Source organism: Lygodium microphyllum, chromosome 12 (assembly GCF_053477565.2).
Source record: "Lygodium microphyllum isolate KBCC chromosome 12, Lygodium_microphyllum_v1.1.10, whole genome shotgun sequence".
Lineage (NCBI taxonomy): Eukaryota > Viridiplantae > Streptophyta > Polypodiopsida > Schizaeales > Lygodiaceae > Lygodium > Lygodium microphyllum.
The window spans coordinates 136,826,085-136,970,263 of NC_141146.1; the positions used below are offsets into that span (position 1 = coordinate 136,826,085).

The following is a 144,179-nucleotide window of genomic DNA, read 5'->3' on the forward strand; positions in this document are numbered from 1 at the left end:
CCATAGCCCTTGCCATCCTATCGACATCTCATAGTCAATGCATGTGACATATGGGAAGCATCGACATTCTTTTTGTTCACCTCTTCTTTCAAGAGGGCACTCTCAACATGTTGAAATTTTAGCCCATCCTTTGAAGTATTAGCATGTAGAGCCATATGAAAAGTATCCCATGACTTAGCTAGTGTACCAAGCACAAATAAAGGATGCAAAGTATCCTTGAATTCGCAAGAAGGATAGAACATGGTTTGAAAGTTTAAACACTACTAAAAATGCTAATGTTCATATGCTCAAAGATTTTGAACTTTGCTTAGGCAAGAAGGATAAAACATGGTTTAAAAGTCTAGACACTGCTAAAAATGCTAATTTTCATATGCTCAAAGACCTATTTAGAAAAATATTCTCAAAAGATGCTTATATGTATGCTCCGATAGTTAAGCTAATGAGTGTATCCAAAGGGAAGATGAGGCCATTAGAAACTATATGACTAGCATATGATGGTTTACAAGTTTAGACACTAATAAAAGTGCTAATTTTCATACATGTAAAGACCTATTTAAAAAAGGTTCTCAAAAGCTAGCTATATGCATGCTCTGATAGTCAAGCTAATGAGTGTATCCAACAAGAAGATGAGGCCATTAAAGACTATGTGACTAGCATACAAAGTCTCTACAAGAGACTCATTTCCATAGAAATACCAAATCCCAAGGCTGTTACAAAATTCTTCATTAACAAATCAAGGAAGAAGTGCTTTAGAAAGCTCTAACCAACAACTCGAGCCTTTATAGAAATGAGTTGAATGGATTGCTCAAAGAAGCTTCAGAGTGGATTGCCTTTGGAGAGAAATAAACAAATATAGAAGACAAATAACATGCATCATCACTTTGAGGAATGAGAGGGGGAAACAAATAGAGTCAAGCTTACTGCAAGTAGCAAACCTTACACGAGATAATGAGAATTGCAAAACTCTCAAACTAAGTTAAATCAAACAAGCATACATTGGTCTATTGTGGTGGCAATTACTTGCCATTAGAATGTCAAGAGCCTCAGAAAAGAGTCTGTTCAAACTACAAATGAAATGGGTATGATACCATCATGTTCAAATCCCAATAAGGACTTATTATCCTTACCCATACACAAAGAAGCCCTATCAAGGCAATAGATGGCTACCTTATGTTAGAGGTACATGACTAGCTCTACCTGCACCAAATAAGCAAAGACATGTGGTGCCTAGGGGTGACGTCAATCCCACAAGGATTTCAATAGCATCTAGTCTATAATGCCTCACCTACAAAGTGATATTATAGCCCACTATATAGGGTACCACAACAAGAACAAACTTACAAAACACCCTATGTCTCTTACAATGAGGGGAAACACAATCCTAATACTACAATGGGCCAAGTCCATTGATGATCATTGGATGCAATAGATAGTAACCAACACTTCAAATGAGGGCATAAAGGCTCATGTTGGTATTCTGGTCAACCCAGGCATGTATTATCTTATTGGCGTAAGAAGCAAGAGCCTAACAAAGAAAACAATACAAAGCCATGATGATGCCACAATTGTGGCATCACCACCTTTTCATAAATTTTCATAAGCAACAAGCTTCAACTAGTAGGGCAATCATGTCGTATATATCCTAAGTCTATTTGGTACTAAGTCATTGAGGTGAGGAAGACTATGGGTGCATACCACTAGACCTCATGACTAGGTTCGAACAAAAAAGGCCAAATCTCACCTCCCAAGACCCTCAATGCTAGATGAATCATTTGCTAGTGATTGGTAAAAGAGGTGGTGTAACAATATTAACACCTAGAGTGCATGTTAGCTAAACCGCAAGCCAACACTAAGAGTGAAAAATGCAGAAACCAAAAGGCATGAAAGTGGGAGAGTATATAAACTTAACCATCAACTCAAAGTCATTGACAAAGTAAAATATTGGGTGTAGGATGCTCAGGAGTAATTTCAAGGCCAATAAGTTGAGTTAGATATGACAAATCAAGGATGAAGCCTTAGATAACGTACTTGAAACAATTGATTACAACATCAATGGACAAACCATAAAGTAGATCCTAGCTAATCATGCTCCATAAAATGCAGCTAGAATGCTAGTCTATGATAGAGTAATCAAACTCAACATCAAAGGGGGATGGATGGAATCTCTACATGTCTTAGATTGTGAAAAACCAAGACAACTGTCGTACTACCCTATACAACATAAGAGCACATAATGTAAATGCCACTCATGACTATGAAGAGACAAAAAGCAACTCTTTGAAGTCTAACGCAATGTTGGAGATGAGCACATAATGTGATCCAAAGATCCCTCAATATTCTAAAGCTAGGAGGACTAAAAGAGACTTGACCTATAACTTAAAATGATGAAGTAGATGAGGAATGCCAAGGAGTCTAAGGTAGAAATACAAAAGAAAGCTCATAATCCCCTAAGTGGACTAAAGTAGACTTACCCTATCACTTAAAATGATGAAAGAAAAAACAAACAAGGAATGCCAAGGACTCTAAGATAGAAATACAAATGAAACCTCACAATCCTCTTAAACACTTCACAAATGTCAAGAAAGATTGGACATTGCACCTTTACTCAAGGTTCAAAAGGGTGTGCAGCATGGACTTCAAGAATTGGATTCACCTCAAGGACACAAAACCTCACTTGCATGTTGGTGAAGGTGCCTATATCCAAAACAAACTTACAAAGCTACCCGATATTTCTACTCTCATCAACAACCGTTTTTTTTTTTGTGAAAATAGCCAAGGTGGAAATTGTGGTATGGATAGATGTGTGGAAATCATTGATGAAGACCTACTCAACATCAATAGCCACAATTTCTTGTTGGACTCTCAAGAAGGTACTCAAAAAGATCAACCATTGACATAAGTATGTCATCTTATCTACCATTTATACTAGTCCTTTTACAAGCAACAACTTGCAATTATGTGAATACATTGGATATGAGAAAAAGTTTGAGCCTAATGAAGATTTACATCAACCCAATGAGTACCATCATGCCAATTTAGGGTAGGAATTAGAGAGAAAATAGATCAACCATAAACTAACAAAACACAAAATAACATCATGGTGATAGTACATGCGACAATACTTCTCCAAGTGAACTAGATTGGTCTGGCAATGTAGACATAAACTTAAGTTCATACCCAAGGAATGATAGAACCAAGGTTCACATCACATTCTTCATTTGGAAGGTTAGGCGCATTGTGGAAGTACATGAAGAAAAAGTGACAACAAACTATGTTGGAATACCTTCAAAATTGTCAAAAATTTCTACGTCACTATGATATAGAGAAAATGATGAGGAAATCTTATGTACTTCAACAAATGGGCACTATCGTAAATGAGAATTTAACTTCATTAATTAACCTTTCCATGTCTCTGAATGGCACTTCACATCACATTTTCCCAAGCTTAACATACATATCCTCATTTGATTAGATCTTTCACTTTCATCAAAATTTGTAGCCGAAAGCCTTCAAGCTTGTGAAAGGTTGATCAATAACATAGTCAATTATATATATAGGGATGACCTTCAATTTAGCTGAAAATCATTAACAATATTTTCAACTATTTTGGGTCATAAGGTATAAAACAATAATACCTTGGCAAAAACCTAGAAATGACTGTTTTGACAAAACATAGTACCTTGCATTGGAACAAAGTATCTTTGCAAACACAAATCTATAACATTGTTTTAATGCAAAACCATACAAATGGATGGTTTTTGCACCAAAATGCAGTACTTGAATCAAAAGAATGGCCAATAAAAAACTAAAGCAAACAAGGCTCAAATGTGGATTAAACACTTGCAAATCAATGGTATGATAAGACAACCCTAGTGACAAATTGCAAGAGATTCATGCAATAAATGTGAAAAGAAATGGTCACCAATTGCTAATAACAAATGCAAATTTAAAAAGTGAAGAGCCGATGGATGATTCCAATAATTGGTACTAATGGAAGTCACTTAGCAATGATGGAGAAGTCTAATAGTCAAGTTGATAATAATGGCTTTGAGAACTTCATTGAGTATCTTAATCCTAGGGAAAGGTTTCCTAGAGGTTATATTAAGTCAATCATGATTTTCACCATATTCAACACTCCATATCTCTATTGTTCTACCATATTTGAAACTCCATATATCATGATGTGCTGGAACAGAGGAGTGCATCAATAGAATAATAGCTTACATATTTGTGAAATTTGAGAGCACTCTCAAGCACTGTTTACAACTGCTTTTTAGGTGGGACAAGATTGTGTTAACAATGAATGGATGAGTATGCAAGTAAGTGTGGCAACTGAATTCAAAATTGGCGTTTGCCAAGGTACTATCGTTTATCACCTCATTAGGTTGCAATTCAAAGGTTTGGCAAATTCTCTGTAGAAAAACAAAATCACGATAAAAGCTGACAAAATATGTACTCGAGTAATTTTTCTACAGTTTACTTCATCGCCCAAAAGTCCTCCAATCATCAACCTCCAAACAAATACTTCTTTAAAATCCACTTGCAATTCTAACCAAACACATAACCGCCTGTAGTGTCATCTCTATATACAAGAGATCCCAACTTTCAAACTATCCGAAAATATCCAGCTTAGGCTATGATAATCTGGATTCTCAGAAGTTCGTGGAGGTCAAGTGGCACCATTAATGAGTAAACAGATCCAATGTTGGAAAGATGGTAGCCATTGCTAAGTTCAAGCCCCAGCTCTGCTACTAATAAACACGGACCTCAAGAGGTGGAACAGCCAAATATTTTGTACCTAGGGTTTGCTAGTAAGCTGCCCACTCCTGTGACTCCACACCCCAGCCCTCCAAGGGTCAAAATGACTACCATAACGGCTGGCATGCTCATGGGACACCATACACAACAACCTATTGCATATGACGCCTTGAAGCCTTGAAGCCTTGCGTCCATGAGTCGGTGGTGTGAACCAAGTTCTGTGGCAACACTGCTGTTGTTTGGTGTAACAAGACCAACCTGCCATCACATTTACACCACTGCTAGGACAATTTGGGAATCTCAACCATAAACCATGTTGCATGATCAATAGAGACATCCTGTTATATGAGAAGAGAGAAAATTTACAATATGCAGCCAGTTGATACTGAGAGGGGATTAAATGTCCTTGCATTAGAAGCACTGATAGACAGCCAGACACCTATGAAAACATACAGTATGTTGTTCCACGATGCTGTTCCTATAATGAACCTCAGCCAAATTTAGGTTTCATCAGACTCCTTGTACAATATGCAAAGCTATACAAGGTTCAAGCACAAAAATTGATTCCTTCATTTCAATCACAAATGGTACATACTCTATACATGAAGCCTTGGGATAATACATAGATGCAAAAGCTCTCAGCTGTGAAATTCTAAACCGCATTGAGATAACTAACCCCACAGGGGGCACAAAAGAAACTAGAAACCTGAGCGGATTCTCTTTCTACCATGCCTGGATTTTTGGGAGCTTTTAAACACCAAATACAGTGAGTAGAATCAGGGATTGGCTGCGCACACTTTGGAAGCACCTATCCTTAAATTTGAGTGCTCGCCACAGCATTACAAAAATTGGACCTGAAAAATCCACCCCCAGTGATCCTAAACTAGCTATTTGAATGAATGTGCTTGTACTGTCTTCTTCTCCTTTTCAGCATCAGGTCTTGCACGATTCAACGCCTGCAGAAGGCAGAACTTTGTCAATCAAAAGAATAAAGCGTGTAACATGATGAAATGGCAACCATAGTTACAAGTTAAGGATGGAAGCCATTCCATTTACCTGAATAAGTGTTTCAACTCGCCTCCGCATCCTGGTATGCATAAATGCTTTTGAACACTGCAACAAAAAGTGCAATTTCAGGATCAACTCTAAACAAAAGAGGCACTAAGAACTGATCTTGAAAACCACTTTAAGAGAAGTGCATTGACATCTCAAGCTCAATTACTCTCTTCCTTTGCAAGCACAACCTGACATCAAATATTCTGTGGATGGCTTCTGTTTTGACTTACATAAGCAATCCATGTGAACATCAGTACCCAACCAAGTGATGCAGCTAGCAAGACTTAAACCCACAACATCACAAGGACCCAAGTCTTAACTGCTAGGCCATCACCATTGGGATGCCATCAATTCCTCCTCATTTCTAAGGACATTGTTGTTCCCAACGTATGGCTTGGAAATTGAGGCAGAGGTCAATATCCTATCTAAAGTAGCTATATACACACTACAGATATTAGGGATGAACTTCTGTGAACCTTTTGATGTTCATCAAACTGATGTTTATGCCGGTGCCTCTAATCGTGTTGGAGACACAAAAAATACACAACTTTTTACAAATGAAGTTATTCAATGCTGATTTCTATCAGCCCATGTACTTTGTAAAAACTTTTGAGGAAAACTAAAATTCTCGAAGGACCTTTTCATTCTAGATTGTTGTGGTGTTGAGCATGTTGATTCTCGTTCTCTCCTTACAAACTAAAGTCTGAAGCTCACGAGAATGCTTCATTGAAGCTCACAAGAATGCTTCATATGTGACTGGCAGCATATTGCTTACCACAACTGCTGAAGTGGCATCCACTTTATATTGTTTTCCTTTGCAAGCACTTTGAATCATATAGTAAAAAATCACAACCGTATGTCTCAAACGAGCACTTATCAGCTGAAGGATCAAGAACGTCAACATTGTTTATGTTGTAAAAGTCTCCATAACTTTTACTTTTGAGGTTACATATCAAGGATTGGGACAGTGTTAATAGGTTGGAAACAACAATCAAGTCGCACACAAAGAGGATCGATGCATTAGAGTGTCCAATTCATTTGCAAGCAAAGAGAATGAAATCAATAAGATGGCATCCAAAATACAGATAATAACTTTCTATCTATAATGCATAACTCTAGTGCTCTATATCTAGCATGCTATCATCCTAAGGAACGTAAACATCATATTGTACCACTTGCTAAATGATAACTCTTTAACATTATTGTGATTAATACATATGTACATATGCACTCACACACAACATTATTGTGATTAGTACGCACACACACACACACGTCTGTTGTGGGTTTTTGGGGGGTGCACTATTTTTCTATGATGCATAACTCAAGTGCTCTATATCTTGCATGCTATCATCCTAAGGAATGTAAATATCATACTATACCACTTGTTAAATGATGACTTTGAACATTATTGTGATTAATACATACATACATATGCACACACACGCGCACACGCACACACAACATTATTGTGATTAGTACATGTACGTATGTGTCTCTGTGTGTGTGTGTGTGTGTGTGTGTGTGTGTGTGTGTTTTTTTTTTGGGGGGGGGGGGGGGGGAAGGGATGATGTGGTGTGTGTTTGTATGAGTCAATTCTTAATATTCAAGAAAATTACTAACTCGAATCAAGTCATTAATTATCCCTTATTCAAAAATGAGATTTGATTTAGGAGCAATTGGTTATTCATTTAGAAACTAGGTTTTGGCTATTTAAGGGACTCTCCCTCCCATTCTTGTGTTTGGAGAGTTGTAGTAGCAGCAAAAGGAGATGCATGCTTGCTTGCTTGTTTTTGGCAATGAACAATAGAAGAAAGTGTTACAACCATCCCAAGGTGTTAGATAACATAGCAGATCAAAATTAGGGTTTGTTGTTTACAACAGATCAATGGCTAGGGTTTGGATTTGCCATTGCTTGATGGAGACACTCCCAACAAAACACCCATTGGCCCCTTGTTTTTGTAATTTAATACTCCATCACCAAAGATAAACATAGGTGTATGACAAGTCACAAAACACAAAGTGATAATGGAAGGACACCGAGACGAAGAGTAACTCAGAGACTTTGAACAATGAATAATGAATGGATACAATGCTTAATGCAATAAATGCACTATGACCTTGAATTCCCGTGTCATTGAAGGACTGGGACTAAGAAATGAGTTGGTGAGTGTGTTGTACTCTGAACGGATCCCAAAATGCAGAAGAGAGCCATCAAATGTGACCAACAACTACAAACAGAGATCTAAATATCTGGATCAGGTTAATCAAGCCAATGGCAGCTCAAGAACAGTAGGCAGCACGCTATAAATGATCCAGAAGATGATGACAACAATTGGGACTGCAAAACACAACATACAAGCTGTCATTGGAAGGTTGGCGACTACTGAGAGCTGCGAAAACGAGCAATAAGAGTACTGAATGTAGCAAACGCAGGTATTTGGAGGCTTGGGGATTGTTGAGAGCTGCAAAAACAGGTAGTAGGAGTGCTAAATGCAGAAAACACAAGTATCTAGAGGCCAAGGGCTGACTACGTTTTACTCAATGCAGGTTAGGGGTATCCTTTCTGAAGTCTCGGGTCGCCTAGGCTCCTACACTGGGTTCTCGATACCTACCCTTGCCAACTTGGCACTAGTCTTATTGGAGCTATCAACCAAAAGAAGTGGAAATAAGCAGACTTGTCCAACAAAACCACTGGTGAAAGGGTTTGGCCTTGTGATAGTGCTTGCACGACTTGTTATGCATGCCCCACTCACAAAACAAAATAAAACAAAACTACATAGACCGGTTGGGACGAGTTGCCAGCTGCAAACGTAAGTATCTGGGCCGAAGATGATTGATTGCTAGGGGCTGGAGTGAGGCTGGCAGCACCATGAATAGAGGTATCCACCATAGAGGGGTATAGACAATAGTGGGAAGAAGGCACTAGCTCATGGAGAACCTGCAATGTGAGATGGACTGAGTGGAAGGGCAGCCCCCAATCTGTTGTTGTGGATCCTCCCAAATTAGGGCTTAGCTTATGGGACATAGACACTCTCTAGGAAAATTTGGTAATTTGATTAAAAGTTTGATAATAAGCATGTTTGGGACTTGCTTGCCAAATCATTGAAGATTCAGGGCAGACATTACAGCAAATGCATTCAGATATGCAGATCTGCTTTTTCAGCCACCAGAAGCATTAAATTCGACATCTAATCTCGGGAAAATGCATGTCAGAGATAAGGGTTTTTTGGACAGCAAGTTCACGGGTCTAAATTACTTCAATTTGACATTGAATTGAAGGTGCATTGGTTAGGGAAAAGCTCTTAGATTGTTGGACAATCAGGACTGAGGCCTCATTCAACGAATCCAATTGGGAGTGTGGCAGCAATGAGAGACCATGGATGCATTTCAGTATCATGTTGGTCAACATTGGAGTGATTGAGCACTATATGCTTGAAGACACACTGGTTTTGAGTGTTTAATTGAGATAGACTCAAAGCCTATTGGTCAAGGTTGGTTAGAGTAATTGAGGATATAGCAATTGGAGCGAATTCGGCTTCCAAATAATGAACGTGGACAAAGTAGATGTTGATCTAAGCAAATAGTGCATTTAGAGTTTAGAGCCATCTCTTTAAAAAAGCTATCATTGTAATATACTAGAACTCAAAAAGTATCGAAAGATTGTCGTGATTCAAGGTGAACATGATGTGCCAAATTCCTTTTTGGTTTGTTTACTTAAATCATAAAAACTTATGAACAGAAAAAACATATGGGGTATATATGATTTGGCCCATACGTATACACTAACTTTTTTTGGCCTTAGAAATAGATAAAAAGTTTCTCTATTATTATGAGCCTGGTGGTAAAAATTATCTATTTCAATAACCGGGTGAATTGCTGAAAATTTCTGCACTTAATGATTAAGCAGACAAGTGCCACCAGTGAAAATTGTATGATTAGTCGAGAAACCACTTACCTCATCATTTCCACCTTCCCCACCAATTTTAAACTGATTCAAGAATCTCTGTTCCGTTTAGAGAAGCTATTGTAAGGGGAAGCAGTCCCTAGTTTGTTTGGGTCTAGTTGCTAACACTACAACTTGTTGATAGCCTCTATACATTAAAGAGAAGAATGCAGGTAGGGAGAATTGTCTACAACCACACGAAGAACAAAGCATGTGAAAAAAAAGGTAAGAGTCCCTAGTTTGTTTGGGTCTAGTTGCTAACACTACAACTTGTTGATAGCCTCTGTACATTAAAGAGAAGAATGCAGGTAGGGAGAATTGTCTACAACCACACGAAGAACAAAGCATGTGAAAAAAAAGGTAAGAGTTGCAATCAAAACAGAAACACGCAACTCCAACGAGGCAGCCATACCCAAGATCTCTGTGTCCATCAACCACACCCCACTTGCTCTGACACACATGCATGCACCCACAGGCACTTGCAAACACAAGTGCGTGCATGCCCATACCCCATTAACATTAATGAGCCTTTTAATTTGAGGAGAAAAAGACATTGAACTGATTTAGTTATATTACTATTCATAGATAAAATGCTCAAGTAAAACTCAATCAACATCAATACCTTAACATGATAGCTTACATACGCATGAAATGTACATAGATTCCACACAGTCCTATCCAGCTTGTCACCATCCACGTGTCTTGGAAGAATTACTGTATGAAAGAGAAACAAAAAATTATTTGAACTCTAATACAGAAAAGAAAGGGTAAAACAATAAAAGGACCAACAAAAAAAGCCTCAATAACTGGTTGCTCAGGTACATTCTTTCTAAAATATATTAATCTATCAAACATCAGCCTGCTAGAGATTGAGGAGCACCAACATGCCTAAGACTTAGAGTTTGTTGTTTAGGCATTAGTGCATGGGTTAATAACTTCTATTTTGGGTCCTTGCACAAAGGTCATCAGGACTTCCCTTTGTTACCTCATACAAAAGTGTACTATGCCAATATATAGATAGTCTTGTATCTCATATTATAAATACTCCGTGCCGCCACACACACACACATGCACACACCCCCACCCACAGCCCCAAACTCAAATGCACAAGAGTGTTCAAGTGTCCCATAAGCAAACCCATACGCTTTGGTGTTAAGCTTAAAAAGATGCATTAGACATTAAATCTTCATTAGCTCATTAAAATAGCCCCAAAATTCAAAGATTACCAAATTTATGTATTCCATAAGCCAAAATCCTAATTTTGGGAGGATCTGCATCTACAACTAGGAGGATGCCCAGCCATCCTGTCCATCCCTTGTATTGTAAATTACCCCACTCCTTCCAAACCTCCATCCATCAAGCGCCTCATTCAACGTACTACCATGGTCATCTCCGACTATTGCCCTTTGGCCTAGCAACTCCAACAAGCTACGTTTTTCCCTAGCTTGTTGATGCCATCATCATCTTCAACACGTCTTTTTGCATTTTCAACACTTTTCTTCATGAACCTCTGCTCTTGACTGGTTGTCAAAGCACTCAGGATCCATCTCCAGTGGACAACACCCATCAATACCTCCCTCAGCCCACTCCCACAAGAGCCACTAGCTATTGGACAACTCTTCCCTTGAGCATCTTATACACTCTTTCCTTTATTTACAGCATTCATTCACTCACTTCAGAATTCTTCTTCTGTGTTTGTGTTTTTTGTGTTTGGCATCGTTGTATTTGTGTTGGAGTTCTCCGTATTTTAGTTGTGTGCATATACTCCGTGTTTTCTTTTGAAAACCCTAGCATATCTCCACATGGTATCAAAATCGATGCTCTTCTAGAGAGTTGTGTAGGGCTATCATCATGGATTACTTGGTTTTTTCTTCATTTCAGTATACATTGTGTGCTAATTCACGATGGCTCAGACCACTCCAACTCCGGATTCTCCAATGTTCTTTTAGGTTATTCCTTCGATGCAAGCCCTATTGAGGCATTATTATGGTCTTGATTTGGAGGACAATGCTCCATCTACTAACCATTCTTTTAGGGATCATTCATCGAGGCCCAACTCTTCTTCGTCTCATATTCCACACGTCTCAATTAGAGCACTCTACTAACGAGAGTGATCACCTCTCAGTTGAGGAAAGACTATCCACTAGAGACACAACCAAAAGTTCCGTTCTTTACAAACAATCCCGATAGCAAGCTTATGCAATCGATTTTTGTGTGAGTCTAATCACCTATATACTACAATTATATAGGGATTGACTATAAGTCACCATGGAGACCCAAATTGATACCAATATGGAATAGAAAAGAACTCTATGATCAAAGATATTCCACAACCTAATCCTTTAACTTCTATTTCATTCGAGCTTGAGTTTGGTACTTCATATTAATCTTTACATTTCCCACCCTTCCCTCCCCCTTTCACTTCACAATTAGATTTCTCTACATTCCATCTAGGCCCCCCTTTTTTAGACCTACCATAGGTTATCTCATCTTAGCTCACATTGTCTTTGACGCACATTTAGGTTTTGGGCCGACACTAAACACTCAAAGGTGTACCACTTTGCACCTAGATGCTTTGTTGTTGAGAAAGTCCCCAAGTACTATGCATCTTCCCCATATCCACAAGTGCATCACTCTCTTTCCTCTAGTCCTACTATGTGGGCAACCCCCTCTTGCACACTATACCACCCTCCCAAATTGCTCAAATTCACGAACCTTCTCCTCATGCTATAAAGCCACCTCCTTCAATAAAGCACTCTAGGGAGTGGACAAGAATCACCTCACTACTTAGACCAGTCCCACCCTCCCCAATTGATCCTAAACATGGACTGAAAATCCCCCTAGGATCCAATCTGCACACTAGACACAACACAAGACATATCGACAATAAAAGGAACTAGACATCAGACTCGTCTCCCAACCATAGAGCCAAATAGGCTCGCCCTTGAGCCTTGGAGCTAGCACTACTTTGTGTCATGACCACATCCAAGGATTGGCGTCTAATACCACAATCCCACACCATCCTAGTGTACAGATGCATCCGCCAATAGGTCAAGAGTCCAAGAGTGGTAATCAATATGTTGTAGATCATTTGTGCATTCTCAAAGTAATTGAAGAGTTGGAGTTGTACATTCAAAGTTTGCACTCAGTGTGACATTACACAGTGTGTATTCACTCTAAGTCACTTCATGACCATTGTGACCGATGCTACTAGCACCCATCCGAATGTCTAGGGACATGACATGGACCATGTTCCGATGCCAATGCTTAGTCTCCTTCTTTGAAGGAAAAGAGAAGTGGTAAAAGTCAAAACCTCATAAACATCCTCTTTGCATTACTTGCCTAAAAAGAATAGGTTTTGTACATTTTGCCAAGACCCAACCATGTAGATGACAATTGTCGCCCAAAGACCAAGGGCATTAGACCCACACCCAAAATCACACCATCTATAACTAAGGGTATTTTAAAGTTGAATCCACTCCCCATTCCCAAACCAACATCGAACCCTTCTGGCAATGGTAATGCCACACCAAGGAGGCTAAGAGGGGGTCTTTCCCAAGGAGAGAGCGCAATTTCTCCAACCCTGATATCCATGCTCATCGGTGGTCGGCCACTGATGTAGTGGATCTTGGATCTCCCACTCAATTAGTGTCTCACAGCATCTCTAAATGGTTCATTCATTATCTTCGCCTAGGCTAAGTTCTTAGGCATCCTAGGTCGTCATTAGGAACCTTAGGCTACTCAGACTTCACTTCCTTTAGGCTTAGCTGTACTTTTTCAAGTCTTCCACTTCACACTCACTTTTTTCATTTACTTTTCTTGCATCAACACCCATTCAGCTTTGTTTTTCATTTAGCAAAACATCCTTGGCATCTAAATATGAACCATATAGTATGTAGGATTCTTTTTTATTCTCTTATAATGGGTTTTGTGTTTCAATTCAAGACTATCATTGCAAATAATTTACCGGTCCTGACCGTGCTGAAAGTTTGTTTTTTGACTCTCAATTTGGTGAGTATTGCCTCTGTCCAAATGTAAACAGATGTGGCATCTTCTCTCCTGAGATCGGATCTTGGGCATCTTTTCCCCCTCTTGGCAACCGTCTTTCTTTCCTTTTAGTTGAGGTGTTTTAATCATTTAACATCATTTTCTACACTACTAGTTTATGTGTTTCATGTTAGATAGACTACGACATTGGTGGTTGTGCCTTCACATTCTTGAATGGAATAGAAGCCCTCTCCCAACATCAAGTTTCAAGCATACTATAACACTTGGTCAACATTCCAGCCATCTCTCGAAATCGAGTATAGACACAATTCGACTACTTGATAGCTGGCTCTTCCAATTGGGAAGCGTCAAGTCTTCCTCCTCCATTCTCTAGATACATTTACACTATGGACTGCTATCTCAGTGATTCTTGACAAGCATTGGAGTCATCTCCCAAAGATTGAGATTTGTGCTTGCCTACACCACTTGGTCAGCACAAGATCCCTCTCTCAAGATCAAGTACAATCATGTTTTGTGTCCCCAATCCTTTGGCTATTCTGACTAAGGGGTATTGTGTCTACCTTCATCATCAAGTACAATCATGTTTTGTGTTTCCAAATGGTTGATTCTCCTTTGGCTATTCTGACTAAGGGGTATTGTGTTTACCTTCATCATCAAATTTAACCATTTCATCTGGTTTCTCAATACTACGCAAAGACTAACATTGGATTCTTCTCCTCCTTTAGTATCAGCATCCATGATTGAGAGGGGGTTTCTACCCTTACATTGGTATTTACATGTTTTAGCATTGTCTTCGACATCAGCCTCCTTCCTTGTTGCACGTACCCTTTGCATTGCATGATCATCATTATCTTTGTAAAAGGGCACTTAGGCAAATGAACAATTTTTCTAGAAGGGTCACTGTCCAAGTGGCACCTTGCTACATGCACATTCTCATCATGGAGCATTCATCTATGCATCTCATTGTGTAGAGCATCCTTAAGTGGATCCTAAGCCACTTCCAATTGTGGCTGTTTTACCACCATTTTTCCATACTTCATCATCAATTTTTTGTTTGTCACCAACACCCTAGACACGTGATTGGGATAGTCTTCTATTTTCTCATGTTGGATCTAACCATCTCTTTATTTCCCCCCATGGGCATAGTTACTCCCAAAAAAAAAGAAGTTCAAACTGGTTTCATCGCCTTTGCAAGTTCTAATAGGCCACTAGGTAGTCGACGAGCACCCTTTCTCAGATATCTTGACCTCTCTAGGGTGACCCTTTGGGCTTTGGAGATAAGATAACCACCATCTTTGTAGTCTTGGTAGATCCTTGTGCAGCCAACATGCACCCTTGGCCCAATGCCCTAGCTACTTTGCAATGGGGTACCTCAAGATATTATGGGCTGAGCTATGCTTGCGGTCCCTTTTTGGTTCCAATTTGGGGCCTGAGAGGGGGTGTTAAGCTAAAAAAGATGCCAAACCCCTAATTTTAAAAGGATCCACATCTATAAATAGGAGGCTACCCAATCATTCTATTCATCCCTTGTTTTGCAAATTACCCCACTTCTTCCCAACTTCCATCCATCCGACGCCTCATTCAGCCTTTTGCAATGGTCATCTCAAGCTATCACCCTTCAGCCTAGCAACTCCTACAAGCTGTGTTTTGCCCCAACTTAGTGATGCCATCATCATCTACAACAGGTCATTTTTGCATTTTCAGCAGTTCTCTTCATCAGCCTTTGCTTCAATTGTGGTCATACTCTCAATGTTTTCTTTTGCAAACCCTTCCATCTCTATAAATAGAGTGTGCTAGGTCACTTATCATCAAATGCTGCCTTTGCTTCAGAATAGAGCCACCCAGCTTGCTGTCCAACACTATTGGATGTCATCATCAGTAGATCAGGCTGCATTTTACTGTTTCAGCACTCCCTCGTCATCGTCTGGTTGACGACTCAGCCCAGTCCCACAACAGCCATCAGCTGCTTAAGACTGCTCTTCCCCTGACAATTGTGTATATTCATTCATTCATTCAGTCAGCATACATCATTCATTCAGTTTCATCTTCGTTCTTTTGTATTCTCTGTTTTGTGGTCTTGTCTAAGTTATTGTGTTCAAGTCATGTTTGTGTGTTCTATGTTTCTCAATGCAAACTCCAGCATATCTTCACATAGTATCAAAGCCAGGGATCTACTAAAGAGTATCTTGTGGCTATCGTGAAGGGGTGTGTGCGCAAGTTACAAGAGTGACATGTAACCAACTTACAATGGTTGAGACACCTTACCCTTCAGAAGCCATCTCACACTTCACCATCACTACAGGCCCTAAGGTGGCATTATGCCCTCAACTAGGAGGACAATGCATCCTCCCTGTAATGGGGACATGAAATTTTTGAGATCCTTTGCTCTTGCTAGTGACATTTGATTACTTTAACAATCAAATGTGCAATGTTGTAAGGCACATGGCAGTTATTTCATGGTAATAAGCCAAGAACCTCCAGGAAGCAAGGAGAGTCAAAGGCAAAAGTTGTGATAAGTTATGCCAGTTCAGTTTTGGATGTCAATTGGTGTCAATTTTGGCCCTAGGACAATTAATTAGCCATTAAGTGTCAGTGGTGACACTAGGGACTACTCATTAATTTATTAATTAATGTGTGTCCAAGGGTCAATTAAGGCTTGGGACCACTTGGGGTTACAAATGGCCTAGTCAATCAAATTGTGGATGGCACATTTAATTTTGGGCAGTGATGAAAGTATCAGTTCTATTTGGACAAAAAACGGCCCTTTGCCCATCGCATCACGAACGCTGCCCTTGCATCACACCTCCGTTGCCATCGCGCCCATCCAACGCCACCATCACGCCCACCCAGAGCTCACCCCTGCCTATCAGTTCTCTTTGGACAAAAAACGGCTCCCTGCCTATCGCATCACGAACGTTGCCCCTGCGTCACACCTCCGCTGCCATCACGCCCATCCAGCGCCACCATTGCGCCCACCCAGAGCTCACCCCCGCCTTCCACAACATTCGCCTCCCCCTCCTCCCGCTGCCCAGCCTTCCCTCTCCCTCCATCATGTCGCGTTGCGCTGCCTTACAGCAGACGCACTGCGCCCACCCCTCCCCGGCCAGCTCCCGTCAGCTCCCCCCTCCTCCCTGCCTATCGCATCACGAACGCTGCCCTTGCATCACACCTCCGTTGCCATCGCGCCCATCCAACGCCACCATCACGCCCACCCAGAGCTCACCCCCGCCTATCAGTTCTCTTTGGACAAAAAACGGCTCCCTGCCTATCGCATCACGAACGTTGCCCCTGCGTCACACCTCCGCTGCCATCACGCCCATCCAGCGCCACCATTGCGCCCACCCAGAGCTCACCCCCGCCTTCCACAACATTCGCCTCCCCCTCCTCCCGCTGCCCAGCCTTCCCTCTCCCTCCATCATGTCGCGTTGCGCTGCCTTACAGCAGACGCACTGCGCCCACCCCTCCCCGGCCAGCTCCCGTCAGCTCCCCCCTCCTCCGCCAGCTCTTCCTCTGTCTCCCCCCCCCCCCCCCCCCGGCCTCCCCCCCGCAGTGCTTTGTCTCCCCTCCACCCTGACACGCTGCACGACCCCCCCCAACCCACCTGGCCACCAGGACTTCCTGCACAGCCCAAAGAGTGTAATCCCCTCCCTGCACGCGATACTCCCGTCTCCCTAGCCGCACGACCCCCGTCCAACGACCCCCGTCCGACAGTCCCCACTCAAGTATTCCGCCAGGTTCCGGCCTTCCGTGGAGACCAGTGACTACCCCACCGCCAAGAACGGAGCATCTACCCCCCCCCCCCCCCCCCACACATACCGTTGCTCCCTCCACTTGCAGCAACACACCCCCCCCCCTCCGGCAGCACAGTAGCGTGATCGGTAGGTCCTCAACAGGGTCGCGCAATGGAAACTGTTGGTCAGACGCTGATGCATTCTGTAAGTGCCCCCCAGTCAAATACCTTGCATGTTATCCTCTCTGAGAAACAGCTCTTGGCTATCCGTGTCACTGAGTTGGAGCTTAAAGAAATAGCAATTTTCGGTCAAGTAATAGAACACTCTCCTTCCAGTGCCTAGCTTCGGGATTGGTTTCACTCCACGATGCGCATTGGCACAGCGCAGATCGTGGAGGCAGTCCTCATGGGCTGAGGGATCTTCATGGTTCGTCTCACCTCTGCGGGCGCAACTCGTGAGTTAGTGGAGAGCTCGCCCTATGCCTCCACGAAGGGGGTCATTTACACAGCTTTTTGAAACAACTGGTTAATGCTTGGTTGTCAAGGAAATAACCACGCTCTTGGAAAGGAGGATTGGTCAAGTTGTTCCTTCATGATGGCTTGCACCAAGGACAATATGGCTTTATTCATATAAAACAAGATACAAAAGACTTGGCCAATGTACTTTTGCCCATTGGATATGCTAAGCATACAGATCAAGATGTTTTGATATTGCAGATTGATGTGAAAAAAGCATTTAATTTTGCGCATTGGGATTCCATCTCTCAAATGATGGGAGGACTCGACTTTGGACCAAAATTATAAAATGTCATTTTTTGGCTCTATCAAAATAGAAATGCTTCTTACATTCTTGGTTCTAACTTGACATAAACTTATTTGGGCAAATTAGTGAGGCAAGGTTGATCTTTTAGTTCTACGTTTTACATGATTGCTACTCATCCACTAATGTCACATCTTGATCATCTTGGTTGCACGTGGATTCTGATCAACTTCATGGGTTGCAATTTTAGGATGGTTCCACTTTTTTGGTTCGCATATATACTAATGACTCTTTTTTTATCCCTAAAAATGAACAAAAGAATCTTTCCTAGTGCATCAAAGACTTTGACATTGGCTACAAGTTTGCCCATTAATTTCAGAAAATCTAAATTGCTCCACACAAATGTTAAATATTTGCATCTTCTAATGTAGCGAGGTGAAAGCCCAAATTTGCATGTGATTTCTATGTTGGGTTTGATTCACACCTACACTCACAAAGAAGTATTGGTGATCTGCAATAGGACACTGGGGCACTTTTTACTCTCCTTACAAGAGGTTTTTTCCCCCTATTACATTATTTTCTATTTCGCGTATTTATGTTACACAATTCGGTCACTTACCATACTTTACACCTTTCAGGTGTGAACACACCTTAACAACCCTCATGTCTAAGGGTTGTACTTTGTACTTTCACTTACACGCTTGGAAATTGCATTGTGTGTCAAGATGTGTCTTCACTCTCACTCTCTCTACTATCTACTATGTACTTTCAGCTGAGAGCTTCCATCTCCGATCTCACATTTGGTATAAAAGCTCACGCTTGGCATGGTCCAGCTTTCCATCCCAAGCTCGTCAATCTCTGGCTCCAGCTCGTCCACTTGCAGCACAATAGTTCGCTACCTGCAGCTATCACCAGCAGTTCTGCAACCGTCACAGGCCTGCCACCCTACAGGCTCGCACGTCTATTGCCCATGTTCTAGTCGCAGTCCCCCGCCACCAGCGTCAACTCCACCTAGTCTATCCAAGCAGCCGCGTCTACCTCCAGCGCCACCTGCTACACTGCCCCTTACTCCGCTAACTGACACCAAGCCCGCTACCACCTCAGCCACCTTCAGAGCTCTACGCAACTCCACCAGGCCATCAAGATCCTCCCACCCTACTAGGCCACCAGCATTAAAGGTAAAATGGCCATTTATTTATTTTTTATTCAAATATCTAAAACACAGAGAGAGGCTTTTGTCCAAGGAGTGCATTTCTACTCCTGGACGTGCTTTCAGGCACACACATTGCAGAAATTTCTTGGGAGTTGGGTCAAAAATTTTGGGGCTTTTGGATGTTTAGTAGACATTGGCACATGCAATAACGATTCAATCTTAAATATACTGAAATTGTGCATTTTGGAAAGCTAAAATTTGGGGCTTTTGCATTTGTTGTGTTGCTGAGCATTGTTTGTGCATTGGACAATTATGATCAAGTGTAACACAGTTTTGCTAATTACAGCTTGGTGTATACTATGATTTTTGAAAATTTGCAGATTTCCTGGTTATTCCAACTTTGGTTCTTGCTTGTGTTTTTTTAAAAAGCACTGGCATTTATCATGGTCAATCAAGGACAGAGTGATGTATTAACCGATGTATCCAAGGAGGATAGATTGGACGGCAATAACTATTCTCTTTGGTCCTTCATTATGAAGAATGTGTGCTGATTGCAAAAAATCTTTGGGAGTATGTTAGTGGTGAAGAAGTCTGTCCTAGAGTTGTGGCTCCTGCAACACCTCTCCAAGGAGGATGTGGTCAAATGCCAGCTCCAACTCAGCCACTTCCTCAAAGATCAACTGGACAAAAGGCTCAGGACACACGGGATTCTCAAGCATTGTCACTGATTGCATCAACAATTCAGTCATCCATAATCCCACATACATAGTCTGTTGCTTCTTCACAAGAAGCATGGCTCACACTTGAGTAAATGTTTGCTGCAAAAAATGAGAGACACATCTCTTCCTTGAAAAGGGAGATTGAGAATGTGAAGATGGATGAAGATTATGCCCTCCAGGATCATCTTAACAAAATTCAAGACTTGCATGAGCAATTCATGAATGTAGATGAGTATTATTCTGATGCATAGATAATCTCTACTACTTTGAATTCCTTGCCGCCCTCCTATTTGGCCTTTCACGCGGCCTTGAATCTCACCATGAGAATTTTTCCACAACCACTTATCTTTCTTCAATTAGTTACTTTACTCCTAGAAAAAGAGCAAACAAGAAAGAACTATGGAGTGGATGTTGTAGCCTCTGAACAGGCGTTCATGGCAAGATAGAAAGGCAAGGGCAGCTAGTCTAGAAATGCTCCTTAGAGTTCTACAAGTTTAGGTACTTCACATAGCAACAAGAAGCAAGGGGGCACACAATCCAAAAAGGGCAAGTGCCATTATTGTAAGAAGCTAGGTCACTACATCATAGAATGTAAGAAGCGCATTGCCAAGGAGGAGTCGGCGAAGTCTGTTTCTGATGCACCTTCTATTGCTACAGATTTTGTTGCCCAAAGTGGAAATTGATAGTTTTATGTCCAAGGAAATGGAGTGTTTATGGAAAACTAAGAAACATAAGAAATGTATCAAATTGGATATATCAGAAGTTCTCTATTCGCATGGTGCACCTAATGTTCTTAACGTTCATTATCAGTAGTGCCATGTGAATTGGCTCTTTCTTGTAGAAATTTACTATAAGCGATATCAACCTTGGACTAAAATATTCACTACTTATACATAAATCTTGCACAAAATGCATTTGATCACTGAGCAATCATGCAGAAGATAAGACTTTGACACGTCTTCAAGGTTCTATTCCTATTTGTCTTTTTGCTACAAATTTGATTGTTAGTTGGAGAGAAGCCCAAATCTCACATCGAATGGACAGGTAGAACTGCTGCTGCAGGTAATTCACTTTGCAAGGAGAGTTTATGTTGAATGAAAGTTTTTTATCCTTATTTGGTTGTTGCTGCATCCAGAAATGCTCATGTTTTGGCAATCACAAGCTTTTCTGGAGTGGTTGAGGTTGGCATCCCCAGGGTGCAGTTATGACTTGTCCCCAAGCTAAAAGGATGTATGCTCTAGGTCATCACCATAGGCCTCCTTAAACTTGATTCAGAGTCTTTGAGCCCTTTCAGCCAGTTCCTCTTTTGAACCCTGGTTGTCTAGGAGGAGTTTGAAGAGAGAAGATGCAAACAGAGCAGATTTTTGGGGTGTCAAGAGACGATACAAAGTGAGTGAAAATAGAACAGGCGGCTAAGTTGGGTTGCTTCGACTCACGTTTCAGTGACCCTGAAATGTGTTTCACTATTACACTGACGAACATGATATGATGGGGTGGGCATGACATGGGATGATGGTGACGAGGGTAATGATCAGTAGAGTAGAGATTATCCAACCACCCTGATTGTGGACAGGAAGGGCTGTCACAAAGGAGGAAACAGCAAGGTCAGGCAAGAAGGGTGCAGCTGCAGATGGTGAGCCCAGGCCTGGCAAGGGCAGCACCAGCTAACACATAGTTGCACTAGTACCACGTACGAAAGGTTTCATACTATTACCATACTTTAGGTACCGTACCTTACGTATTAGTACCATAAGGTACCAACTTAATAGATACATCTTTCCCATTTGAACTGCAGTTTGGGACTAGCTAAATGCTCCTTATATTAATATGATTCTCCCATGAGATTAGGTTATTTGAGATTCAAACAATTTCTCTCAACTTTCTCTCTCTCAAGCCCACACTTCTTATTTGTATGATCATGCATGTATGATGTATCCACTCCCATCTATGTAGTTATAAGTTGTAGGTAGCAGTAGCGCGTGTTGCGCATGCAGCATTAGGTTTTGGCATGTTACCCTCAAGTACTCATCTTATATACTCTAATAGCATTGCTATTTAGACTTGAAATATCTATTCTATTATCTTTAGTCCAAAATAATCAAGTTTTTTTTTTTTCGTACTAATATCATATCGTACCTTATAAAATCTTAAGGTACTGTTTAGTACCGTATTTTATCGTACCGTACCGTATCGTACCTTTCATACCTGACAACAATGAGCTAACATAACTGAAAAGTTATGCTCTGTAAACTACTCCTGCAGCAAAAGAGAGTTCTTTTCCCTATCAGTTTTCTTTACTTCAAGAAAGCTACAATAAATGCCATAGCATTTATCAGGTAATCACAAGATTGCCAAGGGAAATCCAGCTGGGAAATGTCCACAAAAGCTGGCAACTCATGGGGAACTTTATCAGCATAAATTGGCATCATTTTCTGGCATGTCCATAAATCAACAAACTGCTAATACTGAGCATGAACCTTCATAGATATGAAATATAAATTGAAAAGCCCAGGATCCTTACCAAATGAAACAAACCCTGAGTTTGCATCCAATGCATGAGCAGGGGCACCCTTCAGTTCTGAAGGTGGATGAGGGGACCATTGGCATGGTGGTGCAGTATTTAGTCCAGTGGTACGCCTTGCTTCCATGAACTCCTGCAGTACCAAATTGTGAGAAGCATTCTTATTTTAAAAGTAGGACAACCAGTTTTCTAATGCATGTAACATCTAGATCAAGTGATTTAAAAACCAGAATTCAAACCTCACATTCACACTCCAATGGTATGAAAATAGATTTTCAACAATTGAACCAGAGACAAGGTCACCAAACACGGATAACCAAATCAGCCTGTTAACATGTCACTAATAATTATATGCATTATGTATAAACACTCAAGATTTGCTTTATTGTGTGCTTTATTATTGCATACTGCTCTCTTTTTCTACCTTATGCATTTCCTTTCCCCGGATCACCTCCCCCAACCGATGCAGCCTAAAATAAAACACCAAAATGTTGATTGTGATGCATTGCAGTGTGGCTTGTGAATAAGTAGATACTCCATACAGTTCAATGGAATTCAGACACTGATGTAGCTAGTAAAGGTTCAAGCATATCTTTAGCAGATGATTGTATCCTAAATGCCAATAAAATCTCAAAAGAAGTCACCCTAGTGCTTTGTCCAGCCAAGGATATCTACTCCTCCTACAAGGAGAAAGGACCCTAGAAATGCATAAAAAAGCTTTGTGCCTTGCTCATCCTAACTACTAAGGACTCAAGAGTACAAGCAAATGTGTTGCATCCTTGGACATCCGGATGGGCGTGAGCAACATTGGTCACAAGGGTCATAAAGTGACTTAGTGCATTCTCACTAGGGGCACTTTAGGGTTAGGGCAGCAGAGTCCTATTTATAGGACTGAAGACCCATTTGAGCACATCATTGTGTGATCACCGCTCTTGAACTTTAGGCCCATTAGCTAACACACCTGTTCATTATGTGGGCTGGTGGCATGAAACACTAACTCTTGGGATGCGGTCGCGACCTAGATGATATTGGCCTCATGCGTGGGGATAATTCCCTTTATGCTCCATAGCAATTAATAATTATGCTATAGGTGCCACTCTATGTAGCCAAAATGAGAAATAAACTTAATAATTTAATTAATTCACTAAGATTTTCAATGAAATAGAACTTTAATTATGGTATCCTTAGCTCTTGGCATGATGACCATTGCACCAGCTGTGAAGGATTTGACACTAGGCATGCAATGGACAAGTGTACAAGCTATGTGATACCACGGTACAGCAAAAGAAACAAGGTACAACGTGAAAATTTCATTGAATTGGAAGTACCTTAGAATTGAGTTATATTCAACCTTTTGCCTAGTAAGCAGCTCACTTAAGTTATAAAGCAAGCCCCATGCTTAACTTTGGTCTAGTGGGCAACTCACTCATAGTTAATCACCCAAGCATTAGTTAGCCTCTAATCAAATTCGAATTTTGATTAAGGAGTAGTTCGTGACTCATTTAGAAAGCTAATTTCACTACTTGGGATCTATTTCTCTTTCATTTGAATAGCCTAAGTTTGGAGATAGTCATTCTTCTCTTCTTTGAGGCAAAAACTTTAAGCCATACAACATGAGATAAAAGTATGTATGGAGTGTTGAGAAACCCTTCACCCGCAGTTTGCGTTTTTGCATTTCTGTGTTTTACATTTAGGGTTTGCAGCCCCAAAAAGGGGCGCCATCCTAGACTGACTATGCCTATTTATAGGCCACTCTCTCATTCATTCCTCATGGCTGATTCATTCAGTCCGTCACCTCTTCTCTCCAGCCTCTCCACTACCCTCACACCCCTTCAGGAGGACATTGCGGTTCGTGGTTCGTAGCTGTCTTCATCATCTTCCTTGTTCTACGGCACCCTTGTTCCCTTGTATCACATTCACTCCATGATTCAAACTTCATCATTCCATTCATCAGAGTTTCTTCTCTATTTTCTTCTCTTCTCCATGTTTACCGAGTTCACTCCATGTTTCTCCCCACAAACCCTACTATCTCACTGGTACGTCATCTTTTGACATGGCCTCACAGCTAGATCTGCTCACCTAGCAGCGAAGATCCTCCACTCCAGTGCAGGCAAAGACTGGTGGTGAGTTCGGCATCCACTTCTCTTTTTCTGCTGCTGCATCAACATCTCATTTTTGCAGGTTTTAGGTGTTTTCAGCTTGCTGCCCACACCCCTTTCATGGCGGACATTGCAGTCTCAACTGTCCCTTGCTGTCATCTACAGTTTGGCGCCTGTTTCCAACCTTCCACCCGCAGTTTGTAGCTGTTTACAGCAAAGTGGCTGTTGCTGATCACTCTCCATTCAGAAAACAATCTCGTTTTTGCATATTTCAGGTATTTCAGCTTCCTGCCCACACCCCGAACACGGAGGAAATCGCAGTCCAAGCTGGCCATTGCTGTCTACAACAGTCTGGTGCCTATTTCCAGCCTACCACACACTATTCGGAGCAGATTTCAGCATACTGACTGCTGCTGCTGTTTTTTTCCTACGTTTTTAGTCTCTCTCTGTCCTACAGGCTGTCCTGCCTATGTTTTTAGTCTCTCTCTCCTGCTGCCTGCGTTTTTAGTCTTTCTCTCTCCTGCAAGCTATCCTGCTTGCATTTTTAGTCTTTCTCTCTCCTCACCTATATTTTCCTACTGGTTGCAACCTCTTACTGCCAGTCACATCCTCCTCCCACTGATAGCTCACTTCCAGCCCTTCACACTGGCCTCACACCCCTTGAGGCGGACATTGCGGTTCGTGGTTCATGGTGGCTGACCTCTTCCTTCTTTAGACTACCACACCGATACCATGGCATCTCCATGGACAGATTGCCAATCTACTAGGTGTTCCTATTGCAACACGAACGGTCATCCCACCAAAGACTGTCAACATCGACCTTTGTCCCCCACCCCTCCGGAGTACATGCGTCTTCTACCAGGCACTCCTTGTGCCACCTCTCCTTTCTGGGCTACAGAGATCGTTCTACATCAACTATCAGAGTACTATGCTCAAGGCAGTAAGGCACATCCAATGCGCACTAAGTCCTTTCAAGCACATGGAGGATCGATTGGCACTATGACCTCCTGGAGATCGTTGCAATGCCAGCAGTAGTCTTCTCCCACTTATTTCGAGATACAGTGGCTTCCACGCCCTACGGATCTGTAGTCCGCTCCGTCGAGAGACAATGATTGTTTGATACCGTCTCCTCGTCAGTCTGCTCCTTCGAGAGACAGTGGCTACTCGACTCCTTCCTCTTCTTCGGCTACCCAATCCGCTCCACTGAGATACAGTGAGACTGTTGCCCACCTCTTGCTCATTCTGAGCCCCACCCTTCCCCACCCTCGACTACTCAGGTTCGAGAAGCTACCTCTAGGAGCTCTTCGGCACAACCAACGGCACTTCCTTTGTCATCAGACATTTCGGAGTCCGTGATTCATGAGTTTTTGGATTTCCTATCTACTTCAAAGGGGGATTCAAAGGGGGACGTTATTTCTTTGCCCTCAGAGGGGGCATCTACTTCTTCGACTTCAGCGGGGGGCCCTCCATCTCCCACCTCAGAGGGGGAACCTACTCCACATGAAGTTCTTCACCCATCCTCTACTTTCTTGGGGTGGCTGTCTTCGACCAGTCATCTCTTCTATTGATACCCAGGATCTTCAAGTACCACCTTGATCGGGACCTCGGAAGTTCAGTCACAACTTCGTGACGAGACCTTCATATTCCTTCCAACATGGATGCACGGAGCTAGTGGCTTCTCTCCCAAGGTTGAGTTTCCGGTTCTCTAGTTCACTCTGTCTACTGTTCTTTACTTCAGGTTACCTTTCAAGTGGACATCTTGGATCTTAGGGATCCTCTATATCTTCTTCCTCCTCTTCTTCTTGCCTTGGTCATTTGGTCAACAATGAAGCCACCTCTCGAGATCAAGTATAGGCATATCCTTATGGTTCTCGACACCACACAAAGTCTAACATTCCTCCTATACATTGCATGTTTTCATCATCTTTGTACTAGGATGCTTGGGCAAGTGAACAATTTTCCCACAAGGAACACTATCCAAGTGGCACCTATTGCATAAGCCTTGCATCTCCACCTCACTCTTCTCTTGTTCTCCTTTTTGGGCCTGAGAGGGGGTGTTGAGAAATCCTTCACCCGCAGTTTGTGTTTTTGTGTTTCTGTGTTTTACGTTTAGGATTTGCAGCTCCAAAAAGGGGTGCCATCCTAGACTGACTATGCCTATTTATAGGCCACTATCTCATTCATTCCTCACGGTTGATTCATTCAGTCCATCACCTCTTCTCTCTAGCCTCTCCACTACCCTCGCACCCCTTCAGGAGAACATTGCGGTTCGTGGTTCGTGGCTGTCTTCATCATCTTCCTTATGCTACGACACCCTTGTTCCCTTGTATCACATTCACTCCATGATTCAGACTTCATCATTCCATTCATCAGAGTTTCTTCTCTCTTCTCTTCTCTTCTCTTCTCCATGTTTGCCGAGTTCACTCCATGTTCCTCCCTGCAAACCCTACTGTCTCACTGGTACGTCATCTTTTGACATGGAGTGAAAACAACAACCAATCTTCTCCTCTTAACATGGATTGGCCAGCTTTGTGACTCCATATATAGCAAGGTATATTGTTGGTTTTTTGCTAATACAATTAGAAAAAAATATTATGGGCCTTTCTCAGCTATATCTATGATTTGTAAGTGGTGAAAAACTCATATGCTTTGATAAAATCCATAACAAAATTTATATATCAAATTATTACAGTAAAATAGACTAAAAAGAAGTTCAAGAAAATATCCCAAATATTTGTATTGCATCTTAACAAAGAAATGTCAAATCAACCCAAAGAATCAACCAAGAATTCAACCATAAAAGCTCTTTGGAAGGTTACAAATATCTATTCAAATACCTATAACATTATCCCCTAAAAGACAAATTGATCAACTAATTGATTTAGAGCATCATTCAAAGGCAATTATTCATCTAAACAAGTTATTAGAGCACAATGGGCTAAGATGCTCTCTTCTTTGAGATCTCAAGCCTTGTGCACTTCCTAGAAAACTTTGTCGCCAAGAAAATGATATTCTCATAGCTTCCTTGCAGAAAATTACTCTGTTTGTGAGAGGAATATGTGATTGCATGGGAATTATGTACGATAGTTGTCAAGGCAAATGTTCCATGAAACTAGGTTCAAATGCTAGCTGTCAATTTTTGGATTATGCAAGCTTAAGTATTCACATGCAATTTTAAACACCCTCCAATTGGTTGGAGACCAACATTGAAGGTGACAAGGTCATTATGAACAGTGGATCAATTGTACCACAAGAAATTGCTGAAATACAGACATTTGTAACTAATTTCTAGCATACATTAGTAATCTAAAGAAATACCAAAAGGGCGCCAAGCTTTGAGGCCAACAAGTATCATGTGTTATCATCAATACCCAAATACATATTGCACCACTCGAGAGAAGGAATTGTTGGTGGTCATCCATATGCTTAAAATTTGGTATCATTACTTATATGGCACTTGGTTCATTATTTCGACTAACCACCATCTACTAAAATTCCTCTACAATCAATCCAATCTCCATTGTGGCAGAAAGGTGAGATGGACACAGCTTACGGAGAAGTCTCACTTTGAGATTCGTGACTATAAGTGTGCAACCAATAAGGTTTCCTAGGCCCTTAGTCAAATCCCAAGAGTTGATGCTTTGTAATTCTTTGAGATCTGAACCAATTTCCATGTTAAGGGGTATTGCCAAACCAATTCTCACCATGGAACACCCATACATACACCGAACTTTGGCCTTAGTTAGCCGGTACTTTTGTTGGCTGCACATGAAGAAATTGGTTGAGCCTTAACATGCATGAGTGCCCATAGTGTCAGTGTAATAAAGCTAAACAACACAAACAGGCAAGGATTACATCCTTTACACATTTCCAATCAAAGTCCAATAGTATCTCTATGGATTTTGTTATAGAATTACTCCAAAGCATGGAGGTCATGATACAAGCTAGGTGGTGGTCGACCAACTAACAAAGATGGGTTGGTTCATTCACATAAAGACGACCGTTAAAAGCCATGAGTTGGCCACTCTCTTTGTTAAGCATTGCTAATAATTTTACAATTTGTGTCATGAGAACATGTATTTTTGAAACCTCACTTAACATGTGAATTAATTTTTAATCACATGGTTAAGTAAATGTTGCACATGTGAGGTGTAACTGGGGTTAGAGTAAATTTACGAGCCCGAGACCCAAGGAAATTACACAATGTCAAATGCAAAAGTTGCTATAAGTTATGCCGCACATGCACTTGTTGGTATCTGATGCTAGTTGTTGGCCTAGGTCATTCATTTGGCCATAAGTCTCAATTGGTGATACTAGAGAAGTGGCGTTTAACGGTACCTAACGCCAATCTGATGGTCAAAGATGGCATAGAGACATTGGAGAATGAAAGCTGCCTAGCCAATTTAATTATTGGCCAGTCAAATTATTTTTTAGGGCACTGAAATAATTATTAGATTAATTTTCAGTATTTAAAAACTGAAAATTAATATTTAATTATGGATAATACTGGAAAAACCATTTGGAAAGGTGATCACTTGTCAAAAATGCCCATGCAAGATTGAAAAACGTCTTTAGAGGTTGGAGAGAGACATTTTTAGTGTATTCGGCCTGCAAGAGAGAGGGAGAAGATGCTACTGGTCTGATTTGTAGCCATTGGAGGATCTTCTGAGGCAGCCAGGGGCAGGAGAAGACCAATCAACAGTAGGTGGCAGTATCAATAGGCTGTTGAGATAAGGCAACAGCAGTAAATGACTTATTTTTTTCAGTTCTTTGCATCTACAAGCTGTTGAGACATGGCAACAACCGTAAATGACTGATTTTCTTCAATTCTCGCAAAGAAAATCTGAAATTTCTCAGCCTCTGGTGATATCAATGTTGTGATCTTTGGAGCAAGGCTGTAGAAAAGCTGGGAGATGAGAAAGAATGCTGAGGAGAGAGAAAATTCAGACTTTCTTCCCGAAGAACTGAAAAAATTTTGTTATTTACTATTGCTGCCCTGTCTCAATACTTGTAGATGCAAAGAACTGAAGAAAATCAGTAATTTATTGCTGTTGCCCTGTCTCAACAGCCTGTAGATACTATCACCTGCTATTGATTGGTCTTCTCCTACCCCTGGCTACCTCAGAAGGTTCTCCAATGGCTGCAAATTAGACCCCAGCATCTCCTCCCTCTCTCTTACAGGCTGAAGACACTAAAAATGCCTCTCTCCAACCTCTAAAGACGTTTTTCAGTCTTGCATGGGTATATTTGACAAGTGGCAGCCTTTCCAAATGGTTTTTTCTTATATTATCCATAATTAAATATTAATTTTCGGTCTTTAAATACTGAAAATTAATCTAATAATTATTTTGATGCCCTGAAAAATAATCTGACTGGCCAATAATTAAATTGGCTAGGTAGATTCCATTTCCGAGTATCTCTGCGCCATCTTTGACCATCAGATTGGCGCTAGGTACCATTAAGCACCACTTCTCTAGTGTCACCAACTGACACTTACAGCCAAATGAATGACCTAGGTTAACAACTGGCACGAGATACCAACAAGTACCTGTGCGGCAAAACTTATAGCAACTTTTACCTTTGACATCCCGTGGTTTCCTCAGGTCCTGGGCTCGTAAATTTACTCTAACCCCAGTTACACCTCACATGTGCAACATTTACTTAACCATGTGATTAAAAATTAATCCACATGTTAAGTGAGGTTTCAAAAATGCATGTTTTCATGACAGCCCTCCCCCTTAAAATCCTTGCAATCGTCCGTGATTGCACTGCCAAATGCATCAAAAGCAAAATAGCGGATTGGAATTTCCACAAGGCATCATAGTTAGCACAACATTGCACACTGTTGCTCAACCATTCCATATGCCCAACACATACTGAAAATTATCAGTCAATCATAACATACCATAAGACTCACAAAGAATCTTATATATTTTAAAAAAACATTGCCAAAGTATCATGTGACATATCTATTTCTCATGAGCTCAACTCATCTGGCACAACCAAACCATAGCATAGCATAACCAAGCATAAACCATGGCTTAAACATCAATGGCATCATAACATAAGTGTTGTCCATGGAACTAGATGTAAACCATTGAAAACTGAGCATAATCTGATCATAAACTAATCCCTTGCTGATTTGAGAACTAAACACAAACTGCTACAAATGTGACCCCAAACTGATCACAAACTCATTGCAAAAACTGACCAGCAATCAATGCAAAAACTTATGCAAAATTGATCCAAAAAGTGACCATATACAATTCTCAAGCTGATCAAAAACTGATCAGAATTTTTGTCTCAAAATTGAGGCAACATTCATGAGAAATTGATCATAAGCTGATGCAAAAGTATAGTTCCAGTGCCCGGGTGAAACTCATACTCATCTGCATACATCTCACAGTGACTAGTTGAAACTAGCCTTCCTCCTCGGATAGGGTGGTAAATCCCTGATTACAACTTAATTACAGCAGCAAACAATTAATGCAAATCTGAAAATACAAATTTACCTACTGATCTTAGACAATGCACACCTAATTGGCCCCAGAATTGGCGCCCCTTTCGGTATTTCTTTAGCTTTATTGAAGAAGAAGTTGATTTACAATAGGATTCTCCTAATCCCCTTTGCAATCCAAACTCCCCTTGCTGTCCAAAGTGACCAGCAAGTCTTCAATCTATTTTGCCCCTTGATTCGACACTTGATTGGCTTTCACCCACTTCATGGACAATGGAAATGCCCCAAATTCAATGGCTAGCTAGTCCTCCACCTGAAATTCACCTTCAACCCAGTTGAATCCAAGTTTTGGAGCTTCCAATTTCTCGCATGCTTCCGGAGGCTGATGCTAAACCCTAATTTCTGCTGTAAATTACGATTTACAGCAAAGAAATTTGCAATTTCTCAACCTCCAAGGGTCCAAATGTTGAGATCTTCGGAGCAAGGCTGTGAAATGGCTGGAATATAAGAGAGAAACTTGTAGAGATAGAAAATTCAAAGTTTTGTTGCGAAGAATGACTGAAAATTAATCAAATGCAGTTGCTGCCCTGCCACAACAGCTTGTAGATGCAAAGAACTGAAGAAAATCAGTCATTTATTGCTACTGCCCTGTCTCAACAGCCTGTAAATACTATCACCTGCTGTTGATTGGTCTTCTCAAGCCCCTGGCTGCCTCAGAAGGTCCTCCAATGGCTGCAAATCAAACCAACAGCATCTCCTCTCTCTCTCTTATAGGCTGAATACACTAAAAATGCCTCTCTCCAACCTCTAAAGACGTTTTTCAATATTGCATGGGCATTTTTAACAAGTGGCAACCTTCCCAAACGGTTTTTCCAACATTACCCATAATTAAATATTAATTTTCAGTCTTTAAATACTGAAAATTAATCTAACAAATACTTTGGTGCCCTGAAAAATAATCTGGCCGGCCAATAATTAAATTGGCCAGGAATCTTCCATTTCCGAGTGTCACTGTGCCATCTTTGACCATCAGATTGGCATTAGGTACCATTAAACGCCACTTCTCTAATATCACCAACTAACACTTATGGCCAAATGAATGACCTAGACCAACAACTGGCACTAGATACCACCAAATACATATACGGCATAACTTATAGCAACTTTTGCCTTTGATATCTCGTGATTTCCTCGAGTCTCGGGCTCGTAAATTTACTCTAAACCCAGTTACACCTCATATGTGCAACCTCCACATGTTAAGTGAGGTTTCAAAAATACATGTCCTCATGACACTAGTATACTAAGTAGTGACCTCATGGCAAACATACTGTCAACGTGGTACCTTGGATACATGCTGAATACATCTGAGATCCGCTACATACGAGAGCTATGCATAACTGGAGGAGTGAAAGTGTTATCTCCCCCTCGAGCATCAAGTAATACTCTAGACCCTTGCTCTGCTGAACCTGACGGAGCCCGAACTAAAGTCGACTCTAACTAAAAGGCATCTAGGTAAAGCTGCAACAACTGAAAATGGTCTGCCAAGTCATCTCTTCCATCCATTTGGCATCCATTGGTGAATAATTCTAAAATTTCACCAAATATCTCCTGGAAACTTTACCTTTGACCTTTCTTTCCTTATGTGCCAAAATCTGCTCAAGTACCAAAATCTCATCCAGCTCCTCAACCTTAGGCTGAATTTCAGCAGACATATCCTCTGGCACATCACCATGAAAATGTCTCAACAAACTGACATGAAAGGCATTGTGTAACCGCCAATGTGGAGGTAATTTCAGCCGATATACCACATCGTTGATCTTCTCCAACACCTGGAAGGGCCCATAGTATCTCATACTCAACTTTGGATATAATTTTTCTCTTCCTTTCATCTTTTTCAGCCTTGCCTTTTCAAAACGCAGCAATACATAATTACCCTCTGCAAACTCCAAAGCACATCTGGGGCAATCAACTATTCTCTTTTGCTTTTCTTGGGATCTCTAAAGTGCATATTTTATATTTGCATAGGCTACATCCGAGTTTTCCACATAACGATCAGCCTCAAAGATCTTATCCTGGGTTTGCAGAATAGGTGGTACCTTCTTACCACCCTCGACCACCTCAAATGGAGCTTTGCCCATAGAACTATGCATTGTATTGTTGTAAGCAAACTCAACCAAGGGTAAGTACTACTCCCATTGTGTCTTGTAGTTTGAAACATAGCACCTCAAAAGATCTAATATTATGGAATTTGCTTCCTCAAACTAACCATTTATCTATGGATGGAAGGATGATGAGAATTTCAGCGTGGTACCCATATTCTCAAACAAGCCCTTCCAAAATAAACTGGTCATCCGGGGGTCTCCATCACTAATGATCGACTCTGGCATACCATGATACTTAAAGATGTGCTACAAAAAACAATCGTGCCATATGATCAACCTTTATTTTCTTCCTCACCGAAATGAAATGGGTTTGTTTGCCAAACCTGCAAATGATAGTCCATATCCCATTATTCCTTGTAGATGTCTTAGGAAGCTCAAAAATAAAGTCCAGTGCAATTCTCTGCCAAGGCCTATTTGGAATAGGCAAGGGCTGCAACAACCCGCGCATCTTTTGCCTACCATGCTTTACCTTCTGGCATACGATGCATGTCTTAACAAACTGTTCTACATCATGCCTCAAAGCTGGCCAATGAAATAAATGCTCCACTGCCTTGACCATGGCATCAATACCTCTATGTCTTGCATACGGAGGAGCATGACTTTCAGTGATAACTCTAGGCCTTAACTGCTTTGTGACACACAGTCATCCATGCATCATCAGAAATCCTTCTCTTAGCACAAAGTGTCCATGCCTTTGGACATTGCAAAGCTTATCGTAAACATTAGCAAAGTCCGAATCAGCAACATATTGCCCTTTCATGGCATCCAACTTAGTGTGATAAACCATGCTGACAGCTGAAATTTGTGGCTTACGTGACAGTGCATCAACCACAACATTCTTTTTACCATCTAACTTATTCCAAGCTGTCATGACGTCCACCTCAAAGGTACTTGTCAACCAATTCAATGCAAACATTTGCTTGAATTATATCCGTGTTGACGGTGCTCTACCTTGCATCAAAAGAGTGGACCACCACTCTAATGCATCCCCTTTCAAGAAAGTGACTGCCTTTTGAATCTTTGAGGACTCCGTGAAGTTCCCCCCTGAATAGGCTACATCAAACTGCTAAATGAAAGTCAAAGCTTTCAACCTATCTTGTACACCGCTGAAGGACTCAAACTTCACTACTTTTCCACCCTCATCATAGTCTTTTGCTGCCCCTTTGGATATCAAGTTGTCATACACTGGCTGCTGTAAAAAGGGTGCATTTGCTAAATTTACATCAAAACCAACGCCAAACTGAGCATTTGCATGATCAACATTCATTTCTTGAGCCCCATAAGCATTCGGAGGTGCAGATGCAATACCAAACATGATACTTTCAGCCCCAAGCATCAAGCGAATGCTGCCACACATAGGGTTTTGCATATTTCTAGCCATACCCGAATACATTGGGCCTTGCACACCATGCATTGGTTGTTGCATACCATAGGGATTTAAGCCATACATTCCCGTATGTGATCCTTGTCCAACCATAGAATGAAAAATCGTGCTTCCACCAAAATATCCTGGCTACCCCATCATAACATGCATGTCCGACTATCCAAAATCCATTGGATTGGCACTTCCGTGATGACCTTCCATTTGCATTCCTTGCCCTGTAGGTACCAACTGTTTTATTTCATTAGCATCTTTGGGAGCTTCAAATGAAAGGTTTGGCATTATCTTCAGTGCACCTTGCTGTTCCGAAGGTATAGAAGACGTCTTATTCTTCTTGCCTTTGTTGTCCTTCTTTGGAGCATTCAAAAATCGGGTAAATTGAGGATCCTTTGCCAATTTAGCAAAGAGATTCTGTTGTTGTCCTTATCCGATTCTTGAACTAGTCATTAAATTCCTCTTCACTTTGCTAGTCATCAACCTCCTTATGCCCTGAAGGCCGTGCATCTTGCCCAACAGCAACATTTTCAGTTTGTTGTCCATGGTTTGAACCTTGTTCAAGGTCAGGCATTGCATTTCCTTCATTCCCATGTGAACATTCATGCTGAGAGGCATCATCATTGCTTGAGTCCATCTCACTGTATGAAGACATATTGCTGTAATTTCTCAGCTAAGAGTAAAAATCAACACTAGTACAAAGCTTTGGCTTGCAATCAGGTGCCTTGGGCCCACCAAATCAAGGGATTGAGTGGTGTCCCGATAACCGAACCATGTAACCAGCCTTTCTCCTCGGATAGGGTGGTAAATAACTCAATTAACCACTATTTACAGCAATTAACAAATTCACAAAACTGAAAAGTACACTTTACCATATAATCTTGGACATTGGATACCCTCTTGGCCCCAAAACCGGCGCCCCTTTTGGTATTTATTTAACTTAATTGAATAAGAAGTTGATGTACAATGGGATTCTCCCAATCCCTTTTGGTATTTTAACTCCCCTTGCTGTTCAAAATAACCAGCAAGTCTTTAATCTGATATGCCCCTTGATTCGGAGAATCAATTGGCCTTCACCAGCTTTGATGAAGATGGAAAATGCCCCAAATTCAATTATTTGCTGGTCCCTCCACTTGAATAGGCTAAAAACAGCTTTAGCCCTTTTGAATCCAAGTCTTGGAGCTTCCAATTTCTAGCACACTTCTTGAGGCTGTTGCTAAACCCTAATTTCTACTTATTAGGGTTTATAGTAGAGAAATCTGAAATTTCTCAGCCTCTGGTGATATCAATGCTGTAATCTTTGGAGCAAGGCTATAGAAAGGCTGGGAGATGAGAGAGAATGCTGAGGAGAGAGAAAATTCAGACTTTCTTTGCGAAGAATTGAAGAAAATCTGTCATGTACTATTGCTACCCTGTCTCAATAGCTTATAGATGCAAAGAACTGAAGAAAATCAGTCGTTTACTGCTACTGCCCTATCTCAATAGCCTGTAGATCTTATCACCTGCTGTTGATTGGCCTTCTCCTGCACCTGGCCGCCTCAGAAGATCCTCCAATGGCTGCAAATCAAACCAGCAACATCTCCTCCCTCTCTCTTGCAAGCTAAATACACTAAAAATGCCTCTCTCCAATCTCTATAGACGTTTTTCAGTATTGCATGGGTATTTTTGACAAGTGGCAACCTTCCCAAATGATTTTTCCAGCATTATCCATAATTAAATATTATTTTCAGTCTTAAAATACTGAAAATTAATCTAATAACTATTTGATATCACCAGAGGCTGAGAAATTTCAGATTTCTCTACTGTAAACACTAATCTCCAATAGAAATTAGGGTTTAGCAATAGCCTCGGAAAGCATGCCAGAAATTGGAAGCTCCAAGATTTGGATTCAATAGGAATGAAGCTATTTTTAGCCTATTCAAGTGAAGGGACCAGCAAATAATTAAATTTGGAGCATTTTCCATCTCCATCAAAGCTGGTGAAAGCCAATTGATTACCCGAATCAAGGGGCAAATCGGATTAAAGACTTGCTGGTCATTTTGAACAACAAGGGGAGTTGAAATACCAAAAGGGATTGAAAGAATCCCATTGTACATCAACTTCTTCTTCAATTAAGTTAAATAAATACCGAAAGGGCTGTCAGTTTTGGGGCCAAGAGGGTGTCCAATGTCCAAGATTATATGGTAAAGTGTACTTTTCAGTTTTGTGAATTTTTTAATTGTTGTAAATAGTGGTTAATCAGGTTATTTACCACCCTATCCGAGGAGGAAAGCTGGTTTCAATTTGCCTAAAGAAACAATCAATGACCGTGTTCCTAAGTTCATTTACCATTTCTAGCAAACATTCTTCCATAAGTTGGAGACCCCTTATCTCTCCACCACATTGTTCAACACTATCTTCCTCCATGTATGTAAATCACAGAACATAGCCTCAAAAGGCTTCATCTATTTCAAACAAGAAGATGGGTATAATCGTCCACCAGTCAACCTTAAAAGGTCCTTCGATATATTCATTGTATACTCAACAACTCAAGAGCACCACCACCATGTCAATTAATTATTCTTTATTAGATTATGCAATGATACCAACATCAAGCCAAGCGCCACTTGAAGCAATGAATCTTTTGTTTTACTCACTTATATCAAAAAGGATGTAATGTTTCATAAGAATCCACTCATGTCAAAATAGCAGGTATTCCTTAGAGGTTTAATGACATGCCTAGAATTAAATTGGTAGGAGGTCCAATTCACATACAAATTAACTCAACCTATGCCTCAAATTGAAGATATTTATAAACCACTCGTGTCTAGTGTAAAAGGTGTTGCCCTTGCAAAGTGAAGGATTAGATCCATAGTGTTTCAAATGATTATTTACCATAACATGAACAAGATACAAGTATGCCTACAATATACGACCCTACTCTAGGCATTAAGCATTGGGCTCCATTTTAGTCTTTACAAGTCACAACTTTGATACTAGAGGACATACACCCCAAGGTTATAATCTAGAATTTGCATAGGATAATGGGAATGTTTAATAAGAATGTGTTAGGAACAAGCATTAAAGGCTACTTGGCATAAGGAGCTAGGGAATGTTGGGTAACAGAGCTCGAATGAAGACTTGCATCTAAGGTAAAAGAAACTCCATGCACAAAGAGAGAGAGAGAGAGAGAGAGACCTCATCCTTTGGAGGACAAAGTAGACCTATAGGACAAATCAAATAATTCATTACATCCACTCTGGGTATCGATGCCATACAAGAACATAAAGAAAGAAAAAGAAATAAACTTTGAGCTCTTATGACTCATGAGAGATTTAATTACAATATTGGGTTCCATTACAGATATAGAGGGTAGCTAAATTCCACTAGAAGCTACATTAACTTCTAGTGATCTAGGGTGCGGGACACCTTGATGAATGCTTTTCCTCCTCAATACACTGCCCACTTACATTTCTTCATGCCTCTCTGACTTTGGCTAATTCTATTGGTCGATTTTTGAGCTGAAGTGGTGTCAACTCCTCTACTATCCACACTTTTGTCCCTTGTAGGGACTCAGTTTGCTTCATCAACACTATTTTCCCAGTCATATCCATGTAGCTGAACTTTGCTTGAGTGCCTTTTGGAATAATGTTGATGGGCTCTCTCGAATCTACGAAAGGGACAACCTTGCTTAATTATGCTAGTAGACTAGTAGATATTTGTTTCTAGGATGAAATCTTGTTCCACCTCTAGAGCAAGATTCTCCCTATCCCATCCCAAGGGGAGACCACCAATCCTTATCTCTCTCTTATTACCTTCGATCCTCTCATTCCCCTTGATTACTGATATAACCTATTTGCAAAAAATGTGTTGAATCACATGAATTCATTTTTTGTATCTGGCTGGTCAATTCTACTTGTAACGACTGTGTCATGGGCTATTTCTTCGTTTTCTTTTGTTCCTTCTTCATGCTTTGTAGCTGTTCCTGCAATTGTTCAATGTGTTCTCCTCCAATAGGTAGGACTCCCGTGGCACAAGCTTTGTTGTTGGTAGGGGGACCACAAGTGTCAAGAGACTGAGTGCTGCAGCAAAGGTCTTCCTTTTCTCCATTTGTGTTGCTCAGACCTAGAGGGGAAGTTGTGTGAACAGTCCCCAAGGGGTTCTTTCTCCCCGCTTGGGTCTGATACTAAGGCCCAGCAGTTCAAGAAGTGGAGGGGAGCTGGTGATGTGGAAGAGGCTCCTAGTGAGCTAGGTTCATTGTACAAAGCAAGAAGCCTGCACCGTTGAAGGTTGGCCCTCTTCGGGCACTCAAGATTAGAGTTTTGGGTTTTTTTTTTCTTCTTCTTTTTTCCGGAGCCGGGGGGGCGAAGAGAACTCTTGCAAGTAGACAACAAACCGATAGATATGTGATAGTGGAAGTACAAATCTAGGGGTTTATTTTATAGCCTAGGGATTCCCCCAAACCCTGACCCTAAACTCACACACAAAGGTGTGTTCACACACACACACATTGAGTTGTATTCACACATAGAGGTGATAGATAATTGACAAACCCCCTTTGGGTCATGGGTCACTGAATCCATGACACAAAGCGTAAGAAAAGAAGACATGGGAAGGTCTTACCTCAATAGAGGCAGTGCCTAATCCCATACAATTGATTCTACAAAGGAGTTATACGAAATAGGAAGACATTTGCAATTGTAGCTAGAACATGGCATGTTCTACTGACAAGCTCACAGACCCAAAGTAGGGTATGGTGCAGAGGTACATGTGCATGGCTCACAAGTTGAGCCAAAGCCAGCATGGCTCAAAGACGTGATACCCATGACCAAGCCCCAAAACTTGAGTGTGGATCTCGAACTCAACACAAAGGCCATGGAAACTGGTTACAAATGCCCCTAAAATAGATAACTCATTGAAGAATCTTCAAGAAAGAAAATCCTGAAAGGAAGGGAATTTCCTTTTGAGTTAAAATTTGGGTAGAGTGCCCCACACAATAATCTAATATGTGATAGAAAGGTCTAGGCACATGCACGCTGAGCAGCAGAATGCAGCATCGTAAGCCGCAGCTCTGGCTAAGTTGGGCATGTTAGACCAGCAGAGGTGGTGTAAACTAGCTAGGAGAGGAGCTGGATGGCAACAGCGGTGTTGGATGGTGGAGCTCTCCACTCTCAAATGAAGACCAGCACCTAAGGCAGATGGAACTCCATGGCACAGAGAGAGAGAGAGAGAGAGATCTTGCAGAGGTACACAACAAACTGATAGATTGATGTGATAGATATGTGTTATTCTGAAACTACAAAGCTAGGGGTTGATTTTATGGCCTAGGAATCCCCCCAAACCCTAACCCTAAACTTACACACACTAAGGTGCGTTCACATGCTAATACATGCTGAGGTGTGTTCACACACAGAGGTGGTAGATATGCCTTGGGTTTACATGATTATGCTGCTCAGACTAAAACTTGAAAATGTCATAAGCTTTGATTGTCATGTAAAGAAACAAACAGGGAATTGCACACTTTGACGCTACATAGTACTTTGACGTCTCTCTTTCACCTTTCTTATAACTTATTCTGTCTTACTGCTTGCTGCCCTGGAAAATATTTTCCTCTAGATATCCTTGAGAGCCTGCAGCATTCTATCCTACATGATAAACATACTTGACAGCATGATGTAGGTTAACATGACACACTAAAATCCCACTGATGACTGCATGGAAAATATCAGAATCAACAGCAAGCCTGCAAGCATTAGTACCTATAAAGATGGAAAATGCAGGTACAAACCTTAATGTCTTCTGGAATAGACAGCGCACCTGAAGAAAAGAAGTAGCAAGGACACTATCGTTGTTATCCTTAAACCGCATTGGGAAAACAACCGTAACTTTCTCCAGCTGTCACCAAAATTTTCCATCTGAGATTTAGTACATATCTCCATACTCACTAGAGGATCAGAATAATCCCTTACAAACACAAACTTTTGCAAACAATTTGATACACCAGCAAGAAAAAAAAACATATCACAGCCACAATCATTTTGACACTTCAAGACTATGTCTTAAAATCCTCCAAAAAACTCGAAACCCTGATAGTTACATAACACACCTCAAGGATCCAGCTCTTTGATGTGTGGAATAATATTACACATTTCAAAAGCAAAATATATAACACACTTTAAAAACATTTTGCTACATCTCGAGGGCAATTAACATTTCCACCTAACCTGCTAAAACCATTTGATTTGATTTTTTCGAAAAACAACTGAGCTTGAAGAAAAGCCATGGAGACTACAAACCTTTATAGCACTAGAGCAGCCTTACTCATATGGCTCAGCATGTGCCTTAAGGTTTCACTTCCAATTGCTGGGGGGTGCCAAAGAGGGGATGAATGAAATATAGTGAGAGAAGGGGGGAGAGAGAGGATTGAATGTGCATCTTGAAAGCACTTGATACTGTCTATTTGAATCTCAACTGTTGAGCTTATACTTGGCTCACTGCCTAAACCATGTGATGGGATATACTAGGACAATGCCAGAGGCATTTGGGTGATAAAGTATCCTCCACTTGGGTCACAGAAAATCATTCAAAACAACAATGCCCACTAAGTGCCTTCCGTTATGCTATTGTTAGAAGTGCAATATGCAGTGCAGGAATGCAAGAGACAATGCATATAAACTGAAACACAAAACAAAAAAGTGCGTAACGGTAACCCACTACCAAGGGTAGAGCACTAGCTCCCACACTCTTATTAAAGGCTCCCTCTATCAACATTAAGAACCTACAAGTGCAAATGCATGAATGTGGCTGCACATACTCCTTTACAGGCAAAAGGTGCAACTGGATTCACCTCAGTAGTTGCCCTGCAATAGAAGTCCAATGCCACAATCCCTTTGTGAAATTGAGGTAATAAGGTAGCCACTGCCACACCACCTGCAGCCACACAAGCCCCATGGATAGCTTGTTGTAACAAGTAGATTCATCTATTGGAGCCTGATCATGCCCTCCAAGTCCCCTCATGGAAGACCACATAAAGACGTCATGTATGACATATTCCATCATAAACTTGAAGCAAGACACACAGGCAGTCCAAAGATTTTAACTGGAAATGACCGTACACCCAAGATTTTCTATATACAAACTCTCGTCCCAATAGAGGTCTAGAACTATGCCAGAACAAGTAAGCTCAGTGAACAAATATCTTAAGTCTACAAAAACATGAAGAAGTATCAGAAAAAGAACCATTGTTGAGCCTGTCCTCTAATCCAGGAACTTGGTGAGGAAAACTCTCGTCTTGCAACTTGTGTCATGCTTCCATCTGCAGAGAAGAATTCGCTGTATAACAACTGCCCCACTCTGCATCCTGCAGTAAAACATAGCATCCTATAGGCCAAAATGCAGGTAAGAGTGATGCAACTTCATCACAACAGAGAAGAGCTGTTCTCTTGAGCCACAAAGTGGACCCATGAACAAGACGCACACCTCCATGTAGTCTCTTACTTCAAGGACAAGGGTGACCACAATGCCATCATGGGATCAACAAGACGTCTTTTGACTTTCTTCATTCATCATCTTCAGATGTCACACCAATCTCGTCTCTTCACTCACATGCATGACTGCCAACTTGCCACATGTCTAAAGAAACAGACTCCTCCGGAGACTGCAGCAATCCTATATCCTCAACTATAGAGCACATGCATGACTGCCAACTTGCCACATGTCTAAAGAAACAGACTCCTCCAGAGACTACAGCAATCCTATATCCTCAACTATAGAACACAAGTGAGTACCATGGCACTCAACCAACTCATAAGTTGTGTTAGGCAAACAAAGTGAATCTCCCTGAAAAAAGGGCACTCATAGGAATACAAGGAATGAAGTAAAAAATGACTTGTACTATTACCTTGAGTAGAAAGAGTAGCAAGGGAGTGAAGATTCCCTTAACACAATGGTGAACAAGTAGACCCCAAATGCAAGCAAGCAATGAGGAAGATGAAATCAATCCTCAGTATCTCTCTTCACGCACACTAGGCAGCATAAAAGCACCATCAATTAAAACAGGACTGTTACCACATTATTGGGATGCTGTCGTCTTGGGCCAAGGTTCAACACATGGACTGCTAAAGATTAGATGAATGCAGACCATGCACCACAGAGAGCCACGTTGGCTTCTCCAGAAAGACATTGCCAGCTGCGTGCACCACATCAACATAGCATCAGCTTACTGTATGGACACCCCTATCTGGTCTAAAGTTCTCCGAAGATCTAGCAAACCTAGGGAATTTATCTGGCCAAATATGGCAGTTTATCTAAATTTGGAGACACAAGCATACCACATCATTTTGATTCCCATCCCCTTGGGAATCTATCTTTTATAAAGCTGAAGGTAGATAATTGTTAAGAAGAGGGCATCAACCACCATCAGTGCTAGCACGTACCATCACCTCACGTTCTGAGTTTACAAGCAAGAAAGATAGGCTAGAAAGCTTCATAAGCAGTGCTAAGCTCAAACATGTCCAAACAGCATATGGAAGATGCGTAGAAAATGTTAAATCAAACATTGAAAGAAAGCTTGGAAATCAAAAGAAAAAGAGTGTAGCATGTGTACAGAGACTATAACAAGTACCTAATGAACATGTGCTCACAGCAAAGAGTCCCACATGGCAAACTTTGCAAGTCCCATCCAATGTTATCCTCAATGGTATGGAAGCAAAGAGGCCCACACAGCAAACTTTACAAATCCTATCCAGTGATATCCTCAATGGTTTGCAAGAAAAGGTCATCGTCTTGATATCGCTCTAGGGCAATGCAAACCCTTAACATATGCTTGTATGGATTTTCACATGATACAACATCTTTACCTAAGAGGGATGCAGTTAACAAGATTGCCAAACAATACAAAGCACTAGGTATATGTACCAGAAAGTATAGTAAAGATTGCAAAGGGCTACCTGGGCACACAGGCTGGCAAGAGTGATCGAGCTGCTACAATAGCAACTACAGACTTATGATGCAGTTTGTAAACTAACACTAATTGGTATTTTCTAACTTGGTCCGAAGTACTTTGAAAGCAGCCTCCCAAAGTGTGGACCATGCCTTTTTATTGAAGTTGGCTCATGTTTGTTGGAGGCTTACATAGACCACCAATGACATGTCAGCAGCATTGATTTCCACACAGATCAGATTGTGTCGAGCTTCTACTGCCACTACAAGACAAAGAGAATTGCCTATTTTCAGGATTTGGCCCTCAGTGCTTTGACCAAGTCCTGCAGGTGGGTGTGTGGTAGGCTATGTGTTCAAATTAGAATTTGGTTGATAAGAAAATCAGACTAATGAGTTTGTTGTACAGATATGCAGACAGCTTCAAACATGCCGGATTGTGTTGCAACTTGTTCAAGGCTCCTAGCAGAAATAAGTATCTGTTGAGCATGGAGAGCTGCATGGAAATTCAGCCCTATTTCAACACACATTGACCATGGCAACTTTGTACGCAGGTCGAGTAATATGATAGGTATGGACGTCATTCAGCACCCTGCTCCGACTGACTGCATGCTAAAGCTTTGCAATATGAACGACTGTTAATTCAAAACCATCAGATTAATGAGTTTGATTGTGCAGATATGCACACAGCTTCAAAGATGAAGGATTGTGTTGCAGCTTGCTCGAGGCTCTTAACAGAAAAGAGAAGTGTCTGCTGAGCACAGAGAGCTGCATGGAAATTTAGCCCTGTTTCAACACGCATTCGGCCATGGAAAACCTTGGCCACACGTTCTGCCAAATCCAGGGCAGACAATGTACACACCCACAAATAGGAAGGTTCCCTGTGATTACATACCAACATTATGGAATTGAAACTACTTCTGGTCAACTGGGACAGAGGGGGAGCAAGTCTTAATATTGGATAGTTGAATTTTCAAACATTGTGCAACTTTGTACGATGAAGGGCAAGTAATACAACATGCATGGCCAATCATAGACACATCATTCCACATCTTAGGGTGGCCTTATTTTGGAGTAGAGGTGCCATTATAGACCCTGTGCCAGTCAGGTATGAAGCACTCGAAAAGTGAAAAGGGGTGCCAGGGAGCCAAAAGGTGGGTGTGTGGGGTGGTGATTGTACTTGTGAGAACAGAAGGTGTGACAGGCTATGTGTTCAAATAAGAATTTGGTTGAGTTTTCAAAGATAGTGCAACTTTGTATACAGGTCAAGTAATATGATAGGCATGGACCATCATAGACACACAATTCAGTATCCTGCATACAGGTCAACTTTGTATACAGGTCAAGTAATATGATAGGCTCCTAGCAGAAAAAGTGTCTGTTGAGGATGGAGAGCTGCATGGAAATTTAGCCCTGTTTCAACACACATTGGACATGGCAACTTTGTACGGAGATCGAGTAATATGATAGGCATGCCTGCCGCAGGAAGAAAAACTCCTGTCCCGTCACAAAGCACTGCTGCCCCCCGCCCCGACTGTTCACGCCCGCCCCGACGACTGATCGCGCCAGCACGTTTGCTTGCCTCCCACGCTGATTTGCCCCTCCCCCTGGCCCTGTCTGGCACACCCACTCCGTCTGACGCGCCACCCCCGACTGCTTGCCCCCACCCTGACAGCTCGCGCCAGCCCCTGCCCGTCATCCTGGGACACACCGCCCCCCCGCCATCCCCCTCCCCCACGACGCTGCTATTTTCCCCGCGCTGCCTGCCCCCCCCCCAGCACACTACCTTTCCCCCGCAATCTCAGCTGCGTCCGGTAGACGTACCACCCCCTCGCGCGGTACCTATCGTAACCCGACATCCGTGGCATCCAACACCTCCCCCACCACCAAAACAGCAACTCCCCCCCCCCCCCCTCGCCATTGTCCCACCCCCCCCCCACCCTCCAGTTGCTCCCTCCATCCGCAGCAACTTTCCCCCTCACGCAGCACCGCAACGTGACAGGTAGCTTTTCAGAAGGGATGCGCAATGGAAACCTCTGGTCAGACACCGACGCACTCAGCGAGTGCCCCCCAGTCAAACACCTTGCGCATCGTCCTCTCTGAGGAGTAGCTCTTAGCTGTCCGGGCTAAAGAGCTGGAGCTAAAGGAAACAGCGATTTATGGTCAGGTAGTAGGACATTCCCCAGCCAGGGCCTAGCTTCGAGATTGGCTTCACTCCACACTGCGCATCGGCGCAATGCAAATCGTGGAGGCGGTTCTAATGGGCCAAGGGATCTTCACGTTTCGGCTTAGCTCAGCAGATGCAGCTCATGAGTTACTTGCCAGCTCACCCTATGCGTCCACAAAGGGGGTCATATACGTGATCCATTGGGAACAGTGGCTTCACTGTGGAGGCATTTGCACTCCACAACAAGTTTCTTCGGCACCCGGTCACCCTTCTCCTTCCCGACCTAGCGATAGAGTATCGCCAATTGGTGGAAGACTTTGGACGACTCTTCAGCACAGTCCTTCCCGCATCTTACGTGGACGCAATGACAGCCGCAGGAGTCCCAAAGGTACGGGTGGCAGTGAAAGAGGTTAAGAATATCCCATAGTTCCTAGAGATTGAGGCAGGCGGACACTCCTTTAGGCAGCAGGTCATTGTGACTAGGCAGTCAGGGTAGTGCCTGCGCTGCCATGACTTTGGGCACCAGGCAGCAGAGTGCACGTGCTTCAGCGCTAGGGTGGCTCCGCCGACAGGCCCACAGGTGGATGCGGACGGCTTCACACGAGTACAAAGACGACAGAGAGGGAGACGGTAGGGGGGAGCGACGCAGGGAGTAGGTGGGCGAGCGACACCCCCTTCGGCACAACACTCCACAGCCCCCCTGCCCGTCCCACCTGGCAGGACTGCAGCCCCCCACATCCACCACCCGCGCCACAGACTACCTCGCCTGAGTTCCCATAGCCCCCACACCCACATCCCATGCCCCCCCCCCCACTGACCCTGGCCCACAGCCCCCCTTTCCAGGGCCACCAATCCCCCCCCCCACACCCACCATGCATCCCTGTCCATCCCACCATCCCTCGATCCTCTTCCCCCCCACCACCTCCCCTACCGAGCACTCCCCCTGATCCGCACCCGATTCAGGTGGTCCCCCCCATACCCACCCCCCATCCTCCCACAAGAGGTGATGAGCCACACACACCTTTCTCCTCGCACTAGCAGTCCTCCCCCTCCCATACAACCACCAGCTCATCCGCCCCTACCGCCCGTCGCACCTTCCCGAGACTGGCACAGCTATTGCCACAAGAGTTCTTCCGCAGTGGCCCATGGTCCTACCTAAGAGTTGCGGAGCGTGGAGAGTTCCCACTATCTCTAGAGGTGGGGATCTTCGTGGTTCGTAAGTCAAGAAGGGGCAAGGTCCATCTACTAGCACCACCGGATGGACCAAACTGCGCCTTTTTTCTTCAGTCCTCTCACTCAGGGGAGTGGACAACTACACAAATAGAGGAGGAGTTGAAGAGTCAAGTGGCGGATCAAATCTTCCAGTGGATGAGGGATGAAGGATTAGCATTGTTTGCACAGCAGTGGCTTGGATGCATGATGGACATTAACTAGTGGGCTGGTGCCGAGGTCCCACACTTGAGCATTATCTTTCGAGCCCCTCCACAATGGAGAGCTCCGAGGGACGTGATCGAGTGGCCCCTGGCACAAGCGGGTCACAACTCTCAGCATGGCTGATAGATGCATTGATAGTACCACCTGACGCATCTATCACCCCTATGGTCCAGCCGAGGGCCACCATGGGGGACTGGAGTTCGCCGTCTAGACCGGCGGCAAAGTGTACTTGCATGCCTCACAGTTTCTCCTCCTCATCAACAACCTCCACACCGAACAGATGCTTGTTCGGTCAGTCACAGGTTTCCCCATGAGTTTACACCTAGCATCCTAGAAATGTGAATAGCCTCCACTACAGTGGGGCACGTGGTTCCAAGAAGTTGATTGTTCGGCAGGAGCTGCAGCCTGCCCTGGCCGGATGGATCAACATCTTGCTTCTACAGGAGCACAAGCTCATCCCCACCCAGGCCCAGCGGGTAGGAAAGGTGCTTCCGGGCAGCTCGCACACTTACTAGGAGCACGCCATAGGTGCCCACGGCAAGAGTGGAGGCATATGCACCTCTATTGGCCCAAGTCTCACCGCATGTGTACGAGACCACGGGACAATAGTGGCAGGGAGAGTTCTATGGGTTAGATTGGATATTGGGGACTCGTACCTTGGAGTTTCCAATGTCTATGCCCCTACGGAGGTGATGGTATGCAGCAGGTTTTGGGTGGAGATCGCGGATGGACTCCCAAAGGTGGACTCCTGGATCGTTGGAGGAGACTTCAACAACCTGGAGGTTTTGGAGAACCAGCAGGGAAGAGGCAGAAACTACCAGGGCATGGCTGGGGAGGAGCAAGTGGCATGGGAGGTTTTTTTGCTGCCAATCGGAGCACGCGATGCCTGGAGAGACCTTGCCTTCCACAGGAGGGAGAGGTCGTTGGACTTGTCTTGGGGATATAGGCGGCTAGGTGGAGTCTTGCTGGAGCGGTTGGACAAGTTTTATGTGGGAGAGTGGGGAGGCTCTCGTGGAGGCCAGATTGAGCAATTGGCTGACACCACGTTGTTCGATCATTGCCCGGTTCTCCTGACACTTGACCCCCCAGTATCCGCCCTAGACACACGATCCTATCAGATACCTGACTCGATCTATAGGAGGGAGGAGGTGACGAGACAGATAGAGCATATTTGGACCGGAGAGTGGGGCAAGAGGGACCGAATAGCAGAGGAGGTTGCAGAGGTCCTAGCAGAGTCGAGCAGAATCTGCCGAGAGGCAGCGATAGAGGCCAGGCAGCAAAGCTGGGAGGAGGAGAGAGCACTCCGGTGGGACCTAGCAGCCATGCAAAGATTATTACGGGAGGCACCAGGGGATCCCACCCTCCACGCACAGGAGGTGCATACCAAAACAGCCATTTCTGGCCTCGAGGACAGGCACTCAAAGTTCTCTTTCAGAATCTCAACAGCCTTCTGGGCGCGAAAGGGGGACACGATGTGCAGGGAGTTCTTCTAGGTGCACTAGCCTCGCACTGCAGGAGAGCAGATACGCAACCTTCGGGATCAGTATGGGAGGACTCGTTCTAGCCCAGACGAGGTGATGGAGATTGCCACCGACTATTACACGTGCCTTTTCCAGCAGGAGACGGCTTCAGCTAGAGGACAGAGATGTAGACAGCAAGTATGGGATCACACCCCGTCCCTCGTCACAGAGGAGATGGGTTGCTCCCTCCTAGCCCCCTTCACAGAGAAGGAACTAGAGGAGGCCTTCCATACACAGGATGAGCAGAAATGCCCGGAGAGGATGATCTCTCCAAGGCCTTCTTCACTGCCTACTAGGAAGTGGTGAAGGACCCCCTACTGATGGCCTTCCAGGAGATTTTCACTTCAGGACAAATGCCAAGGAGTCTCTTGACAAGTCTTATCAATCTTCTCCCCAAAGGGGAAGACCGGTTGGAGCTTTCCCAGTGGAGACCGATCACCTTATTGTTAGTGGCTTAAAAGGCACTGGCAAAGATGATTGGTAGGCCACTACGCCCAGTGCTTCCAGATATCATCCATGACACACAAACAGCCTTTGTCCAGGATAGGAGCATCCTTGACAATGTATTTACCTTCTTTGAGGCAACAAAGTGGGCTCAGCACAGTGGCCAGAGACTGGCCATACTACTCTTGGATTTCGAGAAAGCTTATGATAGGGTGGGCTGGGACTTCCTAGAGGGCACCATGGTGAGGTTGGGATTCCCCGAGGTGTGGATTCGTGGGGTCTCCGCCCTTTACAGATCGGCCACCAGCACGATTCTCATAAGCCGAAGGCAAGGGGAGGAGTTTCGGTTGGAGAGATTGGTTCGATAGGGCTGCCCCCCTGGCTCCATACCTGTTTCTACTCTTTGCAGAGGCGATGTCTCACTTACTCAGGTCACGTGTGAGCGGATTACGCGGCCTCAGACTTCTAGTGAGATAGAAGATTGAGTTGTTAGACTCAGAGTATGCAGATGATACAGCCCTCTACATAGAGGACGATGAGTTGATGCTAGAGAGAGTGAGGCTAGCTCTTGACGTATTCTGTTCTGCAACAGGAGCGAAAATCAACTGCCGAAAGTCGGTTGGTTTCCTCACAAACCCAGACTCTAGCAAGGAGTGGGGCGTCCACCTAGGATTTAGATGGGTGAGCAGAGGGCAGACCGTCCGGTACCTAGGGTTCCAGATGGGACTCCACATCACTCCTGCCCAATAGTTTCTTCCTGTCCTTGATTCTATTCGAAGGAAACTGACCTATCGGAGCACAGCTCGCCTCTCACTAGCCGGATGAGCCCCGGTGGTTAACCAAGTCCTCCTAGCGACGGCCTATTACATCGCCTCATGTTGGTGCTTCTCCTCATCTTGCGTAGTGCAACTTCGCCACCTAGTGTGGAATTTCCTTTGGTCAGGGTCTAATGGTTCCAAGGATTCCAAGGCCAAGGTAGCGTGGGCAACCATCATACGACATAGGTCAGAGGGAGGGCTTGGGATCATAGACCCAGAGTATCAAAGTATGGCCCTCTTGAGCAAGCTAGTTGTCCGTGGTCTTACACCAGGCGAGAAGACCTGGAAGGTCTTATTGCAGGAGGGCCTTCAGGACTGTAGACCAAGGCTTGGCGGTGAGTAGAGGCCGTCCTTGAGATGGATCTTCACATCAGCCCAAATCAGTCCCCCCAAATCACCTTTCCTTCGCAGCTTACTCCGTGTGTGGCAGAGCCTTCGTAAGGCCCTAATCCAGAGTCCCCCCAACCTACCAGGAAGAGATAGACCGTCAGCCGATAATCTAGAACCCCCAGGTCAAAGATCAGGAAGGGGCACAGATAGGTGAGCGCCCCCACATCCGATGGGCTGGGTGGGAGGCCGGCCTGGCTCGTACCATCAGGACATGGCGGGAGGTGTGCAGGATAGCCGATGAGGAGGTGTTGCAGCGAGTATCAGGCTGCCAGAGAGAAGTGGAATTGAGGAGAAGGGAGATAGACGCAGCAATACCTTCGGAGTGGCTTGCTCCCTCGATACGAGAACCGATAGAGCCCAAGGAGGTATGGGCAGCTAGGTTTTCACCAGCAGGCATCCCCCTTCAGGTGGCAGGTAGAGTGGGCGGCGCCCTGCAGGGGACTTTCTTTGCCGTTTAGGAGGGGGGACGTCTGGCCCTCGACAAAGGGAAGCAGGATGAGGAGATTGCCGCCCTCTCATGGAGGAGGATTCGGGTGGTGCAGGGAAAGACATGGCAACTGGACTTTGTTCTCTAGAAGGAGCTCAGGGAGTGGCGCCTTTGAATCTGGGAGGGCAAACCACTTAATGAGCTGGACTGGGATCCAAGAGAGTGGCTATGGCCGGTCTCTACGGTCGCCAAGAAGCCACCTAGGTTCCTAGAGTACACTGCCAGGATTGGTAGACATGAGAGTGGCTATGGCCGGTCTCTACGGTCGCCAAGAAGCCACCTAGGTTCCTAAAGTACACTGCCAGGATTGGTAGACATGTACTGATGCAGAAGGATATGGACTGGGTGTCGTCACGTAGCAGGCATTGGGAGGAGCATAGCATCACGGAGCCCTTCCGACGGACCTTCTGGCGCCGCCTATGGGATAGCTGGAGGTCGAGGAGGGTGTCGTATTTCTTATGGTTGGTGGCACATGGAGGCTTAGCAGTGGAAAGTTGGCTTATCGAGATGCAGGAGGAAGGTTGTAAGCGCTGCACACAGCAGCCTCTAGAAACCCCAAAGCACTGCCTTTGGTCATGTGAGGAGGTGCAACTCGTATGGAGAGGAGCATGCCGCATCCTTTGTCGTATAGCACCGAGCCTTGGATGTATCTCATGGGGAGCATTCTGTTGGCAAGCAATCAACCAGGACCATCACCTTCTATATGAGGCCGGGATGCAAGACACGATATTCATTATCGAAGCAGGGTTCTGCGCAGTGGTCGGTTTGGAGGCTCTACCCATCCGCTAGGTACTAGAGCCCACAGCAGACCGCTCGGAGATATGGGAGATCATAGGGAGTCTTACGAGATGGCATATCTAGAAAGTGCGGTGTCAGGAGACTTTCGACGGAGAGAGACTTTCAGCACATGCGACAGCAAAGCTCTAGACCTCCATCATCCACTCCCTCCGCGACCAATGGGATCAGGTGCAGGGCGAGTCCAGGGCTCGTCAGGAGCTCCGATGTTACTCGATGCGCACTTGGTGCGGCCAGGGTCTGTTTTTCATAATGCAGGCAGGCAGCCCCGTTTGGCGATACCCCCCCCCCCCCAAATGGCTTCTTGCCCCCATCCCTCCCAGACCACCTTGAGAGGCCTTGTATACATGATGTAATGGTGACTTTGCATCAGCTCCAGCTAGTCTGTTGAGCTTGAGCACTCCGTTGTAATCAGTTTTTTTGAGTAATATAATCAGCCACATTTTACTTGCAAAAAAATATATATATGATAGGCATGGGCATAATTCACCATCCCGCTCCAACCAACTGCGTGCAAAACCTTTGCAACATGAATGACTGTTAATTCGAAGAAATCAGATTAGTGAGTTTGATTATGCACATATGCAGACAGCTTCAAAGATGAAGCGTTGTGTTGCAGCTTGTTCGAGGCTCTTGGCAGAAAAGAGAACTGTCTGCTGAGCACGGAGAGCTGCATGGCAATTTAGCCCTGTTTCAACACGCATTAGGCCATGGAAAACCTTGGCCATACGTTCTGCCAAATCCAGGGCAGACAATGTACATCCCCACAAATAGGAAGGTTGCCTGAGATCACATAACATTATGGAATTGGAACTACTTCTGATCAAGGGGACAGAGGGTAAGCCAGTCTTAAGTATTGGATAGTTGAATTTTCAAACATTGTGCAATTTTATATGATGGAGGTCAAGTAATATGACATGCATGGCTCATCATATACAAACATCATTCCACATCCTAGGGTGGCCTTATTTTGGAGTAGGGGCGCCTTTATAGACCCTGTGCCAGTCAGGTACAATGCACTTGAAAAGTGAAAAGCAGGGCCGGGGGGCCAAAAGGTGGGTGTGTGGGATGGTGATTGTACTTGTGAGCACATAAGGTATGGCAGGCTGTGTGGTGTGTAGGGTGGTGATTGTACTTGTGAGCACAGAAGGTATGGCAGGCTGTGTGTTCAAATAAGAATTTGGTTGAGTTTTGAAAGATACTGCAACTTTGTATACAGGTCAAGTAATATGATAGGCATGGATCATGATAGACACACAATTCAGCATCCTGCTCTGACCAAGGGCACATGCTAAAGCTGTGCAACATGAATGACTGTTTACTCAAGATAATCAGATTAATGAGTTTGTTGTAAGAGATGCAGACAGTTTCAAAGATGGGAGATTGTGTTGCAACTTATTCAAGGTTCCTAGCAGAAAAAGTGTCTGTTGAGGATGGAGAGCTGCATGGAAATTTAGCCCTGTTTCAACACACATTGGACATGGCAACTTTGTATGGAGATCGAATAATATGATAGGCATGGACATAATTCACCATCCTACTCCAACCAACTGTGTCCTAAACCTTTGCAACATGAATGACGGTTAATTCCAAAAAATCAGATCAGTGAGTTTGATTATGCACATATGCAGACAACTTCAAAGATGAAGTATTGTGTTGCAGCTTGTTTGAGGCTCTTGGCAGAAAAGAGAACTATCTGCTGAGCACGGAGAGCTGCATGGCAATTTAGCCCTGTTTCAACACGCATTAGGCCATGGAAAACCTTGGCCATACGTTCTGCCAAATCCAGGACAGACAATGTACACGCCCACAAATAGGAAGGTTGCCTGAGATTACATACCAACATTATGGAATTGGAACTACTTCTGATCAAGGGGACAGAGGGGAAGCCAGTCTTAAGTATTGGATAGTTGAATTTTCAAACATTGTGCAATTTTATATGGTGGAGGTCAAGTAATACGACATGCATGGCCCATCATATACAAACATCATTCCACATCCTAGGGTGGCCTTATTTTGGAGTAGGGGCGCCTTTACAGACCCTGTGCCAATCAGGTACAATGCACTTGAAAAGAGAAAAGGGGGGCCGGGGAGCCAAAAGGTGGGTGTGTGGGGTGGTGATTGTACTGGTGAGCACAGAACGTGTGGCAGGCTATGTGTTCAAAATAAGAATTTGGTTGAGTTTTGAAAGATGCTGCAACTTTGTATAGAGGCCAAGTAATATGATAGGCAGGGACCATCGTAGACACACGTGATGAAGATCAAGTAATACGACATGCATGGCCCATCATAGACAAACATCATACCACATCCTAGGGCCTTATTTTGGAGTAGGTGTGCCTTTATAGACCCTGTACCAGTCAGGTATGATGCATTTGAAAAGTGAAGAGGGGGACCAGGGGGCAAAAAGGGGGTGTGGGGTGGTGATTGTACTTGTGAGCACAGAAGATGTGGCAGGCTATGTGTTCGAATAAGAATTTCATTGAGTTTTGAAAGATACTGCAACTTTGTATAGAGGTCAAGTAATATGATTGGCATGGACGATCATAGACACACATGATTCAGCATCCTACTCTGACCAAGTGGCAAGTGCATGCTAAAGCTTTGAAACATGAATGACAGTTTATTCAAGAAAATCAGACTAATGAGTTGGTTGCACAGATATGCAGACAGCTTCAAAGATAAGAGGATTATGTTGTAACTTGTTCGAGGCTCCTAGCAGAAAAGAGTGTCTGCTGAGAATGGAGAGCTGCATGGAAATTTAGCCCTGTTTCAACACACATTAGCCATGGCAACTTTGATGGAGGTCAAGCAATATGATAGGCATGGACATCATTCAGCATCCTGCTCCAACCAACTGCATGCTAAAGCTTTGCAACATGAATAACTGTTAATTCAGAAATGTCAGATTAATGAGTTTGATTATGCAGATATGCACACAGCTTCAAAGATGAAGGATTGTGTTGCAGCTTGTTAGAGGCTCTTAGCAGAAAAGAGAAGTGTCTGCTGAGCACGGAGAGCTGCATGGCAATTTAGCCCTGTTTCAACACGCATTAGGCCATGGAAAACCTTGGCCACACGTTCTGCCAAATCCGGGGCAGACAATCTACACGCCCACAAATAGGAAGGTCCCCTGAGATTACATACCAATATTATGGAATTGGAACTACTTCTGGTTAATGGGGACAGAGGGGAAGCCAGTTTTAAGTATTGGATAGTTGAATTCTCAAACATTGTGCAACTTTGTATGACGGAGGTCAACTAATACAATGTGCATGGCCCATCATAGACAAACATCATTCCACATCCTAGCATGGCCTTATTTTGAAGTAGGGGCACCTTTATAGAATCCTGTGCCAGTCAGGTGTGATGCACTCAAAAAGTAAAAAGTGGGGGGAAAAAGGACAAAAGGAAAAGTGGGGGTGGTGGGGTTGGAGTTGTTTTTGGTTGGGTGGTTGTAGTTGTGAGCGCAGAAGGTGTGACAGGCTGCCTGTTCAAATAAGAATTTGGTCGAGTTTTGAAAGACAGTAACTTTGTATGGAGGTCAAGTAATATTATAGGCATGGACCATCATAGACAGACATCATTCAGCATCCTGCTCTGACCAACTGCATGCTAAAGCTTTCAACATGAATGACTGTTTATTCAAGAAAATCAGACTAGTGAGTTTGTTATAGAGATATGCACACTTCTGCAAAGATAGGAGATTGTGTTGCAACTTGTTCAAGGCTGCTAGCAGAAAAAAGGTGTGCTGCAACTTGTTCAAGACTGCTAGCATTAAAAAATGTCTGCTGACCATCAAGAGCTGCATAGCAATTTATCCCTGTTTCAATGCGCATTAGGCCATGGCAACTTTGTATGGAGGTCGAATGATATGATAGACATGGACATCATGCAGCATCCTGCTTCGACCAACTGCATGCTAAAGCTTTGCAACATGAATGACTGTTAATTCAAAAACATCAGGCTAATGAGTTTCTTTATCCAGATATGCAGACAGCTTCAAAGATGAAGGATTGTGTTGCAGCTTGTTCGAGGCTCTTAGCAGAAAAGAGAAGTGTCTGCTGAGCACGGAGACCTGCATGGCAATTTAGCCCTGTTTCAACACGCATTAGGCCATGAAAAACCTTGGCCACACGTTCTGCCAAATCCAGGGCAGACAATGTACACACCCACAAATAGGAAGGTTCCCTGAGATTACATACCAATATTATGGAAATGGAACTACTTCTGGTTAATGGGGACAGAGGGAAAGCCAGTTTTAAGTATTGGACAGTTGACTTTTCAAACATTGTGCAACTTTGTATCGTGAAGGTCAACTAATACAACATGCATGGCCCATCATAGACAAACATCATTCCACATCCTAGCATGGCCCTATTTTGGAGGGGGAGCCTTTTTAGAGCATGTGCCAGTCAGGTATGACCCACTTGAAGGGGGAAGGGGGCACGCTGCTACAGTGGGTGTGTGGGGTGGTGGTTGTAAATGTGAGCACAGAAGGTGTGGCAGGCTGCATGTTTGAATTGGACTTTGGTTTAGTTTTGAATAATAGTGCAACTTTGGATGGAGGTCAAGTGATATGATAGGCATGGACATCATAGACAGACATCATTCAGCATCCTGCATTGACCAAGTGCATGATAAAGCTTCACAGCATGAATAACTGTTTATTCAAGAAAATCAGAATAATGAGTTTGTTTATGCAGATATGCGGACAGCTTCAAAGATGGATCAAATAAGAATTTGGTTGAGTTTTGAAACAGAGTGCAACTTTGTATGGAGGTCAAGTTATATAATAGGCATGGAGCATCATAGACATACATCATTCAGCATCCTGCTCTGACCAACTACATGCTAAAGCTTTCCTGCATGAATGACTATTTATTCAGGAAAATCAGACTAATGAGTTTGTTTTGCGGATATGCAGACAGCTTCAAAGACAGAGGATTGTGTTGCAACTTGTTCAAGGCTCCTATCACCAAAACCACCCACAAATAGGGGAAGGTGGGTGTGTGGGGTGGTGATTGTACTTGTCGGCACAGAAGGTGTGGCAGGCTGCATGTTTGAATAAGAATTTGGTGGAGTTTTGAAAGATAGTGCAACTTTGTATGTCAGTCAAGTAATATGCTAGGCATGGACCATCGTAGACAGACATTATTTAGCATCCTGCTCTGACCAAGTGCACGCTAAAGCTTCGCAACATGAATGACTGTTTACTCAAGAAAATGAAACTAATGAGTTTGTTTATGGAGATCTGCAGATGGCTTCAAAGATAAATCAAATAAGAATTTCTTTGATTTTCAAAAGAAAGTGCAACTTTGTATGGAGGTCAAGTAATATGATAGGTATGGACCATCATAGACAGACATCATTCAGCATCCTGCTCTGACCAACTGCATGCTAAAGCTTTGCAGCATGAGTGACTGTTTATTCCAGAAAATCAGACTAAAACATCATTCAGCATCCTGCTCTGACCAACTGCATGCTAAAGCTTTGCAGCATGAGTGACTGTTTATTCCAGAAAATCAGACTAAAACAGTAAGGTTCCTTGAAATTGCATACCAAATCATCGGATTGAAACTACTGCTGCTGGTGGGGGGCACGGAAGGGAAGCCAGGGTAAGTTTTGGATAGTTGAAATTTTTTTCAAAGATTGTGCAACTTTGTATGAAGGTCAACTAATACAACATGCTTAAACAATCATAAGCAAACATCATTCAGCATCCTAGGGCGCCCTTATTTGGGAGGAGGGCATTTTTATAAAGCATGTGCCAGTCATATATGATCCATGTGAAGGTAAAGGGGGAAGAAAGGTGAAGGGGAGGTGAAAGGGAGGGCTTGATTGTACTTGCGGGCACCAAATTCAAGTAAAATGATAGGCATGGACAATCATAAGCAGACCTCATTCAGCGTCTGCTCTGACAGAGTGCATGCTAAAGCTTTACGACATGAATGACTGTTTTTTCAAGAAAATCAGACTAATGAGTTTGCTTATGCCGATATGCAGATACACAGACAGCTTCAAAAATTTGGGATCATGTTGCAACTTGCTCAAGGCTCCTAGCAGAAAACTGTTTGGTGAGCTTAGAGAGCTGTATGACAATTTAGCCCTGTTTTGGCATGCATTAGGCCACGGCAAATACTGGTCACACATTCTGCCAGATCCAGGGCAGACAATGAGCACACCCACAAATAGGAAGGTTCATTGCAATTACATACTGACACTATGGAATTGAAACAACTGCTGCTCAGGCTCCACATTCTGCCAAATCCAGGTCACATAATGTACACATATACAGGTATGAAGGCCCCTTGATATTACAGAGAGAGGGTATGAAACTGAAAACGGTTGCTGGTCAACCTGACCCAGCTTAGACATCATATAGGCATTGTCTTAGTGGGATTCTGCAAGATGTAATCCTGACTGTCTGCACGATGAAACAACTTGAGATTATAGGCTGTTATTATCATCCATAAAGCCCAAAACTTCAGCCAATCCTAAAACCAAACATGCACTTTGCTTATGATCCATAACAAGATCCACTACTAGCAGCAGTAAAAAAACTGGACCTCATATTTGTCCTTTTTTTGGGGGGGTGTTTATTTTCAAAGGATAGTGCAACTTGTATGGAGGTTAAGTAATATGACGTGCTTGGACATCATACACAGACACTATTTTAGCATCCTAGTGAATGCCCTTGTTTTGGGGAAGGGCGCCCCTTTATAGAGCATGTGCCAATCAGATATGGCCCGTTTCAGAAGGTATGCACAAAACCAATAAACACACTCAAATTCTTGTACCAAGAACAGACACTGCTTTAAATCTGTACGTTCCAAACACACCCCCCCCCCCAACATACACATCAGAAGCAATTTCAGAGAGAGCACCCACAAAAAAGTTGCAAACTTCGGACAAATAACAAGCAATCTAGCAGATGGAAAAAAGAAAACCCTAAAATTGTAAACAGAAACTGCAAATAGGCTTTCCTAACAGACAATGTTCACCTAATCCTTGCCAATGAACAGTCGACTGAGAATGAACTAGACATAAATAGAAATAATTTAGGTTTACATGTTTCTGTCACTATCATCAGAGCTTGCAAATGCCATGCTAACAGAGGACCAATACATCAAATATTAATTTACAAGCACATTCAACAATAGAAAAGGAGCAGAGTCTCAATCGATAAAATGTAGCTGTTTTGTTTGAGCCACAAAGTGCATACTTGACAACAACAAAGATTGAAAAGCTACAGTTATAATTGAGGTAACTTATCCCTTAAAGTATCCTTGCAAGCAGACTAGATGTCTATTAACCACAGAATCAGAAAGAAAAAGTAATTCAACAGAGCTTATGTTACGCTTTAGAAATAAAATGCATTTGAATTGAGCCAACAAAGATTTTCCATCAGCAAAGAAAGAAAACACCAGAGACATGCAAGCAAACAAAAAAGATCAGGTTGAGGCAGTGAGTTGGAAACGTAGATCTTTCAGAGTCACAATAGTTTTCCAACTTATGAATGTGTTGATCACCTGTGGAATCACAAAGAAAGACTCTCTTGGACGATGTACTACTGCCATTAGACGGTCTGCGTCAGGCGCAATGACTTTGGCAGCCAGATGCTTTAATACTTCCCTTAAAGGTGCTCCCATTACTATCACTCGTAGACAGGCAAATCTGACCATCAACTGTACACGCTCATCTACAACACAAAACAAGAGAAACAGCTGAGTTGAAGGATGAGGTTCCAAAAAAGGTATAATATCTGCTAATCACTATCTTTAAGATTGAGAAGTTGCTTTTAATGCAATCATTAAACACAATGATGCCAATAACCTTCAACAAGAAACACCAAGAACCTTCATCTGATGGCAAGTTCGCAAGATCAATTCTTATTGTCAGTTGAAAGCCAGGTTCAGCTGGGTCGATTATTTGCGCTGCAGGCGCACATGCAGCTTTTACAGCTTCAACTGCTCCAAATGGAAGGCCCCCTGACAAAACAGCCTCAGGAGGTGGCGAGGGAAGTGCTATTGACAGAATCATCGAATGTTGATCACTGGCGGATGACTGAAGAAGGTTTACAACTTATCAGATGCAACAACAGTGATATTAAAATGCAAAAAAGTCATTCAAACATATCTTGGGACTTTCAAAAAGAAAAACAAACTCTCTTTATTGCAGAACATGTAGTAAACCTCATCAAAACCCACCCCACACAGACACACACATTCTCTCTCTCTCCTTTTTTTGGTGAATAAATGTATATTAACGTATGGAGATAATTTACATCAGGCCTTCAGGCCAACCAAACAGAACGGTAATAAGTCACATGAAGTGGGGCTTCTGGCCAGCCAGGAAATCCCAACAATTCACATGTCAAGCCAAAACACTACCAAAACCTAGCACACAAACATCATGATGGCGACACAATAGAAATAGAGCAAACAATATCCAGTCAAGGAGCAGCCACATCAGGGACGACCAGGTCTGCTGAAACCATGGAAGAGATCTACCATAATAGTAATCCTCGAACACAGGCCAAATGACCACAGATGCCTGAGGCCAAATCAAAAAGGAAGGCATTGCAGGTGCACCAAATGTGCCATAGAGCTATCCATCTGAGAAAATGGAAGAGGCAAAGACAATCTGATTGCAAAGTGGAGCAAGAAGGGATCTTCCCCAGGACCCAAAACCGGACGGGCGTCTGCTATTGTCGAGTCACCAAGGTCCATGCACAAGAAACAAAGCTCCAAATCTGTCTAGCTAGAGAGTAGGAGATTAAGAGATGAAGTGGAGTCTCATCACATGTAGTACAAACGATACATCTGCCATGTGAGATCTCGCAAGCACATAACATCCCCAATGGGAAGACCTCCAGCAAGCAGTCTCCACATAAAAGCTTTCCCTTGATAAGGAATCTTGGACCCCCACAATTGACTGAATCTATCTTGTCACTTCACTTTGCTATGCCGAGCCCGCCAAACTTTATTGGCTTTCTCAATAACCCATCTCTTATCCTCTACCGTCTTACGGTAGATCTTATTAGCTGACCTTTTCTGAAAAATCATTAGGTTTCACAAACATCCTATCCTACCAAGGGAAAGTAGGCTGAAAGACAGGCATCATAACATATGTTGCTGTCCATAAAATCAGCTGAGTACCATTGAAAACTAATGGCCATCCACTGAAAACCAACATTCGATAATCAGCCCTTGATGATCATTAACTAACGTAAATGTACAGTTTCAAAGCTATAGATAATAAACCATACCTTATACATATCAAACATAGTGCCTAGGACACTAAATAGTGATCTCCTAGCAAACATATTGTTAGCTACAATACCGTGACTGTATGCTGAAAACATCCAAGATCCACCACATCTAGAGCTGTCCTTCACTAAGGAGTGGTGCTAGCTCGCTCACGAGCATCAAGTAATACTCTGGACCCCTACTCTACTGAACCTGACTAAGCCCAATCTAAAGTCGGCTCTAACTAGAAAGCATCAAGGTAAAGCTGCAACAACTGAGGATAGTTTGCCTCTCTCCTTGGCCTTCATCTTTTTCAACCATGCTTTTTCAAAATGCAGCAACACATAATCACCCTTTGCAAAGTGCAAAACACACCTATGATGATCAGTTGCTCTCTTTCGATTATCTTGTGATCTTTGAAGTGCAAACTTAACCTTCCAATAAGCTACGTCCATGCTCTAGACATAGTGATCAACCTCAAAAATCTTATCTTTTGTGTGCAAAATAGGGGTACTGAAACCAACCTTCCTTCTATGGATAGGTGGTAATTCCCTGATTACAATCTAGTTACAGCAACAACAATTATTACGAAACTGAGAAATGCAAATTAACTTACAATCTTGGACAATGGACACCCTGTTGGCCCCAAAACTGGTGCCCCTTTCGGTATTCCTTTAACTTAATTGAAAAAGAAACTAATATACAATGGGATTTTCCCAATCCCTTTCGGTATTCCAACTCCCCTTGCTATCCAAAATGACCAGCAAGTCTTCAATCTTATTTACCGCTTGATTCGGGCAATCAATTGGCGTTTACCCACATGGTGCCCCTTTCGGTATTCCTTTAACTTAATTGAAAAAGAAGTTGATGTACAATGGGATTTTCCCAATCCCTTTCGGTATTTTAACTCCCCTTGCTATCCAAAATAACCAGCAAGTCTTCAATCTTATTTACCGCTTGATTCGGGCAGTCAATTGGCCTTCACCCACTTTGATGGAGATGAAAAATTCCCCAAATTCATTGATTTGTTGGTCTCTCCACTTAAACTTAACTGGAAATAGCTTCAGCCCTGTTAAATCCAAGTCTTGGAGCTTCCAATTTCATGCACACTTCCCAAAGATACTGCTAAACCCTAATTTCTGCTGCAAATTAGGGTTTACAACAAAGAAATCTGAAATTTTTCAACCTCTGGTGGTCTCAATGTTGTAATCTTCAAAGCAAGGCTATAGAAAGGCTAGGAGATGAGAGAGAATGCTGAGGAGAGAGAAATTTCAGACTTTCTTTGCAAAGAACTGAAGAAAATCGATCGTTTACTGTTGCTGCCCTGTTTCAACAGCCCATAGATGTCACTTGTTGCTGCCAATTGGTCTTCTCTTGCTGACATGGACCATCTCCCCCACTTCCAGTATGACCCTAACTCCCCCTTCATACACCTTTCCCACTTGGAGAAGAACTTGGTCATGCAACAAGATCTTAATTAGCTACACATAGCACACATGGATCTCACCTCGGTAGCCCCTTCCCACGAAGATATCCTATTACAGAGGCCACTTCATGAGGACCACAATAAATGGTTTTAATGTGAAACCTAGATACTTGGATGTCTACATGCCAAATGAGATGTGGATAGCCATTGGCGAGCTCAATGTTTCATCTCATCAACTTGAGATCAAGGCAAGGAGGGTAGGTCATATTCCCTAAGCCGAGCTGATTTGAGACTATCATGAGGAGATGGAGAGCGAGGAGCATTACATTTGCAGTACAATACGGTCTAGCCCAGGTATCCCACACTCTTCACAAAGGACACCTCTCTCAAATCAGTCATGGAGTCACCAAACCAGTACCACTTAGGTCAATTCCCAATTGAGATCCAACGGCTCCGCACATCATTACTACAAGATGGCACTACATAGGGGGGAGTAGGCAATCACACCTCACTGATTTCTTCCAAATAATAAGCACACACACAATACCTACATAGAGAGGGGTGACAATGTAGAGAGCTGAGGAGATCAAAGCACCACACTAACCATAGAGGCGAGTACCAGACGCATTGCACAAAGGTTATACCTGAGAGAGATAAGAGAGATTCATCGATGCCATGACTAGAACCCGGTAGAGCTCAAAGATAAAACTAGATACATTTCCCCTATACTATCTCCTCATGGATAAATTATATATTCTACCCACCGATTTCAATTGGATGGAGCTAATGATTATTACATCTTCATACCCCAACTATAGGGCTAGATGTATATAGCTCTAGGTAGTCCCACAAGCCAACTTTGGCCTTAGTGGACATTAATCTATGTGTGTGTGTGTGTGCGTGTGCGTGTGTGTGTGGGTGGGTGTTTTTTCTTTCTTTCTTTCTTTTTTTTCTTTTTTTTTGGGGGGGGGGGGGGGGGGGGTGGTGTGGGGGATCCACACGGATGTTTGGTGAAACCGATGTCTTAATCAACCGAACGATGCTACCAAAACATCAATATCACTATAAAACAACCTGTGGGAATATCAACATCACCAAGCATAGCATAATCACACAATGATTCTTGTAAAGCATGTGTGGACACACACACAAACTTATATTTGGTTTGTTGCAACCATTGCACCGAATCATATCAATGTACAAGGATGGCTATATTTAGTGTTTAATGTAGCCAAAGTCAAAAATGAGAGAGTACCTATCCGGGGGGGGAGTGGTGGTGAGATCCACACGCATGTTTGGTGAAACCGATGTCTTATTCAACCGAACGATGCTACCAAAAGATCAATATCACTATAAAACAACCTGTGGGAATATCAACATCACCAAGCACAGTATAATCGCACAATGATTCTTGTAAAGCATGTGTGGACACACACAAACTTATATTTGGTTTGTTGCAACCATTGCACCGAATCATATCAATGTACAAGGATGGCTATATTTAGTGTTTAATGTAGCCAAAGTCAAAAATGAGAGAGTACCTATCCTGGTCAATATCGTAGAGTCCATAATAGTCACAAGGGACTATTGTAGAGATCTAAAGAAAGTAAAAGGAACGATAATAGTACCACCATTGACCACATAATTGAGAGATTTCCAAATGATCCAAAGTGTCCAAAACCTAATCCAAGCAAAGAACTGAGCCCTGAAAGGAGCAAAGATAATGCCATATATCTAAAAATATTTGCCAAAAGGACAAGAAGGAAAGCATGGCCTCCACTAGCTCAATAAACTGATTATAAGATCAGGAGGATAAAGGTAAACTGCAACACATGGGGAATTCTTTCAAGTGGAGCCGCAAACATCCACAAACAAAACTTGCAATCCTTCTCTAGACAAAGGCAATACCAAATGGCAAAACGCCAAGGAAGCATCTCCATAAAAAGCCGTGATTTAAGAGGGAGTTTAAATTTCCATATAAACTTCAAACCCTTTCTTCACCACTCCAAAGGCATTACCAAATGTGACAATGCATTATTCAAGGAGAAGGCATAGAATGTCGATAAACAAATTCAGCTCACAGCATTTGTAAGGAGAGAGGCTTTGGCCAGTGCGTATGCTACAAACTCCAATCAGCTAACCTGAAATCTGACCTACTAGAGAAACTAGCTCAAAAGGTCTTATAAGCTCTTGAATTTTTGTAATTGGCCTATAATGCATGCCCAAGCCATAATCAGTACACACAGCAACAAAGAAAATCACTTCTCCATCATCATCCACCACATCTTGTATTAAAGAGATTCCCATTTTTGCCATGTCCACCCGCATTCAGTAGTCAAGAGGCATCATGTACCGTCCCATGTATTGCATCCACTGGCAAGTATTGGAGAACTGGTAGCGAGGTGGGACAAAGATCCAATCCATCATACAAAAAAGGTAATCTCACAAGGGTAGGCTACACTATGACCCTACCCAATAGACCAGGGGAAATATCACATGAAATTCCTCCTAATATATTTTCAAAAGAAGTAAGAGAGTGTTCTGTATCCTTATTATTTTCAAGTTTCACATGTTATCATGATTTTATTTTCATTTGTTGAAAATAAAATGATCCTAATAAGGTTTTTAACTTTTTATAGGAATTTTTATCGCAGTCAGCATTTAATTTTGTAACTGAAAGAGGGCAAAGGATAAGTCCATTTATTCCTTCAATTAAATCCTCATGCAAAGCATCAAACAGACATTGTGCTCCAGCCGAAACTCATCATGCACAAGACAATGTAAGATCACTGTCAAGCACCAGATGCTCCCTTTTATTGATTTTTGTCAGCCTATCTCTTTGGCTATACAGCTAAAAATCTGATTCCATTCATTGAAAACTAAAATAGGGAGCCCTATATCACACATGTGCTTTACATAGGAGGAGGGGTTGTTGCTAAGGAGGGATTCTTACAGAGAGACAAAAGCAGGGAGGACCTCAATGAGAGCAGCACTGGCAAAAGGTTACTGAGATGATTGCACACAGACAAGATCTTGAAAAAGGTTCATGCAGGCTGGAAGGTCACCTGAAAGCGTCACAGGCAGGAAGGATCCCAAGGAGGGTGCCATGCAGCTGAAACAGGACCTGCAGGATGGTGTGCTTCTGCAGGTGGCCTGCTGTGATGCCATACAGCCCAAAGTAAGCATCCAGGCCCCAGTCAAAGCACGGCAGAGAGGGCAGGAGGCTGCAAGGGTGCTGAATCTCTCCATTCTCACTGCACTCACTACACACACATTTTTTGTAGAAAAAGATTGTAGGAACTATCAAATGTATAAAATGTATGAAATTCTTAGTGAGTGCAGCATAAAAAGTTCAAATGGCTCATGAAATATCATATTCAAATATATCCAATCTGTCCATGTGCATTTGCACATATGTGCAGCACGCATACACAGTCCACATTTGCAGGAGCTTATTCAGCAAGTGTCTTGTATTCTCAGACTCCATTTTCCTTATTTTGGAAGTAGCATGTTTTTGTGGCTCTTTGGATCTTTACCAGTCAGATTGAAGCCTTATGCTACAATCTTTTCTTGGGTGCACTTTTCAACAGTTTGGACAATGTGGAACCTCCACAACCTGGCTACCTTGAAGTCTACGGTTTTTCATGACTGCACCAATTTCTTAGACCTTGTCACTCAAACATACATATTTGCTCAAATTTGCAGAAAAATACTGCCAGGATTTACCAGCATCTAATGAGACATTTTTCCATTTTGAAACCCAAAATAACAATCCATGACTATGCAATTAGTCACCTTTAACTTACTTGAATGTGAAAATGAACATCATCAAACTCAACTAGGTGATAATCCAGCTCAATTGCTCGATCCAAGCTGCCACAACAAAAGGGCAAACATCTTTTCATAAAACACAAATGAACCACTACACATTCACTCATTAGCTAAGTTGATGCAAAAAAATGGACCCAAGGTTGAAGGGCCTCACAGAAGTTTCTGAACCAGATAAATATAATCATTCCTCACACAAAACCTAGCTTAGCATAGGTAATAGTCTCAATGCCTAGCCTCTATGCTGGGTCATAAAAGGACTTCAAAATTCTCTTATCAACACAAATCATTAAAACAACAAAATAAGATAATTAATCAAAACAAATGTTTAGTTCTAAAAGTCAGGCTAACAATTACATGGCATACCATGTGACCTGTGCTGGAAAGTCATATTCGTATCTTTTGCTCATTAGGGTCCATGGATGAAACTAGTTGAGCTAGTTCGTGAACTAAAGTGCAAACATAGACGTGCCAGCAATGATACATACCATGTGTTTACGTGATGGATAGTCATTCATATCATTTGCTAATCAAGATCCTGGGATCAAACCTAGTTTGCCTAGCTGTAGGATTTGAGCAAAGACTAGTAAATGGCTATGTAACAAGAACATGGATATTTTGGACAACATACGTGTAGAGTAATCTCAATCACACAAATCCTTGAGTTAGAGCTTTAAAAAATATAGGCTAATAAAGGCCTAGTGAGGGTTAAAATTCTACAAATTAGAAATGCAAATCACAAAGTTACAATTTAAAGTTCTAAAGATTAGCGGTACAATTGACAAAGTTAGAATTAAATATGCTCAAGTAGATTAACAAGACAATTTGCTAGCATTTATGGAGCTTAGGCCCTGCTGAACTATAGTGCAAAGACTGACATGCCAGCAATGATACATAGCATGTGTTTTGTGATGTATAGCCATCCTCATATCTTTTGCAAATCAAGATCTTGGGACTTAACATGGTATGGCTAGCTAGAGGAATGGAACAAAGACTAGTAAATGGCTACAAATTTCAAATCACACAAAACGTTGAATTAGAGCTTTAAAAATGTAAGGTAATAAAGGCCTAGTAAGGGTACAATCATACAAATTAGCAATGAAATTCACAGGGTTAGAACTTAAAAGTTCTAAATATTAGCGGTGCTAGGCACAATTGACAAAGTTAGAATGAACTATGCTCAAGTAGAGTAACAAGGTGTTTCGCTAGCATTTCTTATTAGAATTTGCCAATTCTAGGCACTGCCCAATGTAATTCGAGTGGTGTGGACACTTGTTAAAGAGTCAATGTAGGGTGTGTACACCTAGTGTCTTAGGAGATTAAAGTAGTGACACTAGATTCTAGAGAAAATGATCCTAACTCTAGTTAGTTGGTGGGAGGTTGGTTAGGTCAACCTTTGACCTAAACATTAGTCGTACTTTCACTCTATCTTTCAATTCAACAAGTACAATCTACTCTTTTGCTTCAACTCACACATTGTCCCTCTCTCTCGTTTCTCTCTTCTCCATAACTAGTGTCGTTTCCCACATTTGGGATCAAAGCAGTATGCACACGGGTTCTGCTCACCCACCGTCAACCATTGCCGCTCCGCTCGAGGTCTTGCTGCCACCAACTTCACTCGTGCAAGGAAGAGGAGGAGCTGCTAAAGTTTGAGAAGCTGCTGCCACTACTCCACTAGCTGCATGTTGCCCTAGCTACATTCAATGCTACCGTCTACCAACGCGCCCCCACCTATTTGCCAAGCTACGTGCCAACCAGCTGACTACCATCGTCTGTTAGCTCTTGCCACCAATCAACTGCAAGCCACCTACTACAGAGCCACTATCCGCCCCCAATTACCACTTTGCTGCTCAACACCGACGGTGCATTTGCTCCATCTGTGGTCCACCACCTGTGGTCCAACAACAGCGCCGCTGCCCTATCCGCCACCACAATACTTGCAACACTGCCATAGCTTGTCAATGCCCTGCCCGCATAGCCATCGTTGCTTCTACAACGCCGCTCTTGGCTGCACTGCACCACCCTATCCTAAAGCAGCCACCTCCTCAATCTCAGCCACTTGCACACATGCTCCTCCGCCTTAACCACTTGCCACACAACCTGAGGAGGTGAAACATGTCAAAAATTTGGGGCTTTTGCCAAATTTACAGTCCTAAGCGGGAATCTACACCGAAAATGCCAAGATTGCACGATTTCTTCAAGATTTGTGCAAGAAATTTGGGGATTTTAAGTTTCATTTCAGCAAAATTTTAGACTGTAAGGTATAAATTTCTTCAATTTTTTTTATTAAAAAAATTTTGGGGCTTTTGCCCGACACGCAGTCCCAAACAGGGAACAAGTGTTACACCAACATTCACTTGCTGCATATGTAAGATTTGGCAGTGAATTTTTGGATTTCGGTAAAAATTGGGAAGTTTCAGCATCAAATTGTTGTAAATTGTTTTTTTGGCATGCGTCTCGAGGCGAGTGCAGTACAGCATTTTATCACTATAAATTGCACGCTAAGTGCTGATTTGTGCAATTTTTTTGGGCACATTTGTCAAGAATTATGACAGTTTTATAGTTTGTACTTGCATTCCAATCCCATGTGGGGATTTTTGGTACTCAACAGAGTATATTTTATACTTCAGTATGAAGTATTTGGCTACTAATTTTTGTGTATCACAAGCAACATGGCACATCAAGGGCCTAGGTGTCCTCACTCGAGAAAAAGCTACATAACATCAACTACCCTCTGTGGAGCTTTATGGTGTGTAATCTTCTTGTGGAGAAGGATTTATGGGGCTATGTCAGTGGCGATCTACAACAACTCCTACAGATGATCAGCGGAGGTGGGACTCCAAGAATGCATAGCCCCTATCATTGATTGCCTTGTTAGTAAAGAGAGCAATTATTCTACATATTCGGTCTTGTAAGAACTGAAAAGCAGCTTAGGATGTGCTAGAATGTAGGTTTGTAGTGCATAATGAAGCCAAGACATCTTATCTACGTAAAAGATGGGGAGCAGCAGCCCCTTATATTTGTGGAATTGGAAGGCCTCTTGTTACAAGAGGAACAAACTTAGAAGATAGTTGCAATGTGTTCAAGTGATGTAGCCATGCTCTCAAAGTACAAAGGCAAGGGGAAAGTAAAGTAGAGGAAAAGAGAAATTGTTACTGCAAAAAGCCCGATCATTATATTGATAAATGCCCGAAGCGATTGGCCAAAGAAAAGAAGAAAGACTCCGGTTTGGCTATCCAGGAGACATCGACTAGCAAATCTTCTAATGATGATGATGCTACAACCAATTTTATGGAGGAGGATTATGCATTTTTAACATGAAATTTTGATTATTTGATGGCTGATTCAGCATTTAATGCTACTAAAACACAACATACGTGGTATTTTGATAATGGGGCATCCAAGCATATCACTTCTAGGAAATATCTATTTACATTTTTGCATTCAACCCCTACAAGGAAACATGTTACATGTGCAAACAATAGCAATTATGATGTATGTGGCATTGGTTCAGTCTTTATTACTACTCTAGATGGTTCAGATTTCATACTTCTCGATGTTTCACTTGTGCCCAGGATCGCAAAGAATCTTTTGTCTATATCTGCTTTCAGTAAGCATGGCTTTCAAATCATCTTTGAAGATCACAAATGCATTGTCAGAAACAGAGAGATGGATTATGCCCTCAAATTATCCAACACCCTACATAAGGGTCTCTTTTTGTTGGGTACGTTTGACAGACGGTCTCATGACGCTCTCGCAGTTAGTACTCTTTCATCCGCAACGTAGAATGTGGAGCTTTGGCACGCCCGCTATGGACACATGAGTTTTGGCAATCTAATGACCCTTCAACGATGTCAGATGGTAGATGCATTGCCTCCTATGGAGATCCCACCTGCCCATGCATGTGAAGGATGTATTTTGGGAAAAATACACAAGTTTTCTTTCAAAAAGATGGTGTTATGGGTGTTGTTCTGAAAATGCAATTGATACACTCCAATGTTTGTGGTCCCATGAGGACACGTGCACTTGGGGGTCATCTTTATTTTGTTACTTTTATTGATGACTACTCAAGGTATACATGTTGTATGGGCTAAAAGCAAAATCTGATGTGTTTATGCATTTTAAACATATTGTTGCAAAGCTTGAGGCTAAAACTAGCTTGAAGGCGCAAACACTTCGCACAGATGGGGAGGGAAATACATGTCTTGTGCCTTCGAGACATTTTACTTGAAATGGCATCACGCATCAAGTCACTGTCATGATAACACCTCGGCAAAATGGTGTTGGTAAGAGGAAAAATTGGGCACTTATGGAAATGGCTCATTCTATGCTTAAGAGCAAAGTGCTGCCACACAAGTTTTGGCTTGAGAGCCTTTAGTGTACAAATTATGTCTTAAATTGTGCACCCACAAAAGCACTAAAGACGATCACCTTGTTTGAGCCTTGGTAGGGAAAGAAACCCAGGTTGATTACTTTCAAGTGTTTGAATGTATAGCCTATGCACATGTTCCGAAAGGGGTTCGTGAAAAGCTCGATGATAAAAGAGGTAAAATGTATTTTTATTGGCTACAATTCCAAGAGCAAAGGCTATCATTTGTATGATCCATGCACAAAGAAAGTATTTGTTAGTCAAGATGTTATCTTCGATGAAAATGCAACATTTTCACAATATCAGTTTGAGATGCCAGCCACCCATGACATGGGTGATGTATTTGAGGGTGGGGTCCGCACTTGCTATAAATGGCTGGACAGACATATTATAGCAAGTTGTTGCTACACCACATGCTCCTGAATAACAAGCACTTTATCTTGGATTGCCTCATGCAATGGAAGATGGAATACAGCATGAAAGGGCTGCTAAAATAGTCCCTAGATGGATATTACAAACTCTCTAGCAAGTAGATTGGCATGCAACACGTAATGCAGGGGGGGCACATTTGGCTAATTTTACAGAAGTAGATGATGTTTATGATGAGCATGTATTCATGAGCTCACTGTTAGATAATGATGAGCCCATCTCCTTGGACAAAGCCTAACAAGATGTACATCAGATGCATGGCATACAAGAAGAGTAGACTCTATTGCCACTACCTCTATATGGAATCTTCTCAATTTACCACCTGGTAAAAAGGCTATTAGCACAAAATGGGTTTTCAAACTCAAAACGTAAGGCCAATGGCACTAATGACAAGTACAAGGCACACTTCAGCAAGAAGAGTTGAGGCAAACGAATTGATAAGAATCAAAAACTCACATACCTGCAAAGATAGATCCATGCATTTTCTCTCCTTAGAAAAGAGTCGATGCTCTTTCAATATGTCAAACACCCTCCGAACGTGTGTCAAATACTCCATAGATGACTTGCTATGGTAACAAAAGGCTATGCATAGAAAAAGAGCATAGATTATGAGGAAACCTTTGCTCCTACATCCCATATGAGTACAATGAGATGTGTCATTGCTATGCCTATAAATTATGGATGGAAAATACATCAATTGGATATCACGGCAGCATCTTTGAATGGAGATCTACATGAGGATGTTTATGTTTCAATATCTCCAAGGTTTGTATTAAAGGGAGAAGAGCATATGCTCTACAAGTTGCATAAGGCTCTTCATGGTCTCAAGCAAGCTCCTTGTGCATGGTACTAGTCCAATTGCTCGTAATCTCTACATTAAGTAAAATCAGCCTTCCTCTTAGGATAGAGTGATAAATAACCTAATTAAGCACTAATTACAGCAAGCATAAAATGCACATAAACTGAAAATGCGCACTCTACCACTTTAATCTTGGATATTGGACACCCGGTTGGCCCCAAAACTAACGTCCCTTACAATATTTCTTTATCTTATATTGCCAATGAAAGAAGTACAACTGAGAACCTCTCATCTTCTCCACTAATCTAAGTGCCTCTTGCTATCAAAACTAACCAACAAACCTCCAAACCAATTTGCCCCTTGGTTTGCTTAGGGATTGGCTTTCACCCTTCTCCCCTTGAAAGACAAATTTAGCCCCAAATCTGATATTGGCTGGCTGATCTCTTGAATCTCCCTCAAATTCCTCAATTTCAGCTGCTAGAATTCAAGTTCTAGGCTCTCAATTCTGAGCACGCATCCCGAGACAACAATCAAAACCCTATTTTCTACTATAAATTAAGATTTACAACATAGGTTAACTGAAATCTCTTCCTCTGAAGGCTCAAACTACTGGAAAATGCTGAGATAACTTGAGAAATGGCTAGGGGATGAGAGAGAACTTTCAGAGTTTCATTAAAAAAAACACTGAAAAACTATTGCTACCTCGCTCAAACAGCCATGGAAGTTGTCATCTACAGCTTAGGACCACCAGAAAGACTGATGGCTTCCACTTGTTTGTTGTCATCTTCACCATAAGGACCTTGGACTGCTGTGACTTGCTCCTAGAGGACACCAAGCTGTTGTCACATGCTATAGGACTAGTCCTTGGTAGCTGAAATCACATCAGCAGTCTCTCCTTGCTCTCTAACAACCTCCTTCTCTATCACAACGGCTGGAATAGACTTCGCAAGCCCCTAAAAACGTTTTTCCCACTTGCATAGGTAAGTTTTGCCAAGTGGCAGCCTTCTAATCCCATTTTCCAATATTATCCAACTTATTGAGTTAATTTTTTGAAAATTAATTTAATGATTATTCAAATACTCACAAAATCAATTTCACCAACCAATTTGTCTTTCAAGTATCCCTAAGCAATTATTGACCCTTAGACTGGCATTAATTGATTAATTAATATCTAGTCTCTAATATCACCACTAACATTAGTGGCCAATACATTGGTCTAGGCCCAAATCTAACACCACCGTGACAGACCTCCCCCTTGGAATCCCTACAATCGTCCTCAATTACACTGCATTGTGCCAAAGAAAAAGCATACTGCACTAAAATTTCCATAAGGCATCACAGTCACAACATTGGCCACTATTGTCTAACCATGTCACATTTGCAACAAATTGTGGTCAGTTTTTAAATCAGGAGGTGATCAGGTTATGATCAAATTATGCTCACTTTTCAATAGTTTACAACTTGCTCCATGGATAGTAGCATGTGACCAAATGCAATTGACAATTTCAGCCATGATTTATGCTAAAATATGCTTTACTATGGTTGTGAAATCAAAACAGTTGAGAAATATGAGTTATAAATGCATCCAATGGGTTTCTAGTGATAGCTCAAGGCTAATTCTCAGTATTATCTATTGTTTATACTGGAATGTCAAACCAACCTTCCTTCTCGGATAGGGTGGTAAGTAACTTGATTAAGCACTAATTACAACAATTAACAAATTTACAAAACTAAAATCCACACTTTATGGACTCCTTGAAGCAAAGTTTACACGATAGCTTTAATATGAAGTATCTTGGTAAGGCCAATCACATTCTTGGCATGCATATACTCAGAGACAGATCGAAGGGTTTTCTTTATCTATCACAGCAGAAGTATGTTACTAAGGTTTTGTAGCATTTCAATATGGAGAGGGAAAAGCTATTGGTGTACCATTGTCTCCATATGTGAAACTTAGTCCAGATGACAGCCCTACATCTGATAATGGAAAAGCTGAAATGGTCAAGATACCTTACGCTTCAGTTGTTGGTAGCTTAATGTACGCTATGGTTGCTACACGTCCTGACATTGCATTTGCAGTGGGAGTGGTTAGCAGGTATATGGCATATCCTGGCAAAAAGCATTGCAAACATAGTAACAAGGAACGGCCGTCCTGAGGCCCAAGGACGTGGGAACGACGTCCCGAACGGATGGGCCGAATGGGGACGCCAAAATGGGATGGGGACATCCCCTATCCCGTCCCCAACAACTGTCCCCCCGTCCCGGCCGTCCCCTATCTCGTCCCCTGTTAGGGGATGTTTTTGACTTTTTTTTTTCTTTTTTCTTTTTTCTTTTTGGTTTGTGGAAGTGGGTGTCTTTTAGGGGGTGGTTTTTTTGCATGTTCCTTGGTAGTATACATTCACCCACACACACTGTAACATGGGACCGGTTTGGGGATAGGGATGGGAATAGGGACGGGCCCACGGGGACAATAATAATAAATTGCCATCCCCTATTACCATGAGAGGGGGCTCTAACATGGAGATGGGACTCGGACCTCTGAGAAGCTACAAAATGGGCATCCCTTATTACTATGCCCACACATCCATCCACCACATCATATACATACATTTTCAAATGCTATTTATGTATGCCATTCCCTCCCGCGTCCCACCCCCCGTTCCCGTTCCTTGCTTTTAGCCGTCCCCCGTCCCCGACCCCATCCCTGTCCCCGTTCCATGTTACTATGATTGTGAACCAATGAAGCGTATTATGAGATACCTTAAGGGCACAAAGGATTTGTATATCTGCTTTGGGAAGCAGAAGCCAACTGTTGTTGGCTTCACGGATGCAAACTATGCTGGTTATCTTGACTACAGGAAATCTACTTTAGAATATGTGTTCATGTTCACAAGTGGAGCAATCTCTTGGATATCCAAGATGCAAAAGTGTGTTGCATTGTCTACTACAGAGGCAGAGTACATGGCTACCACTGAGGCATGCAAAGAGGCGTTATGGCTTTCACATCTAGTGAGAGAGCTTGACATTATAGAGGTTTCTATCCTCCACTATAATAGTTAGAGTGCTAGCATGCTAGAACGGAATCTTGTTTTTCATGCAAAGACAAAGCACATACACGTGAAGTATCATTTTATCATGGATGAACTTAGCAACAAGAGCATTGAGCTTGTCAAGGTACATACAAATGATAACCTTGCAAACCTTCTCATGAAGGGTCTTCCAACAGATCGGTTTGCTCATTGCCGCCAAATGATGGGGGTTGGATAGTATATGTGTATTTTAGCTTTGTACAAACATAGACTTAGTTGATTCTTTCCTCTACCTTTAGGCATGTTGCCTTTAGATGGGAGGTTGTTGGAATAAAGATTCACCATCCCTTTTACGGTGTTCGGGTGTAAATGCACCCTTACACTTGTACTTTACATATATTATCAAAACCTAAAGTGATGCATCTTGTCATTGTACCAAACACTTAGTATGTCGTGCTCTCACTCCTGCTCACTCTTCCTACTCTGAACCTTGCACTCAATCTGACCTACACTGTCTCGATCCTTGCACATCGACATCACAACTTGATGCGGTGTGCCTCGAGTTGCTACCAGCTTTAACTACTCTATCTAACCCAAAGGTTAGACCCGCAATGGTCACCTTTTGGCCATCCGATCACATAGACCTCACCTAACATACAAGTCAGGACCCACCAATGTTCAGGCCCACACATGGCTTCTCCTCATAATGAGGGCCTTACAACTTTGAGCACAATGGATTATTGGTGGCACCTTACAAGTGTAGGGCATTGAGCATATCTAACAATTTTCCCCTTGGTTTGCTTGGGGATTGGCCTTCACCCTGCTCCAAAAGGACTCCAAATTGTTGTCACATGCTATAGGACTAATCCCTAGTGGCTGCAAATCACATCAGTAGCCTCTCCTTGCTCTCTAACAGTCTTCTTCTCTCTCACAATGGCTAGAATAGACTTCCAACAACCCCTAAAAACGTTTTTTCCACTTACATAGGCAAGTTCTGTCAAGTGGCAGCCTTTTAATCCCATTTCCAATATTATCTAGCTTATTAAATTAATTTTCAGAATATTAATTTAATGATTATTCCAATGCTCACAAAAATACTTTCACCAGCCAATAATTAAATTGGCTGGGCCGATTTGTCTTCCAAGTATCCCTGAACACTTATTGACCCCTAGACTTGAATTAATTGATTAATTAATGCCTAGTCTCTAATGTCACCACTAACATTAGTGGCCAATAAATTGGTCTAAACCTAAATCTGACACTAGGTACCACTTAGTACATGTTAAGTTTAACTTATCACAACTTTTGCCTTTGACACCTACTACATCCTCCAGGTCCTTGGCCTGTTACCATGAAATAATTGCCATGTGCATCACATGTGCTAAACAACCTTGTTAATAACTTAATCAAATGTTATCAGCAACATTAAAGCATCTTAAAATTTCATGTCCCCGTGACATTAGCAGAGAAGATCCGTGAATCTCAGTTATACTCCATCCCTTTGCAATAAAAGTAAAGAAATACCAAAAGAGACACTAATTTTCGGCCAACAAGCTGTCCATTGACAAAAAATTAAGAGGTAAAGTGTATATTTCAATTTATGTGACCAATTATATTATCTTTTATTTTATGTGCTTATATTACACAGTTCGGGCACTTATCATATTTTACACCTTTCTGTTAGCCTGCTCTTATTCAGTCTCAGTCTGTCATCTCCTGGTTGTGAGCTCCTGTCAGAGTCTGACAGGAGACAGAGGAGCTCTGTCAGTGTGTTTTTAGGATGCTTTAGTCAGCATGCAGCCTTGGGCATTTTACAGCCCAGATCTGGGCTGTTTTTGGGGTGACTGCCCATTATTTTGGGCAGTCGGACCAGTTCTGGTCAGTCGGACCAGATCTGGCCAGTCGGACCAGATCTGGCCATAGTCGGCCAGTTTAGCTGGTCGGCCAGTTTTCTGGCTGGGGGCTATTTATAGCTGCCCCCCCAGTCAGTCCAGCATTCATGCTCTGCAGGTACAGCACTGCTCCCTCCGTCTCCGTCTCCGGCATTGGTGCTGCCTCTCCTTCCAGTCTGTCCTGGTTCCCTCACTGACGCTCCGGGCTGCGTGCAGGGACTGTTCTGTCCATTCCAGTGTATTCAGCATTCATCTCAGTCAGTGCAGACTTTCTTCCTTCATTCTCTGCTTCCTCTCTCCTCTCCTCTGTGTTCGTGTTCTTCTTTCGCTGCGCACTCTCACATGGTATCATCGCCTGATTGAGAGCACGGAGGACGAGAGAAATACCTTACTGCTGCTGCCCACAGTTCCACAACAGCCAGGCGATTCCTTCAGGCGGCTCCCAACAGGTCCATCCCAGCCAGGCGACTGCATCAGAAGGCTGTACAGCCTGCGTTTGCTGTACACAGGGGCTGCCACGTCATCCAGCGACGCAGCAACCCTGCGTTTGCTGCCTGGCGACCTCTTCTGCTGCAGGGCGACCCTCCTACAGCTTGCGTTTTGCTGTTTTGCAGGTCGCTTCTTCCCCGGCTGCTCCTATCCTGCAGGCGACCTCTGTCTGGGCTTATTCCCGGTGCTGGTGGTCTCGATTCTGGTGTTCGACATCACATCTATTTGCGTTTTGCAGATCCAGGTGTTTGTAGGCACTCTCTGCCTGCATCTTGGTGGTTGGTGACCACATTGTTGGTCCTATTTCGTCAACGGCACAACTTTCTTTGGTATTTTGCAGATTGGAAGATGTCTTACCAGTTTTCAGGCTTTGAAGACTCAGAGGATGAGCTTCTTTCTCATCATTCCTCTGAGCGGAGGCGGGACTATCGTGAAGTTCGACATCGGGAAGACCCTCCTCGCACTCGTCCTTCTTCAGTCCATGCATCTCAGAGGGTTCCATCTACTGCGAAGGTTTCTTCAGTGAAGACTGCATCAAGTGTGCGGATGCCTTCCTTGATTCCCTCTATCCAGGTGCCGATTCTCCCTTCCTTTCCGAAGGAAGACAAATTGGATGGTTCCAATTATTCCCTATGGTCATGCAAGGTGGCTTGCATCCTTGATACCTTTGATCTGTGGGAGCTTGTTTCTTCGCCCATCGACCGACCCCCCGTGGATTCGTCTGATGGCACCTCTATGGACCGTGCAGCCTTATGGGATAGGCTCAACTCACGAGCCCGTTCCTTTCTTTTTATGAGTCTCCATGATTCTGTTCTTGTACATGTTCACAGGTTAAAGACCGCGGCGGAAGTATGGACAAAGCTTGCGTCTTTGTATCAGCACAAGACATTTGCCCACAAGATTTCCCTGGAGAAGAAGTTGCGGATGCTCAGTCTTGATGGTTCTTCTTCCATGAAGGAGCACATCACGAAGATGGAGGATATGTGAGGCGAGCTAGCCTCTCTTGGTCGTCTCATATCGTCTGAGGATATGGCGATGATTCTGTTGACTCAGCTGCCATCACCTCGTTATGATGTCTTCTACACCAGCCTCATCACTACGAGAACCCATGAGACTCTCCAATGGGAGGAGCTTTCCCCGCTTGTCTTGGAGCATGACGAGCGACTCAAAGAGGTGGGAGCCAGTGGCTCCACCAAGGCATTTACGGCTGCCACAGGTGGTGGCAAGAAGAAGAAACAAAAGAAGGAGAAGTCCAAGGACAAGCAGGAGGAAGATAAGAAGGATGCGAAGGAGAAGAAGCCCAAGTGTCCCCATTGTGGGAAGGGCACTCATCCCGAGGAGAAGTGTTGGCAGAAGTATCCCCATTTGAAGCCTAAGGAGAAGGACTCGAAGGCGGCCCCAGCCACAACAGAATCTGCGTTTGTGCATCTCTTTGTTGAGGAAGACACTGCCCTAGCTTCTACCACACAGGAGAAGCCTTGGCTCGTCGACAGTGGAGCATCTTCACATATGACCTTCCGTCAGGATTGGCTTCAGGATCTTCGTTCCAGAGGGGGTACAGTCACCATTGGTGACAATTATACAGTTCCTGTTCATGGAGTGGGGACTTTACCTATGTTTTCTGACAGGCGGTCTTCCTCCGCCAAAGTTCTCTATGTGCCTGATTTGGGCTTTAACCTATTATCTGTGCATGGTCTTACTCAGTTAGGTACCCGAGTCATTTTTACTCAGGATGCAGTCACAGTGGAGGATGCTTCTACAGGTGATGCTCTTTGGACAGGTACACAAGAGGGTGGGCTTTATACGCTCACAGCCTTGGCTGCGCGGACTTCCCATGAGCTTGGGCTGCTCTGGCATGCTCGGTATGGTCATTTGAACCTCGATTCTCTTCGCCGGGCTTCTAGGAGGAAGATGGTGGAGGGACTTCCTGATTTCCCTCCTATTCACACTTTGTGCCCTAGCTGCTTGAGGGGCAAGCAGCACCGGCAGCCTCACCCGCAGGTTGCTTCTAGGAGGGCTACTTCTCCGCTTGAGTTGGTTCATACCGACCTTTGCGGACCTATGGGCACGGCCTCCCTTGGGAAGGCCAAGTATTTGATGCTGATTGTGGACGACTTTAGTCGTTATGTGTGGCCTTATTTCTTGGAGTACAAGAGCGAGGCGTACTCCCGTTTCTGTGAGTGGCAGGTGTTTGTGGAGACCCAAACAACTTCCAAGGTCCGTGGTGTTCGAGCTGATCACGGTGGAGAGTTCACTTCTCATCTTTTCTCTCAGTTTTGCAAGGATCATGGTATTCGGGTGGAGTATTCCCATCCGAACACACCATCAGAGAATGGTGTGGTGGAGCGTGCGAATCGGACCATGATTGAGATGGCCCGATCTATGCTGGAGCATAGGAGTCTTCCTCATTTCCTTTGGGGTGAGGCGGTGGCTACAGCGGTGCATATACGCAACCGCTCTCCGACTTCGGCGTTACAGGACATGACTCCATATGAGGCTTTCTTTGGAAAGAAGCCTTCCGTGTCCCATTTTCGCATCTTTGGGTGCGATGCTTTTGTCCATGTGGACAAGAAGAAGAGGAAGACGAAGTTCGACTCTAAGTCGAGAAAGTTTATCTTCGTTGGTTATAGTACGACCACGAAGGGATATCGGCTCTACGACCCGACGACTCGGCAGGTTGAGGTGAGCAGGGATGTGATCTTTGATGAGGCTTCGGCCTCTGAGGATCCGATTGATGGTTCTATTACAGATGTTTCTTCATCATCGACGGACCCCCCCCCCCCCCCCACCTTCTCTCCCTTCACTTCCTTCCAAGATCACCCTTAACACCCCCCATATTCCTCCTCCTTCGGCTTCCCTTTCCCCTTTAGTGGATGTGCCTTCGTCTTCTCCGAGCTCTTCTACCGCCACTTCGGGATCTTCACGGGATATACAGCCTTCTTCAGATGCGGAGGATTTACCTTCACTCGGTGAGGGGGAGTCCCTCTCCGATTTGGGTGCTTTACAGGTTCCGGAGACCCCCCAGTCTCCCTCACAGAAGGAGTCTCTCAGGATTCCTTTATGGTATCGCTGGCTCATACAGGATTCAGGTGTTACTCACTTTCCTGCTTCTTCTTCAGGTCCACGTCGATCAGCACGTTTACAGGCCCAGCGGGACAGTTCACTATATGTGAACTATGCTCTTATGTCACAGATTCTTCAGGATTCCGAGCCTTCCACTGTGGAGGAGGCTCTTGCACAGGATATTTGGAGACAGGCTATGCAGGCCGAGCTCGACTCCATCGAGCGAAACCATACGTCGGAGCTTGTACCGCGTCCTGCGAAACGGAAGGTGATTGGTGTGAAATGGGTCTTTAAGACCAAATATCTTGCAGATGGCTCCTTGGACAAGCATAAAGCTAGGCTTGTTGCCAAGGGTTTTGCCCAGCGTGCAGGGTTGGATTACTTTGAGACTTTTGCTCCGACAGCTAGGATGTCCACCATCCGAGTGCTTTTGGCTCTTGCTGCTCATCACCGTTGGCCTGTCTATCAGATGGACGTCAAGTCTGCTTTTCTGAATGGCGTTCTTGAGGAGGAGATTTATGTTTCACAACCTCCTGGTTTTCTTGTGCAGGGGAAGGAGGATCATGTCTACAGGCTGCGGAAGGCTCTTTATGGCCTAAAGCAGGCTCCTCGTGCTTGGTACCAGCGGATTGACCGCTTCTTTCTACAGAGTGGTTTTGAGCTCTCCGCTTATGATCCCAACCTCTACTTACGGGTTGTGGATTCTCTTTCGGTGTTCCTCATCTTGTATGTGGATGATCTTATCATTACAGGGAGCGACACTCAGCAGGTGGAGCATACACGGTCCATTCTACAGCAGGAGTTTGACATGACGGATCTAGGGATCCTTCACTTCTTTCTAGGTCTGGAGATCTATCAGATGGCACAGGGCATTTTTATCTCGCAGCATAGGTATATCTCCGAGCTTCTTTCGGAGTTTGATATGGCTCAGTGTCGGCCTATCTCATGCCCTATGGACTCTGAGTCCAAGCTTTTGACAGCTGGAGTTCCTCTTACCGATCCCACCCGTTACAGGTGCCTTGTCGGCTCTCTTATCTGGCTGCTTCACACTCGGCCGGATATCTCCTTTGTGGTGGCTTTATTGTCTTCCTTTATGCAGACTCCTACCCAGGATCACTGGCAGGCGGCCTTGCGGGTTCTTCGCTATTTGCAGGGGACTCGATCCTTTGGGATCATGTATGGAGATGGGATTACCCTTTCTGGATGGAGTGATTCTGATTGGGCAGGTGATGTGGATTCGCAACGATCCACTACAGGTTATGCTTTCACCCTTGGATCTGGTGCTGTCTCTTGGAGCAGCAAGAAGCAGCCTACTGTGGCACTTTCTTCTACAGAGGCTGAGTATCGGGCCCTATGTTCGACCGCTATGGAGGCAGTTTGGCTCCGTCGCTTACTCGCGGAGATTGGCTTTTTCCAGACCGGACCTACGGAGCTGCGCGTGGATAACCAGAGTGCTCTTGCTCTGGCCAAGAACCCGGTGTTTCATGCTCGTACGAAGCACATTGAGGTTCAGTATCACTATGTTCGAGAGCGGATCGTGGATTCGGAGCTAGTGGTAGTCTATTGTCCTACGGCGGCCAATGCAGCTGATCTCTTTACGAAGCCGTTGCCTCAGGCTTCTTTGCTTCATCACATGCGGTTCTTGGGTCTTCAGACTCTCCCAGGAGTTGAGAGGGGGTGTTAGCCTGCTCTTATTCAGTCTCAGTCTGTCATCTCCTGGTTGTGAGCTCCTGTCAGAGTCTGACAGGAGACAGAGGAGCTCTGTCAGTGTGTTTTTAGGATGCTTTAGTCAGCATGCAGCCTTGGGCATTTTACAGCCCAGATCTGGGCTGTTTTTGGGGTGACTGCCCATTATTTTGGGCAGTCGGACCAGTTCTGGTCAGTCGGACCAGTTCTGGTCAGTCGGACCAGATCTGGCCATAATCGGCCAGATCTGGCCAGGTCGGCCAGTTTAGCTGGTCGGCCAGTTTTCTGGCTGGGGGCTATTTATAGCTGCCCCCCCAGTCAGTCCAGCATTCATGCTCTGCAGGTACAGCACTGCTCCCTCCGTCTCCGTCTCCGGCATTGGTGCTGCCTCTGCTTCCAGTCTGTCCCTGTTCCCTCACTGACGCTCCGGGCTGCGTGCAGGGACTGTTCTGTCCATTCCAGTGTATTCAGCATTCATCTCAGTCAGTGCAGACTTTCTTCCTTCATTCTCTGCTTCCTCTCTCCTCTCCTCTGTGTTCGTGTTCTTCTTTCACTGCGCACTCTCACACTTTCGTGTGTGATCGCACATTAATAACCCTAAGGTTTAAGAGTTGTGCTTTGTACTTTCATTACACTCTTGGTAATTGTATTAGGGGTCATGTTGTGTCTTCACTGTCAACTGTGTACTCTCAACTGAGCTTCGATCCTCCATAGCTCACATTTGGTATCAGAGCTATGATTCAACTCAACTTCAACTCCTCCCAGCCAAAACAGCTCGAGCTAGCCACCTAGCTACTGCCCACGACCAGCAGCCCCTGCATGTTCGTTCACCGGCAGCACCATCACCTCAAGCATGCAATGCTACCCACCCTGCACTCGGCAGCAGTAAACCCTATCCAATCGCCACCACTACAAGCCTGTGCCACCTGCAACTATGTCGTCTCAATCTATCCCCCTGTTCGCCAGCACCACCTGTTCCAACTCCTACGCCAACTACTCCAACTCTAGCGCCGCTTGCTCCCATAGCAGCCAAAAATGTCAGAAACGTTTAGAAATGAAATGTTAGAAATGTGTTTTGTTTCTTTTAAGAGGGGGTAAAATAAGAAACACGGGTTTTTTTATATAGGGATTTTTAATAGTTTTGACTCAGGAAAGAGGTTCTAAACCTCTGTAGAACTCTCTCTTGAATAAAGAATAGCTAATTGAGCTTGAGTGATAATAGAGTCAATTGAGAATAATACATTATACGTGATATATCCATGATCCATTATTGACTTGTCACTTATGTCAAAGTTAATCTTTGAACAAGCTATACTATGGTTTATAACTCAAAAATTATGATTCATACATATCATACAAAGAAAATTGAAATTAACATGTAAATAGCCTATTTATAATATGGACTGAATCAAGTTGCAACATCATGATTCTCATTTCAAAACAAACTGATAAAATGTCAAATCGTAATATATCATAAATAACTCATAAATGAGACTAAAGTCGTATAATATTCAAATCTCAAGACAAGAATAGATACTAGATGGACAAAGTCCTATAACTAAACAAAATAACAAAAAAGCAATCTCTCATCTAAAATCTTGAGCCCTCACGAGTCATTACACATCATCATTATCATGTTTAACATTACCCATTAGTTTTTGTCAAGAAAACCATGTTTTGGGTTCCAACTCACCAAAAAAAAAAAGTTAAAAACGCCCACGTTTTTTACTCTCAAAAACATTTCATACTTTAAGAAACATTTCGTAAGTTTCAAATTCAAAGAAATGCATTTCTTAGCTGCTATGCTTGCCCCAGCTCCAATGCCACTTGCATAGCATCAGCACCAAGCCTATAGACATCTCCTCCAGCAGCTCGCCACCTCCGCTAGCATCACAACCTCCTGCTCCACCAGGCCTGTTGGCTCTCAAAGCTAGCATTAGAGGTAAAAGGAGACATTTCTCTATTTTTTATTTCAAAAACCTGAATCCCAACAGGGGCTGCTTTTTGCTCGTGCAATCTCATGTCTTGTTGGGTGTAGTGCAGACATTGATACATGTACTGAAACCGGTCTATGACTCACATAAAGCAGTAGTTCCTTCAATTAATACTTGGTCTTTTCACAAACACACAAACAGAGACCTTACTCTCTCGCTTAACACCAAATTGGCCCCGAAGTCTGGCGCCCCTTTTGTTATTTCTTTTTCAATTAAAAGATGAAAAATTACAAAAATGAAATGTTCCAAAGTACAAAACATGTGAACAATTGGCTTTCATCTTTTCTAAGCAAATTTCAGCTGCATAAGGACAATACATCATATCCAAAACAACATCCCAAGTAGGAAAACACTTTTTGTGACCATAACTCAATAATTCAAGTGCAGAATTGCAAACTGCAGAACTCTGTATTTACTGTTTTTACCTGTTTCTTGACCTGTTCTCATCCTTATTCCATTCCAAATTTGTTCCATACCAGTTGGACTACAAACCCTTTGACCAACCCTGGCATCATTCCAACAGTAAAACAGTCCCACAAATAGCATTAAATCAGAGCTGAGAACCCTGTTTCTGTAAGGCGTTGTCATCACTTTCTTTAGTTCCTGCATAGAAGAAGCAATCAACTGCTCCTGAACCTGGGCAGTGAGGCTCTTGCCTCAGCAGAAGTGCAAAGAAAAACACAGAACTATACATTCGATGGAATCAGCCATCATGCAGAGCATTTCCTCTGAGAATAGAGAGAGAGTTAACCAGAGGGAGCAAGCTCTACCTCCGTACATGAGTCAGAGACGAAGAAGTACTCTCCATAGCTGATGTACTTACAACAATTTGCCCTCAACCCCTAAAAACTTCACGCTCAAATTTGCCGCTCTTGCCTATTATGCTTTTTTTTTTTTAATGATCTCTCTCTTTTGGGAATTTGTACCCAAATTGTGACAAATGGCATACATGTAACAATTTTCCCATTTAAACCTTCCGGTCTAAAATTCTCCATGATCGGTGCAAAATTTGATCTCGGCACAAACCAAAGAATTAATCCTTGTGCAAAAACGAAAATAATGATGTGAACACAAAAATAGTAATTTCCTAAATTTTAGAGATGGTGACCCCTGCAGTCCTCAAGTTGTTCTGAGCAACTTTTATCATTGAAACCACATCAAAAAGTGTAATGTGGCTCAATTACGGTGACTTTTATTCTGTGGGCATTCTCACATGTGCATCTTCTATCTTGGCCAAGCTCATTGTCCTGCACCATCTCCAGTAGCTAAGCACACAATCCCAAACCACTGGCATTCTATTCTTCAGTGCCAATTCAATATGGAACCGGTCTCAAGGCTCAGACAAACCATTGGTCCAATTTATCCCAATGACTGCCTCTTCTGGCCATGCAAAGATCACGGCTTAATCCAAGAGAACTCTGGGGTTAAAAAGCAACAGCAACTAAAGAAAAGAAAAAGAAAATATTTATATAAGTAAATAAGGAAAGCAACTGCAAAAAGTATCACCACCTGGTGACATATACTATAGTTTCAGTCTGAAATAGACTAAAATTGTGCATTTTGGATGACAAAATTTTGAGACTTTTGCGTTGGTTGTGTTGTTGACTACTGTTTGTGTTAGCCTGCTCTTTATCATTCTCAGAGTCTGACAGGAGACAGAGGAGCTCTGTCGGTCTATTAGTTGCTGTTTTTGTCAGTCTTCAGCCTGTGGGTGTCATACAGCCCAAACTGGGCTGTTATTCTGCAGTCGGCCCATTTTTTGGGCAGGTCGGCCAGATCTGGTCAAAGTCGGCCAGATCTGGCTGGTCGGCCAAATCTGGCCAGGTCGGCCAGATTTGGCAGGTCGGCCAGTTTTCTGGCCTGGGGGCTATATATAGCAGCCCCCCCAGTCATTCCGGCATTGGTGCTCTGCAGGTTCAGCACTGCCTCCGCCATCTCCGTCTCCGGCATTGGTGCTGCCATTGCTTCCAGTCTGTCCTGGTGCCCTCACTGACGCTCCGGGCTGCGTGCAGGGACTGCTCTGTCCATTTCAGTGTATTCAGCATTCATCTCAGTCAGTGCAGACTTTCTTCCTTCATTCTCTGCTTTCTCTCTCCTCTCCTCTGTGTTCGTGTTCTTCCGTTGCGCACTCTCACATGGTATCATCGCCTGATTGAGAGCACGGAGGACATACCCTCAGGAGTGAGATACCTCACAGCTGCTGCCATCTGATCCACCTCACAGCTGCTGCCATCTGATCCACAATTGCCAGGCGACTTCTCCAGGAGGCCCTTCAGCCTGCGTTTTGCTGCCCACGCTGCTTCCAGAGGCTGCCATGTCATCCAGCGACGCAGAAACCCTGCGTTTTCCACCAGGCTGTCCCTCCTTCTGCTGGGCGACCTCCCTACAGGCTGCGTTTTGCTGTCCTGCTGGTCGTTTCCACCCCAGGCGGCACATTCCCTGCTGGCGACTTCTTTCCGAGCTGTCTCCTGGTGCTGGTGGTCTCTCTTCTGGTGATCGACATCAGTTATCTTTGCGTTTTGCAGATCCAAGTGTTTGTAGGCACTCTCTGCCTGCGTCTTGGTGGTTGGTGACCACATTGCTGGTCCTATTTCAACAGCGGCACAACTTTTTTTTGGTATTTTGCAAATTGGAAGATGTCTTACCAGTTTTCAGGCTTTGATGACTCAGAGGATGAACTTCTTTCTCATCATTCCTCTGAACGGAGGCGGGATTATCATGAGGTTCGACGTCGGGAAGAACCTCCTCGCACTCGTCCTTCTTCAGTCCATGCATCTCAGAGGGTTCCATCTACCGCGAAGGTTTCTTCAGTGAAGACTGCTTCAGATGTGCGGATGCCTTCCTTGATTCCCTCTATTCAGGTGCCGATTCTCCCTTCCTTTCCGAAGGAAGATAAGTTGGATGGTTCCAACTACTCCCTCTGGTCATGCAAGGTGGCCTGCATCCTCGATACATTTGACCTTTGGGAGCTTGTTTCTTCACCCATCGACCGTCCCCCCGTGGATTCGTCCGATGGCACCTCTATGGACCGTGCAGCCTTATGGGATAGGCTCAACTCTCGAGCCCGTTCCTTTCTTTTTATGAGTCTCCATGATTCTGTTCTTGTACATGTTCACAGGTTACAGACCGCGGCAGAAGTGTGGAAGAAGCTTGCGTCTTTGTATCAGCACAAGACATTTGCCCACAAGATTTCCTTGGAGAAGAAGTTGCGGATGCTCAGTCTTGATGATTCTCCCTCCATGAAGGAGCACATCACGAAGATGGAGGATATGCGAGGCGAGTTAGCCTCTCTTGGTCGTATGATATCGTCTGAGGATATGGCGATGATTCTGTTGACTCAGCTGCCATCACCCCGTTATGATGTCTTCTACACAAGCCTCATCACTTCGAGGACCCGTGAGACACTCCTATGGGAGGAACTTTCCCCGCTTGTCTTGGAGCATGACGAGCGACTCAAAGAGGTGGGAGCCAGTGGCTCCACCAAGGCATTTACGGCCGGCACAGGTGGCGGCAAGAAGAAGAAACAAAAGAAGGAGAAGGCCAAGGACAAGAAGGAGGAGGACAAGAAGGATGCAAAGGAGAAGAAGCCCAAGTGTCCCCATTGTGGGAAGGGCACTCGTCCCGAGGAGAAGTGTTGGCAGAAGTATCCCCATTTGAAGCCTAAGGAGAAGGACTCGAAGGCGGCCCCAGACACAACAGAATCTGCGTTTGTGCATGTCTTTGTTGAGGAGGATACAGCCCTAGCTTCTACCACACAGGAGAAGCCGTGGCTCGTCGACAGTGGAGCATCTTCACATATGACCTTCCGTCAGGATTGGCTTCAGGATTTACGTTCCAGAGGGGGTACCGTCACCATTGGTGACAATTCTACAGTCCCTGTTCGAGGCGTGGGGACTTTACCTATGTTTTCTGACAGGCGGTCTTCCTCCACCCAAGTTCTCTATGTTCCTGATTTGGGTTTTAACCTATTATCTGTGCATGGCCTTACTCAGCTTGGTACCCGAGTCATTTTTACACAGGATGCAGTCGCAGTGGAGGATGCTTCTACAGGTGATGCTCTTTGGACAGGTAAACAAGAGGGTGGGCTTTATACGCTCACAGCCTTGGCTGCGCGGACTTCCCATGAGCTTGGGCTGCTTTGGCATGCTCGGTATGGTCATTTGAACCTCGATTCTCTTCGCCGGGCTTCTAGGAGGAAGATGGTGGAGGGACTTCCTGATTTCCCTCCTCTTCACACTTTGTGCCCTAGCTACTTGAGGGGCAAGCAGCATCGGCAGCCTCACCCGCAGGTTGCCTCAAGGAGGGCTACTTCTCCGCTTGAGTTGGTTCACACCGACCTTTGCGGACCTATGGGCACGGCCTCCCTTGGGAAGGCCAGGTATTTGATGCTGATTGTGGACGACTTTAGTCGTTATGTGTGGCCTTATTTCTTGGAGTACAAGAGCGAGGCGTACTCCCGTTTCTGTGAGTGGCAGGTGTTTGTGGAGACCCAAACAACTTCCAAGGTTCGTGGCGTTCGAGCTAATCACGGTGGCGAGTTCACTTCTCACCTTTTCTCTCAGTTTTGCAGGGATCATGGTATTCGGGTGGAGTATTCCCATCCGAACACACCATCAGAGAATGGTATGGTGGAGCGTGCGAATCGGACCATGGTCGAGATGGCCCGATCTATGCTGGAGCATAGGAGTCTTCCTCATTTCCTTTGGGGTGAGGCGGTGGCTACAACAGTGCATATACGCAACCGCTCTCCAACTTCGGCGTTACAGGACATGACTCCGTATAAGGCTTTCTTTGGGAAGAAGCCTTCCGTGTCCCATTTTCGCATCTTTGGGTGCGATGCTTTTGTCCATGTGGACAAGAAGAAGAGGAAGACGAAGTTCGACTCTAAGTCGCGAAAGCTTATCTTCGTGGGTTATAGTACGACCACGAAGGGATATCGACTCTACGATCCGACGACGCGGAAGGTTGAGGTGAGCAGGGATGTGATCTTTGATGAGGCTTCGGCCTCTGAGGATCCGATTGATGGTTCCATTACAGATGTTTCTTCGTCAACAACGGACCCCCCCCCCCCCCCACCTTCTCTCCCTTCACTTCCTTCCAGGATACCCCTTAGCACCCCCCCTATTCCTCCTCCTTCGGCTTCCCTTTCCCCTTTGGTGGATGTGACTCCGTCTTCTACGAGCTCTTCCACCACCACTTCGGGATCTTCACGGGATACACAGCCTTCTTCAGATGCGGAGGATCTACCTTCACTCGGTGAGGGGGAGTCCCTCTCCGATCTGGGTGCTTTGCAGGTTCCGAAGACCCCCCGGTCTACCTCACAGCAACAGGAATCTCTCAGGATTCCTTTATGGTATCGCCGGCTCATGCAGGATTCAGGTGTTACTCACTTTCCTGCCTCTTCTACAGGTCCACGTCGATCAGCACGTTTATAGGCCCAGCGGGATAGTTCACTATGTGTGAACTATGCTCTTATGTCACAGATTCTTCAGGATTCCGAGCCTTCCACTGTGGAGGAGGCTCTTGCACATGATATTTGGAGCCAGGCTATGCAGGCCGAGCTCGATTCCATCGAGTGTAACCATATGTGGGAGCTTGTTCCGCGTCCCGCGAAACGGAAGGTGATAGGTGTGAAATGAGTCTTTAAGACCAAGTATCTTGCAGATGGCTCCTTGGACAAGCATAAGGCTAGGCTTGTTGCCAAGGTTTTGCACAGCGTGCAGGCTTGGACTACTTCGAGACTTTTGCTCCTACAGCCAGGATGTCCACCATTCGAGTTCTTTTGGCTCTTGCTGCTCACCACCGTTGGCTTGTTTATCAGATGGACGTCAAGTCTGCTTTCCTGAATGGCGTTCTTGAAGAGGAGATTTATGTTTCACAGCCTCCTGGTTTTCTTGTGCAGGGGAAGGAGGATCATGTCTACAGGCTGCGGAAGGCTCTTTATGGCCTGAAGCAGGCTCCTCGTGCTTGGTACCAGCGGATTGACCGCTTCTTTCTACAGAGTGGCTTTGCGCGCTCCGCTTATGATCCCAACCTCTACTTACGGGTTGTGGATTCTCTTTCAGTGTTCCTTATCTTGTATGTGGATGATCTTATCATTACAGGGAGCGACACTCAACAGGTGGAGCATACACGGTCCATTCTTCAGCAGGAGTTTGACATGACGGATCTAGGGATCCTTCACTTCTTTCTAGGCCTGGAGATCTATCAGATGGCATAGGGCATTTTTATCTCGCAGCACAGGTACATCTCCGAGCTTCTTTCGGAGTTTGATATGGCTGAATGTCGGCCTATCTCATGCCCCATGGACCCCGAGTCCAAGCTTTTGACAGCTGGAGTTCCCCTTCCAGATCCCACCCATTACAGGTGCCTTGTCGGCTCTCTTATCTGGCTGCTTCACACTCGGCCGGATATCTCTTTTGTGGTGGCTTTATTGTCTTCTTTTATGCAGACTCCTACCCAGGATCACTGGCAGGCGGCCTTGCGGGTTCTTCGCTATTTACAGGGGACTCGATCCTTCGAGATCATGTATGGAGATGGAATTACCCTTTCTGGATGGAGTGATTCTGATTGGGCAGGTGATGTGGATACGAGACGATCCACTACAGGTTATGCTTTCACCCTTGGATCCGGTGTTGTCTCTTGGAGCAGCAAGAAGCAGCCTACTGTGGCACTTTCTTCTACAGAGGCTGAGTATCGGGCCCTATGTTCGACCGCTATGGAGGCAGTTTGGCTCCGTCGCTTACTGGCGGAGATTAGCTTTTCCCAGACCAGACCTACGGAGCTGCGCGTGGATAACCAGAGTGCTCTTGCTTTGGCTAAGAACCCGATGTTTCATGCTCGCACGAAGCACATTGAGGTTCAGTATCACTATGTTCGAGAGCGGATCGTGGATTAGGAGCTGGTGGTGGTCTATTGTCCTACGGTGGCCAATGCAGCTGATCTCTTTACGAAGCCTTTGCCACAGGCTTCTTTGCTTCATCACATGCGGTTCTTGGGTCTTCAGACTCTCCCAGGATCTAAGAGGGGGTGTTAGCCTGCTCTTTATCATTCTCAGTCTGTCATCTCCTGGTTGTGAGCTCCTGTCAGAGTCTGACAGGAGACAGAGGAGCTCTGTCAGTCTATTAGTTGTTGTTTTTGTCAGTCTTCAGCCTGTGGGTGTCATACAGCCCAAACTGGGCTGTTATTCTGCAGTCGGCCCATTTTCTGGGCAGGTCGGCCAGATCTGGCTGGTCGGCCAAATCTGGCCAGGTCGGCCAGATTTGGCAGGTCGGCCAGTTTTCTGGCCTGGGGGCTATATATAGCAGCCCCCCCAGTCATTCCGGCATTGGTGCTCTGCAAGTTCAGCACTACCTCCACCATCTCCGTCTCCGGCATTGGTGCTGCCATTGCTTCCAGTCTGTCCTGGTGCCCTCACTGACGCTCCGGGCTGCGTGCAGGGACTGCTCTGTCCATTTCAGTGTATTCAACATTCATCTCAGTCAGTGCAGACTTTCTTCCTTCATTCTCTGCTTTCTCTCTCCTCTCCTCTGTGTTTGTGTTCTTCTTCCGTTGCGCACTCTCACAATTTGTGCATTGGATAGTGCATACATTGGACAATTTTGACAGAGTGACACGGATTGTCAATTACAATGTGGTGCATGCTATAATTTTCGGATATTTTTAAATTTCTAGGTTGTTTCAGCTTTAGCTCTTGCTCTTGTCCTCTTTGAACCGATGACATTTACTATGGGCAATCAGGGACACAATGATATATTCACATATGTATCCAAGGAGGATAGATTGGATGGCAATAACTATGCTCTATGGTCTTTCATGATGAAAAATGTGTTGATTGCAAAAAATCTTTGAGATTAATTAGTGGTAAAGGAAGTTTGTCCTGGAGTTGTGACTCTTGCAACACCTCCTACAGGAGGATGTAGTCAAAGGCCCACTCCAGCTCAGCCACTTCCCCACAAATCAATAGCACAAAAGGCTTGGGACACACGGGATGCTTAAGCATTGTCACTTATTGCATTGGCAATTCAGCGGTCGATAATTCTATACATACAGTCTACAACTTTTTCACAAGAAGCATGGCTCACACTTGAGTACATGTTTACTGGAAAAAATGAGACACGCATCTTTCTTGAAGAAAGAGCTTAAGAATGTGAAGATGGATGAAGATAATTCCATGCAATACCATCTTAACAAAATTTAGAACTTACATAGCAATTAATGAATGTAAATGAGTATTATTCGGATACACACTTGATCTCTACTACTATGGATTCTTTGCCGCTCTCTTATTTGGCCTTTAATATGGCCCTAAATCTCACCATGAGAATTTCTCCACAACCACTTACATTTCTTCAATTGGTTAGTTTGCTCCTAGAAGAAGAGCAAACAAGAAAGAACAGTGGAGTGGATGTTATAGCCTCTAAACAGGCTTTTATGGCAAGGTAGAAGGGCAAGGGCAGCCAATCAAAAAATGCTCAACATAGTTCTAGAAGTTCACGTACTTCACAAAGCAACAAGAAACAGAGGGGGGGGGCGGAAGGGGGCACACAAGCCAAGAAGGGCAAGTGCCTCTAAGCCACACTAACTTTTGATCAGCCTCTGAGCCATGCACATGCACCTCTAAACCATGACTTACATCGAGTCCCTAAGCTTGTCGGTAGACCATGTCATGACCTACCTCGTGTTGTATCTCTCTCACTAATGTATCTCCTTTCCTAGAATCATAGTATGGGTTTAGACACTGCCTCTTGGAAATAAGACCTTCCCTTTATCTTTTTCATATATTTCATGTCATGGGTTTAGTCACCCATGACCTAAATAAGGGTTTGTTAGATTTATTTTTTAGATTTATCCCAGTGTGTGAACACACATTATTGTGTGCAAAAGTGTGTGTTTAGGTGTGAACACCTTTTATACCACTTAGCATTAAATAAGGGTCAAAGGTGTGGGTGGATACCTTAGCCTATATATTCAGGCCCTATCGCTTGTACTTTCATCAACCACCATCACTATCAATCTATCTTTTAGTTTGTGTGTACTTGCAAGAGACCTCTCTCTCTCTCTCTCTCACTCTCTCTCTCTCTCTCTCTCTCTCTCTCACACACACCTCCATGGAGTTCCATCTGCCATAGCCTGCTGGTCCATCTTCATGAGCTCCATACCCAACAAACTCTGAGTCAGCTAAAGGCAGACTGGAATGATCTGAAAATACAGAGTTTTCAGCCTGATCTGAGGAAAAGGGACCAGAAAAAACTCAGGCTAGAGTCTTCAGGGTAAAATACAGCAAGACCAGAAAAGGGACCAGAAAAAACTCTGATCTGGAGAGAGAAACAGAGAACTGGCTGCTGTGCTGGGACAGAAACACAGCAGGGCAGGTCTGATCTGAAGTTTGCCTTGGGCTGATCTAATCCAGAACGCGTGGCTGTAAGGTCTGCTGCAATGGCACCCTAGCGGGAGACTGCAATTTGTGGAACTGACAATCTGGAAATGTGTATTTAAGCATTTTGACCATTGAACACCAGTCTTGGTCTTAGTCTTTGGTCTTCAGTTGCCACATTCAGACACTTGTGTACTCATGTGTGTGACTTTTTCCAGGTTAGTGTCAATAGTTTTGGGTGTCAAGCCCTCTTCCTTCACTCTCTTAGTCTCCCCTCACCTGTGTGAATTTGAGGCACGCACCAGTTACAAAGTAGGCCAAAACATAAAAATATAGTGTGAAATGCACCAAATCACTAAATCCCAGTTTTCAACCAATGAAACAGCCATCTAGGGCCCTTTTTAAGCACTTTGTCCAACCATTGAATACATTTTTGACAAATTTCTAAACCATTTTGTCAATAAACTAACTACGCCCTGGTGCTGTCACTGGAAATGCTGCCAGGTCACACAGGTCCACTACACATGCACTCCTTCAAAAGTGCTCTCAGGTGAGATATCATAGTAATGAAGAACGCTTTGTGGTAAGCTGTAGCATGTAAGGCCACACTTCTACTTTCCAAACAAAAGCACTTAACAAATGATTTCATATTCTTTGTCTTTTTATCATAGCCATTGCCCTTAGTTCATTACTTTCTCCCTATGTTCCCATTGAAGAAACAACTCCATGAACACAATTTCAAATTCTGGCCAAGTCTATGTTTGATGGCCTGATAAAACAATGTTCATGAACCAATTGGATGCTTGCTCTTCCCTAGTAAAAGACAACATATGGGATACATTTCAATGTTTTGTAGATGAGCAGTGACTATAGACAATGTAAGCCTTATCCCATTGCAACCCAGAAACGAGGAGATTGTGAGAGCTTTTACAAAAGCCTCAACCACAACGAGATGTCCATATTGACAGAGGTGCCTGTCCTAGGTGTTCTCGGTTGATGCAGCTTCCACAGACTGTGCAATGAAATCTACTCTGTTGCAGGTTGGCAGTTGTGCTTAAAGCAAGAAGCTCAATGATACAAGTGCGTTTATTTTTAAACTTGGCATCTTTATTTGTGTGATCCAAGCTTGTTGGCAACATTGACCATGAATCAATCAAGTATGGAGTACAGGGCTGCATAGGGAACAATCTGCCTGTACAATTTTGAAAGTACATAGACCAATTCAATCACACAAATCTTCTGTTACCAGCTCTGTCTTGTATTCGTGATCTGGTGATATAGAAAAGGTCAAAGGTGGACAAACAGAATACTTGCAGTCTGTCTTAGTAGGCTATACAACAAGAGTCAGATCAGCTGGTCAGTCTGCTCCATCCTCAGCCTGCCCAAATGCAGCAGGCACATCATCTGAGCCATTCCACCTGTCAACTTGCTGTGTGAAAAGCAGGTTTATCTGCCAGCGCAATCCCCAGGGATCCTGTAGTAGACCAAGCAGACACTGTGAAACTACAAAGCCTCTACTAAGCACCCCATCTAAGTTTTCCTTCACCAAGAGCTGGAGTAGTTTTAGCAACAGAAAACCATGTTGCAATTGTCCGTGCAGAAGGGCAAAATCCATACTGTTATCACCTGAGGCTCCAGGCTTTGAAACAGCACGACTGCATTCAAATCCTCTATGATAGCATCATGGCTGCTTCAGTCTAGGTTATTGTGTGCTCCAAAGCAATCTTTTATGCTAGTCATTTTGATGAGTAGTAAACACAAGTCCCTTGAGCCTTGGCATCAATTCTAGATAAGCTTAAGCATGGTCCTTCGTAATTTGCACAGATCTCTGTGCAAATTGTGGAAAAAGAACATGACAACAAGATTCCCGACAAAATTCAAAGAACGGGAGAACATAAGTTAATCTTAAGGGAGCAGAAAAACGTATAGAGCTTACTATTTGATTCGATGGAGGAGAATCTGCTGGATGACTCGTGCAGGTGCAGAGAGCAAGACCATGATGAAGACTCAGGCAGAAATCCGATTCAAGCTTATGATCCCATTCGCGTCCGAATCGAGGAATTCCCCTTCAAGGCAGACTAGGCCTTATTATTGATGCAGCTGCGGGACCTGCTGCTGCTGCATTCTTGAAACAAAACATTCCGTGAGTTTCTTGACCAGAAAATACAGGCATAGCAAGGGTAAGGTACCATTTTCGACACCTGTTGTTTGCGGGAAGACTTCTCTGACAGGAAGAAAGGATTGAACAAAGGAGGAAACAACAGTCGCACTGACCAGAGCCTGCGTAAATTTGTCTCGGGAATACCGATTGCAGGTCGGGTCGTCTGTGTTCGTCACCACCAGACACTCGTACCTTCCAAGGTAGTATTCTTATTATGATTATTATTCGTTTGTTCGTTTGGTTGGCTGTCGAATCTCAAATATATTGGCATCTCGTTTTGACTTCCATCATAGTTATCAGGCTTCACCTTTTGGCAGCCCTATGCCACCAAAGGTTGGGCCACGTAGAAAACAAATATCGAATGTAAAATGTATTGCAAAATAGTATTTCCAAAATAATCCTTTCAAAACCTTTTTTCTAAAACGTTTAAAATCATGAATCTTGTAAAATGTTTAATAATAAAAATACCGAACACGTGTAATTTGATTTTAAAATCCCTTCATGAGTTTACGCTAAAGGTTTTTGAATCCGATACCAAAAATGCTTTTCATGAAGACTGAATGGGGTTCTCTCTTGACAGATAAGAGTGTTATTTGAACAAGAGCTACAATCTTTCTAGAATGTGGAAGTACAAGGTATGTAAAACTAGAGGTAAAAAGAGTAACCAACATTGAAGGAAAAAAAATAGCCAAAGATTGGCTATGGCCCTCACATATAAAGAGAGGAAAATCAAAAGTACAACAGCATCATGTGAACAAGAGATTCAATCTTTCTAAAATGAAGAAGTGTAATATGGGAGATTAGTAAAAGGCATTACAAAAGTGAGGCAGTGAATAAGAAGACAACCTAAGACATCCATTTATAATGGCATCAAATAAGAACATCTTATATGTATTGTACTAATTGTAGCCATTCTAATAAATTTTGAATAAAGTTGCTAATAAGAATCAAGCAGAATTGCACAAAAGGATATCGCGTTTTCTTCTCTTCAAAATTGACTAGCATATGAATTTCCTCCTATCAATTCAAGACCCCTTATATTCCACGAAATCATTACGAACTTGATCGATTTCTTCTGTCTAACTAACAACATGTATCAACACATTTGGAGGTTTCCTCCTCCTCAACAAGAGCCAGAAAGTAGTTCCTAACAACCCATGGCAAACTTGCCAATTTCTTGATCATTGTTTCCCCTTATCCCCTTGACACTTGCATGCAGAGATTTTGCCTTTCCTTGGATCAACATCTTCTTTGACTAAGGCAATCTTGATCTTTTGGGTATGGCATATATACCCAGTCGCCTCTTCCCCAATCTTCACCATTGATCTACACCTTATGGAAATGCCTAGCTACTTTGGTGATATCTACAACAATAGGAAGAGAGGCATGTTATTTTTTGTTAGAGACACTCTGAAGCATCGTTTGTTGCGGAAGAGAGGTGAGAACAACGTAATCCCCTTTTGGGCAATGACAAATTTGGCATCGTCTCATTTTATGCATCTATAACTTCAATAGAATAAAAGAAGCAATGGGTTGAACTCAAGGATGGACTGACTTGTGGAATGTTTTGACAAATGAGGATTGGAATATGATGGTGGTGGATGGTGCCCATTCTCATAGTTTGGGCTACATGTTATAGAGGGAGAGAAAAAGTCAAGATGAACTTGTACTTCAACATGATCTTAGAGACATGGCTTTATCCTATAATGATGCATCAAATCATGTTTATACATGGCATGAATGATGGAAAGACACTACATGGAGAGATGCAAGGCTTGACAAGATATATGTTCATAATGATGGGTGGTGGTATAGTGTGGGGTACTAATTAATCTACTTACTAATGATGTTGCTTCTAATCACATACCCTTGAGTTACATCTTTTTGGATGCCTCACGAAAAGACTTCAAATGCCCCCTTAGGCTCTTTAGATTCAAGTCCTCCTTTTCAAAGGATGCCCGATTAACCAATCAATGAAGAAAATCTAGAAATAAGCTGATCCTTGCAAAACTCTCTCTATAATCTGCTTTTATTAATTGTACTAATGCTATAATGGGCTTTTCTAAGGGGTATGGCCAATGTCAAGCTTATCGTTGGAGACTTTGTGAAAGTAGATGTATCTCAAGCAAAGATTATATTCTTCTTCCTCTTAAGCTTTGTCTTCATGGTGCTTAATTGCATAGGTTACTTCAAGCAAACCAAGATTACCTTAAAACTCATATATCCAAGAGGATTCAAGATGCAAAGGTCCAATTTTGAGGGCAACCTAGAGGTCGAGAGATTCATTGTCTACTTTATTCTTCAATGCTTTCAAGCAAAAACATTTAAGGGAGAGTATTTCTATCATTGAAGATCTTAGGGAAACATTTTAGGGTTTATGAGGAGATATTGCATGCATTTAAAGATCACCTCTACAACATTGTTGGTTCATATCCAAGCCCTGTTAGGTGCTAGGAGGAGAAGCTTAATGTTATTTATCAATGATATTGGCTATCATATACGTATTATGTTTCAAAATGAAATTGTGTAAGTCCCCAAGTCCTGATGGAATACCAATTTAGATTATGCAAATTGGATAAAAAGAGATGCTAATGACATTGTTAGACTACTTGATCATAATAAGAATCCTTATGATGTCAATATGTACCTTATTAAGAAGATTTCTAAGTTGGTAAATGGGTTGAAAATCTCTCATTAAAGACCCAATACCAAGCTTAACCTGCCTTATAAGCTATTGACTAAACCTATGGCTTTGAAAATCATGTTCTTATTACCAAATATTCTTCATCAAAGGTATATATGGATTTGTGCATAGTAAAATAGTGATGTGATTCTTCATCTAATCCTTTTTATGTAATTGTATAACCTTTGGTGAGCCGTTGGTAGCCACTCACACACCACTCCATGAGTGGCACCATCTGGACCCATGGGATGGATAGACTTATTTGGTTAATTCTGCAAAACTACCTTGTAGTGAAACACTAATGCCTCAACCCAATGATTGAAACTAATGGTCCCTAAACTATTAAAGTCATGTTAAGGTATTCTAACCTCTATGAATGCTAAACCCTTTGTGGCCAGTGGGCATTCTATAAAAACAACTAATTTTACACGATTCAAAGATAATGATGCCTTTTTGAGCAAGCATGGCCATCATCTCAATCCCTTAAAATGAGATGGTTAGGGTTCTAAGTCAATAACTACTCTTAATCTAACTAATCCTTCATTGTCAAAAAGCTAGTCACCTTGTTGGCTCTAGTAAGCTATAGGTTGGAACTATTGGGACCTCCATCCACCCACTTTTATGCCATGCACTCGAGTAGCTTCAATCATCTAAGCAATTATACTATTGCACTATTTTGACACATACAATTAGCTTCATTAATTAGCCCACTACATAAAGTTTGTTAGGTGTTAGCCTGCTGACTCTTGTAAGGTGCCACCAATGGTCCATATTGCTTAAAGTTGTAAGGCTCCCATTATGAGGACAAGCCATGTGTGAGCCCAAACATTGGTTGGGGGTCCTTACTTGTATATCAAATGAGTTCCATGTGATTGGATGGTAAAATAATAATATTTGTGGATCTAGCCTTCAAGTTAAATAAAGTAGCTAAGCAGATAGCAACTCCAAGCACATTTTATTGAGTTGTGAGATGTGGGAGTTATCAACAATCCCTATTTTTGGATCTAGGGGCCATTGAAGCAGCCCTTAGTCAAGGGGAGTCTCAAAAGGGCTTGGGGCCCCCTAAAAAGGGTCCAAGGGCAATGTCAACTAGGAAACGGTCATAATACAGTAAGTTTGGGGGCCCAATGGTAAAGAGAATATTCCATAACTGAATAGGGAAGGTTCATAATATGGTAGGTTGAATAGGCCATCCTGACCACCTTTGGAGCCCCAAGAGAGACACCAAGGAAAAGGGGTTTCTACTGCAAGAAAATCTATCTTGTAACATCAACAAGCTTTTGTTTCATTCTTTAGAGAACCACAAGAAAAAGAACACCAAGTGACAAGAAATCTTCACACAATATCATAGAAACAATCTCCCACGGCTTTAACTTCAACAAGATTCATCATTAACTATCACATAGTATTCATCTTCATTGTCTTCATAGTTTTCTTTCATAATCTTTCATATGTAGATACATTGTTTTGGCGTAGAATTGACTGACTACCTTTGACTCTCTCTTTCTCTCTCAATCAATAGTACATCATCTCCTTACTACAATACTATATAATCACTCATAATAATTCTTCTTTGGTTGTGAATGTCTCCTCCAAAAGGTGTGTCTGATATGAAAGGTCACCAGAGCCACTACAGTGACTCTTTATAGCTCATCATTGTCACTTCACTCCAGTCTTCTCTTGAGTCTTTAGCAACTGCTTCTTCCACTTCCTTGAGCTCTTTTGAACTTGCATTCATCTCTTTCCAAGGCTAGAAAATTTCCCCAAAATCATACATACACTCCATAGAATACTTACAGAAGCATACAAAACAGAACATAACAAAAATAGAGCATGATCAAAGGTTCTACAAAAGCTCAACAAAAGGTTTACAGAAGGTCAATAGAAAGCATCAAAACCTCATAACTCATGCTAAAACTATTCCAAACTATAAAAAACCATTTAATGAGCTTGCAAAAGACCTCAACTTCCATAAATCATCAATCCATGCTTCATACAAAAGAAAAACAGAACACAACAGAAGCTAAACAGAACCTATCAAAACATCATAGAGCCTCATATTTCTATTGAGAATCATCATGAGCTTCTAAAACATAATCAATCTCATCTAAAATACTCCCAAACACCTCCAAGTCAACTAGTCATCACTCAAAATCCATAAAAAATCAACCATTAAGCCTTCAAAAACAACAAAAAATACATTTAAAATCTAGTCATTTCAACATTCAACATATCCCCACACTTAAAAAGGGAAGAATCCTCATGACCTGAGAAAAAGGAAATTCAAGTTCATTCAAGAGCTCATATTGTTGATCTTCAATATCAATCTTCATGAAAATTCCATCCAACCACAATCCCAACGTATAACCTATATCGCTGATAAATAATACAACGAAAGGAAAACCCTTTATCCATTCACACTTCTTTAAAATCAACAAAAAAAACAAACCGGTAAAGGATATAAGAAGTTTCTTCTGTCCATCCATCCATCAATCAACTTTGTGATTAGGTCCATCTTTATCTTCAACTCCACTTCAAAGAAAAATAATGCATACACATACACAAAACTAGGTAGTCTGAATGGCATATGCTCCCAAAAACAGAGAGCAAATGAAAAGATTTTAATTAATAAAAAATTTGATACAATCATTAAAACCCTCATTTGCTAAGCAGGATGAAGATGTTTCTTCTTAAATTGCATACTCAACTTAAGACGTTCCAAGGCTTTGTTCTCATCTACAAAGTACTGAGGTACATTTTGGAGGAACTGGAGACATCATGCAGCATCCATTGTCGTCGACGAAGAATGTCATGATCATAGCCAAGTGTATTCAGTACTGTTTGGGGAGGAATGTTAACATAATTAGATGGAAAGGGCAGTCGAATAAGAGGAGAAGATTGTAACGAAGGATAAGATAAGTCATAGAACGAGGGTAAATGAAGTGATAAGGAAGGTGGAAAAGATGGAGAATTTAACAAAAACATTTAAAGGAAATCTGTCAAAAAAATAGAAGGAATAGGAATGGTAGTAAGAGGTTCAGAAGAGGTAGGAGATATTGTGGGATCAACAATAAAATGACAAATGGTAAAAACAAGAATGTGAGGTGATCCAGAAGGGGTAAAAGATAAAAGAGGAACGGTATCAGTTTTAGACAAAAGAAGAGAAACATATAAAGGAAAATGATAATATATGAGGAAATAAGACAAAAGATCTGCAGGATCCAATGGATAGAAAGAACAATGAAAATGAAGATCCTGGAAAAAGGAATCAATAAATAATGGATGATTAGCAAGATAGCTCAATAATTGAGATTGTAAAGGCTGGATATCAGATTTTTGGAATACACTATTGAGAAGACGAGGTTCCAAAGCAGTAAATTCCAAAGGTGGATGCCAGGTATGTTCTTTACACCAAGATGTCTACTCATGATAAGTCTTCAAGCTGTCTGCTAGCAAAAGCTCCACTAAGTGCACATACATAAGAGCTTGCAATATCACATCCCCCACATAAATATTTAGATCTTTCTCATAAGTGATATGCAAATGGCATGTAAGATACATAAAAGATAATAACTAAACTTCATGAGAAACCAGCTCATCCACGAATCTATCAAAAATAGCTCTCAACAAATCTGCAAACCAGAGATTTGACCATCCATCCTTTGGAGGCAAATCCACATTGCTTAAGGATATGTATGAGGCAAATCTGTGCTGATCATATTTAACCCAAAAGAAAGGAGGTGGTGGTACCAAGTTAGTATAGCAAATAAATTCTTCCTGCATACAATTCATGCGCTGTTGGGGGCGTTCTATTTTATTAGTAGCAAATCCATCACACAGCTTAGCTTTATGGTGCAATTGGTCAAGCTACTCCCTAGAAGATATGACTGAAGAAACTACAGGGGCTCGAGGAGGAATAGAAAGAGTAGCAACTTTTTGATTAAGCTCCTCAATAAACTTCTTCAACAGTTTCTTGGAAATGTTGCAATTGACCTTCACAAGTTTCCAATTTACGAGCTGACTCTAGCATGTCCTCAATAGCTGCATTATTTTCAGTCATTAAGGAAAGATTCTCAGGTTCTAAGGTAGCTACTTTTGCTTCCAGCTCCTGAATTTTGGCTTTCTGGTTATCCATCAAAATAGTTGCCCCAGTCATTTGCTTATCAATGTCACTCAAGGTAGCCTTTTTCTAATGCCAAATCCTCCAAGTCTTTACTCAACTGGCTGGTCAATGAATCCACCTTGTCTTGCAAGGAAGTATACACTCCTTGTGTAAACAGACTGAAGACAAGATGTAAGGGAGGTCTCCAACGTAGATTGGATACCAAAAACTATTTGAGAGAGCAACGATCCAACTATCAATGTCTGTAAGGAAGCAAGAATCTGCTGATCTAGCTGTCCATCCCTCTGAGCTGCAAATAGGTTAGGACATGAGAGGAACATAGGAAGGGAACTGCTAGAAACAGGAGGAGTAGTATCCTTGACACCAGAGGATCTGTAGTAGTTGATACTGGTGCACAAATCGAATGCCGTAAGCACACGTAGTGAGCGTCAGAAGGTCCACAAGAACAAAAGAACTCTACTTTTTGCACACAAATCAATGTAGAAGACTTGCACGATATAAACAAGAGAGCAATTGGGTGCAATCTCCCCCCATGCCTTGTGTGAGCGCTCCACAAAGCATGTATTGTATTAATCATCTTCAAGCTCAAATAATAGCCCAAATTACAAAATAGCACGCTTTTGGCTTTTAAGTTTGCTTTAGTGCCAAATAGAAATAAAGCTAACGAGTGGGTGCCCAAGAAGTCAGGCATACCCAATACAATGTCCAAATACAAATATCTAAATCGTGCGCCCATGCGCATACAAAAATAATAAATAAATATCCAGCGCCTTGATAAATATGCGCGACAAAATATAGGCGCCATACCTAAGGTGTGCGCCCATCAAAATATAGATGATAACTCGAATACACGCTATCCTCCAATGCTTTCCACCGCCATTGCTGCTATCTCTACACATCAACTGAAGCATTCACAATCATTAGTAAAATAATACAATTAAACTGACAAAAGTGAATACCTAGCAGTCTTTAGCTAAATAAATCAATTGGTTAGAAATCAATCCTAACCTTAATTTATCACGAGTACGCACTCTAAACTCATAAATGTTTATTAATTTAATATGTATTTTGCACAATCACCCGCTATGGAATCACCCATGTACACACTAAATTAACAAAACACCCGAAAAGGATAGGCGTCCCCATCGACTTCTCGCACAAAGAATCCACTTTGTGTATGAGCCCCGGTAATCAAAGTTTACAGAATCCACCGCAAAACCTCATGGAATCCACCGTGAAATATGCCTCCTGGCATCATACGCCCGGGGTGGGATAGCAATTGTCCTCAATTGCTATTAGCTCAATGTGGAGCTAACAGAGTGGGGAAAGTATTTAAGTCTCTTGCGTGCATCCATTGGGCCTCTTCAACAAGATGGTTTTTAAACTTGACCAAATATCTAGAATATCTACGGCCAGATCTAGTAGTCATAAAGTCAGTATCTATAATAGCTTCAGGCTCAAGGATTTCAGTCTCATCATCTAACACGGGTGGGTTTTCATAGACAGGGTATACAGGTAATTGGCCTCTAAAGGGTCGTAATAAACTAATATGAAAGGTGTTGTGAATTTTCCAATGTTGTGGGAGTTCTAGTTTAAATGCATTGTCATTGATTTTGTGAATGATCTTGAATGGTCCATATAATTTAGGTGCTAATTTCACAACTGGGTGTTTATCTACACTTTGTAATCTACGTTTCTCTATTCTTAACCAAACATAGTCATCAACTTTAAAATTCATGGCCTGTCTTTTCTTATTTGCTTGCTTTGTATATGATTGCTGGGCTTTGGCAATCATATCTTTAACATCATCTAAAATATTAGCGTGCATGTTAGCAATATCATCAGCAGTTTGAATTTTATTTGATAAAGATGCAATATGTGTAGATAATCTATAACCATAAATCACTTTAAATGGTGCTTTCTTTGTAGCTGTGTGTGGTGTATTGTTATATGCAAACTGAAGTAAATGTAGATATGTATCCCATGTATGTGGTTTAGAAATAGTGTAAGCACGTAAAAGATCTAAAATAGTACCGTTAGTGGCTTCTGTTTGACCATTAGTTTCAGGATGAAATGCAGATGAAAAATCAATCTTTGTTCCTAAGTTAGCAAATAAAGTAGTCCAAAAATTATTACAAAATCTAGAATCACGATCAGAAATAATAACTTTTGGTAAACCATGATTAGTAAAAACAGTTTTAAAAAACAATTGAGCTGCTTGAGATGCAGTTAAAGTTTTCTTGCATGGAATGAAATATGCTTGTTTGCTAAACTTGTCTACAACAGTCCAAATCATATCATGGTTAGATTTAGTGTTAGGTAAACCAGTAATAAAATCCATAGAAATCTGTTCCCATGGTCTTGATGGAATAGATAAAGGCATTAGTAAACCATATTGTTTACCATGATGTCTTTTAACTCTTTGACAAACTAAACTTTCAGAAACAAAGTTAGATACATCAGTGTCCATATGTGGCCAATAAAAATCTTCAGTCAATGTACGCAAAGTAGATATAATACCTCTATGACCTTGATATGGAGGACAATGAATCTCATTCAAAACAAAAGATCGAAATGGAACTCTAACACATAATCTCTTTTCATAAAACATGAATCCATTATTGTAAGACAGTGAATCAATAGGAATCTAGTTATTTGTAACTAATTTATTCCAATCAGATTGAAAAGTAATATCATGATGATAAGTATCTTTCATAGTGTTAAGGGAATCAAATGATATCACAGAGATATTATGAATTGTCGGTCTTCTACTTAAAGCGTCGGCTACTACATTCTCTTTTCCTGGTTGATATTGGATAAGGGGATGAAAACTCTGAATGAAAGCTGCCCATTTGATATGTCGGCCAAATATTTGGGGTTGACTAAGGAGATGTCTAATGCTTTGTTAGTCAGTTTTAATCATAAATTCAGAACCCATTAAGTAATGTTTCCATTGATGTAAGGCTTGTACTACAACTAGCAATTCTTTATCATATGTAGAATATTTAAGTTCAGATGGTTTCAATTTACAGCTAGAGTAGGCTACGGGATGATTATCTTGCATAAGTACGGCTCCTATTCCAGATCCACTAGCATCAGTAACTACTAAAAAGAATGGTCTATTGAAATCAGGTAGTTGTAATACAAGAGCATGGGTTAATGCATGTTTCAATAAATCAAAAGATTTTTGTTGATTATCAGTCCAGTTATAAACAATACTCTTCTTTTAAAAGTTTAGTCAAAGGTAAAGCAAGTAATGAGAAATTTCGCACAAACTTCTTGTAAAAACTAGCAAGACCTAGAAAAGAACGTAACTCATGCACATTTTTGGGTATGGGCCAATTTAAAATTGCTACTATCTTTTTAGGGTCAATCTTAATACCTTCTGATGAAACAATGTGACCTAGATATTCAATTTCTGTTTGAAAGAATTCGCTCTTTTCTGGGTTAGCATACAATTGATTATCTTTTAACAACTTGAAAACTAAAGACAGATGTTCATAATGCTCATTCTCATTTTTACTGAATACCAATATATCATCAAAGAATACTATAACACAATGCTGATATTTCAAAAATATGCGATTCATCATTCGACTAAATGTAGCAGGTGCATTAGTTAAACCAAAAGGCATCACTAGAAACTCATAATGTCCAAATTCTGTTCTAAATGTAGTTTTGAATATATCAGATTTATCCAATCTCACTTGATGATAACCAGATTTAAGATCTATCTTACTAAATATGGCAAAACCTTATAGTTTATCCATGAGATCATCTACCCTAGGAATCGGATATCTATTCTTAACAGTAATTTTATTCAGGGCACGATAATCAATGCACATGCGATAAGTATTATTATTATTCTTTACCAATAAAACAGGTGCGTCAAATGGAGAACTATTAGGTCTAATTAATCCTCTGTTTAGCAATTCCTCTACTTGATTTTGAATTTCTTTCTGTTCAATTTGGTTATGCCTATATGGTGCTTTACATGGTGGTTGTGTACCAGGAATTAAGTCTATTTTGTGATCTTCATGTCTTGAAGGTGGTAGTCCACGTGGTAAATCATCAGCAAAGCAATCTTTAAATTGAGCAAGAATTGTTTATGCCTAGGATGCATATGTTTTTCTTTAGCTTGAAGTTCATTCACCCAAATTAAATAAGATTTACTACTTTTTCGTAATGCACGTTTAGCTTGAGTATGAGTAAGCAATGGAAAATTATTAGAAGTGTGCATACCATATAATCTAATCTGTTTTCCTTGAAAGTAAATTTTAATTGAATGCATGGAATAGTTTATGTCAGGATTATACTGATGACGCCAAGGCATACCTAGGATAATATCACTAGACTACAAAGGTACAACTAGGAAATTTCTTCGTTCAGTGTATTCACCAATTTTAATTTCTAAGTTATGCACCTCTTGTGTTCCATTATATCTTGTGCCTAGGAATGCTGCTTTAATGTGATAATGTGTAGCAATAGTTTGTAAATTCAATTATTTCACCAACTTTGCAGAAATAAAATCATGTGTGCTTTCATCATCATGCAAAATAATATTTTCTTTACCATGCACTAAACATTTCATTGTCAACAAAGAATGTGGATTTGGCATACCTGGCAAAGTATCTGAAGGAGTACCAATGTCGTCATCATCTTCCGTAAAGTTAGGCATTTCCTCACGTTCTTCTTCTTTCATTGCTCCAAGATAATTGATATGGACAGGTGTCTTCTGCGATTGGCAATTGGCTGCTAGATGTCCAGGTTGATGGCATTTATAACAAACTATAGGTTTGGCTTTAGATACATTGTTGGCAATAACAGGAAGTCTAGGAATATTAGAGTTTGGCTGTGAGGATGGCTTAGGGTTTTGATTTGTATTTGTTGGCAAAGTAGGTGGTCGTGTCCAAGACTTAGGAATGAAGATGGAAGAAAACGACTTTGATTAAATCTTCAGAAATTTAAATTGAACTGCTTGGAACCATAGTTACCATTTGCTTGAAATTGTTGTGGACGCTTGTCTCTTCCTCGAATCTTGTCTTCAGTGTCATGAGCCAAAGAAATTACATCTTCAAGGGTTGTTGGCTTGAACATATTGACTTCAGCATAGTAATGTCCAAGTAAACCAGACATAAACTTGCGTTTCTGAGTCACTTCAGGTACATCTTCGAGCATGCATAGTTGCAGTAGGGCATTCCAAAAACGTTTAGTGTATTGGGAAATAGGCTCACGATCTCTTTGTTGTAGAAGATCCCATTGCTTTATGTCTTTTTCATGGGATTGAGGAGGAAGGAAATTTTGCAAAAACTTCTTTTTGAAACTCTCCCAGGTAGTGGGACAATCAATGCTCTTGTGAACCACGGTCCACCATAGAGATGCTTGATCGACTAAATGATTAGTGACACACTTAATTTTGTCTTTCCCAGCATATGTCTCTTCATGAAAGTAATCATCAAACTGACTGACAAATGCAAGTACAGTCTTTCCATCTTGAGATCCATTGAAAGTACAAAATTTGAAATTTCTTTTACTTATATTTGTTTCTTTGCGAATGGATTGAGCTTCGAGTGTCGCATCAATGGTACGTCGGATAAGATCTTCAGGTTGGGGTCCATCTTTGCCAGTGGTAGATCGTTGCAAATTGGCCAATTAAACTTGCAAAGCTTGTCGAGCTCTTCGTTCTTCATCAAGCTGCATCATAATTAAATCCAATTTTTGTTCCATCGTAGGTTCGGGAAGATCACCTTTAGCCATTAAATCATCCATGTTTTGTTCCGTCATCATGTAAAAATTCAAAAGACCTCCCTCTCTCAAAATCTGATTAGCGGGATGAGCGTAGCTTAAAGTTGGGTATACAAGGCTTATAGATGTTGTTTGGCTTTTACGGTCTTTGTTTTTTGCAGTTGCGGGATTTGTTGTCTTTGTAGAAGCTGTATATGACCTTCTGCGTTTGCTGAAACTGGTTTAGTAAGTCTGCGTGTGTGAACAGAGTCTTCTAGGGAGCAATTGACGAATTCTGTGCTTCTGCGTAGGAACAGTCCTTATGGGAGTTGTTGAAGTAAATCAGTAATGACTTCTGTGGACTTAGGTGACTTGCAGAAATAAGTGAACTTGGGGGACTTGGATAGCTTAGTGAATTAAGAAGCTTAAGTAAGTAAGCTTGTAGATGATCTATCGATGATTTTTGAGGGGGAGGGCCGTTTGTTATGCCGATTACAGCGTCAGCATGCCGCGTTACTGGTCGTCGATTTTGTGGGGCTTTAAGCTTTGTAATAAGCTTTTTAAGCTTTTAAGATAAAGCTTTTAGACTTTTGAGATATGGAACTTATCTGTTGACTGTGGAAAAAACGACTTGGAGAGGGAGATGAAGGAGTGGTCCTTCGCCTCCTCAGGCCGGTCCTTCGCGATCAGAGGCTGCAGACAGAGGTTCTTGACCGTCAGGAATCCACCCGTATTGACCATTCGTGATGAAACTCATTGTAGAGCTCGATCGTTCTAGGAGCTCCGCCTTCGTGCAAGATGGGTAGCGATTGGAAGCTTCCAATCTCAGCTTCGCTCTGATACCACTGGTGCACAGATCGGATGTCGTAAGTGCGCGTAGTGAGTGTCAGAAGGTCCCCAAGAACAAAAAAACTCTACTTTTTGCACACAAATCAATGTAGAAGACTTGCAGACATAAACAAGAGACCAATTGGGTGCAATCTCCCCCCATGCATTGTGTGAGTGCTCCACAAAGCATGTATTTATGTATTAATCATCTTCAAGCTCAAATAATAGCCCAAATTATAAAATAGCACGCTTTTGGCTTTTGAGTTTGCTTTAGTGCCAAATAGAAATAAAGCTAATGGGTGGGCGCCCAAGAAGTCAGGCATACCCAATACAATGTCCAAATACAAATATCTAAATCGTGCGCCCATGCACATACAAAAATAATAAATAAATATCCAACACCTTAATAAATAGGCGCGACAAAATATAGGCGCCATGCCTAAGGTGTGCGCCCATCAAAATATAGATGATAACTCGAATACACGCTATCCTCCAATGCTTTCCATCGCCACTGCTGCTATCTCTACACATCAACTGAAGCATCAAAGTTTGTCTTGATGGGGATGAGATGTGCGACCTTGGTGAGCATATCCACTACAACCATAATAGAGTTATATCCTCCCTGAACTTAGGGTAGGCCAACAATGAAGTCCATACTAATGAATTCCCATTTCATTTGGGGAATATCAAGTGGTTGCAATTTCCTAGGAATTTTGACATGTTCTATCTTAATGCGTTGACAAGACAAACATTCCATGACATATTTGAGAACGTCACCCTTGAGCCTTTCCAATAATAGCTCTTTCTGACTGCGTTAAGGGTCTTGGCATAGCCAGGATGTCCTGAGAAAGGGGAGTCATGGGTTTTCCAAAGTATCTTCTACTTGAGAGTTTGGCTTGCAGGGATACATAATCTTGTTCTAAAGTAGAGAAGTCCACTACTAACAGAGAATTCTTGATACTTCATTTTTAGCTTCGGGTCTTGATCCTTGATGGGGATCTCCCTTATCATTTTCTAATAGACTGGGTTATGATATGCCTCTCCTTTAGCTAGCTCAAGAATCGCGTTGTTTGGTATTGATACCTTTGTGGCTAGAGATCTTATTGTTGATGGATCTTGCAAAATAAGAGAATTTAGAAATGCCATGCGAGACTGAGTGCATCAGCAACTACATTCTCTTTTCCAGGCCTATATTTGATTTCAAAATCATATTCTTCCAGCACTTGATCCATCGACGTTGCCTCATATTGAGCTCATTCTGAGTGAAAATCCATTTAAGACTCTTGTGGTCCATTACTAAGGAAAATTTGTTACCTAGCAAGTAATGTCTCCAAAGTTTGAGAGCATGGATGACAGCCAACAGCTCCAGATTGTGGATAGCATAATTTCCTTCATGGCTCTTCAATTTTCTTGAAGAATATGCTATGGGATGACCTTCTTGCATAAGTACACATCCTAAAGTATGTGCACTAGCATTAGTTACCACTTCAAACTCCTTACTAAGATCAGGAAGTTTCAGGATGGGTGCTGATACTAAGCTTTGCTTTAGTTTGTCATAGCTGGTCTGTTCGGCGGGTGACCATATAATTGTTGCTTGCTTCTTTAGTAGATCAATCAGAGGTGCTGCAATCAAAGCATAATCTTTGATGAAAATCCTATACCATCCTATCAACCCAAGAAAACTGCATATTTCTTTGACAGAAGTTGGTGTTGGCCATTCTAGAACGTCTCTGACCTTAGCTGGATCTACGAAAATTCCTTTCGCTGATACAATGAATCCCAGATATTCAATCTGTTGCTTGAAAAATGTACACTTCTTGTTTTTGGCATAAAGCTTGTGTGCTCTCATTGTTTGAAGAACAATGCGAAGCTGGAATTCATGATCCTTTTCTTGTTTTGAGTAGACTAGGGTATTGTCAAAGAAGACGAGTATGAAGTCATCAAGATAGGGCCTAAAGATATCCTGCATTAATCTGTTGATGGTAGCAGGAGCATTCGTTAGCCTCAATGACATCACTAGGAATTCGAAGTGTCCATACCTTGTACTGAATGCAGTCTTCAAGATATCTTCTTCCTTGATCCTTATCTGATAATATCCAGATCTGAGATCTATCTTAGAGAAGATCTTCACTCCTTGAAGACAGTCAAGTAATTCATCTATTCTTGGAATGGGGTATTTATTTTTGATGGTTGATTGATTCAATCCTCTATAGTCAATGCATAGACGAAGCGTTCCATCTTTCTTCTTTTGGAACAACACTGGAGCTCCCCATGGTGAACTGCTAGGACAGATGTAGCTTTGGTCTAACAGTTGCTTGAGTTACTCATTCAGTTCGATAGCTTCTAGAATGGACATCTTATACGGCCTCTTTGCAATTGGTGTAGCTCATGACACAAGTTTGATTTCGTGGTCGACTTCCTTTTAAGGAGGAAGTTCTATCAGATCTTCAGGAAATACGTCTATGTATTCCTTTAACCATGAAGGTTCTTCCATAGATTTTTGATTCTAATCTAGCTTATTTAGTTTAATTAGATAGACAGGTAGGCCCTTTCTAACACCTTTTATTATCCGTGTTGCTTTTGCCAACTGTATTTTTGGCTTACCAACCTCTCCTTGAGTCGTGACTAGTTCCCCTTCAGAATTTCAGAAGGAGACTTGGCCCTTCCCACAGTGGATGTAGGTATCATTGAGTATTACCCAATCCATTCCGAGTAGACATTTGTGGACTCCTAGGTTCATTATCCTGAATCTCACCGAAGTTGGCTAGTAGGAATTTCACCTTAGCAATTTACCTAGTACAAGTGACCTCACGACCATTTGCTAATTCCACAAGCAAGGTAGGTGCATCTATTGTGGCTATCCCTAATCTTTTTGCACAGATTGGTGAAATGAAGGAATGTGTACTGCCACAGTCAATCAGGGTTTTGAAGCTTTTACCTTGATAATTTGATGGAGTTTGAATCACCGAGAATTAGTGATTGGAACCCTTCTTGTGAAGAGCAGCGTGAACCATTGCCCTCTCAATGTCAATATCCATGGATGGATCTTCTTCATCATCCAGCTCCTTGTTGGAAACACTGGAGGTTCTCCCTTTGGCCATGATGGGGGTTCCTTGGCCATGAGCGGCTTTATTTTGACCTTGGAATTGCACTTGGTGATGTCCTCTGCTAAGCTTGGGACATTCCCTCTTGAAGTGTCTGGGCTCGTTACAATGGAAGCAATGTGGGTTGCGATCATTACTTTGTGTAGGAACAAAGTTGTTGACAGCATTGGCCCTATCTTTCTTTCTTTGGCCCTGATTCTGACCCTGCGCTCTCTTATTCTGAGCCTTAGACATACCCTTATTCAGATCTTTGTAAGGCCAAATCCTGCTGTTCCTTGGTTTGGTCTGCACCTCCTGTATTATTGGAGCAGCTCGAATGAGTGCGTCTTGTAGGTCTGTTGGGCACATTGATTCCAATCGGGTGTTTATGGGTGGATTCAACCCAGCACAGAATTTTTTACTTCTGTTGTGTCATATTCATTGGAGGCGCGTACTTTAGGAGTGAAACGAAATTTGAATAATATGTTTCCAGGGATAACCCTAGCTGCTTCAAGTAATAGAATTCATTCATCTTTTGTGTGCAGTAGGCAGGTGGCAGATACCTCCCTTGCATAGCTTCCTTAAGCTTATCCCAAGGGACTGTCCCCTCCGAGATCGCTTGGTCTCTGCACCACTGTTTACACCAAAGTCTCGCTTTGCCTGTAAGCTTAAGTTTGGCGAGCATGGCTTGGTTAGCAGGTGCAGTTCTTGCTGCCTCAAAATAGTCCTCCATGGGCTTAATCCAGATCTCGGCGTTGGCTTGAACAGTCCTTCCCTTGCCATCAAACTCTAGTGGCTTAATTTGTTGAGAAGGAACTTCTTCTCTTGAACCACAGCTATACTTAGTGTAGGAGTCGGACTTGGAATGTGCACTTGGGGTTGCGTCTGGAGGACAATAAGATTCTTTATGTTAACATCTTAGCAAATGTTTCCCATATTATGTTAATACGACTAGCACAACTTTTAGCTAAGTGATTTAATCACTTAATACCTTAGCCAACATTTACGATCAAGATAGACAATAGTAAAAACTCTAATTCATTCATGAGGGCATAACCCTTTGAGTACATTTATTTTGGATAAGTAGGACAAGCTGATTGATACATCAGTTTGGGAAAAATAGGATTGTGTTACAATCGGCTACAGGGACGGAATAGTAATTTGGAGTGGGGTCATGGATTTTTAGGAAACGATAAGTCATAGGAAGCTTGGGGTATCCCTTCCTTTGATACCCGTTCTTCTCATAGCACCCTATTACTTTGATCCTATTGGCAAAGATCACCCGGGTCACTTCTTCATAGACATACTTGTTCTACTTGACTTGCCGACCGCTAACATGCAAAGTTGTGTTTGCGTGAGCTTCGACAAAGATGAACAGCTTCACGATCTTTAAATCCTCCATCCACTCGATTCTCTTCAAGTTGGTCTGAAGGTACGCGAGTTGGTGGGGTGCTATGTAGTATATTCCTGAGTCTCGCGTCCATCTCTGTTTCGCATACATGGGTGAAGGATTATAGATGCGGTTCAAAATGTCCATCATGCCAAGCCTCTGGCGATAATTCAAAGCATGCATTGCAGTCATGAACATGACCTGGAACACCATGAACATGCTCCATGCTTCATGACTCTGCAACCTAGCATCCATAAGTGAGTAAAGAAATGTTTTCAATAGAAAAAACTACTCTATTCTACTCACCTTCCCCTGTTTATCCCCTTACTCCCTTTATTTTCCTCTATTAAGTTCCCTGGTAATCCTTAGATCCCGTTGGTTCACTCTGATACGAGCTGTAACGTGTCTGCTCATCCGCTTGTGGGACATGTCTTAGCAGCCCATCAGAAAGAGGGTCTAGAAAGCTCTGTTGGCACTTGTAAGGAATGCCACAGGGTTTGCGATCTAGGTCTTCCCGAGTCTGCCCGCGAGCAGAAGTGTCCGGCCGTTCCCACTTAGGATCGACCTGAAGTTAGGGTTCCTTTCCTATTAGCAAGGTCTCTAGGAAGTAGCTAGCGTCGAGCTCCAGATGAACGACTTTGTGTACGAACAACAAAGTTGAAGCGGATTCATGCTGCACTTGGTTTATGGAGAATGGGAAACGAGAGGGATGTGAAGCTCAACCTCTCTTCCACATAAGGCATAGTCCCATTCCTTTCCCCTAAAACAGCATAAATTAGGATTCTAACTCTACTAATGCTAGGTCCTCATAGTCTCGTTATCTCATCTTTTGAGAAAATTTTCCCGCTAACTAGGACCACCCTTCCGTAGGACGGACCCAAGTCACGTCCACGGCACTTTCCATAGTTTGCTTCGTTACCTAATTACCTACCACATTATGTTTAACATGGAAAAGCAGCTTCCTTAATTAATCAATTTAATCACTGGTTCCTTCATGTAACTTAGGCACTGACACAAAAACAATGTCAAGCAAGTTCCTTTTTCTCAAATATCTGTTCTTTATTTATCATAATCCCAGAGTACATCAAGTATTATGCCCGAAGGCTATCCCAGCAATCTACAGGATTGTTGCTCCAAGTTCTGCTCGTAGACTAGTACACATGCCTCGAGATCCCATCTCCAGTCATGTCGGCCTCTTGTGTGGGATCCCAATGCAAGGGATTTAGAGCCAGAGCCTCCCATGGCACCCAAGCGTCCTCCCGCTCCAAGTAGCACCCACCACGGAGAGACCTCTTGCGGTGGGTTAGGTCCATGTACACGACGCGGATAACAACCCCCTTGGATAGGGCCATGCAAACAATCGGAGGTAACTGATCCTGCCTCTCCCTCCAGGATTTTAACCTAAAGCATTAATTTTTTTGCCTTGAATTAGTTCCTTGAGCAAAGAAGTTCAAATAATGTACCTAAGTGTACAATCACGATCATTTTGAAGGCCATTTGTACGACCAACTGCAAAGGTGTGACTCCTTTTTCCCGGATGCTCCCAGCATTCGATCCTGGGTGTTTTTCTCGGATGCTCTCAGCATCCGATCCTGGATCGTTTGTAACTTGGCGAGATCCCAATAATCTCAAACAAGATCATGCAAGCAAATGTTCTTTGTAAGTTAACTTATTTTGACTTGCTCTTCCCCTTGGGTTTTTACCTTATGGTATCTTAACCCTAACTCAAAGCATTATCAGGTCAACCAAGGCAATAGACATGCCTTATTCGCAACTCAACCAAGGGTATTTTAATCATCCAGTTTGCTACTCATCTCCCTCTAACCAAGTTCAGTTAACACATTTGGCAGCGCAAGACTTTCCATCTAGGCCTTCAAGATACAGCCTAGATGCATGCGTTCCTTCCATTTCTCTTAGTGCGGTATTATGCAGAATTTTCCAATCAAACTTACCCATCATGCACATGGTGCATTTGATATATTTGTACATCCTAAATGACCTTTAACTCTCTTCATACATGGCAACGAATACTTATTCCTAATGCACCGGATCTCATGTGACTTGCACATATGAAAGTCTAGGTTTCTATCCATAGGTGCAATTGCATCCTATGAATGGAAACTAATATTTCATCTCCTCTTCTTCTCTCTCTCTCCTGCCTCCTTCATGAAAAATGGTATCAGAGCTCTAGTTCTGATCCATTTAGTTACCTTACGTGCTTAGTTACCATCCTTTTCAGTTTAAAAATCCAAGAAGTTTCAGATACACAGTGACAGGCACAAAAATGGAGGAGCACTGAAGAGCCACAGGTCAAGGACCAAGAGAAGAACAGTCAGGAGCATTAATGGAGTCCTTGGACCAAGTTTGTAGACTAGAACACCACATTTAGCAGGTCGTGGGTCATCCAGGGGCAAATTTGAAGGTAAATTTTTAGAAACAGTGGTCACAAGAAGTAGGGAAGAGTTAGTCTTGGTTACTTTTCATATGCAGTCTTCTCTTTCTTCATTCACAAGCTGCTGCCAAGCTTCCATGGAGGAGAAACAATAGCATAGATCTTCTTCCTCCCATCCCCAGAGATCAAATGCCTTCTTCCTCATCATCTGGCAGTTGATTCTTGCAAGATTGAAGCCACCTTTTCATCCTCTTGAACATCCTTCAGTCTCCGAAACCCTAACAAGTGTAGGCCATGGACAACCATGGATTCTCCTTCAGCATTCACTAATTCTTGAGGGCTTTTGCCTTCCTTGGTCCCAAGAACTTGTGCCTAAAATAATCTTTGAAGAAGCAAGCATCAAGAGGCCCATACTTGAAGATGGAGGTAAGAATGCAAGCTGGACATTTGGGGCAGCCATAGCCATAGACCACGACCTTCAATTTCTTCAAATTCTCTTTAAGATTGGGTCCCGGGGCTTCAAGATTGGACTCCTTGCCATCAATGAAGCTTGTTTACCCAATTGGAAGAGCTTTGGAGCATGAGAAGGCATTATGGGGTGAGATTTTGGGGCATTCTTCTTCTATGATCTTCAAGGCATGCTAAGAACTATTGAAGTTCAACCTTTCATTACCCCATTGAAGAATCAAGCTCGAAGACTCAATTCTTGGTTGAAGTTGTCATCATGGAGTGGGAGCATCAGAGACCAATCATGGGACATTGGCCATTGATTCTTAGCCCGGCTTCATCAATCAAAGAGGTAATTGACTCTTGAGCTCTCTTCTAATTTCATCCTCTTGCTAAGCTTAAAAAGCCTATTGTTGGAAGAGATTCAAGTAGTCAATCATACATTTTCTTCAAGATTTCAATGCTTACATGCTGCCAATTTAAATTTTACTCATCTCTTAGGCTTCCTTGCATTCAGAATGATCCATTCTATGTTGAAAATTCTCACTATTATTTACTAGATTGCCTCACCCTAACCTCTTGACTTGTGATGATTGCTTGAGCAAATATTAATCTCTGAAATCCATTGTAAATGAGGTGAGTTAGTAGTGAGTCACTGCTTGGTAGGCCCTCTCCTTATTCTCAACTCAATTCCATGCACTTCATGAAAAGAATTACTTCGAAGCCACCCTGCATAGCATACTGATTTCTTAATTAATAAATGTCTGCCATGTGTTGAGATGACAAGCTCAACACATGCGGACATTGATGATGGACCACCTGGTTAGATGGGTCCACACGTCTATACTTAGCATGTCGGTGGTCATTATGACTCACACATGTCCATTGACTCATTACTTATTATATTCAGGTTGTTACACCTATTTACAGCTGGCATAGTTATAGCGCCAGTCGACTAGTGTAGTCGGTTATGCATTGTTTGACTTAGTAGGCCACTTTTCTTTATGTTGTATCTTATCTATACTTTGTGTACATTATAAAGTGTATAAAAGAAGAAGAAGAAACCAGCAAGAGAACGTTTTGGCTTCCATCTCTCTTCTTGTCTCTTGAGTGAGCTTCTCCTTGTGCATTCTGTGTGTGTTCGGTGCAGCATCTTGAGCAAGTCCCCCCACCACGTGATTCTTGACATGGTATCAGAGCCGCACCACTGAGAGAGTTTGATTTCGAAGGCTGAAGCGAAGGAGAAGAAGCAAGGTTCGAGCAAGCAAGCCACGGGTAAGAAGCTCTCCCATTCCTTCACTCTCTCTCTTGGATAGTGCCTGTGGAGGCATTGGAAGCAAGGTCGAGCAAAAATCTCAGATTGCAATGAGATTTGGTGTGCGTGAAGAGCACTGTGTATTCTGCAAATTAGCTCTTTAAGACTGTTCTGCAGTTATTTTGGGCATCTGAGGCCGTTCCAGGACCCGTTTTAGAGCCGCAAGGTTGCGGACAACAGTTTCAGGGTACATTGTGATTTCGGCTATTTTGACCGAAAGTGGGTGCGCAGGTTACAGATTGCGAATCTGTAATTCTTGAGGTGTTTATAGGAAGCAAACATAAGGTTTATCTGCAAATAGGTTGCAGATTACATGTATTGTTGAGCAGACAGTGAAAAAGACTGTCTGGTGTATGGCTGTGTACTACAGGTCGAGGGTTGCAGAAGACTTGCTTGCTGTTTAGTATTAATTTTGTGATAATGGCAGAGAACAGTGGAAGCCCCATCATTGAGAAGCTCGACAAGAACAACTACCCATCATGGAAGTTCCGTGTCACGAACTTCCTTATTGGAAAAGGCCTCTACGAGTTTGTTTTAGGAGAAGAAAAGGAGCCATAGGTGAGTGATCCTCCAACTGCAGAAGAGACAAAGGGACGGAAGAAATGGAATGCAAAAGATAAAAAGGTAATGTATTGGTTGTCTGCAGTAATTGACAATAATATGCTGGGACATATTAGAAATGCAGAGAATTCATATGTAGCTTGGACCATACTTGAAAGTATGTTTTCTATAAATACAAAGGCACGAAAGATTCAACTCAAGCAAGAGCTGAATACATTGAAGAAAGGGAAGATGTCTATCAATGAGTATGCACTAAAGGTAAGAAGCATTGCAGATGCATTGACAGCGATTGATGCAATGCCCGATGATGATGATTTGGTGTCGTCTACCTTGGGTGGACTTAACAATGAAAAGGCTTGAAAGTCTTTTGTAACTTCCGTATATGTCAGAAAGCCATTTCCAGATTTCAATGAGTTGGTCTCTCTTATGATCACTGAAGAGATCAACATGCAGAGTGAGATATCTGAAAGAAGTGGTGAACAAGTCTAGGCTTTCTACTCCAGTTCAGGAAGGGGACGTGGCAGGTTCTCTTCAAGAGGCCGTGGTACAGGATGTGGTAGTGACAACCAACAAAATAGATTGAATCAACAATTTGGCGATATGCAGGTTTCAGGAGGTCATGGTAACTTTAGAGACAGGGGGGAGCTTTAGAGGAAGAGGTGGATGGCAGAACAGAGGTACTAACAACTCTGGTATTGTGTGTCACTACTGTGGCAAAACAGGTCATATTGCAGCCCAATGTTATGCTAAGAAAGATGATATCCGCAGTGGTAAGTTGCAGCAAGGAAACTATGCATCATCTTCACGACATAATAAAGACAAAAATGAATGTCTGTTTGTTGTGTAGCATATGCTGAATGCTGTTACAGGAAAGGGAACACATGATGATGTTTGGTATGTTGATTCAGATGCATCCAATCATATGACCAGCCATGGAGAATGGTTTGGAGAGATGCAGGATTTGCAAAATGCAGGTTATGTGCAGACGGGTGATGATTCATGCCACCCAATTTCACATGTTGAAAAAGTTCCTTTGTCCTTGCATGATGGTAAGACAAAGAGTCTTTCAGATGTATTACATGTGTCATCTATTATAAAGAACTTGGTGTCAGTCGGTCAAATGGTAGAGCAAGGAATGCAAGTCAGATTTAATGCAAAGGGCTGCTTTGTAGAAGACTTCAATGACAAGTGCAGGTTGGTAGCAAAGGGAAGTAAAGTTGGACATATGTTTACTCTAGATGCTGAAATTCCTACTATGAATGCTGTTATGTATGCTAAAGGAAAAGATGTTGTTGCAGATATTGAAATTTGGCACAAACGCATTGGATATGCAAATGTACAAAGGCTGAAATTAATGCAGTCCAAAGGGTTGGTTACAGGTTTGCCTACGTTTAGAGTTGCAGAATTTCATAAGGTATGGGAAGCATGTCAGTTTGGTAAGCAAGCAAGACAACCCTTTTCACATGACAGAGATGTAAGTAGAAATATCCTTGATGTTGTGCATACAAACATTTGGGGGCATACACAAAATGTATCTCTTGGAGGCAGTTCATACTTTGTCACATTCATTGATGATTGTTCTAGAAAGCTGTGGGTATATTTTATGAAGGAAAAGAGTAAAGCGTTTGAGCACTTTAGAACTTTCAAGGCTGCAGTTGAAAGAGAAACAGGCTTGAAAGTAAAGTGCTTGAGGTCAGATGGAGGGAGAGAGTACCTCTCGAATGAGTTCAGTGATTTTCTGAGGTCTCATGGGATAAAGAGACAGTTCACATGCAGGTATACCCCACAGCAAAATGGGGTTGCAGAAAGGAAAAACAGGCATATTGCAGAAGTTGCATGCGCCTTGATGGCTGAATAGAATATGCCTAAGCATTTTTGGTATGAGGCTATTCATACTGCTGTTTATATTATGAACAGAACCCCCACAGTTGCAGTTCATGGTATGGCTCCTGAAGAATGCTTTACAGGTAAGAAGCTTGATGTCTCACACTTGAAAGTGTTTGACTGCATTGCGTATGTTCATGTGCCAGATGAGTTGCAGAAGAAACTGGATCCAAAGGCTGAAAAGTGTGTCTTTATTGGATACTCTTTAGAGCAGAAAGGGTATCGTTGCTATAACCCTGTCATATGTAAGTTCAGAGTGAGCAGGGATGTCATCTTTGATGAAATGAGCAGTTGGTATGCATCTAGTGGTGATGCATTGGATGATGATGATGATGATCATGACACTCATGTGCAGGCTGAAAAGCAAGAATCACGGACTCTTAGTGGACCAGAGACATCATCTGGTAGTCCTTGGTCTGGGAGACTAAGGAGTACCTCTACATCTTCAGGTGCATCTAGTAGCACTACAGGTAAAGACAAAGGAAAGAATAAAGTTTCAGATGGCATTGATGCAATTCTTGATGGAGACTCCAGTGGCTCAGAGAGCTTGGATGACGAGCTTGGCATTCCTTCAGTGAGGACTCCAGGTGTGCAGAGAGCATGCGTCAATGCAAAGACTCCATTGAGTGATCCAGTGGTACGCAGGTCTAGTAGGGTGAGATACCCTGTTAAAAGATTTGGTTTTGAAGGTTATGCAGCTCACCATTATGCTTATATGGTGAAACAAGTTGAGGATGTCGAGTCCACATGTTTTGAGGAGGTTGTTGGTCATGCTCATTGGGATGCAGCAATGGATGAGGATATGGCTGCATTAGAGGCCAATAAGACTTGGGATCTAGTATCATTGCCGAAGGGAAAGAAAGTTATTGGATGTAAGTGGGTTTATAAGATTAAGCACAATGCAGATGGTTCTATTAGTAGGTACAAAGCTAGGCTGGTTGCAAAAGGCTATGCCCAGACATATGGCATATATTATGATGAAACCTTCAGTCCAGTTGCTAGGATGGCAACTGTCAGATGTGTGATTACTTTGGCAGCAGCTAAAGGTTGGAGGTTGTAGCAAATGGATATGAAGAATGCCTTCTTGCATGGTGATTTGCAGGAAGAAGTGTATATGGATCAGCCAGCAGGTTATGAAGATTTAGAGCATCCCACGTATGTGTGCAGGTTGAAGAAGGCACTCTATGGACTCAAGTAAGCACCTAGAGCATGGTTTGACAAGATCAGAGAGTATCTTGTCAATATTGGCTTTTATGTTTCTGATGCTGATCACTCACTTTATGTGAGAAAGGGAGATGCAGGTTTGGTCATCATAGTCATCTATGTGGATGACTTGATTATTACAGGTGATAATGATAGTGGGATTGCTGAAGTCAAGGACTTTTTGAAGAAGAAGTTTGAGATGAAGGATTTAGGTGAGCTAAGGTACTTCCTTGGCATTGAGGTGATAAGATGTGATGATGGTATATGGCTGTCCCAAAGACAGTATGGCTTGGATATGTTGTCCAAGTATGGTATGACTGCATGCAAACCACTTTCAGTCCCGTTGGAGCAGAATGTAAAGTTGAGTGCTGATGTTGGGGATGAGATAGAAGATCCTACTATGTTCAGGAGGATAGTGGGGAGTTTGATCTACATGACCATTACAAGACTAGACTTGAGCTACGTTGTTGGTCTTGTGAGTCAGTTTATGCAAGTACCTAGAAAGCCACATTTGGATGCAGTCAGACGCATATTGAGATATGTGAAGTCCACATTACATTATGGACTTTTCTATGAGGCAGGTACATATGTACAGGTGTTTGGATACACAGATGCAGATTGGGCTGGTAGTATGTCTGATAGAAGATCTACCAGCAGATACATGTTCTCTCTTGGTAGTGCAGCAGTTGCTTGGAGTAGCAAAAAGCAATCTACAGTTGCTTTGTCGAGTACAGAGGCTGAGTATAGAGGTGCTGCTGTTGCAGCATGTGAGGTAGTATGGCTGCAAAGGTTATTGGCTGATTTAGATGTGCAGGTGGAAGGTGCAGTTGTCATTTATTGTGACAACATGAGCAGTATACAGTTGGCTAGGAACCCTGTGTTCCATGCGAGGGCAAAACATATTGAGGTACACTAACACTTTGTGAGAGAGAAGGTATTAGCAGGTGAGATTGACTTGGTGTATGTCAGCACATAGGATCAGATAGCTGACATCTTCACGAAGGCATTGGGTATAGAGAAGCTTCAAAAGTTTCGAAGCACACTTGGAGTTGCAGAGATGCAGTTGAGCTTGAGGGGGAGTGTTGAGATGACAAGCACAACACATGCGGACATTGATGATGGACCGCCTAGTTAGATGGGTCCACACGTCTACACTTAGCACGTCGATGATCATTATGACTCACACATGGTCACTGACTCATTACTTATTATATTCAGGTTGTTACACCTATTTACAGCTGGTATAGTTATAGCGCCAGTCGACTAGTGTAGTCGGTTATGCATTGTTTGACTTAGTAGTCCACTTTCCTTTATGTTGTATCTTATCTATACTTTGTGTACATTGTAAAGTATGTAAAAGAAGAAGAAGAAACTAGCAAGAGAACGTTTTGGCTTCCATCTCTCTTCTTGTCTCTTGAGTGAGCTTCTCCTTGTGCATTCTATGTGTGTTCGGTGCAGCATCTTGAGCAAGTCCTCCCACCACGTGATTCTTGACACCATGTATACTCTGGGTGAGGAAAAAGCCCGATGCTAGGCAGCGAGGTGGCAAGAAAAAAGAGGGGTGACCCCCCCTTTCCATCAAAGACCCTGAAGGGGTGCACAACCCAGCCCGGGGGGAACTTTGCCCACCTCCTGGTGATCCGGAGCCCAAAGTTGCTTGCAGATGCAGGTACCCACTTGAAGAACTGAGATATTGACTTGGCACTGATGTAAGGATGTATTATTGGCTGCAAATATATGGAAATCTCTATTGAGGATGTATTTGCAAACATGAGAATACATATGTAGTCAATGGCAGTGAATACAATGCTTGGGATATATGAGAGATGCCTATGCATGGGGAATTGTGCTAAGAGATGCTTATGGCATGCTCAGTTCTAGAACAAGGCTACAAACAGTGAGTTTGGATGACTAGAAAATGTATTATGCCACGTGGGATGACCCTTCAGTCATGCATTGACAAGTTGATCCATTGCAACCCCTTTCTTAACCCTCACATGGTGCTGTAAGCAATTTGCTTGCATTTACAGAGGTATACCTACTCCTAGGAACTGAGGTGCAGGTTTTTTAGAGTGCCCACATGTCCTAATAAGGGCTTTGATCAGTTTTGAAACTCCATTTGGACTCCACAAGATACTTCTAGGTTAAAACAGGTCTCCTACTGTTGGACTGCACAATACAACAGTACTTTTCTTGTTACAGAATTTTCTGTATAAAATTTGGGAGCATATGCTTATGTTACTTTGAAGAGGGCATCCTTGGCTCAAATTTGAACAGAAAATTAGGTCAATCGGAGCTTCCTAGCTCAAGTTACGGGCAAAACAATGACACTGCACCTAACCATGGCATGGAATAAGGGAAAAACTAAGGCAAATGATGACCTTTAGCAACAAATAAGGGATACACACACCCCGAGGGCTGAAAAAAACCCTGAGGTGGAAGATGAAGATTATTCTCATGGCATGGACAGCCTCAATGCGCTCACTAATACCCTCAGTTCGCATGAGACAAGGCATGCTGAGAGGCATAGAGAATTGATGGAAGGCATTGGTTAAATGAAGACTATTATGGACACCCTTGCTGCCCAACTCACTAAGTGGATGGAATTCCAAATGAAAGGGAAGGAACATGAGGATAGATCGGGTATGTATGCTGAACGAGTGGGGCCCACTAGTGAATGCAACAAATATAAACTCTCAAGGCATTTTGGGGAGAATGGACATTCCTAACAACACTTTTGAACAGGGAGAGCCTTCACATAGACAAGAGGAGCCCATGAACAATGCAATGAGGGATATTTTCAGTCATCACAAGGGCCTATCTATCTATGCGAGTTCAACCATCTTTTGGCAGAAATTTCTCTAACAATGGTTCATTTTTGGGTAGCCACATGGATCAGCCTCAGTTTGGATATGTGGGACAGCCACCTAATCATGAAAGAGAGCTAAGAGACAAGATTATCTTCTCAAAATTCAATGGTCAGTCGTCATCCCCAGTTGAACTTGAAGAGTGGCTCTCCAAGCTTGAGGATTATTTTGACATCTTGCCCTATTATGATGATCAAAAGATCCATTTTGCAACAGTCCACTTGAAAAGATTTGCACATACATGGTGGAGGTACATTAAAAGAGAAAATCAACAAGTGAACTCATGGGAAGCATTCAAGGCACTCATGTTGCAAGTATTTGTCTCACCGGTGGAGAAAGAAAAGCTTGCCCGCCAATGGTATAGCCTTGAATAGTGTGGTCTTGCTGTGAGAGAATACACAAATCAGTTCCTCAACCTTACCATATATGTTGAGTCAATTAGTGATGATGCCAAGTTACACAAGTATGTGTATGGGCTGGATCCCCAACTCTCACTGACGTTTCATCTCAAAACCCATATGATTTGTTCAAAGCTATTGAATTGGCTGAGAGGTAATCTCACAAGTATCGCTCGGATGCTTCATTTTAGCATGGACAGCAAAGAGGGGCATCTCAGCCAGTGTTTGGGCAGCAAAGAGGACACATGCAGTCATATTCTGGACAGCAAAGAGATGCTGTAAGGCCAGGGCAGTTTGGGGCAAGTTATGATGGTGGTAACATGCCATTCAACACTCCAAAAATCCCCACATACCCCACTTTTAATGCCTCAAGACCACAATGCAATTTAAGGATAGCAAACAACCCAAGAATGGATAATAGGCAAGGGGACAATAGAAATAAAAATGCTTCAGCCTTTGGTAGTCCAAAGTCCATTCCCATGGATTTGTATAAAGAAAGAAAGGAAAAAGGGATTTGTTTCAAGTGTGGCAAGAAGTATACAGCCGATCATGCCTCAAAATGTGCTTTTAGAAATGCTAAGGCACGTATTCACAACATGTTGGTATTTGAGGACTCATAGGAGGACCTTGAGGATACACATGCTTTTATGATGACTGCTGAAACAGATGATGCTGATGACGAGTTTGGTCAAGAAGAGTTCTTTGACCCCGCTGACTCTTTTCCTTTTGACCCCAGTGGCCATTTATCACAAGGTATGGGTACAAAGATTGAACCACATGCTGAAATACATGCTGCCACTACTTATACCATATCAATGGATGCTTGGACGGGATCCAAAAGCCCTAATACATTGCGTATTAAGGGCCAAATTCATGGGAAGGATGTGTTTATACTCGTGGACAGTGGTAGCACTCATAGTTTCATTAATAGAGCAGTCATGGACAGGTTGAAGTGTTTTCCCACTGATTTACAACAGCCATTGAAGGTGCAAGTTACCAATGGGGATGAAGAAATTAGCACACAAGTATGCCTTGCTGTTCATATTCAACTTGTTGAAAATTTTGGATAGCAATTGGATTTAATTGCATTGGAAATGGGGCCTATAGATGTTGTCTTGGGTTGTGATTGGCTAAAAACTTTGGGCACTATAATCATGGAATTTTCCTTGCTGTATATGGAGTTTGTCAATGCAGGACAACTCATTCACTTGCAGGGAATTCAAAATGATAGTTAATTTCAGCTCATTACTAGCAAACAACTCAAGAAAGAGTTCAAGAAATGGTCCCAAATCTTTATATTGTAGTTAAATAAAGAAAATTCAGATTAGTCCACTGAAACAGTAAAGAATTCAGCATTGAAAACTCTTTTAGAAGAGTACAAGGACCTCTTCCAAGTACCTACAGCACTACCCCCTAATAGGGCGGTTGATCATCCCATAGATCTAGAGTCTCAGTCAAAGCTTGTGAACAAGCCACCTTACAGATTGTCTGGGTGTGAAAGAGAAGAAGTTGCCAAACAAGTCAAAGAATTAGTGGATATGGGATTCATTGAGCCCAGTTCTTCACCATATGCTTCCCCAGTGTTATTAGTAAAAAAGAAGGATGGATCTTTCAGGATGTGCATAGACTATAGGGATCTTAATAAGATCACCGTGAAGAACAGGTACCCTATTCCATGCATAGATGACTTACTGGATGAACTCAAGGGGACTAAGTACTTTACGAAGATAGATTTGAGGTTAGGCTATCACCAGATCCGCATGAGGGTAGGGGATGAGGTCAAAACAACATTTCGGATTGATCAGGGGCTTTATCATTTCTTGGTCATGCCTTTCGGGTTAACTAATGCACCGGCCACCTTTTAGAGCTTAATGAACAAAATACTTCAGCCCTTCCTTTTCAGATTTGTATTGGTCTTCTTTGATGACATCCTCATCTATAGTAGATCACTGAAGGATCACCTTTGGCACATGAGGCAGGTGTTTGATGTATCGAAGCAGCATAGGCTCTTTGCCAAGGAGACAGAATATTCTTTCATGCAGATGAAGGTGGAATATTTGGGGCACATTGTTAGTGAAGATGGAATTAGGGCTGATCCTAAGAAAGTGCAGTGTATAAAAGACTGGCCCACACCTGCAAATACCACTTCACTTAGAGGATTTCTTGGTCTCTCATCATTCTATCGCAGATTCATTAGGCATTATGCCACTATTGCAGCTCCCTTGATGGATAGGCTTAAGAAAGAGGCCTTTTTTTGGGATGCCATAGCTGATGAGAGCTTTAATCAGCTCAAAGAATTGCTTACTTCAGCGCCCATCTTGGTTTGCCCAAATTTTTTGAAAGAATTCACCATTCAGTGTGATGCTAGTGGTAGAGGCATAGGGGCTGTATTGTTACAGGAGCATGGGGTTATAGCATTTAAGAGCCGCAAACTTACTGAAAATGAGATGACCATGAATGTATATGACCAAGAAATGTTGGCTATCCTTCATGCCATTAAGAAATGGCACCACTACTTGTATGGCAGCAAATTTAGGGTCAAGAGAGACCATAGGGTCCTCAAATAATTCCTCTCTCAGTCTAATCTTACCCCCAAACAACGCAGATGGGTAGCTACATTGCAAAATTATGACTTTGACATTACACATACACGGAGAAAAGACAATGTAGTTGTTGATTCATTATCTAGAATGTGGGCTTGTAAAGTTTTAGCCATCATGGAACTTCATAGTGATTGGATAGAAGAGCTTCAGGAGGCCTATTTGTTAGATGCTGATTTCGGCCACATTTTCTAGAAATTACAGCAAGGGCATGTAGAAGAAAACTCTCCATATCAGCTTAAGAACGGTCTCTTATGGTTTCAAGGCAGGATTGCCATCCCATACACTTCTCCATTCAAGCAAAAGATCATGCAAGAGATGCATTCTTCACCTACAGCTAGTCACTTGGGCATATTTAAAACTTATGACAAAATTGCTAAAAGCTTTCATTGGAAGGCCTATGGAAGGATGTCAAAGATTTTGTCTTGAGTTGTGTGCCATGTCAACAAAACAAGGATAGCTCCTTAAAACCAACTGGTTTACTGCAGCCATTGCCTATGCCCGAAGGCAAATGGACACACATCATTATGGACTTCATAACTGGCCTACCGGTGACTAAGAAGGGGGGGAACAACATCTATGTAGTTGTGGACAGACTCACCAAGGCAACCCATTTCATTCCTACAAAGACTCAATATAATGCTTCTCAAGTAGCTAGCCAATTCATGGAACATGTTTTCAAAATACATGGCTTACCACATGTCATTGTGCATGACCGAGATGCTAAATTCATGAGCAACTTTTGGCTGGTAGTCTTCAGCTCTATGGGCACTCAGTTAGCCCCTTCCATTGCTTACCATCCATAGATTGATGGCCAGATAGAGAGGGTTAACAAGTGGCTAGAAACTTGCTTGAGGCATTTCTGTTATGATGTGCAGAATGCTTGGGACTCATGGTTGCATCTGGCTAAGTTTGCCTATAACAACTCTACACACTCTAGCATTGGAGTTTCACCCTTCGAGGCATTGTACGGCTATAAGGTGCCCCTCCCCATGGTTATCTTCAATGATAAAATAAACCCACAAAGCAAGGAGAAATTGGATAGAATGCAAGCCTTACTTCAGTAGTGCAAAGTCAACTTGAAGAAAGCTCAGGATCAAATGAAGCTTTATGCTGATGATAAAAGAAGAGATGTTCAATTCCAAGAAGGGGATTTGGTGCTTTTGAAGGTGCCTAAGTCCAGATATGCCACCCTTAAGGATAGGTCCAGCAATAAGTTGGCTCATAGGTTCAATGGGCCACATACCGGATTGTCAAAAGAGTAGGAGACTTGGCATATCGGTTAGCATTACCCCCATCCACGAAAATTCATAATGTCTTCCATGTGAGTCAATTGAAGCCTTTCATTGGATCATCAATGGATTATGTTGAGGAGTTACCATTGATAGATGAAGAAGGCATCATTCAATACACACCCGAGCAAATCATAGGACAAAGGGAAAAGAAGCTTTGCTCTCGCTCCATCATGGGATACTTGATTAAGTGGCAAGGTTTACCACTTGAGGAAGCTTCTTGGAGGCTAGCTTCAGTTTTGGAAGAGTGCCCATACCTATTAGAAGCAGATTTGGCTGAAATCTAGGTAACTATGGCCATGTTTTCCCTTAGATTGATTGCAAAAATCTCTCTGTTTCAAAGCAGATTTTATTCTGCACTATGGAGAGCAATGGACACCATACATGAGCTGAAAGTACTCCTCGAGAGCTCCCCTTTGATATATGGCCCACCCCAATCAGAGTCTCCTATAGAAAGTTATGACAGATTTACTACAACAGGGTCTTGAAGTAAACAACTTGCTGTCCACTGTCTGCGACTCACATTTACTCAAGATACTTGGGTCAAAATTCATTTTTTATAATTTCCCAATAAGGCCCATGTAATGTACATACCCCAATGACCCATCATATGCATTAATATCTCTTCATTCATTTGTATACCCCTGTAATAATGCAGCAGAGTAGTACTCTGATCTGCTCCAACCTAGTTATCATAAGTGCCCAAATTGTTTTTGAGGGCAAAAACCTTCGGGTGGGGAAGGAATATAAGAGAGGGGGGATTTAATAATGGGGAAATACTAGCGACACTGGCTAGTATATAAGGTGTTAGGGACTTGATTTTTTACCATTAGATTATAATATAAGTCTCCTTTCATCTTCATCTCCTTCTACAAGCTCTCATGGCTTCTCTCACTCTCTTCTTGTCTTTCTCTCTCTTTTTCTATTATTTCTCTCTCCTCGTCACTCTCTGTCTCTCTCTTCTTGTAGTCTTTCTCTCTCTTCTGCACCCTTTCTCTCCTCTTCTCTCTCTCTCCTACCTCCTTCATGACATACTCTCACTCGGATATTTCAACATGGTATGAGAGCTTACTACTTATTAATCATCTCTTTTTTCTTCTACACTTATTGGCCATTGCGCAAAGGACTAGACATTGCCATTTCTTAGAGCAATTGGTAAGACCTTCCTATCATGACCATGGCCTATGCCCATGTTAGACCTCAAATCCGTAAGTTTGATGGAAAAGACTTTCATCCACGGCAGGTACTAGTGAAGTATAAAATGATGGAACAAGGCTACTGGCCCTTCATCAAAGGGACCAAGGTTATTGATCCATCAAACCCACTTGATGTAGAAGATTATGAAAGAGCCCAAGCCATCATCATGTTTCATCTAGATGAATCCTTAATCCATCACATTGACCAACTCTCCACTGCCAATAGGAGAAATGGGATAAGCTTAAAAAGCTTTATGGTGCTAAAAGAAAGAACTCTAAAATTTTCCTTAAGATTGAATTTTTTAGTATGGAGTATAAACAAGGAGAAGACCTAGGTAAGTTCATTTCTCAGATGAAGGGGCTATTGGCACAAGTATACTCTATTCACACTCCAATTCATGATAAAGATGTCATTGCAATTCTCTTTAAAGTTGTAAAGAAGCTATTCCAAACCCTTTTGTAATGATTCTTATGCCAATACCCCTAATCCAACCTTGGAAAGCACCATCCAATCTTGTTTAGATGAGGAGAAAAGAAGTGAGGGATCTACTTCAATAGCCCATGAGAAACTCTTGGTTCATACTATCTCCACCAAATTCTCCTTTTGTAGTAAGAAGGGACATCTTGTTAGTAACTATTGAAAAAAATATCTTGACAGAATGAAGTGCAACAAATGTAAGTAGAGAGGGCATATTACTAGTAAATGTCCTAACACCTCTAAAGTACCAAAAGAATTGGAGGCCAAATTTGTCTCTAAAACAACTAATGATGTATGGTGTGAATGAAGTGGAGGGCAAGGGGAAACCCTAACCCTAGCCATCTAGCGGCTATTGAAACACCCTAGAAATCACTCTCAAGGTTGAGGAGGGTGTACTATTTATACTTGTGGAACAACTCATTAAGCAAGATCTTCTTCTTGTACTTGAGCTCTCCCTGTCCCTCTTGTGCACACTCTCTTGCTCTCACTCTCATTTTTCAATAGGGTGGGGTGCGTGGGACAACATTGGTCAAGATGACCATTACCTTATGCTGATTTTGGCATATAGTTAGTTTATCCTTATCTCATTTATGACTTGACATATCCAAGGTCTTTCCAATAGTAGACAGTTATCTTTGCCACTATGTTCCATATTCAAGACTATGAGGAAAACTAGAAACTGGAGTGTGGTGATTTCTAGAAGTATAGAGTTGATCATGTCTAGATATTTTACACGCTTCTAATTGGCCATCCTCATCACTAGAAAGAGGCTTGGTTCCTAATCCATCAATCCCAGTTTGTTGGCAAGTCGCCAATGTGATGATATTTATTCTTGAACCACCATCAAGTAGGACATTTTAGATTATTTGATCGTTGCACTGAATAGGAATCACTGGAATGGTTGGATCAGAGAGGGGGCCTACTATTGGGATGTGGACCTTCTAAGTTATTTCCTTTAAAGTATGGGTCATCGTGGCTGCTACTCTTTGTTCTGGAAATATTGTGTACTCAGGTTGAATCTTTTTCAAGAGGCGAGTCTTGAAAGCTGGGACTAGATTTCGTAGATCACCTAGTGGAACAATAATATTGACATGTCCCCATCCAATTGATGCCTTGGATAAGTCCCAAAATACCAAATTTTGTGGCATTTTCCCTTCCTTTGCTGCGGGTTTAATCTCCTTCTATTGACTTTCATTACCTTTGAGGTGAGCATCTGAGGTTTTACTATGCCTCTATTTGGGGTGAACTTTTGAATTATTTTTATAAGCTTTTTCAGAGTTGACATCTAGATTTGTTACTTTTTGTTTACTAGGTGTTAGGGAGCAATGATTGAAGACAAGCCTCTGTCACAACTTGAAAACAACATGTTAAGGAGTATCGATTGGGGAATTTACTTTGTTGAAGAACAACTCCAAAACAAAACAATTTCAATGTTTCTCGATCACAACTCAACTAACACATGAACACAAATGACCAAACATGCCTCTTGTAGCCTCAAATACTCCAAAATCAAACACAAGGTAGTGCATCAAAACATAAAACTTGAGTCTTTAAAAAATGGAATCATTACCTCTTTGGGGTTTGATAAACAAAACCTTGACTTCTCAGCATCCAAATTGCCGCAAAGTTCAACCATTATACACAAATATCCATACATTGGTATGGGACCCTCCACTCACTTCTCTCCCAAAACACAATGTTGATCAACAAGAAAAGGGCCCCTTATAAATTCTCTCACTCCTCCTTATACAGTTTCTCCTCACACATTGTGTTTTTAATTTTTGCAAAGCCTTAATCATTTTCAAACATTTCATGCTTTTCATGAGACCTAAATACTGTAATCAAAATAACATGAAAAGCCTTAAAGACTTGTAAAACTTAATAGATTTTGAATAATGCTTTGTAGCTTTTCCATTCTTGCCACCATGGCTCCGTTTGCAAAATGTACTCTATCACGTTCTCCAAGAGATGATTTATGGTTCTTGCACACATTAATGGTGAAGGAAAATGAATTCAAAACTGTGACCCATATTGTTGAAAACCAGATTTGTGGACGTTGGCCTACTCAGATACATGATGCACTTACCTAGGACTTTCTGCATCCCTTCATATCGAAAAATCTCAAGTGCCTCCGCAACAGCAGTAAGCCATCTTCATTGTTGAGCATATTGTTCAAGCCACTCATCCACCTCCTCTATTTTATAGCTAGTGCAAACATATGGGCTTGACCTTCACCTTCAAGGCTACAACCTCTTTAATCAAAGGATTACATCCAACTATGGAAAAAACCCCCTCTAAAAGCTCTCTTATCTCCTTGGCTCAAGGATCATAACTCTTATACACCCGATGCCCCAAAACCTAACATCTTTCGCTTCTTGTTCTTTATACCATCAAGGAACTCAAGGATCTTATGGATGTTGCCAAATTTTGCTCAGCTTTTTAAGAATTGTCCCTTGATGAATATTTGGCAAAGCTACTTGAATAAGCTTCAAAGTTTCATTTCATTCTCCTACACAATTTAAAAAAACTCAACGAGGTGCATATCCATTAAGTCTATAGAACTACTTTGTGTAGTAAACCTTGCTAATAGAGATACTTCTATCCTAGCCTTTCAATTCTTGCTTCTTTCTCCTTGACTGTGCTTTTCTACAATGTGTCTCGTCTAAGTCACCATAGAAACTTCTATTTTGCCACCCATAGGCTTCTTTCATAACAAGACTTCTTTTAGTGAAGCATTAGTATATCTTGAGCTATTAATCTTCAAAGCCCACTCAAGATTTTTAATTATGTAGATAAGGATTGTGATGAGCTACATAACTCCAAATGCTCCATAACTTCTAATTTAAATTTTGAATTGATGGCCATTATAAAATGCTTCTTCCTCTTTCTTAGCATTATAATCATCATCCACCTCCAAAAGAGCTTTCCTTAAATCACATAAAGTTTACTTTGAATGTGGTAACCAATGCCACCACTACCAACGTTTATAGAAAAGATCTGCTTCAAGATCTATAACTCTAGCTCATGTTAACTCCCTCCCTTGAGTTTTTAAAGACTGATATTTTCTTCATTTTTTTTCATGCAAAGTGTCCTATCTGATAACATGCTTTGAAATGGAACTTCTTGCTCAATCAAACATGATTTGAAAAGAGATGCAACATCAAATTCATGCTTTGCAATCAAACAAGAACTCTCCACACACGAAAAAATGGATGCACTGAAAAATAGAGTGACTAGCCTATCTATGTGTGCTCGTGCATCATGCAAAATGCAAAAAAAGTTCATTGATTAGATTAAATATTTAACCTCACCTCTCATCTCTTAGCAAGGAAATATTGTACTCCTCTCCTCCCTCCCAAAATATCTCAGAATCACTCAAAAAAATGTGATCCTCAATATGTTGACCTAGATAACAACCCATCTCACAACTGACAGTGTCCTTCACAACCCTCAAACTCACCCAATCTCCTTTCCCACTCAACCATTGGTTCCTATTTGAGTGATGAATATCCCAACTCTCATGCTTGCAAGAAATAGTGCATGCATAATGAAAGGTGCTCTCTCAAGTACTTGGGCATCTAAGATTTACTACATATAGTTACAACGGGCATCATGCCGTGAAAGTGCTCAACGATGGTGCGAAACATCCATCAACCCAACCCTTGACATGGAAGTAATTGATAAAACCAGGAGAAGACTCCTGAGTACAGTGAAATCAACAAGTGCAAGGTGAAATGCTTGTGAACCCATAATTCCTCTGATGTGCAAGAGTCTCGACAAGATATGATACTTGTTTCGATATGTTTAGAAACTACCAATAATCTATAGCTCCAATCTATTAAAAAAACTCCAATCTTGACCAAGCCTATCAAGGTTCCACACTCAAGAAATCTAAACAAAATAACAAAAAACAATTTCTAAGCTAGATAAACATAGAAAATCCAACTATGAGATGACAAAACAAATATCCACGCTCACCTTCCAAGTTACCACAACTCTCTTCATATACTTCCAAGACTATCAAAACTATCATCACTCGTTTCCTCATCAAGAATATCAAAACTTTCTCCACTCTCATCTTTCCCTAAAAAACATGAAATATCTTGGCTCTTTAAATAATTTGGTCTCTCCCTATCTTCCTTAAAACTTAGCTCTATCTCCAACTCATCTCTGTCTATCAAAAACTCACCTTCCTAGCCCTCAAACTCCAAAGTAATGCTAGTAGATTCCTCCTCTTCAGATAAGTCGCTAATCACTTGACTAGAATTATCCATGGTCAAAGGATATGAGTTCACACTCCTAGATTCGTCACTCTAATCAATCAAAAAAATATTTTTTTCCTCAACCACACTAGGAATTTTCTCCTCACATACTTTGATGATTTCTCATAAGTTAACTCATCTCTCCTAAACATAGAATATAGTATACCCCTCTTAGGATAGGCATTACTAACTCTCTTCTTCTCAAAGTCTTTTCTCTCAACTCTCATTGAACTCAACCTCTCCTATGGTTCCTCAAACCCTAAGGTTAATCCTAACTCTTTTTCTCTTTTGGTCTTCTTCTCTTGATATTTTGCTATCTTCATTGTTTCCTCAAAGGTCTTAGGGTTTTTAACCTCTATTTTCATTCTCTAGTCTTTTGACTTTAACCCATTTACAAAATATAACATTTTCAACATAGATGGGGCTCTCTCACCTTCTAGCAATGTCAAAATCCATCGTTCCCACAAGCTTTCAAACTCACTAGCAAAGTCCTCAGCACACTGATCCTCTTTTTGCACACAAGTTTCTATTTTTGCCCAAATCTCACTTTGACTTTCTCTTTTTTAAAATCTAGATGGAAATGTAGTTCTAGTACTTTCATAGTTTAGTTTTTGTATTTTAAACTTCAGGCTTCTCTCAAAGTCAACTAACTAGTTTCGTGCTTCTCCCTACAATTGATACCTAAATATCTTAAGTTTATCCTCAGGGTCCATTCTCTCTTTGGATCAAACAACATAGCTCTATTTTTTCTAAAAATATTTGGGGATCCTTAGTCTGATTACCATGGAACTCACAAAATTCATCAGCCATCTCAACCAATCAACAATCATAAGAAGTATAAATCCATATCACAACCAAATCAAACTAAGACAAAGTCAAATTTAGTACTTCTTAGTGGGGGCACCAAAAAAGAAACATTTAGCAAGTGGTGATTGAAAAAAAACCTCTCTTAGAACTCGACATGAGATGTTAAGGAGTACTGATTAGGGAATTGACTTTGTCAAAGAACAACTCAAAAACGATAAAATTTCAATGTTTCTCGATCACAACTCAACCAAAACATGAAGATAAATGACCAAATATGGCTCTTGTAGCCTCAAATACTTAAAAATCAAACATAAGATAGTGCATCGAAATATAAAACTTGAGTCTGGATGTTGAGGGTCAATATGATGGTGTTTTTGGCTATTTTTTGTTGGGATTTTGGGTGATTTTTGTATGATTTGAATGATAATTGATTGTTTTGGAAGTGCTTGAGAGTGTTTTGGATAAGGTTGATTGGTTTGAGAAGCTCATGATGTTTTTTAGTGGAGATATGATGTGGTGAAAGGTTCTGTTGAGTGGTTCTGATTGAGTATGTTTAGCTTCTATTTTGTTCTATTTTCTTTCTATATGAGAGGATGAAATGATGATTGATGGAGTTTAAGAGTGTTTGGAAGCTTATTTAATGATTATTGATGGTTTTGAATGGTTGTAGTTGAGTTAAAGGATTTCTGATGACCTTTTGTATGGTACTATAGACCCTCTATTAAGCTTCTGTGGTAGAGCTTCTGTCTCTATTCTATTTATGTTCTATATGCCACTGTAGGTGTTCTATGGGATGAATGTGTAGCTTGGGAAGTCTTCTACTCTTTGAAAGAGATAAATGCAAGGTTAAATTAGCTCAAATAAGTTGAAGAAGTAGCTGCTGAAGACTCAAGTGAAGATTGAAGTGACAGTCACACTGTTGAGCTATGAAAGGACACTAGAGTGCTCTTGTGACCCTTCATATTACACATATCACTTGGGAGGGGTATCCACGACCAAAGAGGGGTTATCCTTCATAATCAAGGTTAAGGTTTCAAACTTAAAATATTTGGTTCATCTCTTTATTTTCACACTACAACCGAAGTGAATTTTTTGCTTTTGGAGGGGCAAACGAGCTTGAATTCAAGATCCGTTTAGCCGGATAGCTTCGTGACATCGAAATCCATAGACCCTAGACCCATGATGCACTTTTCGTCTGGTGGATCATGTAGCTACTTCATAATGTGAAATCTTGCTGTGGGGATTAAATGGGGGGTCAAATGGACTCTGACTACGAACTAAGACTTGGATTTGTTAGAATATCAAGCTCTTACATGTGTGTTTGACCGACTGGACACAGCTAGTCTGGCTAGATCAGTTAGGCACATTAAATAAGTCAGTTCTACTTCTGGTGTGAATGGTCTTTATGACCTTAGGTTGTATATGCACAAAGTGTGTGTTGAATGAATAATGAGAAGAATTGAGAGAGGAAGCATGTTGCTTCACTCTGTGTCTTGCTCACTACCTGGATCCCTGAAAGCTAACATGGTATCAGAGCCATGAATGGTCTCACTAGTGGAATGCAGACTTGAAGCTTGAAGACAGAGTGTATCTATGAAGTAGCAAGGCTACCATTGTTACTCTATCAAGGTATGTGTCAGGGTCTATGCATTCTATCTATGCAAGAGCTTGTTATAGCTTGTTGGGCAGTCTCTCAGGGCATCATTAAGCACTAGAGTGTGCTCTATGGTCATCATTGTCATTGAATGCTGCTGCTGCACACTCTAGACTAGTTTGTGTGTTTGCGCCTGTTGTGGCTGAAGGCATATCTCACAGCAACACAAGGCATTGGGAGCTCATCAAGCAATCTACAACTTGCTTATACACCTTGGAAGGTGGTTGAAGGTCTTGGCATGCTATTACTTGGATGTGTGCTCAGTTATGAGCTATAGATCTAATCTACAAATCTGAAATAGCAATAGTTCAGCTGTAAACAGTGATAGGGCAGCTTATATCTGATCTTGGTGGGAGCTTGAAGTTCTCTGACATGCTTTATGGACCTGATTGGAGCCTAGGAGCACTCTGGAAGACATATGTATCAGTTCTCATGCCTTTGAGCTGAAATTTCTTGAAGGAAGTACTCAAATATGGAAGTGTAAATAGGATGGAAACCTGTCTCAAAACAGTGGGCAGCAAGCATTAGCTTCCATTGAAGCATTACATAACACTTGGCTGGCATTTATCATATGTATGACATGGGATATGTCTGTTGGAGGTTTATGGATTGAGTTGAGCATTAAGTGATCATGGAAGTTGAAGTCTAAGGCTGATAATTACTGCAGTGACATTGTCTCAGTGGTTGCAAGCAGTAAATGCAATCTATGAATTGGATTCATGAAGACAAGATGCCTATAGTTACCCGAATGCTCATGTATTGAACCTAACACTTCAAAATGAATGTTTGACATGAGTTGAGGCTGTTTTGGAGCTGGATAGACTTTGGTTTATTGAGAAATTGCTGATTGCAATCTGTAAGCAGAAGGTTTGATACTTATACCTGCTATCTATGCACTGACTTTTGCCCCATTGGTTATGCTTGGATTGCTACATGTACTAACAGATGTCTATGAAGGTTTGGGACATGTATGACATGTATATCACTTAGTTTTGGGCTTGAAATCACTGCTGGTCATTCATAGAATTACAGTTTTTAGACTGCATGTATGTATCCTGGCAGTGAGGTTGGAAGAGGTTCGACTGAAGTAAATACATTGCATCTGTACTGACTGTTTTGACTACAAGTTAGGTCACTTGGTTGTGGGCTGTTTTGGATTGTCAGTGGGCTGAAATACCCTATTTTTTACTACAATTAATTGCAGAAAACTGTCATAAACAGTTCTGGGCTGAAGAATTGTTAAGAAGATCTTGGTTTGCAGGTAGTCAGGCAAGGTCTACAACATGGCAAATGCTGATAGAACTGATAATGTAACCTAGATTGTGGGAGAAAAGCTTGATAGCAACAATTATGCAATATGGAAGTTCTGCATGGAGAACTTTCTGATAGGCAAAAGATATTGGGACTTAGTGACAGGTGTTGAGGCCGAACCTGAAGTTCCAGAAAGGAATCCTACAGCTGATCAAAGATGAGTGCATTGAGCTTGGACGGAAAGAGCGCGCAGGGTGTTACATTGGTTATCATTATGTATCTCGGATGCTATGGTGATGCAGATCATGAACTGTAAATCCCCAGCAGATGCATGGAATATATTGGTCAAATACTATGGGACAACCACAAGTGCCAGGAAGATACAATTGAAGCAGAAATTCAATAACATGGAGAGGAAGAACAGATCCATACAAGATTATGTCATAGAGGTTAAGACCATAGCAGATCAGCTGGCATCTGTTGGTTCACAGGTTGAAGATGAAGATATGGTTGCAGTGACTTTGAATGGCTTGGGTCCTGAATACAAGTCTTTTGACACTTCAGTGTCTGTGCGGGCTGAAATGCCTGACTTTAATGAGCTAGTTGCATTATTGATTCATGAAGAGGTGAAGCTTGGCTTAGCTACAGGGTCAAGCAGTTCAAAGAATAAGGATGCAGTTTTTTACTCGAATCAGCGTGGCCGTGGCAGCTGTGGTAGGGGCTATGGATCTGGCAGAGGAGGCCAGCATAATGCATCCTATGGTAAAGCAATCAGCATTCATCAAATGCAAGAGGTGGTGGTAATTTTCGAGGCAGGGGGAGATCTAACTCCCATGGCAGAGGCTCATGGCAGTAGCAGCATCAGTCAAACAATCCAAATAAGGATAAGGATTGTCACTACTGCGGAAAGTATGGGCATATTGCAAAGGACTACTGGAAGAAGCAGGGAAACCAGAAAGGTAAATAGCATGGACACTATGCTATGTCCAGTAAGGCAGATGTCTCTGGTGATAGACTGTTTGCCATGCAATATGTCAAAGATAAGGCTGCTGAAAAATCATCTGATGATGTAGTGTGGTACATTGACTCAGGGGCATCGGACCACGTGACCCCTCACGGTGATTGGTTCACAGATATGGTGGCTGAAAAGCATGGCTATGTATGCACAGGTGATGACACACAGCATAGCATTGAGCATAAAGGCAAAGTGTCTCTTGTGGTTCATGATGGCATAAAGAAAAATTTGCATGATGTATTGCATGTCCCTTCAATTACGAAGAACTTGTTGTTTGTCGGTCAGATGACGGAGCAGAACTTGTAGGTTAGATTCAATAAGCATGGCTGCTTTATTGAAGAGTTTGGCAATGGCTGCAAGTTGATAGCTCGTGGTCACAGGAATGGCAGAATGTTTACTCTTGATGCTTCTTTGCCAGAGCTAAATTCAGCTATGTTTGCCCATGGTTCTGGCACTGTTAGGGATTTGGAAATATGGCACAAGAGAGTGGGGCATGTCAATTTGCAAAGGCTGCAAATTATGCAAAAGAAACAACTGGTTACAGGTTTACCCAAGTTCCAATATTCGGATATTGGTCATGTATGCGAGGCTTGCTAGTTCGGTAAGCAGTCATGATTGCCATTTGTCAGGCATGTAAGACAGAGTACACGTCCATTGCAGTTAGTGCACTCTGATGTTTGGGGGCCAGCTCATAATGTATCTATGGGAGGTTCCAGATATTATGTATCTTTCATTGATGACTACAGTCGCTATACCTGGCTTTACATATTGAAAACAAAAGATGAGGTCTTTGTTGTTTTTCAGCAATTTAAAGCACAGGTTGAGAAGGAGTTTGAATGCTACATCTCTTGTTTGAGATTTGATAGTGGTGGGGAGTATGTATCAAATGAATTTGATGATTTCTTGGCTGAAAATGGCATTCATAGGCAGCTCACTTGTAGCTACACTTCGCAGTAGAACGGAGTAGCTGAAAGGAAGAATAGGGTTCTGATGGAAGCTGCTAGGGCCATGATGAATGAAAAGCATATGCCGCTTTACTATTAGGCAGAGGTTGTTATGATAGCCATATACATTTTGAATAGGAATCCCACTGCAGGTATTCATGAGATGACACCATTTGAGAAGTTGTATGGCTATAAGCCGGATGTAAGTCACATGAAAGTCTTTGGCTGTCTTGCTTATGTGCATATTCCAGATGAAAAAAGGAAGAAGCTGGATCCCAAAGCGCATAAGTGTGTTTTCATTGGATATTCGCAGGAGAAGAAGGCATACAAATGCTATGATCCCTCTACCAGGGAGACTTTGGTAAGCAGGGATGTTATCTTTGATGAGATGGGCTCTTGGTATGTATCACTAGTTGCAGTGCTAGCAGATATGCCTTCCACTCATGTTTCTACAGTTGATTTACAACAGAGCACTGCTATGATAGGACCTCGTAGTCAGATAGTATCCCCATGGACAGGGAGATTGAGGAGCTCGCCGTCCACTGACACCAGTATGTCAGTGAGGGGGAGACATGATGTCTTGGATAGCAAAGGAAAAGAGAAAGTTATTGAGGATGCATCTGGTATGATGACACCTGGCAGAATGACTTCTGGCTATGAGTCTAGTGATACTTTAGACAGCAAACTTGGTATTCCAACTATCTATACGCTTGGCACAAGGCAGAGCAGGTATATTCCGCCTCGTGAGAGAGGGGAATCGAGTAGTGCACCACAGCTTAGATGCTTGCAGAGGGTCAGATACCCTCTTAACAGGTTGACATACAGTGGCTACTCTGCAAAGCATTATGCTTACATGACAAAAGTGATGGAGGTCAAAGAACCATGTACATATGTTGAAGCAGTGAAAGATGAGAATTGGTGTATAGCCATGGATGAAGAAATGAATGCCTTGGCTGAAAATAAGACTTGGGATTTAGTGCCACTGCCTGAAGGGAAAAAAACCATTGGCTGCAAATGGGTCTTCAAAATTAAATGCAAGTTAGATGGCAGTGTGGAGAGATACAAAGCCAGGCTAGTTGCAAAGGGGTATGCCCAAGAATATGGACTTGATTATGAGGAAACATTCAGCCCTGTTGCCAAGATGGCAACCATTCGCACTGTGATTGCCTTGGCTGCTGCTAAAGGCTGGAAATTGCAGCAGATGGATGTTAAGAATGCATTTCTTAATGGTGACCTATTAGAGGATGTTTATATGGTTCAGCCGGAAGGGTATGTTCACCCTGATTTTCAGCATTATGTATGCAGGCTAAAAAATGCATTATACGGGATGAAGCAGGCTTCGAGAGCTTGGCATGCTAGGATCAGTAACTACTTGCAGAGATTGGGTTTTGCTATTGGCAGGGCTGATCGCAGCTTATTTACAAAGAAGACTGACAGTGGCTTGGTAGTGCTGGTCATATACGTTGATGATTTGATAATCACTGGTGATGATGACTTGGGCATACAATATGTAATGAAGATGTTGAAAACTGAATTTGACATGAAAGACCTAGGAGAACTGAAGTATTTCTTGGGCATTGAGGTAGTTCCAGCTGACAATGGGTTATGGCTGATGCAGAAGCACTATGCCATGGAGATGCTGAAGAAGTATGGCATGGCTGAATGCAAACCGCTGGATACACCTCTTGATCAGAATGTCAAGCTAGACATGAACACTGGGGCTGAAGTAGAGGATGTGACGATGTACAGGCAGATGGTTGGCAGCTTGATTTACTTGACCATCACTAGGCTTGACTTGAGCTATGCTATAGGGCTCATAAGCCAGTTTATATAGAAGCCTAGAAAGCCGCACTTGGATGCAGTTAGACGCATTATGAGATATGTTAAGTTCACTATAGAGTATGGGCTGTTCTATGTTAGAGATAAGCCCTTGATATTGACTGGATACACGGATGCAGATTGGGCAGGTTGCTCATATGATCGTAGATCTACGAGTGGATATGCATTTGGATTTGGTAGTGGCATGATTAGCTGGAGCAGCAAGAAGCAACCTACAATTGCTTTGTCGAGTACTGAGGCAGAGTACAGGGGTGCTGCATTGGCAGCATGCGAGATTTCATGGCTGCTCAAGCTTATGGCTAATTTGGACATACAGGTAGATGCTCCAGTGAAGTTACTATGTGATAATCTGAGTAGTGTACTCCTGGCTATGAATCCAGTCTATCATGCCAGGATGAAACACATAGAGGTACACTACCATTTCATCAGAGAGATGGTTCTTGCAGGACGAGTTGATCTTATGCATGTAAAGACAGATGAACAGGTTGCGGATATCTTTACCAAGTCCTTGGGTAAAGATAAGTTTTGTGGTTTTAGACAGCTGCATGGAGTACAGATGCTGTCTTGAGCTTGAGGGGGAGTGTTAGAATATCAAGCTCTTACATGTGTGTTTGACCGACATGAGCTGGACACAACTAGTCTGGCTAGATCAATTAGGTACATTAAATAAGTCGGTTCTACTTCTGGTGTGAATGGTCTTTATGACCTTAGGTTGTATATGCACAAAGTGTGTGTTGAATGAATAATAAGAAGAATTGAGAGAGGAAGCATGTTGCTTCACTCTGTGTCTTGCTCACTACCTGCATCCCTGAAAGCTAACAGGGTTGGGTTCCTAGCATCAAACTCCGTCTAAAAAAACTCCAGCTCATCAATCTGCACTGTTTCATTTTGCATCAAAATTTGGTCTTTTAGGGCATCCCAAGATTTTTTCCACTTCAAAAAAAGTATTTGAAATCCACTCTCATGGTATCTGATGAGGTACCATTCATTCTGAGGATTGCAATGATTCAACAGTAGTGGGGGATATTTTGGTGGCCAGCTAACTACCCAAAAGGCTCTCCATGTTGAATATTGTTGGTGGCCATCCAATTTCCAAGATGCTTTTAGTTATGTTAAGTGCTGTGATGTTGGTCAAAGACACGATGCTAGGGAGAATCATAAGCAACCTCTATACCCTATTTTTGTTACGTTACCCTTTGAAAAATGGGGTACCGATTTTGTGGGACCAATATACTTTTCATCAACTATGCTTAAGCGGTATATTATTATAGCAACGGACTACTTTATGAAGTGGTCTTTGAAGCTTGATCAATAATGAAGAATAATACTAAGGAAATGGCCAATTTTATTATGGAGCAAATTATTTTCCATTTTGGTCCATGCAAGGAGATAGTTTCTGATTGAGAGACACACTTCTTGAACAAGGTTATCGTAGACTTGATTGAAGCTTTGAAGATTAAACATAATAAAACTACCTCATATAATCCTCAAGCCAATGGCCAAGTTGAGAGTACAAATAAATATTTGGTGGGAATCTTATCCAAGATAGTATCGGAAAGTAAGCGTGATTGGGATAAGAAATTGTATGTGGTAGTATGGGCTTACAACAAGAAATTCAAGAGAGCCACATGCTATACCCTGTTCAAGCCTGGTGTATGGGAAAGAGTGTGTTTTGTCATTGGAAAGAGAGTTGTCCACTGTGTGATTTACTTTGAATCATTGGTTGGGAGAGGCGGAGGCATTATAGGAAAGATATACTTCTCTTGCACATCTTGATGAGATTTGATTGCAAGCTTTATTACATCAAGAAGTAGGGAAGAAAATAATGAAAGCCCTTCGTGACCTTTGGGCTAAGAAATATAAATTTGTGAAAGATCAGTTGATGTTGTATTGTGATGCTTGTCCTAAGCTATTTTCTGATATGTTGGAACCCAAATGGGATTGTCCATATAAGATTTTACATTTAGGAAAGAATGTCTCTAGAGCCACCTTCTAGCAAATTTACAAGGGGTAGGGTTTAACACTAAAGTTAAATTTAATAAGTTAAAGCCTTACCATGTGTGGTGCGCAGATCGGACGCAGGTAGCTCACGTAGTGAATTCCCAAAGGTCCCCAAGAACAAAACACTCTACTTTTTAGCACAAAGACCAATGTAAAAACAAGCACGACATGAGACAAGAGACAAATTGGGTTGAATCTCCCCCATGCCTTGTGTGAGCGCTTCACAAAGCATGTATTTAATATATATTTCCAATCTTTTTGCTCAAAAATAGCCCAATTACAAAAATATGACAAGCTTTTAGCTTTTGAGTTTGCTTTCTACCAAAAATAGGAAAATAAAGCTAATGGACGGTGCCCAAAGAGTCTGGCACGCCCAATCTCAATGTCCAAATAAAAAATAACATATCCAGGCGCATAAGCGCATACAAAATAATA

The 144,179-nt window shown here is 42.3% G+C and overlaps 1 protein-coding gene and 4 non-coding genes across 9 annotated transcripts; all 5 read right to left on the minus strand.

Annotated features, from left to right (window-relative positions):
- Positions 1-5,304: 5,304 nt before the first annotated feature.
- Positions 5,305-95,759, minus strand: DIS2 (Arp2/3 complex, 34 kD subunit p34-Arc). Of its 5 annotated transcripts, none has more exons than XM_087690132.1 (10): positions 95,548-95,759; positions 95,283-95,471; positions 66,199-66,265; positions 59,575-59,782; positions 59,248-59,417; positions 40,541-40,618; positions 22,652-22,784; positions 10,401-10,474; positions 5,815-5,871; positions 5,305-5,714 (listed from the first exon to the last, which is right to left on the minus strand). In XM_087690132.1, exons 2-10 carry the CDS (start codon positions 95,342-95,344, stop codon positions 5,646-5,648), a joined length of 918 nt encoding a protein of 305 aa, XP_087546258.1. In that variant the 5' UTR covers positions 95,345-95,471; positions 95,548-95,759; the 3' UTR covers positions 5,305-5,645. The 5 variants fall into 5 exon arrangements, with proteins under 5 accessions (XP_087546258.1, XP_087546257.1, XP_087546259.1 ...); XM_087690131.1 differs by having other exon boundaries at positions 10,383-10,474; positions 95,548-95,755; XM_087690133.1 differs by lacking the exon at positions 66,199-66,265 and having other exon boundaries at positions 10,383-10,474; positions 95,548-95,755.
- LOC148028329 (small nucleolar RNA snoR86) lies at positions 44,368-44,492 on the minus strand. The gene has a single exon (XR_015692737.1). It is a non-coding gene; the product is annotated as a small nucleolar RNA snoR86 (small nucleolar RNA).
- On the minus strand, positions 52,325-52,449 carry LOC148028330 (small nucleolar RNA snoR86). Its single transcript, XR_015692735.1, has one exon. It is a non-coding gene; the product is annotated as a small nucleolar RNA snoR86 (small nucleolar RNA).
- Positions 53,368-53,492, minus strand: LOC148028331 (small nucleolar RNA snoR86). The gene has a single exon (XR_015692736.1). It is a non-coding gene; the product is annotated as a small nucleolar RNA snoR86 (small nucleolar RNA).
- Positions 54,675-54,799, minus strand: LOC148028332 (small nucleolar RNA snoR86). The gene has a single exon (XR_015692738.1). It is a non-coding gene; the product is annotated as a small nucleolar RNA snoR86 (small nucleolar RNA).
- Positions 95,760-144,179: the final 48,420 nt, after the last annotated feature.

Coding starts and splice junctions, on each gene's coding strand:
- DIS2 (XM_087690131.1), bottom strand. CDS start 95,344: ATGGTCTTGCTCTCTGCACCTGCACGAGTCATCCAGCAGATTCTCCTC. Junction 66,266..95,282: donor CTCCTCCATCGAATCAAATA/GTAAGCTCTATA, acceptor TTGTTGTGGCAG/CTTGGATCGAGCAATTGAGC. Junction 40,619..59,247: donor CTTTCTTTGTGATTCCACAG/GTGATCAACACA, acceptor TTTTGGTGACAG/CTGGAGAAAGTTACGGTTGT.